Below are 119,404 nucleotides of genomic sequence, written 5' to 3' on the forward strand. Positions count from 1 at the left end.
ACTTCATAAGGGAGCATGAAGTATAAGAAGCTGGGAAAGGTCGGAGGGGCAGGGGCCACTTGTGAAGGGCTGTCGGAGCCAAACAGAGGGTTTTCTGTTTAATTCTCCCCGTACAAACATATGAGCATTCACCCCAAATATTCACATCGCCCCCGTTTCAAATGTCCATCTCACAGAGACTCAGTTCCTGGTGTTCTGAGAGACGGAGATAAGAGGAAGAGAGGAGTTTGGGAAAATGAGCTTTTAAAGCTTCCATTGTTCCTCGCTGGGTGTTGGTCCTTCAGCTGGAAAGGACTTAGCCTTCCGGGGCACTTTACAGTCTCTCATCCATGCTTCAAGGCCGTTCAGGATTGCTTGGAAGACGCAACAACAGAAATAGGTCTGCTATTGAGAGGATGCCCATTAATTGGGGAACGGATCAATAAACTGAGGGAGGTGTTTGTGATTGAATATTACTGTTCTATGGGAAATGATGAGCAGGATGCTCTCAGAAAGAAAGAAAAACTGGAAAGTTCCCCAGAAACTCAAGCAAAATGAAATGGACCATATACAAAGTAGTAACAATGTTCTGGGACGACCAGCTGTGAATGACTTTGTTCTTCTCATCCATGACTACTCGGAAAGACTTAGGAGGAAAAATCCTCTCCATAACCAGAGAAGGGACTGATTGTAGTCAGAATACAAACTGAACCACTCTCTCCTTCTCTCTCCCTCCCTCCCTCCCTCCCTTCCTTTTTCTCTGTCTCTGTCTCTCTCTTAATTTTTTGCAGGTTTTTATTTTCATTAGGGTGGGAGGTCTGTGTTTTCTTTCCCAACTTGACGTTTATAGAAACTTTTACAGAAATCCACATGTGGTTTCTTAATTGTGGATGGGGATAAGGAAGAGAATCTAGAATTCAAATTTTTAAAAAAATAAATGTAAAATGTTAAAACTGTGTTTTTTGAATGCAACTGGAGAAAAAAATTAAATAAATGAATGAATAAATAAAACTAACTAAATAAATAAGTAAATAAGCAAATAAATCAAATCTAGAAATAGGCAGATATCAAATATCAGGAGAGATGCAGAGCAGTCGGTAAAGGAATATTCACCAAAGAAATTTGCCATTGTGAGTCCTGGCCGAGATATCTCTCATCTATATGGATAATGAGATCTTCTAGATCCTCCCACGTTTGTGCAGGAGGCCGGATCAATTGAATCGGGCTCCAGAACACTGCAGAGCCTCCTGGAAAGCCATCTGTAGTTACTTGAGTATAACCTAACCATCCACACAGGAAAGACCAAGTGGATGAAGAATGTCTACTGCCCAGACCACCCCATGCTCCTGGAAGGAATTGCTGGATCTTAGATCTGGATACATAGCACAGATGTACAGTGAGTGATGGCCCAAAGAGGAGGATTGCTTTTGATGATTTTAAAACACTTAAAAGACTCTCTTACTGGCTCCATTGGCCGTAAAGAAGTTTTAGAGCTGAGGGCAACGGAGAGGGTGGAGAGGGCTGTCACTTGTACCTCGGAGGGATTCTAAAGAACCATCAAGGAATCGCAGGAGAGAAAGAGAAGGTGGATTGGCTCACAGTGAGTCAGGGGGCTGCAAGGCCCGAGAGCCCTCCACGAAACCGGGTGGATTGTGGGCTCCTCAGGTAGCTCAGCACGGGAGCCAAGCCCATCTCCCTTACTGGTACCTGAGGAAAGGGAAGCTCATTGACTTGCCACAGGAGCAGAGGGGGATTTGACGCCCTGATCCCAAGTTCAATCTCCCCGAAGGGGGAACGTTTCAGGAAAGGGAGAGAGGACACTGGAGGACGGAGTCTGTGCAGACCCAAGCTGCGGGCAGCTAAGAGAGGAGAGGATGGTGATTTGCCCAGCGATAGGAGGGGCAGAGTGGGCTGTTGGGCAATAGAGGGTGAAGGGGGAGCCGAGGCTTAAGATTGGCCGCTGCAGTGGGGTGAGCTGCCCGGCCCATCTCCCTGCCCCCCGGTTGGGCAGCCCTGGGGGTCCGCTCTGGCTCTCTAGGTGACCGCATTTGGGGCTCGGCACGGGGCCCCGGGGCACAGTGGGATAGCAGGATAGTAGATGTTTCTGAAACATTCTGTCCAAAGGGATCCCCCCGGATCTCAGGGTCCAGGCAGTGAGATAAACACCCGAGGAGTGGTTCAATCCATCTTAGAGAGAAAGAGACTGAGGTTCAGAGAAGGCAAGCGCTTTGTCCCAGCTTTTAAGCCCGTGAGCTCAGGTCGGCCTGTCTGAGTCCCAGCATCCTAGATTAGAGCCGGAAGGGACCTGGGCAGTCCAGCACATCCATCAGCTGTTCCTCCCTGTGTTTGCACCTGAACATCGTGACCCAATCTGGCTGCCTCCCTTCAGGAAGCCAGCCATCCGTGTCAAGCGCCCCCTCCCACAGGAAGCCTCCCCTGATCCCGCTCTACTCCCCCCTCAAAAAAAAACCCCACTGTTTTTTGAAGCAATGGGGATATGACCTGCCCAGGGTCACATAGCTCGTGTCAGAGATTGGATGTGAACTCCAGGGAGAATCTCTACCCACTGCATCATCTAACTGCTCCCACCCCAAAAAGCCCACTGGGTATTTGTTCTGTTGAGGCAAGTAGACAAGGACCTGGGTTGGGTCCCAACCCTGACCCACACTGGCTGGGTGACCCAGGAAAGTACTGCCCTCCTGAGCCTCTGGGCCCCCCAACACTCTCCAAACCGCTGCCACGAACGAGATCCCAGAGCCGAGGCCGGGACTTTAAACTTCACGCTCACATCTGGGAATCTGTGGTATCCCTCGGGAGAATGGGGCCTTCTGGGGCAGAGGCTAGCCCCAGTCCTAGCACTTCAGGCCAAATAGCAGGTACTTAATAAATGCCTGTTTGATTTAATACAATTTTCCCCAGGAGAATGGACCCTTGAGGGCAGGAACTGGCTCGGTTCTGCCTTGGTACTCCCAGCAGCCTGCACTGGGCCTGGGACACAGCAGGCGCTTAATAAATGCTTGTGGATGATTTCCAGTGGGCTCTGAAAGCCCCCATCTGATGTGTCTCCTCACTGTGACGTCTGTTCTGGGTTTCCTCAGTCCCAGCAAAGCTCGAAGGCTTCCTGTCTGACCCAGTGTCTGTGCCCAGTGGTGGTCACCCTGGGGAAGGCGGTCACCTAAGGAAAGCGGTCATCTGGGGAAGGCCGTCACCTTGGGGAAGGGGGTCACCTGGAGAAGAAGGTCACCTGGGGAGGGCCGTCACCTTGGGGAAGGGGGTCACCTGGGGAAGAAGGTCACCTGAGGAAAGCGGTCACGTGGGGAAGGCCATCACCTCGGGGAAGGGGGTCACCTGGGGAAGAAGGTCACCCCAGGGAAGGCCGTCACCTTGGGGAAGGGGGTCACCTGGGGAAGGGGGTCACTTGGGGAAGGCCGTCACCCCGTCTCCTGCCTGGGCAACAAGGGCAGGACCCCCACCATTTCCTGAGTCAGCTGGTCAGAGACGTGGCAATGGATGTTGGTAGAAAGGGTAAAATGCCAAGTCTGGGGCCCGAATTAGCCAATCCCAGAGGTTCCTGGGAGCCTGGGCGCTTCCATCCACGGTTCCAACGTCTAAACCTCTAGATTTTAGGATCAATAGATCCTATTGCGTCGTGGCCGTCTCGGGGGCTGGGGATGCAAGAAGGAAGCGAGTTCCTGCCTCCCTGGAGCTTGAATGGGAGGCAACAAGGACAAAATATAGGCTGGGACTCCGGCCAAATGGAAAAATAGCATTTTTTTTTTAAAGTTACGCACAGTAGGGCTACAAGGAGCCGGGAGTCCTGCCCCCGCCGGCCTCAGGAGCAGAAGGGAGCCGCAGACCACAGGATTGCCACATCCCGGCCCGGGCCACGACGGGGCCTCCGCCCCAGGAGGCAGGAGGCCTCTCACCCGTCACCCAGACACCACGTCAAGGAAAGAACGGGTCACATCCCGGCCAGCAGACAGGGCCCAGAGGCGGCCCCACGGAGGAGACCCACGCAGGGGAGGCGGCCCCGAGCCGGGGAGCCTGGCGGCCAATTCTGCCCCACTTTCTGCCTCTGCCAAAGCCCTCACCTGCTCCTGGGCCAGGGGAGGGGGTGGGGCCACCACCTGCTCCCTCAGCCCCTTCGGGATCGGAGTCTGTGTCCCACGAGGCACTGAAGGCCCAGCTTCAGCTTTACTGAAGCTCCAGTAGCGGCTGGAGTTCATCGATGAGCCTTTATTAAGCTCCTACAGCGTTTGAGGCCATGTCTAAGTGCCCAAGACACAACAGTGGCTGCTCTGGGAGCTCCCAGTGAGAGGGGAAACATGGGAAAACACGCGTATGGGATCGAGACTGGGACAAGTGAGCCAGAAGTGATCTTTGAGGGAAGGCAGTCCCGGCAGAAGAAGCCAGGGAGGCTTCGGCAGGAGGCCGGATTTATGCAGAGACTAAGCCCGAGGGAGTGGGGAGGGAGGGGAGCTGAGAGGAGGAGGAGGGGGAGGAGGAAGGAGGGGGAGGAGGAGGGAGCTGAGAGGAGGAGGAGGGGGAGGAAGGGGGGGAGCAGGAGGGAGGGAGCTGAGAGGAGGAAGAGGGAGGGAGCTGAGAGGAGGAGGAGGGGGAGGAGGAGGAGGAAGGGAGCTGAGAGGAGGAGGAGGGGAGGAGGAAGGGGAGGAGGAAGGGGAGGAGGTGAGCAGAAGGTGAGTGGGAGATGAGCTGCCAGGGCCCGCAGGAAGGAAGCCCACATGGATGGGTCACTCCTTGTGTTGTGGGGAGCAGATTGATCCCACCCACGAGCCGGCAGTGGATCGTTTTGCTCAGGTCAGGCTCCCATGGGCCGTTCTCTGTCCTGAAGCCATTTTTGCCATTGTTGCTATTTCCAGTCCTCTCTGACTCTCTGGGACCCCATTGGGGGTTTTCTCAGTAGATGCTGGTGTGGTTCGCCATTTCCTCATTTTACAGATGAGGAAACTGAGGCACACGGGGAGGTGACTTGCCCAGGGTCATCTAGCCAGTACATGTCTGAGGTCCCATTTGAACTTTGGAAGAGGAATCTCTCTGACCCCAAACCCGCCCTCTAATCTCCAAGCTCTTCAAATCTGGCCCAGGGCTGCCCTTCCAGACGGTTCCCCGGTCCCGGGGCCGCAGGAGCGAGTGCGATTGTGTGAGATTGTGTGACTGTGTGACTTGTGTGATTGTGGGGAGGGGGGTGTGACTGTGTGTGCGATGGGGTCCGGCCAGAGCAGACAAAGATGCGGGTCCGCCAGGGCCACGTGCGCACGGGCTCCCACAAGCGCCTGCGGCAGCTGCTCGGCCTGCGGGCGTCTGTGCTCGGCCCGAGTGGGAGCCCTCGGAAGTCGGGCCGAGACCCAGCGGAAAGACCCGGAGCCAGAGGACGGGCGCCCTCCTCGCCTGCTGGGGAGGGAACACCCCCCACACACACAGCTGAGAGGACGGCTCCTCCCGCACGGACACAGTAACCCTTGCAGGCTCTGGCTTGGAGCTGGTTTGGGGGGGGCTGAGGCTCCCCTCGTGGCTGCCCCCACTCACTCCCCAGCCGCTCAGCTGAGAACCTTGGCCGGCACTTTACGGAGAGCGCCCCCTTCTGGCCGTCACATGAAAGGCAGCCTTGCCCCCCCATCCCCAAAAGGTCCCCCACAATCACTGCCTCCCCCTCCCCCCGCCCTGCTCCCCCCAAAGTTCTGAAGCTGCTCTTAGCGGCCAGAACCAACGGCCTTTTCTCCGTCCTCATCCACGGGCGGGGGGCGGGGCCGCCATGCTCTCCTCCCAGATCGCCAGGATCTCTCCCTCTCCCCCTCCCTCCAGCTCTTTCTCTCTCTCCCTCCTTTCTCCCCTCCCCCTGGCTTTCCCCTCCTTCTCTCTTTTTGTCCCCCTCCCTCCCCCTTCTCTCCCTTTCCTCCATCTCTCTCCATTTTCTGCCTCCTCATTTTTCCATCCCTCCCTCTCTCCCCCTCCCCCCATTTTCTCCCTGTCTCCCTCTCTCTCCTCTCCTAAATTCGCAGCTGGGGGGAGGGGGCTGCCGGCCCCAAGTCCCCCCACCCGCTCCATCTCCCTTCAGCCGTTAGTGATTTTCCTGCAGCACAGATCACCCCTACTCCGGAAACCGCGGTGGTTCCCTATGGCCTCCGGGAGCTCTGCCCGGCCTTCAGGGCCCTCCCTACCCGAGCCAGTCTGCTCCCACCTTCACCCAGACCCATATTCCCGGCGACCCCGACGCCGGTCTCCTGGCTCCTGCTCACGCGGCCCCCACTCCCCGCCTGGAAGGTTCTCCCTCTTCCTCGCCGCCCCCAAAGCCCCAGCTTTTAGGAGAGGCCCTTCCCAGCCCCTTTTAATTCCTTGGCTGGGGGGGGGGGGGACTTGCTGTCTCCCCCACCGGGCTGAGGGCTCCTTGAGGAAGGGGCATCTTTCGCCTCTTTGTAACCGCGGGATGTGGCACCATGACTGGCTCACAGTAGGTGCTTAATAAATGCTTGCTAAATCACTCGAACCCAGAGCGCCAAAGTAGGCGGGCAGCGAAGAGGGAAAGCCGGGCTCCTGTCACTGGCGCCTCCCAAACAAGCGGGCTGTTAGTTCAGGGAGCGAGGTGCCCGTGGCCAGATGTCTCCGGATGGGAACGTCAGGAGGAGAGTCTGGTCCTGGCGGACTGGACATGACGGGCTCAGGGTCTGTCTCTGCTGCCGGGCCTCCATCCAGACTGCCCAGGTGGGCTCTGGAGACCCCCTTGGGGGGAGGGGAGGGGAAGGACGAGGTGGGGGCCACGGGGCCTCCGTCCCGGCCCAGTTCTAGAGTGAGAGTTCTCGGTCCGGAACCCTCAGCCCTCGTTTCCAGTTTTCTGCTTTCCCTGCTTCATAGCAGCAAATCACTTTAAGATCCAGAATGTGGGACAGCGGGTGGGACAGCGGGTGGGGCGCCGGCCCTGAAGTTCCAACCTGGGACCCGAGTTCAGATCTAGTCTCAGACACTTAACATTCCTGGCTGTGTGACCCTGGGCAAGTCCCTTAACCCCAACTGCCTCAGCAAAAGGAAATCACAGGATTCCCGGCCGGGCTGACCCTGGGGCTGACCCGGCCGGCCCTCTGTTTACAGAGGAGAGTACCGATGGGGGCTGTGCCAGACCCATGGCCCCCCGGTAGTCCGTGGCAGGGCGGGGATCCAAACCCAGACCCTGCAGCCCGGAACAATGGCCTCCCCTTCCTGCCACGGCCTTCCGTAGGGACTGGGGCCTTGGGCCGGAGCTGGAGGGGACGCGGCCCAGGGGTCCCTCCCCCTGGGGCCCGAGGACCTCTGACCCAAGCCCGAGGGCTTCCCACCGCTCCGGCCGGCCGCTGGGGCCCATTAGGGAGGGAGGGTCGAGGTGGGGTCCGGGGGGGGGAGGGGGGAGAGGAAGGCCACCAATGTCTCAGACAGCCCAGGAACTGCAAAGTGCTTTATTGCCAAGGAGATCTCTTAAAAATGGGAGTCGAGGCTGGGAGGCTGGGGCGGAGGTCAGGGGCTCCCGGGGGAGGGGCCTCCGCGGAGAGAGCTTCCTCCCAGGACCCCGGAGAGGGCCGGGGGAGAGGCCTGCAGAGGGGGAGGGAAAAGGCAGGGGGGCCCCCGGGGGGAGGGGCTTGTGCAAAGACGGTCACCAGGGGCCCGGGCGGGGAGTGTCAAGGCTTGAGGCTTCCCAAGCGGAGCCATCCGCAGCACCATGATTGCGCTCCGTGGGCCCCACGTGCGCCCACAGAGCCACACGAAGAAGGCACACGAGGCTTTGGGCACTAGAGGCCGGGCCTCTCGGCTTTCCCGTCCTCCGGGGGAGGACACGGGACAACGGGGGCGGGGGGGCAGCTCCGGCCTGGAGGGAGGGCCCCGGCCCCGGGCACCCGCTCGGGCCACAACTGCGGACAATGAGAGAGAAAGGGGGCGCCTCACGCGCACCCGGGGGCCCGGCCCTCATGGCCACGGGACAAACGCTGCCCGGAAAGCGGCGCCCTCGGAGCCCCACGCGAGAAGGGGGAGATGGTGGGGAGCCAGGGTCCCCATCCGGCCACTACCGGCAGCTCTCCTGGCGACTCTGAAGGACCTCGATGACGCTGTCGATGCCGTCCTCGGGGACCTGCGGGCACAGCGGGGCCTCAGGTCCTGCCCGGAGCCCCGGCTGCCCCGGGGGCTGCTGAAACGGGGCAGGGAGGACCCGGCTCCCCAAGCCCCGGCCGGGGGACGTCAGCAAGTCCTTCGCTTCTCCGCGCCCATTTCTGCCCTCTCGACCACAGGCCCCGAGGGCCGTCTGGCTCCCTATGGGACGTGCAGGCCCTAGAGGGGCCCGGGATCGAGGGGCAGCGAAGGCCCCAAGGGCCACCGAGGCCTCAAGAGTCACTGGCTCCCTGTGGGACGGGCAGGCCCTGGGGGGGCCCGGGATCGAGGGGCAGCTGGCTCCCTGAGGGACGGCCGGGCTTGGGGGAGGGGGCCGACACTCACCAGCGCGTGGTCAAAGTTGAAGGTACTGATGTAGTAGGCAGAGATGTCTGCGGCGGCCAGGGGCCCGGCGATCTGGGCCACGATCCCACACTCATCTGGGACAAGGGGGCGGAGTGAAAAGGAAGGCAGCCGGGGTCACACCGAGGCAGACAGGAAGCCTCTTTGTTAGGGGAGCACGGACCCGAACCAAAGCTGCTGGGATCTCCAGGCAGTGATGACCTGGGCGAGTCTCTGGGACTCAGTTTCCTGCTCTGTACAATGGGTGGACTATTCTAGCTGATGACTATAAATCACTCCTCAGCCTCTCTCAGACTTTCAGAATGAAAGCTCCTGGAGGGCAGGGGCTGATGTGTTTTGATCAGTTGAGCATCATGGAGGTGGCGCCTCATAAATGCTCAAACATCACCTAGGTGGCGCTTCATAAATGCTTAAACATCACCTAGGTGGCTCCTCATAAATGCTCAAACATCACCTAGGTGGCGCTTCATAAATGCTCAAGCATCATGTGAATGGCGCTTGACAAATGCTTGCTGAATTAACTCTCGGTTTAAAATCTTCCTCGACGTCCTTGCTGAGTGACCGTGGGCCAGTCACTTTCCTCCTCTGAATCACGAGGCATCTGGCCTCGATGACCCCAATTTTCCTAACACCCCTGCCCCCTCTGTGTCTCACCCCCGCTCCCCCAAACAGGCCAGGCCCCTGGGCCCAGACCCTTGGGGGCCCAAGAAGCTTCAGTCTCCCGGCCTCCCCCCTCCCCCGGCCGCACTCACCGAAGCCCAGGGGCTGGCCCCCGATTCGGACCATTCTCCAAAGTTCTCCGCAGGAGCTGGTGAGTAACAGGTCGCTGGGGAACCTGGGGAGGGAGAGGGCAGTTGGGCCTCCCTGACTCCGCGGGCTCCTCCAGGAACGGCCCCGGGAGACCCCGCTTCTGGTCCCCTGGGTGACCACGGGGCGCCACAGATTCCCCTCTGAACCCCCCGGGGCCAGACCAGGTCGTCCTGAGGGGCCGCTGCCCTCCGGCCGCCATGAGCCTCCCGGGGCCCAAGGGGGGGAGGGGAGGGGCCTACTTCTTCTGTGTCTCTGCGTCCATGACGATGGAGATATAGCCCTCGATGCGGGAGAAGGCGAAGAAGGGGATGGAGTCGGCGTCCGGGTCATCGGAAGCCCCCTCCTTCGAAGCGCTGGGAGCCGGGAGGGAAGGAGAGGGAGGGCGCTCAGCTCCCCGTCCTCCCTCTGAGGGCAGGGGTGTGCGAGGGGCACGAAAGGGGGCCGGGGCTGGCCCTGCCTGCGGGGTCCTGGGAAAGCCCCTCCTGCCTCTGGGTAAAGGGGCCTTACGTGGCTCCCGTCAGCTCCCACATTCGGTGCTCTGAGCCCCCTCCCCGCCCTGACACCCCCTGTTCTAAGGGAATCCTCATTTCCTACAATAACTGCGCTGGGACCTTTCCCCAAGCTGGGCCTCAGTTTCCCCATCTGTAAAATGAAGGGCTGGGTCCCTTCCGGCTCTCCCTCTCGGACCCTCTGCTCCTGCCCCCCGCGCCTCAGTTTCCCCCGGGGAAAGCCCCCCGGCCCCACCTGTGGGAGTAGAAGAGGACGTCCATGAGGGTGGTGGCGATGGCGGGGAGCGTGTCGGGGTCCAGCGTCAGGATGCAGAACCTGTTCTGGGGGCTCTGGATGGGGTGCACGGTGGGAGAGGGGCCTGCCTCGGGGGAGGAGGGAGGCAGCTTGTAAATGGCGGCCCCCTGCTGCGGGGGAGGCCCGGCGTCCCCAAGGGCCGGAGCCCGGCAGCCACTCACTGGGGACTCTCTTGGGCCAAGGCCCAGTCCCTGGAAGAGCCAGGCTGGTCTTCCCCGCCCGCCCAGACTCCTCCCGGGGCCTCCCTGTCCTCTGCTTAATAAAGGTGATTAACGGGGCCGCTAGGGGGCGCTACAGTGGCTAAAGCACCAGCCCCAAGGTCAGGAGGACCCGAGTTCAAATCCGGCCTCAAGACACTTAACACTTCCTGGCTGTGTGACCCTGGGCAAGTCACGTAACCCCAACTGTCTCAGCAAAAAACAAATAAATCACTAATTATTAACATAAACAGCATGAGAGTGACCATCTCACGTCACACTCTTATACGCATCCTCACGCTCGTTATTAACAGCGTGACTTAAAGACCTCCTCCCTTCCAGAGGTGGGGGACGACGGGAGCAGAACACGGCATACACAACAAGCTGGGATTCGGGCACTTTTGTTGACCCCCCTCCCTTCTTTGGGCTGAACCCCCAAATAAATAAATCCCCAAGGCTGCCTGGGGGAGGGGAGGAGTGGAACCAGTAACTTTTGAAACATGGGCCCCTCTGGGAGCCACCGAACAAGGTGGGCGGGGCCCTGGGAAGGAAGGGCCCCGCCCACCCGCAGCCCCTCACCCAGTTTGGCTTTGTGGAAGCCGTTGCTGGCGTCATCGCTGGCCACGGGCACCGGCTCCCCGTCCACCTCCCGGTAGATGGCGAACTCCTGGGCCAGAGTGTGGATCACCACGGGCAGGTCCTGCTCCCGCACCTGCCGCGCCGGGGAGACCGAGGGGCGTCGTCGGGCCCCGCCTCCCCACAGCGGCCGGACAACGCGCCCGGAGACCCCCAGCGCCCGGAGACCCGCGGCGCCCTCCCGCGCGGACATTCGCCCTCGCACCCGGCCGCCTCGGCCCGTTCCCACGGGGGTGCAAGAAATGACCCCGCACTTGCTGTCTGTCTCTCTCCCCCCTTCTTCCCTTCCTTCCCCTGCCACCCACGGCCCCTGCTAGTCTTGGCCAGGAGGATCCTGGGAAAAGGCCGCGGACAGACCCAGTGCTGTAGGTGTCTCGGGCCTCGATCCTCCTCTCCTCCCACCCCTGCCCCCACAGCCGGGCCGGATCAGGCCGTGGAAGCCCCCCCATTAGGGTCGCAGGGGGGAGCCACCCCCAGCCTCCTCTAGCCCGAAGGAGCGAGGCCGGCCTCCGCCCCCTCCCTGCTGGTCTCACCAGGATGAAGTCCGTCTGGTACGTGGACAGCATGAGGACGGAGACGTGGTGCTCGGCCAGCGGCGCGATGACCGACCTGGCGATCTTGGTGACGCCCACGGCCTGAAAGTTGGTGGCCGAGCTGCTGTTGGACAGGACGTTGAGCACCAGCCACGTGGCCTCGGCCACCTGTAAGAACTCCGACGGGGGCAGCTCTGGGAAAGGGAGGGTGGGGGGGGTGAAGGCCCGGGCCTTCCTCCTCCTCGTGCTCCTCTCTTCCTCCTCCCCATACTCCTCCTCCTCCTCCTCCCTTCCTCCCCCCCCCTTCCTTCTCCTCCTCCCCCTCCTCCCAGAGCAGGCAGCGAGGTCACCTCCTAAGGGGAGAATCCCGCAGGGGGCCCGGGCAGACCTTGTCTAGGCCCAGCCCTGCTCCTGCTCCGGAGGCTCTTAGCCACGTCACTTCCCTCCGCGGGCCCCCACTCCCCCAGGGCCACAATGGTCCCTCTCGGGACGGAATGGTGCCGTGGGAGGTGCAGATCCTGACAGGGACACTGAGCCACTGGGATCCTACACCGGACAGCAGGGGGCCCCCCACCCCGGGGCCCGGGATTCAGACTTGGTTCCTGAGAGCCAGAGCCGGGCCCCGGGGCCAATCGTGTCATTTTACAGAAGAGGAGCTCAGTCTCGGGCAGATTTAATCCCCTGTCACACAGAGACTGGTCACAGAGCCAGATGGCAGCCCAGGAGCTCTGGCTGCCAAGCAGGTGGGTTTTCCCGGTGCCATCTGGGCAGGATTTCTGGCCCGGTCCCAGTCTCACCGGACGGCCTTTCCAGCCCCGGGATCGCGGGCCGGGCAGTCCCAGGCCGAGTCCCCACTACAGGCTATAAACTGAGGCTGAAGCTGGCCAAGCACCAGGTGCTTGTTGGGGCCCAGAGAGCCCCCTCCCCCTTCCCCAATTCCAGGTCTCCCGGCACCAGGGAGGGGCGGCCTTCTGGGGAACGGGAGGCCGTGGGAGCGGCGTTCCCAGGCCCCCGGGGCCAGGGCTCCCAGGGTGGCCAGGACGGACAGAAGGAGGGTGGAAACTTGTTAGTGAGGAGCCACCAATGACCACAAGGGGATGGCAGCGAGCAAGAGCAAGAGCGCTGCCCCAAACTGTGCGGGCACCCAGCCTGACCCTGCTGGGGGGAGCCGGCTCTGCGTCCAGAGGGCGGCTGGACTTCACGTGGGCTGAGCCACGGACTTCTGGGCAAAAGCGGGCGAAGGGCGTCCTCCATAAATGAGTGATCCAGGACGCCCCGGGGCAGGAGGGATGGCCCAGGGGAACGGGACCCCCGGACTGCCTGGAGGCTCTCTCCTGGCTCTGCTCCAACCCCGCAGGAAAGAAGGCCCCTCAACACAGAAAGGCCCCTGGATTGTTCTGGGAGGCGAGTGCGGACGGGGAGCTCATTACCTCCTGAGGCAGCCCACCCTATCTGGGGACCACCCTGACTGGGAGGAGTTCTAAATCTGCCTCTGCAAATCCTCCTCCCAAACTGGGGGACTGACTGGGTGCCGCCAGGGCCCTCGGGGCTGGGAACTGGACGGACTGGAAAGGATGGGCCGGGATGGCCGTCCCCAGCTTGGGGAGGCCGGGGGAAGGGCAGGGGAGGTGGGGGAAGGGCCCAAGCTCTCCCCCAGAGGGGCCGGGCAAGCATCAAAGCTGCCTTTGTTGGCACCGAGGCTGCCCAGGCTGGCTTCCTTCCTCCCGGGCTGAATGGGCAGGCCCTGACCTCTCCACGACCCTGGCCCACACACCCCGCCCCTCCAGCATCCCAGGCAGGGCAGGAGGGGAGGCCCGGGGCCCATCCACACCTGGGGCCACACCTGGGGCCGTCCCCAGAGCCAGCCCGGGCAGCGGAGCTCAGAGCAAAGCATCAGAAGCTCTGTGTTCAGATCCTGCCCTGACATTGGAGTTGCTAGCTCTGTGGTCTTAGGAAAGACCCTTCCTCCCCCTGGACCTCTGTCTATAAAATGAGGGGCTTAGAGCAGATGACCACCCAAGTGTCTTCTAGGGCCACTAGGTGGCGCTGCATTGGACAGCGTCTCTGATCTGGAATAGGGAAGACCCGAGTTCGAATGTTACCTCAGGCACGGCTGAACCTAGGGAGTCATTCCACCCTGTTAGCCTCAGTTTCCTCATCTGTAAAACGAGCTGAAGAGGAAATGGCCAACCCCTCCAGAATCTTTACCAAGTAAACCTCAAACAGGGTCGTGACAAACGACCGAAAAACGACTAAGTGACAAAAAAAGGGACCTTCTGAGTTCGGGAAGAGCCGCCTATCTCTGCCTCTGGGCCCGGAGCCCAGTCTCAGCCAGGTCTGGGCAGCTGGATTTGAACAGAAGCCCCCAGCTTGGATGCTCCGCCTTCCTAGTCCTCGGGCAGCCGCTGAGGTGGCCGGTGGCTGGCCAGAAGCATTGAAGGGCACTGCTAAGGGGGGTGGTGAAAAAAGGAAAAGCTCACCCTCCCCCCAGCCCCAGGCCAAGGTCCACTCGGACCCCGGGTCAGGAGTCATCCCCCTCCCCAGGCCGGAGAGCAGGAGCTGGGCAAGTCCAAGTCCTTTAGACGTAGATAAGGAAACGGAGGCCCAAGGAGGTCATTATCGATAACACAATGATAGGCGGCATTTATATAGAACCCGTGGTTTGCAAAACACTTTCTATGTTAAGCTCTTTGATCCTGGGTCACGGAGGCAATCAGCAGAATGAGATCTGAACCCAGGACTTAGAGCTCGAGATCTCTTCAGGACGCCTAGTCCAAGCTCCTCCTTCTACGGGGGGAGGAAGCGAGGCCTGGAAAAGTGGGCTCCCCAGGCCGAGCAACAGGTTGGGCCGGATCCAAGGCAGCAAATATACCACCCACCACGCTGCAACCTTTATTCGGAATTACTTCACCATCTAAACATTCAAAAGCGGACTAGATTGTGGCTTTCTAAGCCAATCTGTGGCTCCCGGGGAGCTTGCCGCATGGCTTGGGGGTCCTGATTCTGGTCGAGTAGGTCACCTGGGAGGACCCCCCAAAATGACACCCCGTTCTCAGCCTCGCTGATGCTGTGAGGGCCTTACACACTCCGGGCCCCACAGCCAGGTAACGGAGGCACGATTCACAGCCAGGCCTGTTGTGGCTGTACAACCTGGAGCTTCTTAGGAGACTCCCCGGCTCTGGCCTTGGGAGAGGGGAGAAAGGAGGGGAAGACAGAAAAGGGAAGTGATTTACAGCTCCCCCAGACGGGACCCGTGGTTCCTCACTCCCCTCCTTTACAACATCCTTCCTGGGCGAGCCGATATTCTCCCCCTTCGCTTACTCCTTCACTCCATCCCATTCACTTACCAATGAATCCCTTATAAAACACTTAGCAAAGAAAGGCAAAAAGAGTTCCTGCCCTCAGGGAGCTCCTGTCCCAGGAGAGGACGCCATTGGGAGAGAATCAGGCAAAGTAGACCCCCCCAAAACCCTCTCATCATCAGCTCCCTTAAAGGGAAGGAGGTGAGGGGAACCTAGCCTGCTGTTTCAAGCCCAGGCCCATCCTCCCAGCTCATAAAAGCAGCTCTAGAGGTCCTTCTAGATGAAGATGGCCAACTGGTAACTGAGAAGAGGAGGAAAGACGGGGCAGGAGCCTGTGGTCAGGAAGGAACACGGTTCAGCTATGTGGGGGGGAGGGGAGGACTGATGAATTCTCCCTTTACCCCTTTCCCTCCATGGGCTCTGAACCAGACCACGCCAGTAACTGCCAAGCAGGGCCCCTGGGATCCCAGGAGGCTGGAGGCAGCTCACAAGGATGGCAGAAAGGAACAGACCAAACATTTAGAATCTTCCCCTAACAAGGCAAACATCAGACTTAGAAAAGTCAGCTATAATCATTCTTATGGTAATTGTCAAGAGCATCGATGTCCATGACTGGGTAAAGCCACCATAGTAAAAAGGGCAACAGTATCAGGACGTCGATATCCATGACCAGGTGTAGGAAAAGGGCAACAGTATCAGAGCATCAATGTCCATGAGCAGGTGTAGGAAAAGGGCAACAGCATCAAACAGCGTCAATGTCCATGACCAGATAAAGCCAAAGGAGGGAAAAGGGCAACAGTATCAAAGAGCATTAATGTCCATGACAGGTAAAGCCAATGGAGGAAAAAGCACAACAGTACCAGAGCGTCAATGTCCATGACCAGGTGTAGGAAAAGGGCAACAGCATCAAACAGCGTCAATATCCATGACCAGGTAAAGCCAAAGGAGGGAAAAGGGCAACAGTATCAAAGAGCATTAATGTCCATGACCAGGTGTAGGAAAAGGGCAACAGTATCAGAGCGTCAATGTCCATGACCAGATGTAGGAAAAGGGCAACAGCATCAAACAGCGTCAATGTCCATGACCAGATGTAGGAAAAGGGCAACAGCATCAAACAGCGTCAATGTCCATGACCAGGTAAAGTCAATGGAGGGAAAAGGGCAACAGTATCAGAGCATCAATGTCCATGACCAGGTAAAGCCAACATAGAAGGACAACAGCATCAAAGAGCGTCAGTGTCCATGAACAGGTAAAGCCAACATAGGGAAAAGGGCAACAGTATCGAAGCGGACTTCCACTACCAATCGAAGTACCAACAGAGGCAATATATTCTCATGGCTGTTGGTCCCACCTTTTGAAATAACTGTATTAAATGTGTATTAATGAGCATTAAATGTGTATTAAATGAGATTTCAAGATAAAGAGTCAGGAAGAGCTGAATTCAAATCTAACATCAGTCACTAGCTGTCTCCCCCCCCCCAAAGCCAACCTTAAAGAGCTATATGTCAATGATGATCACTAATATTATGTACTACACCCCCCCTCCCCCAGTAGAGCCTAAGTTCCTTAGAAGGCACATATTCCCGCCCAGTGCCTGGGTCCCCGAGCAGATACGGGGCCTGCTCCCGGCCGAGTCCTCTGTGAAGAAGGTGAGCTCGGCAGAAGCTCAGCATCCCCAGGCACCAGGCCCCGAATCTGAGGCCACAACAGGAAATAGAAAGGGGACTGAAGGCAGGCGGCTCCCGGCTCTGGGACCCGGCTCACCGACACTGGTGCAGCCCGTGCCTGGGGTCCAGGCTTCTACCTCATTTGCCTCAATCACCTCTGATTCCCATCTCCCCTCCCCCCCAGCTCCTAGGCCCTCAGCTGATTCCCGATTTTGGGAAATCCCAGTGTCCCCTAGGGAGAGGCAGTTATTCTGCTCCCTCCACAAGGTGGAGGCACAGCTGGGAGTCCTCTGAAGATGGGGATCAGAAACCAGGCATCCTCAGAGATCTCCCGTCCCAAAGTGGTCCCTTCCTTGTCCCCCCGACTCCCCAGGGGGGGGCACAGGATGTGGAGGGCAGCTCTTCTAGTCTAAAGTGCTTTGAATTCCTTAAAACTATCTAAAAACATGGGCTATTAGTGTTTTACCCAAAAGGAAACCGCAATCTTGGAAAAGGAAGTGACTTGGCCAATATCACACAGCCACAGAGAGCAGCAGAACTGGGGTCCGGAGCTGAAAGAGCCTCTGCAGGGCCACCCCAGAATATCCTCAGCAGGACTCTCCCCCAGCCTCTGCTGGGAGGCTCAGCCCCTCTCCAGGGTGTTTCCACTCTAGGCTGGGCAGCTGGGGATCATTTCACTGTCTCCATCTTTCTCTCCTGCCCCAGGCCCTCCCCACCTGTCAAGCATACTGAGGAGGGTGTCTGCCTGGCCCACACGGGCAGTCAAGGGGCATCCCTGTGGGGAGGAGGGATTGAGGAGAGTAGGGGAGGAGGAGGTAGCAGAGACCAGAAGCCCATACCTTTATATCCTTCCTCATCCAGCATCAGGGTGTAATCTTCTGGGGTTTCCGTCAGGCTGAAAAACTTGCACCTGAGGAGAGGGGAGCCCTCCATGAGCCAAGGCCTCATCCCCCTGATCCCAAAGTCCAGAGTGGGGGGGAGGGATGGGGAGAGATGAGCCAGACCCAAGGAGAGCGAGTGGACTTTGCTCAGGCTGCAGTCAAGCAGAACAAATGAGGTCTCCCGGACACTCTGGCCCGTGGGGAGGGAGGAGGAAGAAGGGGAAGATGGATACAGGTGATACTGAGCTTTCCCAGAATCCCAATCTTGGGGAAGCAGTCACCCAGCCCAGTCCCTTTCCTACTCGCTCGGAGGAAGGAACCACCTCCCAAGCCATTCTCCCGGAGCTGGCTCGGGTGACCCCTGCTGGTACCGGCCCTCTGACCCACTGACCCACAGAGCGCTGGAGCCGGAGGTCCCTCGGGGATTAGAAGAGCTCATTTTACAGAAGAGGCAACTGAGGTTCGGGGAGGGGAAATCGGGTTCCGAAGCAGCCCGGCGGGCACCTGAGCTCGGGCTTCGCACAGTGCCCGGGTCTGCTAGAAAGTCGAAGGCGGGAACGTTCGACACCTCCCCCGTTAATATAGCGAGTCTCGGAACGGGGCAAGTCCGAGCAGGCTGGGGGGAGGGGAGTGCAAGGCCCCCGTTCACTTTCTGGGCGTCTCTGGGCAAGTCGTTACACTCTCTGGGAATCTCAGTGGCCCCTTCTGTAAAGTGGGGATAATAAGGGCCTGCGGAGCTGGCTCGGGAAGCAGATAGTGGGCTGGAGGGCGGAGGGAACGTGCTTATCTGCCCTGCGGAGCCCCCGGAGCTCCCGGAGGCCCGGCTGGGGCGAGCAGGGAGGGGCCCGGGGGCGGGGCAGCCCCCACCCCGCCACCGGCCTTCGCCTTACCGGCTCCGCTGCCGCAGGAAGAGCAGCTTGACAAGCGGGTGCGTATAGAGCCAGAGTCCCGGGCGCGCGATGCTCAGCACCCGGACCCGGTGCTCCAGGATGTGCAGCTCCATGGGCGCGCCGAGCCCGGGAGGCCCGGGGGCAGGGAGGCGGCCGCTCCGAGGAGGAGGAGGAGGAGGAGGAGCGAGGGGCCGCCGAGGCGGCGGCGGCGGCGGCTGCTGCTGCCGGGCCCCACAGCCGCCCAGCCAGCGCCAGGCCCCGGATCCTCCTCCTCCGGCTGCGGCGGCGACGGCGGCGGCTGCAGGAGCTCCCGGCCCGCCCCCTCGGAGCGCCCTGGCCCACGCCACGCCCCCTGAAACTCCCCGGCGCTCGCCCCGCCCCCTCGGAACCCTCGGGGCCAGCCAATCCTCGAGCCAAACTCTCCGGGCCACGCCCCCACTGGCTGGCCCATCTGGAATGGAGGGGGGAGAGGTTTAGGGGTGAGGAGGCGGGCCCCACGCGTGTACCGGGTGCCCGGGTTCCAGCCACGCAAAGCGACGTCCGGGAACCCTGGGAGGCCCGCCGGGCGGCTGCAGGGGCCCCGCGAGGGGCGCTCTGGGCCGGCCACACCCAGGCCAGGGAGAGACGGGCCACAGACGGCGCGGCTGGGAGTTCCCGCGCGGGCTTCCTCAGACCCCGCGAAAGGCCCCGTCTGCGCCCGGCTCCGCTCGCCCCGAACGGCCGCCTGGATACGGGACCCACGGGCCCACCCCTCTGCGCTGGGGCAGGGGAGGGCCCCGTAACTCGGGCCGGCAGCCCCGCCCTCCCCCGTCTGACTGGGAGACTTCTTTCCCTGAAGCAGAGGCCACAGCCCAGCCACTAACTCCATTTTAGCTGGGGAAACCGAGGCCCGGAACGGAAGTAGGGTCTCAGAGAGAAAAAGGACTTAAATGTCGGAGGCAGGAAGTGGCGGCGCGCGCCGCCCGCCCCGGGTAGGCTCTCCCCAGTTCCCAGGGTCCAATTCACAGCTGATTCGGGTAGGTCAGCATCACGAATAAAGTCATGGGAAAAGCACAAGGAGGCAAAAGCTGGGTGACATCCCTGGCGGAGGGGAGATGGGCCGAGCTTTGGGGTCCAAGGGCCCTCCCACTTCCCTGTCCAGGAGGGGACGGGATTCCAGCGTTTCCCATTGGTCCCAGGCTAGAGATTTCTGACTTTTTTTACACGCTTGGGCCACTGAGGCCAAGCTCCTCCCCCTCCTCCTCCAACCAAGGATCATCCTCCAGATCCCAAACCTGGAGCCTGCCTAGATGTGATCAAAGCGGCCCAGAGATCCAATTGCCGTTATCTCCTCTGCTGCCATCTGATCCCTCCATTCGGCCTTGAGCGTTCAAAACCCGTCTCTCCTCTGGCCTCCCGGGGCCTCGCCCCCTTCCCATCTCCCAACTCGGCAGAGGGCCTTGACTTTGGACAAATAAGCCCTTCCTCTCCTGCTCTCTCCTCTCTCAGGGTCAGTGTTTTCCCTTTCCCCCATCTTTTCCTCTTAAGGCACCCCCAATGGGGCCTCTCCAAGCTCCTCCCTCCCTGCCCCCATCAAATGCTGCTCAGCTCCCCCACCTTCTGAGCCTCCACTTGGCCACTCCCTCGGGCTCCCAGCCTCCCATGTCTCCTCCTTCCCTCCACAGCCAAACTCCTAAAACTCGTTCCATGGCTCCACTTCCTCCGCTGGCACTGGCTGATCGGCTCCTTGGGAACAATCTGCTTTCTCTGGGCTCGGCCAAGTGAAACGGCTCCCTCCAAATCCACCCAGATCCCGTAGCCACAGTGACAAACCTGCCCGTCCCCACCCCACCTGGGCCCAGCCGGGCCCCTGCTCCCCCGGAGCTTTCCTCGGATCCAGAGTTCATCTCATTTCGACAGAGAAGTGAAGCAGCGGGCCAGAGAGAGCCCGAGAGAAGCCCCGGCCTCCGACCGATCCCTACCGCTCTTGCCAGGGACATACAGTAACTCACAGCTCCCGTTATGTTTTATATGATCACATTTGAGAGATCACTGTGTAAGATCCCCTCTACCAAGTTTGCCCAGAGCACGGGGTTGTCCCCAAGGATCTCATGTTTATTATCTCATCTTTCCCCTTCTTATCCGATTGCTACTCATGCAATTCAGTCTGTGGTCCAAATTTCCCAGACTCTGTCATCCATGAATCTGGCCCACCTCCCGGCCCCGAGCGGAGCCACTGTGCCCTCCATCCCTCAAACTCGCCCCTCTTCTCTTCACCCAAATGGACACCAGTCCGAGCCTACGTGAAGTCCGGGGTATAGAAGGCCACCAGAGGCATCGGTCCTTATGTGCCAAATGTGCCCACCTGCCAAGGTGGCCGTGCCCAGGGACCACATCTCAGCAGAGGTTAAAGCAACCTTCAAAGGTATCAGTGACTTAGAACATGCAGCCCGAGCCCTCCCCCATTCGCCGAAGCAGCCCCTGTGGGCCTTAGAGGGGGAAGACTTCCTCTGCAAGAACGGGGAGATGAGAAAATTTCGTTCCAACAGCCGCGAGAGTGGTCGGAGATGAAGTGGAGTGCACCTGGAGGTTGGGCAGACATTGGAGATACCGAGGTCATCCACTGCAGGGAAACCTGCCGGTCGTTCTGGCCTCAAAACCACTGGCTCTCAGTGACTCCAGGACCGGAGCTGAACAAGCAGAACCAGGAATGATCCGTCAACTAGGAAAGACTTGGTTCTCCTCTACAATTCGGTGATCCAAAGCCATCCCGATAAGCTTTGGATGGAAGACGCCATCAGCATCCAGACAAACTATGGACACTGAATGTAAATCAACATATGCTAGGTTCACTTTGGGGTTTTTTCCTCTTCTTCTATTATGGATTTTCCCTTTTGTTCTTATTTTCCTTTCCCGATATACTCATGAAGAACTGAATATTTTTAAACCGTGTCTGTATAACAGAAAAAAACCCACGAATTTCAAAAAAGGAACTGGGGCTGACGACGTGACTCTTTCTCATTTAGATCCAGTTCCCGTGGGGAGTCATCGCCCTGTGATCTCATTGGTCCTCTTCATAAAGACGATCTCAACACAAGGTTTTGCAAAGACGAATGTTGGAAACGATGCCCGTGTTTTGAAAATAAAGTTTAAAAAAAGGAAAAGAAAAAGATCATCTTGGAGCAGATCTTTTTGTGATGGCAAGGAAGTGGAAATTGAGTGAATGCCCATCAGTTGGGGAATGGCTGAATACATCATGGTATATGGCATATGGTACGTGAATACCTTATGGTACAAATGTTACAGTATAAAAATGGATTATTGAGGGTGGCTGATGGCAGAAAAGCCTGGAAAGACTTACATGAACTGACACGAAGGAAAGGGAGCAGAACCAAGAGAACATCGTTAAACAGTAACAAGATCACGTGATGATCAACAGTGATGGACTAGGTCTCTGCTGCTCCCTTAACTCACCCCCCTTTCCCCTTTTTGCATCCTCTGCCCAAACCCTGTCTTCCAGGCAAACCGACCTGCTCGGCACGTATCCCTGAACCTGATGCTTTCTGCAGTCTTTGCACAGGCTCTATCCTGCCCGCTTAGAACTTACTTCCAATTCACTCCTCCTTTTCTTTAAGATTTGCCCTAGGTACCATCTCCTATAGGAGAGCTTTCCTGATCCCAATTATCTACTGATCTGAGTAGCTGCTATTACTCCAGCAACTTCCACAGCTCCCCATTACCTCAATCTGGATCTAACCACCTTTCCGGCCTCAAACCGGTTTTCTTGTTGGTCCAGACATACCCCCCCTCCCCCCCCCCCCCCCCCCCCCCCCAGCCCAGGCCCAAGTATCAGTCTTTGCACAGGCTATCTACCCTGCCTAGAAAACCCTTTACTTCACATGCCGTGTTCCCCCAGAAGTCTCTAGTCTCACGACTTGTGCTTTCTTCCTTCCCTGCCACATCCAACCACCTTCTTATCAATTTTCTTCAGGGTGTCCCCAAAATCTTAAAAAGTCGTAATAGGTTAAAACTGCACTAAGACTTTTGGGACCCCCCGTCTCTCTGTCCATTTCCCCGATAACTTGAAAGCGGGACTCGTCGCTGCAATCTCCAACGATCCAGCAGCCCAGGGACCAGAACAGAAAAGGGACTGATGAATTCTTGATTGACGAACGTTTTAACTCCACTCTCCCCAGTAGAATATAAGCCCAGTGCGGACAGAGACTTTTGTTTTTGTTGCTGTTTCTCCAAATGAAGGGAAGGATGGGCCACAGGAGGAACAATATCCAAGATGTCTGGCTCCGTTCTCAAAACCAGACCCAGACTTGGGGTCACCGTGGATGGGAGCAATTATGGTTCACTCCCAAGACCGCTTTCTATTCCCACTCCCCACCCCCACCCCCAAGGATTAGTCATCTAATTGAATTTAGAAATGGAAGAGAGTCGCCGCACTTCTCCCACTAGTTGCCAGGCTCCCGCCATTGAGTCCAGAAGGCTCCTCCACCAGGCTCCCACTTTTCCCAGGGGTTGTCGAGGCTGGGGGTCGTCCGTTGGTCCCAGCCGCTCACCACAGGACACTCTGCCAGCCTGGGCACGGGTGGATGCATAGGTTTTGCCAGGATGAGCTGCTGAATGGGCTGCTGGATAGACTGGGCCACGGGCCACTGCACAGACGGGGGTACGGGCAGTTGCATGGGCTGGGACATGGGTTGCAGCACGGACTGCTGGATGGGCTGGTGCAGGGGCTGCTGGAGGGGCTCCATCATGGGCTGCTGGAGGGGCTCCATCATGGGCTGCTGGATGGGCTGCAGTATGAGCTGCTGAATGGGCTGATGCATGGGCTGCTGGAGAGACTGGATCATGGACTGCTGCATGAGCTGCTGGATGGGCTGAGGGACAGACTGGTTGATGGCCCCCAGCATGGGCTGCCACATGTGCTGACCTATGGGCTCTGGTATGAGCTGGTGCACGAACGGCCCCATGCTCTCTGGCCTGGATGGTTGTCTGGATTCTGATACGGACTGCTGGGAGGGCTCCAGCACGAACGGCTGGGAGGGCTCCAACATGGGCTGCTGGGAGGGCTCCAACATGGGCTGCTGGGAGGGCTCCAACATGGGCTGCTGGGAGGGCTCCAGCACGAACTGCTGGGACGGCTCCGGCATGGGCTGCAGGACGAGCTCCGGCATGGGCAGCTGGGTGAGCTCCGGCACGGGCGGCTGGGAGGGCTCCAACACGGGCTGCTGGGCGGGCTCCGGCATGGGTTGTTGCATGGGCTCCATTATGGGCCGCTGGGCGGGCTCCGGCATGGGTTGTTGCATGGGCTCCATTATGGGCCGCTGGGCGGGCTCCGGCACGGGCTGCTGGACGGGCTCCACGGTGGGCTTCGCCATGACCTGTAGAGTGGGCTCCCGGATGATCTGTCGCCTCGGTTGCTGCCCCACAGGTTTTGGTGCCGCGTGTGCCACGGTCCCAGTGGGCCCTTTATCCCCATGGGTAACCCCTGCACTGTCCCCCACGGTGTCTGCTGCAACCACCTGGGGGCACACGGAGGAGAGAAGGTCAAAGAGGGGAGGGCGTCATGGTAACCCTAGACAGCCACTGGCCAGCAGTCCTACAGGGGAGAATCATTCGGGAACCCAGGAATTCTAAGCTCCAGTCCAATGCCCTTCCTGCTAACCCTCCTGTTTGTCTGAGCTCCAGAAAATGCTGCAAAGTAAAGGAAGGAGAAGGGCCGGGGGCCGGGAGCCCCCTCCTCATACCTATGAACTGGGGCTGATCGAAGGGAGCTGGGTCAAGCCAAGGCACGAGGAGATGAGAACCCAGGCCGGGCTACTGCCCCTGGCCCACAAGGCCCGCGTCTCAAGTTACCTCCTCCTGGTCCCAGATCCTCAAATCCTACTGCTCTGCGTGGGAGTCACTTTGGGGGAGCCCAAGAGTTGGGGGTCAGGGTCAGGAGAAGGAAAGGCTAAGAGCAGGCTAGAGAACCAGCGGTCAAGGAGAGGAAGCGGGCTCTCGGCGCAGCGGGAGACCCGGCCAAGAGAGGCGGCCTGCAGAGCAGAACGCACCGGGGAGCCCGGAGCCCAGCACTCACGTCAAAATAGGAGGGAACGTCCTGGGGGGCCCGGGGCTTGCGGCCATAAAGTAACTGGAAGGGACTTTTCCTCTTGTTCTTAGTCACGGCCGTCCTCAGGGAGAAAAGGGCCCTGTCCAACACCTGGTCCCACTTCTCAAGCTCCCCCTTCACCAGGTTCCACAGGGCCCTGAAAGCAAGCAGGGGCTCTTAGTTAGGGCCCCAGGAACGGACCCCTCCCCCACCACATCTCACAGTAGCCAGGGCCATGACCAGGGCTACGGGAACGGACCCCTCCCCCACCACATCCTCAATTTTTTAAAGCATTTCAAGTCAGGATACCTTCGGCTCAGTAATATTCCCCTCCCCTCCCCCACTTTTACAGATAAAGAAACTGAGGCCTCCGAGGGGAGTTCTGGGCTTCTTGTCCCAGCCAGTGGAGGGCAGGATTAGGATTTCAGCTGCAGCCTTCTGGTCCCCAGTCCAGGGCTCTATGGCCCGCCGCTGCAGGTCCCCTGAGTCCATCCCGCCCCTCGGGCGCCACACCCTGAAGCTCAGCCCCGGCCATGACGTTGCCACCATTTTCCCAGATTCTTTTTCTCCACCCCAGCCCCCCTCACCACGAGGGGGCCCGGGTTCCAGCCCGCTCCACCACTCGGGACTGGGCTCCCCCCAGAGCTGGTAAGGACCCTATTCCTCGCCCCTCCCCGGCTTCTCTGTGGGCAGCAGGTCCGGGGAGACCGGAGACCGGGGCCGGCCAGTCCTCACCTCCTGATGGAGCTGGCGGTCAGGGACAAGATGCTATTGATCTTCGGCTGGAACGCCGACACGATGATGTCCAGCTTGCCAAGGGGCACCCCCAGGCCCTGGAGCTGGCGATGGAGACTCCGGTTCACCTGCAGGGGACGGGGGTCGCTGAAGAGGAGCCTCGAGGGCCGTGCAACGAGGGATGGCGGATCGCGGGGGAGGGTGTGGGGAGAAAGTGGAGGGCTTTCTGGGGCAGGAAGCTGACCCGAGAGGCTGCCAGGGGCACTGCGGGGAACCCTGTGGCTTTCAGAAGATAAGGACAGAAGGGGGGAGGCAGGAGGAGCTCCGCCCTAGCCCCCTTCCTCAGCCCAGCCCCCCTTCCTCAGCCCGGCCCCCCTTCCTCAGCCAGGTCCCCCTTCCTCAGCCCGGCCCCCCTCCCTCAGCCCGGCCCTTCTGTTCCGGAGCAGGGAGGGGGCAGTACTCCAATCCTAGAAGGGGTGGGGTTCCAGTTCTAGAGTGGAAGGGGGAGGGCGCAGCCTGTTCTGAGGGAGGGGGCGGACGGCTGGCCCACCTGGCTCACAAATGGAACTCGCAGCGTGGTGACCAGGAGCTGGGGACGTCCAAACCGGAGCAGGAAGGGGATCAGGGCGCTGGCCACTTCCACGGGGTTTTGTTCCTTTAACGGCGCGGCTTCCACCCAGCGGGAGTAAGCGTCCACGGACAAAAGGATGAAGCGGAAGCCGTTGGCAGTCTCCATCAGGGGCCCCACCAGGCCCAGGCCCACCTGCTCGAAAGCCTGAGTGACCTGGGGGAAGAGTCAGGAGAGCGGTATAAAAGGGCCTGAGAGTCCCGGCCCAGACGGGGCGAGGAAGGGCACGTGGCCGACAGTGGCTCCCACCCACCTTCCCCGGGCCGAGCCCTCCAAAGCCCTCCTTGGAGCCGGGGAGCAGGTGTCCGGGCCCACGCAGCCCGGGGGCAGAGCCCATCGTCGGCCACTGGCTCATCGAGCCCCGGAACCGAGACCCGAGTTCAAGTGCAGACTCAGACACTTACGAGCTGTGCGATGTTTAACTAAGGTGGGAATCGTGACAGACCCCCCGGAGTCGCTGAGGAGACAGTATTGGTCGCGTGCCCGGCCCCGCTCGCCTCTCCTCCCCCTGCCCCCCTACTCACCGCTTCCACTTGGAGCACGGGCAGCGGGTCCCGAGTGCGCTGGCTCTTGCTGCTGACCCCCTGTGGAGAAGAGGACCCTCCATCTGCCCATCGTCCCAGACCCTCGGGGCAGGGTCCCCCGGGGCAAGACACCCAGCCCCCGGCTCTGCCTCTCCTTTGGAGAACGGGCAAGGGGTCTGGCCGAGGGTCCGCAGAGCACGACCGTCGCGCTCAGGTTCTGTCCCTGAGACCAAGGTTCTCTCTCTCTCTCTCTGGGGGGAGTCTGGGACCCGCCAGCTGGAAGCCCACTGTGGCAGGGAGCCGCCCACCCCCGTGGCCCCGCCCCACACATGGCCCCGCCCCGTGGCCCAGCCCAACGGCTCCCTGGGACCCTCACCTGGATGGGCAGGGATTTCTCCGCACTGGGCTTCTGGCGGCAGCTACACTGCTTGACCTGTGGCGAGAGGGGGGAGACCGTGGGGGTTGCCACGCTGGGACCGCCTGGGATCCCGAGCAGCCGGACCCGCTGGGAGGCCTTAGCAGGCAGAAAGGAAGGGGAAGAGCCTCCAAGGGAACGCCCTGAGGTCCCCTCTCCCTCAGCTCCCTGAGACGGGCCCAAGGAGGAAGCCCCCATCCCCGCCACGTGTGGAGGGAGGGACAAGCCCCCTCCCCAGACCCCAGTGACGCCGAGTTTGACCAAGTCTCTTCTCCTGAACCTCAGTTTTCCCTTCTGTAAAAAATTGTTTGCACGAACCCCAAGAAGTCAAAAAGGACCCCATTTACACCAAACACCAGGACTGCCCTTGGGCCCCGAAGCCTAGAAACAAAGTCAGGCGCCCGTGGTCCGGGGGAGGCCGAGCAAATCACAAACGGTAACGGGCAAACACGCGAGAAGAATCGGGGGCGGACTTATGGGAGGGAAGGCAGGAGAAGCAGAAGCTGTACTTGCAGTGACTACAACAGAGGGGAGTAAGCATGTATTAAGTGCCTACTGTGTGCTGGGCATTGTGGTAATCAGCCCTTTTAACAAATATGATCTCGTTCAACTTTCGCAGCCCTGGGAAACGAGGGAGTCCGCGGAGCAGGGAGCGACGGCCGAGGGATAACGAGGACCGAGCGCGGGCCCAGCGGGGAGGAGGACCCGCCTGGATTGTGTTCCTGTCCCCGGCCCAAGGGAAAGCTCCTGGCCAAGAGGCTCTCCCGGCAGAGACGCGGGCCACACAGAGGCAGAAAGCCAGAGAATGAGTGAACGCCCCCCATTCTACAGAGGAGTAAACTGAGGCCGGATAGATGAAGTTCTATGGGAAGACAAGCCGGAGGGCGCGTAGGAGTCCATCGGGGTCTCTCCTTTCTGGGAGCCGCCCCCCACCCCGCCCCCATCCTCGACTGACCCACTTGGTGACATCTCGGTCAAGGCTGGGCCAGTAGTAGTCGAAGGAGACCTTCTTCCTGGTTTCCTGCAGGGAGCAATGCAGGCCCGAGGAGGTGACGTGGGCCTGCTTCACCAGCTCCAGGCGGTCCTTCCGGTCCAGCACCACCAGGGACTTCTTGCCCAGACGCACGAACATCAGATTGTGGTCTGCAGACAAGACTCTGGTTACTGCAAGAGACTGACCCGGGCCCTGCTCCCCTGGGGGGGAAACCTCCCAAAACGGGTGAGCCGGACCCTCCCCAGGGGGAAACCTCCCAAAACGGGTGACCTGGACCCTCCCCGGGGGGAAACCTCCCCCAAAGGGTGACCTGGACCCTCGCTGGGGGGAAACCTCCCAAAACGGGTGAGCCGGACCCTCCCCGGGGGGAAACCTCCCAAAATGGGTGACCCGGACCCTCCCCGGGGGGAAACCTCCCCCAAAGGGTGACCTGGACCCTCCCCGGGGGGGGGGGAACCTCCCAAAACGGGTGACCCGGACCCGCCCTGGGGGGGGAGATTTTCCCCCCCAAAAAGGGTGACCCGGATCCTCCCCGGAGGGGAACTTCCCCCAAAGGGTGACCCAGACCCTCCCCGGGGGGAAACCTCCCCCAAAGGGTGACCCGGACCCTCCCTGGGGGGAAACCTCCCCCAAAGGGTGACCTGGACCCTCCCCGGGGGGAAACCTCCCCCAAAGGGTGACCCGGATCCTCCCCGGAGGGGAACTTCCCCCAAAGGGTAACCCAGACCCTCCCCAGGGGGGGGGAAACCTCCCAAAAAGGGTGACTCGGACCCTCCTGGGAGGGAGTTCTCCCCAAGGGGACAATTCCAGACTCTTCCGTGGGGAGGGAGAGCCCAGGGTGAGGGGGGAGGCAGCCAGGGTGACCTCCCCCATCCATCCAGACAAAGGGGAGCATAATGGCTCCACCCCAAACGTGCTGGAAAGAATCCTGGATAAGAGAACTGTAGAAACATGTTCACCCATATTGGATTTAATGTATATTTTAACATGTTCAACATATACTGGACTAGCTGCCATCCAGGGGAGGGGAAACTAGGAACACGAGGCTCTGCAAATTGTCCGTCCGTGCTTTGAAAATAAAAAGCTTCAATAAAAGAGAAAGAAAGCTGGCTTTGGAAGCGGTGGGTCAGAGTTCAAGCCCAGCCCCCGCCCGACGTCACTTTGGACAAGGCCATTAGCGGGGCCTGACTCTGCTTTCCTTATGGGCAGACCCACTAACTTCCACAAAAAGTCCCTTCTCCCTCTAAATCTCCGGGTCGTTCACGGAGTCCTGCAGCTCCTGCCCCTGGAGCCCTCAGTTCAACGGGAAACCAGCCCCAGGAATCGCATAAAATCGTTAGGTTGGGGAGAGTGCTTCTGATAAAGATACTGGGGTGGTTTTCCAATTCCTTCTTCGGCCCATTTTACAGATGAGAACACTGAGGCAAACGGGGTGAGGTGACCTGCCTAGGCTCACAGGGCTCTGATGGAACAGAGCAGGCTTTCTGATTCCCAGTGCAGGGCTCTGCGCAGTATGGCGCCCCCTAGCTGCCATCAGCCAGGAGGGAGAGGAAGGGGGAGTTCCAGCCTCTGTTACCCCTGGACATGTGATTTCACCTCCCCCCTCATAGAGTCAAGGGCTCCCCCTTCAGAGAGGGATGTAGGCAGATGTTTTATTTAACTTAATATTATTTATCAATATTAATATATCATTAATTAGACATTACTTATTAACGTGTAATATTAATTTAACTTAATTTAATAAGCACCCGTGGAGCATCTGAGCGGTAGACCAGAAAGCCAGACTGGAGAGCAACTGGGGGGGGAAGGGAGGTTCAGAGTTTTCCTGAGGGTTTGTGGTGGGGAGGGAAGAGACGAAGGAAGAAGGCTCCGGCACCCAGGGAACAGGTAAGGATTGGGGGCACTGAGAGGAGGGGGAAGGGAGGGAAGCCTGGAACAAGGCTGGGCCAGCTCCTGAGGGAGGATCTAGAAGGGAGGGAAGCCCGGAACGGGGCTGGGCCAGCTCCTGGGGCTGTTAGAACCTAGGGCTGGTTTGGAGCCAGGGAGCCCTGGATGCAAATCCTGCCTCCTCCTGCACTCTGACCTTAACCGAGTCCCTTTACCACCTCTCTGAGCCTCAGTTTCCCGATGGGGAAATGCCTGCTGTGAGGCTTCCAGTGAGAAGCCGAAGAATCTGGTTTATTCTTAATCTTGCTCCAGAACGGAGGGAGGCGGGAGAGGAGGGGGCGCCGGTCTCCCTCCGGCGGGGCCTTGGGGGGCCCGAGGGTCCGGCCTCGGCCAGGAGACTATACGAGGATGGGGGGGCCGGCATTCCCACAGGCCTTTTCCCAGCACATGTTACCTGGATCCATGTTCACTGGTGGCCGGAGGCTGTTATTGTGCCTGCCCGCAGACAGGGAGACCAAGCCCAGTGTCCTCCCTCTCTTGGCCTGTGGCCTCCGAGGAAGGCCCGGAACACAGGACCCCAAAGTGGGTGGAGAGGGATTGTCTCCCATAGGCCCCATTCTCAGCCCGGGGGAGGTGGTGGGGAGGGGGAGATCCTGAGGCTGATTTGGAAGGGAAGGGGGGGGAAGAATGGAACTGAAGGGATTCTAACTACAGGGAGAAAGACTTCCAAGAGGAGAAAATGAGGGGGAGGCAAGGGGGCGGGAGGAGGGGGAGGTGGGAAGGAGCCAGGAGGGCAGGTGGGTGAAGGGGGAAGAGCCGGACCAGGGGCCGGTTCCTCTTCAGCTTTCTGGATCACAGAAGTGGAACAACTGAAGGGGATGAAGGCAAAGGGGCTTCTGGGGGATTTCACCTCCCACCGAGTCTATCCCAACAGCCCATCCCACTGCCGCCGGACTCAAAGCCGTCTTTGTAAAGGGCAGATCTGCTGTTTCAGTATCAGTGTGTATGTGTGAGAGAGTGGTGCGTGAAAGTGTGAGCGTGTGTGAGCGGGTGTGAGCATGTGTGAGTGTGTGTGAGCGGGTGAGTGGGTCTGTCTCACACTCCCTCTCACTCACTCTCCCCCCTCCATCCCAACACTCCAGAATGAAACAGCGAACGCATCGTCTCCCTCCCGGCCATCACAGAACCGCGAGTGGGAGAAGCCCCCGCTGCCATCCCCCAGGGGAGCTACAACTTTCTCGCGTTGGCCGCTGGGAGCCCTGGGGGGACTAGGGGGCTCCTCAGAAAAATGAAGGCAGTTGTGGGCTGGCTGGGGCCCTTGGGGGGGGTTTGGGGGCAGCTGCGGGGACTCTCAAACCGCTCCCGGCGCCAGAAGCCCCGCTCTGCCCCCTATCGCGCGCGAAGGGGGCCCACGGCCCCAGGCCCGCCGCGTCCATTCCCGGGACGGGGGGGGGGGGGCGCGCGCAATAATTTGTGCAGGAAACTCCGGGGAGAACGCTCTGGGACGAGCGGGGGAAGGGCGCCGCAAAGCGGGCCCGGCTGTGGTCGGGGAGCGCGGGCCGCCGGGGAGCGCGGGCCGCCGGGGAGCGCGGGCCGCCGGGGAGCGCGGGCCGCCGGGGAGCGCGGGCCGCCGGGGAGCGCGGGCCGCCGGGGAGCGCGGGCCGCCGGGGAGCGCGGGCCGCCGGGGAGCGCGGGCCGCCGGGGAGCGCGGGCCGCCGGGGAGCGCGGGCCGCCGGGGAGCGCGGGCCGCCGGGGAGCGCGGGCCGCCGGGGAGCGCGGGCCGCCGGGGAGCGCGGCCTGGGCCTCGGAGATCCCCTCCCCAAACGCACCAGCCGCCGCCCCCTCACCCAGAGGCACCGAGTTAATCGAGGGGGCGGGGCGGGCGGGCCAAGGAGAGCGCTGAGGTCATTTCCAGCAGCCAGAACGAGGCTGGGGGCGGGCCTCGCTCACTTCCGGAGATTGGTGCTGGAAACGAGGTTGGGCCGCGAGCTCGGTTCGGCCCCGCACTTTAGCCAGCGGAGGCGCCTCCGCCATCACTCGGGAAGTGGGGCGGGGAGACCCTTCCAGTCTGGTACAAAAGCCTGCCTTCCCTCCGGCCCCCCTCCCCCCGCTTCCTCCACGCTTATTTCTAAAACCCAAGTCAGAGCGTCCCCCTCCCTCTAGAATCTGCCGTGGCTCCCACTGTTTCTAGGGTAAAAGAGCCTGCTGGGCTTGCGCAGCCTCCACAAGCTGTCTCCGGTCGACCTCTCGAGGCCGGCTACCCACGGATCCCTTTCACACATTCTACCTCGCAGCCAGGCCAGCCAGTGGCTGCTCCCCCCTCCCCCCACCGAATTTTTCTCCCCTTCCATTGCCGGCTGGGTCTCGACTTCCGGGTCTCAGGCTACGACCCTGCGCCCCCTCAGGGAGCCCCCAACGGGATCGGGGGGTCTGGGAGCCCCGGGTCTGAAATGCTGGGAGCGGATAATCCGCAGCCGCCCCCCCTCACCTTCCAGGACGAAGTTCTGGGCCCGCCTGCGAAACTCTCGTTTCTGGGACGCGGTCACCAGGTGATCCGGGAAAGAGCCGTCCTCCAGGAACCTCTGGACTTCAAGGATCTTGTGGTCCATGGTGGGGCCGGGGATGGCGGGGAGACGGAGGAGCGCGGGAAGCGAGGTCGGCCCCGCGGCCGAGGCTCTGGATTCGAGTTCCGCAACTCGACCCGGGCCTCGGGGGCTACATGGGAACGGGGAGAGGCGCCCGAAGATCTTCGTGGGCCAGGAGAACCCGAGCGTCCCGGAAAGCTGGGAGAGGATGGTCGGGGAGGGGGAGGATAGTCGGGGAGGGGGAGGGGGAGGGGCTAAAACTTCCCAGAGCCACGCCCCCCCGGCCCGCTCAGCCCGGTAGATGGAAGGATAGGGGAGCTGGACAAGTGCATCCCGCCGGTCCCCCTCCCCACTCTAGAAGGCCGGGCTCCCATTGGCCCAGGCGCACGCGGGACCCTCGAGGCTGGGAAATACCCTCCCCTTCTATTTCCATCCTCTCGGAGCATCCCGACTGGCCTTGGACCTGGGCTTGGGGGAGGGGAAGGGCAGAAATCTCTCCATCTTTGGTCCTCCCCCCCCCTCTCATCCGGGCGAGCAGATGCCCCTTCCCCATTAAATAAATCAACCAGCTTTTATTTATTTTTTAAACTAAAGCTTTTTTATTTTCAAAATACACACATGGGCAATTTTCAACTTTGACCCTTCCAAAATCCCGTGTTCTAAATTTTTCCTTCCCTTCCCCCCACCCCCTTCCCTACTTGGCAAGTGATCTCTTCAACGCGCAATTCTTCTCTCTAGATTTCCACATTGCTCACGATGCACGAGAAAAATCAGGTCAAAAAGGGGAAAAATGAGAACGAAAGAAAACAAAAAGCAAATAAACGACCACAAAAAGAGTGAGAATCCGGTGCTTTGCTCCACACTCAGTTCCCACAGTCCTCTCTGGGGGCAGACTCGGAGACCACTGAAACCCGCCTGGGTCATCTCCCTGCTGAAAAGAGCCCCGCCCATCAGAATGGATGGAAGTATGACCTTGTCCCGGTGTCCAATGATCTCCCGGTCCTGCTCACTTCCCTCAGCACCAGTTCCCGGCAGTCTCTCCAGGCCTCCCTGAAATCCTCCTGCTGCTCGTTTCTTGCAGAACCATCATATTCCCGTAACTCATTCAGCCTGTCTCCGGCTGGGCTCAGTTTCCATCCACTAGCATTTATTAGCCACCGTCTGTGTCCGGCCCTCTGTCAAGCATTGGGTAAAGCCAGTTTCTGCCCTCTCGGAGCTTACAAAATAAAGGAAGGAGAATAGACTAAGCGGGGGCTAGGTGGAAAAAGCCAAAGAAGCCCCCCCAGCAGGGCAGCCGGGAGGGGATGCTCTAGTCCAGGTTCCCTCCTTTCTCTTCAGTGCGGGGCAGGAGCTGGGAAGGAGGTGCAGGCCCGGGCTGCCGGGAGCTCGGATGTCCAAGGGAAAGGGGAGTCACGGGATGTACTGAGGAGTAAATGAGCGAGACTTCCTGGCAGAAATCCTCCCGGACGCTTCAGCCTGGCCTCCGAGCCGCTGGCCACGGGCGCCTGTTTCACGGGCAGCCTTCGGGGAGGTTGGGGTGACTGCCTGGGAGGGCCTTCCAGCTCGGAGCTTCTGGGATCACCCCCTGCTCTGGAAGCCGCTCTTCTCCGGTCCCCCCTCCCCATATGGAAACGTGATCGTTGCAGGACTGTGGAAGACGTAGGTGTGACCCCGAATGTGTGGTCCAGAAGCCAGGAAATCCCTTACTGGCCCATGCTTCAGTTTTCTCATCTGTAAAATGGACTTCACAAACTCCTGCCTCGAAACAGCGACCAGGGGATGAGCACCGGGTTTGGAGGGAGGGAAGTGGCCAATAAGGCCGCCTTAGACATTTATCGGTATTTTGGGGTGGCTGGGTGGGGCGGTGGATAGGGAACTGGGCCTGGAGCCAGGGAGACCGGAGGTCAGATTCAGCCTCGGACACTAGCTGCGTGAGCTGGACAAGCCCCATCCCCTTATTGCCTCGGTTCCTCGTCTGCTTAACTAAAAAGGTGAGCTGGAGAAGGAAACGCAAACCCCGGGGAGCTGGCTTTGGGAAACCCACGGAAGCCCCCCAGGGACCAGGAGGCTCCCGGCCTTGGGCCTGCTGCTGTCAGAGGCTGGATCTGAACTCGCGCTTTCGGCCGTTCTCTGTGTCCGAGCCCGTGTTTCTGGGTGCTTCTGCCTCTAGACTGGAGAACAGGGCCCGAAGCTGTAGCAGCTGCACACTCGCACCCACTTATACTTACTGGCACACACGCTAACATGCTTACACCCACACTGACACACACAGTAACACACTTGCACACTCATCCTCACACACACTCATTCACATTTACACACTTGCACACACACAAAATCAAGTCAATCGGGGCCTCGGGACTTGGGGGCGTCTTTATTTTCAGGAGCCTCTGATGAGATTTCACATTCCCGTCAATGACTTGAAAGGTGAGGAGCAGCCCCCCCCCCCCCAGCCCACCTCCCCTACCCCCTGCCTGCCACAGGAGCCCAGGCCCAGGCGAGGCAGCCCCGGGCCGGCTTTGGGGGACTCCGGGGCTCTGGGCCTGGGGAGCGGGGCCAGCGGCCTGCCCCAGCCCGGCCTCCTCAGGACTGCGGTGCTCAGGAAAGCCTTGTGGAAACTCCGCCGTTAACGGGCCGTGCCAGCGCCTGGCAGGCTGCCCCCTTCCCTCTTTCCCTCCTTCTCTCCCAGCTGCTTTTCCCCTAGTTGGGAGCGGGCCCAGGCCTGCCTGCCCTGGCCTGCCCCCCAGTCACTCTGAGGAGGGGGTTCAGTCTGGCCGGGCTTCTTCTCCTGGGGCTCCCGCCCGCCAGCCTCCCCCTGCCAGCCTCCCCTCCCTCCTCCTGCCCGAGCCCCTGGCTCTCCCGGCCCTGGCTCTCCCGGCCCTGGCTCCAGCCAGTTCCTGTGAGCATTGTATTGGCCAGACCTCCCACCCGGGCCCCTGTCCTGGGGAGGACTTGGGGGAGGAGAGGAGGGCCTGGACAGTCCAGCCTGGGGGCCACCAGGACCCCGGAGGCCAGCCTCGGGGAGCTGCCCCTTGGAATGAGGAGGAGCTGCCTCCTGAGCCTCAGTGGCTTCAGCTGGAAAGTGGGGGTAAGCATGCAGGCTGCCTTTGAGGGCCTGGGGGGAGGGGAGGGCTCCAGCAGCAAGGAAAAGGGAGGTGGGAGGGGGCACGGAACAGGCTGGAGCCAGCCCTCGACAGAAGGGGAAACTGAGGTACAGGAATCAGGGGCCGGGCCCTCTCCCTTTCCCACGCTGAGGTGGTCGGGAAGGTGGAGGAGGCTGCAGCAGGCTGGAGGCCGCAGGGGGAGCGTTCTTGGCCGGCCTCCCGGGCCAGGCTGTGGGCGGCTGCCCAGGCCTAGCCTCCGAGGGGCTTGGGGCTGGGGGAGGGGCGGGGCTGTTCCCCTTTTCCCAAGAGCGGGGATGAGATCAGAAACAGACACAGAGAGAAGACTGGTGGGGGAGGGGGCGAGCTCTGCCCGGCCCCCCCTTCTAGGAAGCAGAGAGGGCGGGCGCAGCGCCCCCTGCTGGAGGGGACGGGCAGGGCCCCCTCCCCGCTCCCCCGCTCCCTTTCCCAGGCGCAGGCGGTGGCCCGGGTCCAGGGCCGGTTATTGTTTGGCCGGGAGCTCCTGGGACACCCTGTCCCGGCCCAGCCCCTTCCCTCCCCCGCCCCGGCCCCGGCCGGACTACCTGCTCTCTCTGCGGGGTCCGGGCGCCCGGCACCCCGCTTCTGGCCACCCCCGGCTCCCTCCGAGCCTGCAGGAGCAGGGCCCGCCCGGCGAGCCTCCGGGGGCTCCGGGCCACTGCTTCTGGGGCGGCAGCCCAGAGAAACTGAGGCACCGGAAGGGAAATGGCCGACACTTCCCAGCAGAGGAAGGAAGGAAGCCGGGCTCTCCCTCAGCTCTTAAAGGACCTCGTTCCTGGAAATGCTAGTGAGGGGGTCCGACGGGGGGAGGGGCTGGAGGCCTTGGACCTTCAGGGTCTTTCTAAGGGGGGAGGGGAGGGAATCTCGGAATAAAAGCGAGCTCGTTCCAAAACTGGGCGGGAAGGAGAAAGGCTCCAAGGCCGGGGGGAGGAGCCCCTCCCCCCCTTGCTTTAGAGGAACCGAGTGGGAACCCAGCCCAGTCCGAGCCAGGCCCGGTGATGACGGGAGGCCCCAGGAAGAGGCCCGGAGTTCAGATGTTGCCCCCAAACTTCCTCACACCTGAAGAGACAAACAGGACGGCCAAGTGGGCTCCACAGGGGGACCGAGTTCCACCCGGGCGTGCCCGCTAGCCCGGACACATCTGTAAAATGGGGACAATAACTGCATCTCCTTCAGAGGAACCTGAGGCGAGGATTAACACAGGGGACAGTATTCGCCAGGGGCGCGCACAGACCTGGGGCTGGGGGCGGGGCTAGGGCAGCCAGCGGGAGCGCCCGCACGGGTGGGATGGCTGGGAGGGGCCCCCAGGAGCCCTAACGGAGCGGCCCGAAGCCCCCGAAGTGGGGGCTAAGAACCCCCCTTTCCCGGCTCCCCTGCAGCCCCCACTTCCGGCGGGCTCTCCCCCAGCCAGGGAAAAGACCTCCATTTGCTAATGTGTCCCCACGGAATGGAAGCTCCCTGAGGGGCGGGGCTCATCCCCTTCCCCCGGGGGGCCGGCACTTAATAAATGACTCAACCCGCCCCTCCCCCGCCGCTACGGCAGGTAACCGGGAGCGGCGAGTAGTCGCCTCTTCCCGGGCGCTGGTGGATTAACTGACTAGTAAATGGTAAATGGGCTGGAGCAAAGCATGCCGGGACTTAATCGATGACTAGTAACCCCGAGCGCCCGGAACGCGGCCTTCAGCTCAGGCAGAGAACGCTCGATTTGGCGGGGAGGGGAGGAAGGAGGGGGGAGGGGGGAGGGGGTGCGTGGGTGGAAGACATTCCCTCCCTTTCCCAATGGAGCGTTCGTTCATTCATTCATTCTTTCTGATCTGGCCGGAAGAAGAGTGATCCACAGGCAGGCTGCCGGGGAAGGGGCTGCTGGGAGATTCCCGGCTCCCAAGCCCCCCGGGGTCGAATCCGCAGCTTTTCTGGCCTGTTTTGTTTGCAGGGGAAGGGCGGGGATCGTGGGGGGCTGCTGCGGGCCCTTCCACTTGGTGTGGCTTTGGAGCTTAGGGACAGGCGGCAGAGAAAGGGTCCGCTGGGGCTGGGATGATCAATAATAATAGTAATAATAACTCGCATTTCTGTAACACCTTCGGGTTTATCAAGTGCTTTTTGTACGTCAGTCAATGTGCATTTATTAATCACCTACTGTGTGTTACGCAGACAAATGTTTTTGCGATAGGAAGGCAAAACCAGCCCCGACCTTTATGGGGGAGACCACCTGCAAACCCGTCCCGCCAAGCTATAGACGGGGTGCTGGGCACAGACGTCAAGGGGAGTTCTGGTGCGGGGGGAGGAGCTAGCTGGGACTTGAGGGGTGGCAAGGTGCATGGAGCACCGGGCTTGGAATTGGGCAGATTCCTCTTCTAAATTCCCACTTGTTCCAGGAAGGACCCTGGGCGAGTCACTTCACCCTGCCTGCCTCAGTTTCCTCATCTGTAAAATGAGCTGGCCAAGGAAATAGCAAATTATTCCACTATTTCTACCAAGAAAACCCGGAATGAGTCAGACTGAAAATGAGGGAGCATAATTATTGCCGTCACTACTATTACTGGGTGTAGGCCAGTCTCATCTCCCCGGGTTCCATACACACAGCCCCTCTCTCAGCGGCAAAAACACAGGGGTTCCGTGGCCCATGGGTGAAGGGTGTGAGCCGGGCTCTGGGTGGGGTCCCAGAGTCCTTCAGGGCCTCTGGGCGCTCCAGCCTCTATGGGTCATGGGAGAGGTTTGAATTTCTAAAATTAAATACCTATTGTAAGTCACAAACTAAAGCTCCTGGGGAGAGAACCTCAATATTTGAGCCAACTGGGCTCCCGGGACAATCCCTAAAACTTGGAATCATGGTGTCCAAGCTGGGGGGGAGGGGGTTGGGGACTAAAGGGGGCCCTCCCTCGACATTCTCTCACTGAGAGACCTCTTCCTCCAATCTGGACCTTGGTGGCCCCCGTTTCCCACTGCCCCGATCCCCTCCGGCCCCACTGCTCCTGGACACTGTCCTTACTCTGGTCCAGACCCCTATGACCCCCTGCCCCCAGAAGCTGTCCTCCAGTGGCTGGCTGTGTCCCCTCTGCCCCCCCCCCCACTTTGCCCACTTTCCCCAGCTCCCAGAGCCCACCACGGAGCGGACCACAGCCTTGCCCCAGCCCCGTCCACTCCCACATTTCGGAATCCCCCATTTCCTTTATCCACTAAGAACATTTTCCAGCCTCTCTCCCCGGTCCCGAGCAGGAAGTGAGCCCATTTCCTCCAGCCTCTGTCCCCCTGACCCGGGGCAGCCTCGGCCGGTCTCCAGGCCGACAGGATTATTTTTCATTTTCAGATAAACTGGGAGGACCCGGCGGGGCCCGAGGGCTGCTGGGACTGGAAGCCAAGGGGCCCTTCCAGCTCTGGCTCCCAGGCCCTACCTACCTTGAGTAAATAGGTCACCGCCCCTGGAGATCCGGAAACGCTGGTGGGCAGGAAGGAGCCAGAAGCAACTTCCCCTTTCAGGCTCCACATCTGGGAGGGCGGGCCCAGCCCCAAGCTCAGGGACCCCGCCGTCCTCCCCGAGCCCGGACTCTGGGGGTGCTGTGTCCTGGAGGCTCAGTCAGAGCAGGGCTCAGCCTGGCACAAAATCTGACTCTGGAGGGTGGAAGGAGCCGGGTTGGGCGAGGACTCGGTTTCCTCCTCGGGAAAATGGAGAGCCCAACCCGGACTGTGGCTCCCGACATGGGGGCCCCCTGGGTGCCAGCCAGCCCTTGCCCGAGTCAGCAGCTCTGGGCCCGAAGGCTGGACGTCCCGAGGGGGAGGAGGAGGTCTCACAGGATCCCTGAGATGCCGTTTCACGGCAGGGGAAGTTGAGGCCGAGGGGTCCCCCAGGGAGGAAGCTTCCTGTAGGCCCGGGACGAGCGGGCGTCCCTGGTGGGCCCTGGGGCTCCAGGCCACAACCCCGGCCCGCACAGGGAGCAGTCCCAAAGCTCTTTATATAACCCAGTTTATTTCTGTACAAAACATATTTTACACAAAGAGAGCCCACCCCTCATCCGCCACCCAGGAGTGGGCCCCTGCCCCGGCCCTTCCCGTGGGCCCAGTGGGCGGCCCAGGACAGGAGGAGCCGAGGGGGGATCTGAGGGCCCGGGGTCTTCAGGCTGAGGAGGGCTGGAGGCTGAGGAGGGGAGGCCTGACCCCGGCCTGTGCAGAGGGGAGTGTGGAAGAAAGCCCCCTCCCCCCAGGCAACAGGAAGCGGGGACTTCACTGTGACCCGTGGGCGCCCCAGGACCAGGACCCCGACCCCGACATCCTCCTCGGGGACTGAGAATAAATAGCGGCTGAGGCGGCCCTGGCCCCTGGGCCGCCCGTCCTTGCTGCTGGCCTGAGGGGAGGGGGCCAGGCAGCCCTTCTCGCTCCGGGGGGCCCCAGCAGAGAAGGGGGACAGCTGCCCAGGGAGGGGGGCCTGCGGTCCAGGGTCCCCTCTGTCTCAGAGGCCTTTTGGGGCCGCCCTAAGGGGAGGTCGAGGCTGTCCTGGGGAGGCAGGGCCTACGGGAATGTCCCCTCCTGGCCTAGCTGCCCTGGCTCAGCTCCCAGCCCTTCAGAAAAGGGAAACCGAGGCCCGGGGGCCCGGCCCCTTTACAGGTAAGTGTCCTCACTCTCCTGGGAAGTCAGGCTCTCCTTGGAGTGATGAGGCGAGTCCTTGGCTTCTGGACCCTCCGCCCCCGGGGCGGCCAGGGGCGCCAGCTCGGTGCTGGGGCCCGGGGCCTGGGCGGCGGCTGCCGGGCCGGGGCCCTCGCCAGGAGCCGGGGGGGCCTGCGGGGGCTGCTGCCGCCCCCTCTGCTGCTTGGCCTGCGCCTTCAGCGCCTTCTGATGCTCCTTCTCGGCCTGTTTCTGCTGCCTGCTCTTGGGGCCCGCGCCGGGCAGCTGGGCGCCCGGGGGCAGGCGGATGGAGGGGGAGGGCTCCAGCGCCTTCCGGGGGGCCGGCTCCGCCTCGCTGATGGCCTTTGCCCCGTGCAGCCTCGGGGGCGACTGGTACTGGAGCTCCCCCCGCGTGTCCTTCCACTTCCGGAGCTGGATCAGGTGCTCGCGCTCGATCTGCCGCTCGGTCACGGGCAGCTCGATCACCTGGGGCCGGGGCCAGACGGGGCCAGACCGATGAGGGCCGGCGCTGCCCTCGGGCCCCCGGCCCCTCTCTGCCCCCGTGGGCCCCCCCGGCCCCTCTCTGCCCCCCTGGGCCCCCCCCCGCCCCTCTCTGCCCCCCTGGGCCCCCCCCGCCCTCCGGCCCCCGGCCCCTCTCTGCCCCCCTGGGCCCCCCCCCGCCCTCCGGCCCCCGGCCCCTCTCTGCCCCCCTGGGCCCCCCCCCGCCCTCCGGCCCCCGGCCCCTCTCTGCCCCCCTGGGCCCCCCCGGCCCCCGGCCCCTCTCTGCCCCCGTGGGCCCCCCCCCGCCCTCCGCCCCCCGGCCCCTCTCTGCCCCCCTGGGCCCCCCCCGCCCTCCGGCCCCCGGTCCCTCTCTGCCCCCGTGGGCTCCCCCCGCCCTCTGCCCCCCCTTACCTCCTGCACCAGGAAGGTCTCCTGCATGATCTTGGGGTTCAGGCTGCGCAGCCGCTCCATGGTCTCGTACTGGCCCTGGCAGGCCTTGAGCTTCTCCGAGGAGCCCAGGCTGTGTTTCAGCAGCACCAGGCCCACCCGGAAGAGGATCTTGACTCCTGCAGGGAAGCCCAGAGGTCAGAGGCCGGGGCACGTCTTGGGCACCTGCCGCTGGAGGGAGTTCTCCAAGGAGAAAAGGAGGCTCACAGAGAGGGCACTGACCAGGTGGGACGACTGGGCCCCCTCCCTCCCCCCGGAGTGATCCCCGCCCCCTGCAGAGCCCAAGGGGGGAGGGGCGCCCGTACCTTCGCAGAAAAACATGTCCCAGACGCGGAGCACGGAGCTCCAGGGCAGCGTGCGCGAGAAGGCGCACATGAACCACTCGGTCATGTACAGGATGGGGTCGATCTTCTGCTTGCTCAGGTGCTTGTAGGCCACGGGGGACACTTTGTGCAGCAGAGAGAACAGGATCTCCCCGTCCAGCTGGATGGCCTCCTGCGGCAGGGGGCGGGGTGAGCGCCCTGACCCGGGCCGGGGCTGCCCGGGCACACGGGCAAACGCGCACACGCACAGGGAACACACACAGGGAACACACACAGGGAACACGCACACGGGCAAATGCGCACACGCACAGGGAACACGCACAGGGAACACACATAGGGAACACACACAGGGAACACGCACACAGGGAACACGCACATGGGCAAATGCGCACACGCACAGGGAACACGCACAGGGAACACACATGGGGAACACGCACACAGGGAACACGCACACGGGCAAACACACACACGCACAGGGAACACGCACACGGGCAAACACACACGCACAGGGAACACGCACAGGGAACACACATAGGGAACACACACACAGGGAACATGCACACAGGGAACACGCACAGGGAACACACGTAGGGAACACGCACACAGGGAACACGCACAGGGAACACACATAGGGAACACGCACACAGGGAACACGCACACGGGCAAACACACACGCACAGGGAACACGCACACGGGCAAACACACACGCACAGGGAACACGCACACAGGGAACACACATAGGGAACATGCACAGGGAACACGCACAGGGAACACGCACACGGGCAAATGCGCACACACACAGGGAACGCACACAGGGAACACGCACACGGGCAAACACACACACACAGGGAACACGCACACAGGGAACACACACAGGGAACATGCACAGGGAACACGCACAGGGAACACGCACACGGGCAAACACACACACGCACAGGGAACACGCACACAGGGAACACGCACAGGGAACATGCACAGGGAACACGCACAGGGAACACGCACACGGGCAAACACACACACGCACAGGGAACACGCACACAGGGAACACGCACAGGGAACACGCACAGGGAACACGCACAGGGAACACGTACAGGGAACACGCAAAGGGCAACCATCCCCTCCCCTCCCCCCTGGGAGGTGGGCAGACCCGGGGCTCACCAGTTTCTCGCTGTAGTAGCCCGGCAGGTACTTCTCGCAGATCTGCACCAGGCACCAGAAGGCTTGCTGCCACAGGGAGAGAGGAGTCAGGCCTCGGCCCCCCGGGCCCCCGGACCCCCCCCCACCAGGTGCCCAGGGCCCGGGCCTACCTCGGCGGGCATGTGCATGAGCAGCACAGCTGCCACGGGCGCCTGGGCCTGGCAGTAACCCTCCTCGGGCCTGTACAGCGTGTAGGCCTTCAGCACGCGGAACAAGTCCTGTTGGCTATGGGGGAGAGCAGTGAGGGCCCGGCCCAGGGGCCTCCGGGGTCAGCCGGCACCTCTGACCAGATCACCCGGGAAGAGCCAGGAGGCCGCCCCAGGGAGCCCGAGTCCGGCCCGTGTCCGGGGAGTCGGCGAGCAGTTACCCGAGGCCCGGGAGGGCTCCAGCTTCCTGGCTGCGCGGAGCCCCCAGCTCCCAGAGCCCCCCCTGAGCCCGGGCCCCCCCAGGCCCGCTTTGCTTACCCGTGGCCCCCACGGGACACAAACATCTCGTGGAAGGGGAACTGCCGGTGCAGGTCTCTCTCGATCACGTCCAGCCACTTGGGGTCCCCCGGTGAGAGGTCCAGCTCCTGAAAGGGCACGGGGAGAGACGGGGCCGGGCCCAGGCGTTCAGGGCAGGGAGACCCCGAACCACCCCCCGAGGCCCTGTGGGGGCCTCTCAGTCAGGGCCCCCCGCTCGCCCTCCTAGAAGGGATCCTGACTGGGGGAGCCAGGCCTCCCCTCCCCCCGGGAGGATCCTCAGCTCTTTCAGGTCTCAGGGGACGGAAGGCCCTAGATCTGCCCTCATCCCATTGGGCGTCAGCCCGCTCAGAGAGCCAGGAGGTCCTGAGCAACCAGGGGGCACCCGATGGCACGCCTGGCAGGCGTGCCCACGGTGCGCGAGCCTGCCGGCTGCAGGGCTGCCCTCCCCGGCCCTTTGTCCCCATCGTTCCTCTGCCTCAGCTGCCCACACGGCCTCTCCTCCCCGCTAAGGCACAGAACTCCCGGGGGCCGGGGGGCTTCCGAGGCCGCTCGGCCGGATCTGGGGGCGGGGGGGAGGGGGGCGGGGAGGGACGCGCCTTACGTCAAACTTCCCAGGGTTCTGCTGGAGCTTGACCTTCCCTCCTGACAGGTACTGCCAGGCCCGGCCCCGCAAGGATGGCGGAATCCCCTTCTGGCACCGCAGCCGGATCTGGGGAGCGAGAGCTGCTGCTGAAGGCAGAGGGGGGCAGGGAGGGGGCCCCCAGAGCACTGCTGCGAGCCCCCGGCCCAGAGGAGTGGGGGGCAGGGGGCAACGTGAAGGCGGTCACTGCCCGGCCGGCAGCCCCGGCCCCTCCGCACCCACCCAGGCCGCCGGGGCCCTGAAAAACCAGCCGGGAACCAGGGATGTCCCGCGGGAGGTCTGCAGGGCCCGTGGGGAAGCCAGGCTGGGCTCTCTCCCGGCTCCGACAGTTTCACTGTTAAAGTCTCAATTAAAGGGTGGAAATCGATTGCGTAACCAACGGGGCGGGGCCTCAGGTGGGGAGCAGGTGCCGGGAAGGGGGGGGGCTGCAGGGTGAGGCAGAGCCAGCCCAGGAACGGCCTCTGCGAGGAGCGGGAAGGACACTCTGGGAGACCGCCCGAGCGCGATGGCGGAGGTGGGGACAAAGCCCTGTGCCAGGGAGCGGAGAACCAAGCAGAGAGACCTGAGACGGGGCAGAGATCCCCGGGCATGATCTCGGCAGCGACCTCCCGGGCCAGTCCTTCAGCCTCTGCCTCCCCCAAGCCAAGCAGGCCGCCGGGGCCGGACTTCCCTCCCTTGCCAGTCTGCCCCCTGAACAGCCCTCGCCGCCATTCCCCGCAGGGCATCGTCAGCCACCCCTGCCCCGCCCTCGCCCACCCCAGAGCCCAGGGGGCAAGGAAGAGACGGGCCCCGGCCGCCAGAAGTGAAGGGCGGGCCTGGAGCCCAGGGGGCCCAGGGGGGGCTGTAGCCTCAGGCCGGGACGCCCCAGGACACCTTCTCCGAGATGGGGAGAGACAGGGGAGGAGCACGGGGGCCCAGCCCATGCCTCCAGGGGCCGACCCCCGGCACCCAACAGAGCCTGGGGGAGCACGGAGGCAGCTCACCGGGGTCCTGGGCGGGCACTGAGCAGAGCCTGGCGGCGCCACAGTTCGGGGCTCAGAAGCTGGGACAGAGAAGGGGGGGCGGCCGCAGAGGCCCCGGGGCGGCTCTCCCCATGTCGGGGTCCCCCCAGAGGTCTCGGGGGCAAATGGGCTCATTTCCCAGGGAAGGAGCCCCAGGGCCAAAGGGAAGTGGGAAGCCGCAGCCCTGGCTGGGGACCCTCACGGGCACAGGCATGTGGGACGCCCCCTGCCCCAGCTAGCGGAGACTTCCCGGAGGCCCCTCCAGCCCAGGGGCGGCTGCTCCTCAGGGCACCGGGAGCCCCCAGGGGATGTTGGCCGGGTCCGAAAGGCCTCACCCACCTTTGGGGAGGGGAGACTGAGGGGCTGGGGGGTGGGGTTAAGTGGATCCCCATGGGCTCCAGGGTCACCGGGAACCCGGCCGCTCAGGAAAGCCCTTCGGGAAGCCCAGGCTCTGGAGGCGGCCCCAGGTGGGCGGCAGCCTCAGCCTCCTCCCCATTGGCCTTTCGGCCCTTCTTCTAACCCGATGGGTGAGTGGGACCCCCGGGACCCGGCAGGAGAAGGCCCCGCCAGCGCCTCTCCCAGCTTGTCCTGAAAGGCCTCGTGGGGCCCCGTGGTTGGCGGGGGGGGGGGGGGAGGGCCGCTGAGGGGCAGCCCCAGATCCGGGCCGGGAGCGGGCACATCGCCCACAGGTCACCCGGAGCTGCTTCCCCTTACCAGGCTCCCCCCGCCCCCCTCCTGCCCGACCACGGCGGACGCCCCCCCAGCCCGGGAGGCCCGCTGACTGGCCGCCTGGCTCACCCACCTTCTTGTGCCTCTTGGCCATCCACTTGTCCCAGCTGTTGAGCATGTCCAGCCACTTGGACTCCCGCTGCCTCAGCACCTCCAGGGGCACCTCCTCCACTCTATGGAGCAAAAAGCAGATGGCGTCAGGGTCAGAGCACGGCCGCCGGCCCTCCCAGCAGGGGCCCCTCCTGACCGCGGCATCCTCCTCGAGCCGGGGCGTCCCGTGGTCCCAGCTCCCCCTCCCCCCGTGGGCTCTCCCGCTCTCAGCTTCCTCATCTGTAAGCCGGGCCCGGGTCTCTCCTCAGTCCCAGCGACTCCCAGGGAAGAGAAGCACCAGCTGAATCCGCAGCCTCTGGGGGGCGCTGCTGGCCCCGGGTCAGCCCCCGAGGGGAAAGGCCCGCACAGCGAGTAGAGACTGGGGAGGAGCAGAGACTGGGGGGCGGCGCCGTCAGGGGAAGGACGGACCCAACGTGGCAGTGCCGGAACTCGGGGCCGCCGGGGCCGGGGGGAGGGGGGTGAACGACGGCCCCCACGAGGAGCCCCAAGCCCGGCGAGGGGAAGCCCGGGGACGTCCGCCATGCTGGCCATCCTTGCCCCAAGGCGACCAAGGCCAGACTCCCCCCTCCCCTCAGTGGCCTGCGGCCCTGCCCCCGGAGTCACTTCCCAGTCTCCTTTCTGGGGTTCCTGCTCCCCAGGCGCGTCACCTCCTGCCGGCAGGTCTCCCTCGCCCCTGCGATGCCTCCGTCCCCCGGCCTCCAACCCCTCAGGCTGCCTCGGTCTCAGGACCCGCTCCGCGTAACCGCCATGATCAGAGCTCCCATCATCGCCCCCAAACACTTCCCCGTTTCGAGGACCCTCGATCCCTTGGTCCCACCACGTGGTGCCGATTTATCGCCGTCTCTCTCTCCTAGGGAGGCTGCAGCTCACTGACGGACTCTTTGGGACCCGTCCCAGGAGGCCCCACGACCCGGGAACGGCCCGGGCCCGGGCGGGACGACAGACGGCTCCCCCCCTTCTCTGCACGAGCCCCAGCCCAGTGTGAACCGGTCCTGGGGAGCAGACAGGGCCGGCACCGCCAGGGGCCTCCGGAGCCGGGGCTCCCCCTCCCCGCTGCCCTTCCCGGTAGCTCCCAGAACGACCCGTCCCAAAGACGGCTCCGGGTCAGTGCGGGAAAAGGAGAGCTAGAGACCCCTCCCCCACGGCCCCGCCCAGTGCGGGGCCAGCGTCAAGAGGCCGAGAGGGACCTCGGGGTCACGCAGCAGGGGCTGCCCCCCCCGCCTGTCAGCTGCTCCGGCCACATGACCCGGCCTCTCCCCGGCTGTCTCAGAGGGGGCTTATGCGGCCTCCTCCTTCCTCCAGATTCCAGGTTCCCAGCCCAGGACCTAGGACACCGCCCAGGGCACGGCGGAAGGAACGCCGAGTTTCCCGTTGGAAAGTCAGGCTCCCCGCCGGGCCCAGCTCTGAGGAAGGAGGGGCCGGGTTCCCCGGCAGCCCCCCCAGGCTGGGACGGACCCGGGGCCCAGCGGCCTCGGGGGACGGGGGGCCCTGGGGGCTCCAGGATGCTCACAAGCCTTCCCCGGCCGAGGGACTGCGGAGCTTCCCGGTCAGTCTCCGGCTGCCTCACAGCAGGGGCCCCTCCTGCAGGGAGAGGAAAGCCGAGCCGCCCCCGGGCTTCCCCAGGAGCGCACCCTTTGTTCTCGGGCGGCTAAAGCACGGCGCGCCCAGGTAACAGGAGACCCCCGGAGATAAGGTGCAGGCTCCCCAGGCAACCGGCACAACGGCTCCCGTGGCTGACAAAGCACCTCCGGCTTTCACCACAATCCCCCTCCTGGGCGGGCAAGGACGGTATCAGTCCATTTGACAGCTGAAGTAACCGAGCCGGGGTCCCCGGGGAGCGACTGTCGGAGCAGGAGGGAAGCGCTGAAGGCCCAGGGGGCAGCAGGCCCCACACGAGTCACGCGGAGTCGGGCACCTCGCGCAATCCGTGTCAGCCCTTAGTCCCCGGAGCTGCCCCCGGGCCCAGCTTCCACACCCTCGGTGCCCCTCACCTGGGAATGGGGCCTGCTGGCTGGGGGGGCTAGAGCAGCCCCCCGGAGGCCAGCGTGGTCTCCTCCAGGAAGCGGCGAGGAGCTGCTCCGCACCCCCCTCCACATCGCACCCCTCGCCCTGCTCCGCACCCCCCTCCCCGTCCTGCCCCACGCCCCTCTCTATGTCCCGCCCCTCGCCCTGCCCCACGCCCCTCTCTATGTCCCACTCTGCCAGCGAGGGCTTTTCGCAGCCGTGGGGGCCGCAGCTCCGACGGGGCCTGGAAGGCCCCCCCCAACCCGGCTCTGGCGGGCAGCAGCGCCAGCCCCAGCCTGGCAGACCTGACCAGCCGAGCTTTGTACGCACTTTTGCTGATGTGACGTTTTGCTTAATTACCCAGTAAGGTTGAAACCCTCCCGGATTCGTGCGTCTAAGAGGGAAAGGCTTCTCCCTCTCCCCTGTTCCAGAAGGTGGCAGGGATGGGGGCTCACCCCGGCTTCCGGCTCGGGGGGTCAGCCCCAAGTGCGCCATGCCCTGCCCCCTTCTCCCCTCCCCCATGGGGGTTCCTGAGGACTCGATGGCCAGAATTTGCCAAAAAGGAGAGAAGAGACCCCAGCGTCCCATCGACGGGAAATCGGGCGGCCTGCGCTCCGAGCCCGCGGGGGTCCCGTTCCATGTGGGTTCTCGGGAGGGAACAATATTCCTCAAATTTCATTCCCCCAAACCGGCCTCTGGAGGCGCTCGAGCCCCCGGCGCCAGCACAAGGAACGGCTTCTGGGCCCCCCCACTGCAGCTCCTCCGGCCCACACGTGCCCATGCCCTCTGCGCCCTTCGGCGCCCCCTTCAGCTTCTAGGAGGCTCCCGCCCAGCTGCCTCCCTCCCTGCAGGCAAAGGGCCCCTCCTGCTACCCAGCTCGTGGGCACTGCCCCCCCCAGGAGGCAGGGGCTGGCCGGGCCTGGTGGCCGGGGCCTGGACTTAAGCTTAAGCGAGTTAAGCCCGACAGCCTTGGTCACCTTTGAGGCTTCCCCTGGGCCTCAGTCTCCCTGTCTGTAAAATGAAGGGATGAGCGCGCAGCCCCTTCCCGGTCCGGGACCCCCGGCTCTCCCGCCGCTTTCTCTCCGTGAGCTCCCAAGCCGACTGGCTTTCTTCTCCGGGGTTCACAGACCCCCCACCTCCAGCTCCCCACACCTCCCGCACAGCTCAGCACCCGACTCCGGCCTGTCCCCGGCCCCACAGAGCGCACACGGGCACACCCGGGTTCTCACACGGGCCTCGTACTTCCTGCTGCTTCTCATTCCTGTAACGGATCCCCCCAAAGACTGCAAGCAGGGCTAACGTGCCCGTCTCTGGGCTCCCCCTCCCCCCGTTTTGGAGCAGCCTTGTCCGACATCTCCCACCCCTCAAGGCCACCCCCTCCCCCAGGTGCTGCCCGTTCTAGTCTCTGCAGGGCCCCCCAAGCATCCCTCCCAGGCGGCCAGACTCCCCTCTGAGAAGGGAGAGGCTCACCAGGCCGGGGACGGCCCCAGAGGGAAGGGCCACAGAGGACGGGTCACACCCACTCCGAGGCAGCCGCGCTTGCTACAAGTGACTGGTCACTGACCCCGGGCCTCCAGCTTGGCAGGGAGGACCCGGAGATAAGGCCTGCTCCAGCCCTTTGGCCTTTAGACTAAAGCATGAACTCCGGCCTTGCTTCTCCTGAAGCTCCCGGGGCAGCTCTGGCTGGGGCCTTCGGGCACTTTCCTTTCCCCTAAAAACCAGCCTTGGGCCCGCTGGGAAAATCCAAAAGGAACCTGTCGGAGTGGCTGTGGGGGTCCCGGCAGAGGGGCCCCCCACTCACCCCACGGGCAGCCTCCCAGGCCCCCGGCCCAGGGTCAGAGGTCCCCCTGCACCCAGCCGGGCCTTCCCTGCGCCGAGGCGCCCAACCCGAGGTCCTCTGGGGGCCACAGATGATGCGGGGGTGATGCCCGCCTCCCCCCCATTCACGGGCCCGGCCCTTGGGTGAGGAACCCAGGTTCTGCTTCACGTCCCCCCCCCTCCTCTCCCAGGTGAGACAGGGCTCCCCCCGGGCCCGGCCTCTCCCATCATTACGAGCGCTTGCTGCGGTCAGAGGTTCCACCCACTCTCACAAAGGTCCTGTGAGTCAGATGCACAAACGTTCCAGCCCGCGGCCCAGCAGGGGCTCCCGGCCAAACCCACCACTCCCGGCTGCTCTGGACTCCCCCGCCTCCCTCCCCTCTGGTCCTGAGCCTCAGATGGGGCCCTGGAAAGGCTGATGTCCCCGTTATCCACCCTAGGATCACGGCCCCCGAGGGAGCAGGGGCCCCGAGCCAGGCCTCTCGGGACCGTGTCCGGGACGACTCCCCGCGAGACCCCGACGGCTCCATCGCGAGCCCTGGCCCAGCCCCTGCCAGCTGCCCGCGGCACATCCCCCAGGGGCCAAAGCCCGCCACTCCGCCTCCCTGGCGCCCCCTCTGCCCGGGCCCGGAGCCTCAGAACTCGCAGCCCGGGAGCACAGGCCCGGAGGAGAGTTAGGAGGGGCTCTCGTCGGGTGGCCAAGCGAGCTGGGGCCGGCCGGGGACTGACCAATGCCCCCTGCCGTGACTCTGGCCTTCCCGCGCAGGCCCCTGCCGAGGGCCTCGGCTACTCTACCGGCCAGACCAGTCTTGTCCCCGCGCCCGACGACAACCAGACAAACCCTGAGCTCCGTCCTGGCCGCCCACAGCTGGGCTCTCCCTAGGCCCTCCAAGCCCCGGCCCCACCTTACCTGGCACCCCTCCAGCTGGGTCCGCCCCCTGCGGGCAGCCCACCCCTCAGACTCTCCCTTTCTATCCCCTTCCGCAGCCTGCCCTCCCGTAGATTACGAAGCCCTTGAGCTCAGGCCACGGTGAGGAGCCCGGGCCCGGGGAGTGTATTTCTCTGCTCAGCCTTCGTGGAGGCCGCGGACATAGTGCTAGGCCAGGAGCCACGAGGGGCGGAGCCTTAGGCTGTGAGACCCTGGCCCAGGCACTTCGGCTGCACCCGTAACCCCCTGCCCACCCTGAGGGCCAGAGAGGAGCTCTCCGAGGGCCCGACCCCGAGGCGTCACACAAACACCCATGTGGGAAACGGCCCAGACGAGAGTCCAGCCAGGGCCCAAGAGCCCGGTCAGGGCCCGAGAGCCCGGTCAGGGGCCGAGAGGCCGGTCAGGGGCCGAGAGCCGGCCAGGGGCCGAGAGCCGGCCAGGGCCCGAGAGCCGGCCAGGGCCCGAGAGCCGGCCAGGGCCCGAGACCAGAGGCGTCCCAGCTCGCCGGGGAATCGGGGGGAGGCCTCAGGAAGGGAGACGCGGCTTGCAAGGGAGCGCCGGCAGTCCCTGCTCTCATTTCTGCTTGGCTTTCAAAGGCCAGGAGGAGGGTGGAGTCCTCGGAAAACAGGCTGACTCAGAGGCCTCGGAGCGGGCCCGGCCAGCGCTCCCTCAGAGGAGCCATCCCGAGAATGGGGAAGCGGGAGGAGGTCCCTGGGAGGCCAGGACTGAGCAGCAGCCCCCTCCCCCCCACGGCCGGGCCCAGGCCCCTCCTGCCAAGCCCTACCCCCTCTGGGCCCTGGCTCCCTGACAAGCAGCCGCGAGCCCGGGCTCGGCCCTCCAGCCGATCGCTTCCTTCCCCTGACAAACAAAGGGCTTTCGTGGGCGCTGGAGGGGAGCCACGGGTCCGGCCAGGTGAAGTTCCCAAAAAAGATCAGAGGGCCTCGGCGGGGGAGGGGGGGGAGCCCTGCCCAGAGGAACTGAATCCCCCGCTTCCAGCTCAGCTCCAACGTCCCATTTCCCAGTTCCCTTCTCAGGTTCCATTTCACCTTCTGGAAAGTGAGAGAGCGCTGGATCAGGAAGGGCCGCTTCCCAGGGGCTGAGGGCGGTCTGGGGGGAAGGTGTGACAGCCGGCGAGCACAGGTAGCCCGCAAGTCCTGGTTGGCAGCTGACCCCGAGGCTGGACAGCCCTGAAAGGCGAGCCCCGCTCCAATGCTCTAGAGCCCTGCAGTCCCTCAGAAGGGGAAGGGAGACGGAACCCTCGAGGGGGTGGCCCTGTGGGGGCGGGGCACCAAGCCCAAGCCCCCTGGCGTACTGTGCTCAGAACCGTCCTCCCGGCCCCGGAGGCGCCAGGACCAGGTCACCGAGAAAGGTCAGCAGCATTCCCCACAGGACACTCGGGGCCCGTCGGGCCGTGCCCAAGGGGCGCAGGACAAGGCGCCAAGGGAGAAAGGGACGGGCAGTTCCTGTGCCCAGCCCTGGCGGCGGGGACCGGCCGGCACTTCTGGCCTCAGGCGCTTCCCAGCGGCGGATTGTGGGCAAAGGACTTCACTTCTCCCACCGTCCATTGAGAGCCGTGCTTGCTCTCCCCCCTCCCCACTGTTCTTGTAAGGGATTCGCTCACTCGCTCACTCACTATATAAACAGGACTAATTCTCCTTCCGGCCTCCTCCAGCACCTCCGGGACAGGAGGGGCTCCCAAAGGCTGTGCCGGGGCGACAAGCCCAGGCAGGCCGAACCCTGGGCGGGCGCGGGCCTGGCGGCGAGGGCCGCGGGTCCTCCTGCTGGCCGAGAGCCGAGGAGTCATCACCGAAGGAAATGGGAGTCTGGGCCCCGATCATTCAGAGGCCGGAGTCTGAACCGGGGAAAGGCCCCCCCCCCCCCCAATGAAGGGTCCTCCAAGGCAAGCCCGGCTCTGCACCGCAGCGGGGGCGGGGAAGAAGGGGAAGGAGAGCGGGGCTGGCCGGGTGGCGCTGGGGGTCTGATGGGTGACCGCCCCCTGAGAAACCCAGCCGGGCCGACTTCTGTGACTGACAGGGAGGCGCAGCGAGCAGAACCCAGGGGGCGATTCCTGCGCTGAGCAGCTACGTGGAGCGAGAGAAGCCGCGGAATCTTTATCGATTTAGGGACCGAATGTTACTTCGGAGCCCTCGGGGGCAGCGCGGGCCTCCCGGCAGGGTGGGCGGCCACAGGGAAGGAAGGAGCCGGACACCTTCCCACACGGGCACCGGCTCTTTCTGCCCGAAGCCACGGCTGACCGTGGGGCCGGGAAGGACCAAAACAAAAAAGCATCGATTAAAAAAGACAAAAAACCTTAGAGGGAAAAGTGCTTATGAAGGAAAAACGGCAGCTGTTTGCTCTGAAGTCCCAAGACTGAAAGAGGTGGAAGGAACAAAGGTCAAGGGCCAGGAGCCCAAGGCACCGTGGCCCCGAGCCCAGAGGGGGGAACGGAGCCCCCGGGCCGAGCCTCTGGGCCAAGGTCGGGCAGTAAGTGCAGACGGGGGCAGGATGGGGCCTGGGGCAGCTTCTGCCTCGCCCTCCCGCTCCCCCAAGGACCCTCCCCCGGCAGGGCTGGAAATCGCTTCTGTCTCCGCTGCAGGCCTGGGTCCTGCCCGCTCTCTGGCTCCCTTGGCTTTCTCTGCCAAGTGACGCCCTCAGCCAGCGGGGTCTCCCCTCTCAGCCTCAGCGCCCCCCCCCCCCCCCGGTGGGTGTGGTCTCCCCACTCGGCTCCTCCCCAGGTCCCACCAGGGAGTGCCGTGCCCCAGGGCAGGGAGGGGCGGGGACCTGCTCCCCCTTCCTCAGGTTCTCTCTCTGCCACCTGCTCTGCTGGGCTAACCTGCTCCCGGAGGATCACACCAGCTCGCTCCATCCCACACCCAAGCTCCCAGGGCGGCAGGAACCCGAGGCTGGCCAGCTCTCTCAGCAGCGGAGCCCTGGGCATCCTCGAGGTGCCCGGGCCATCCTGGCACCAGCACGAACGGCAGAAAGCTCTCACGAAGGAGCCATCCCATCATCCCCGGCTAAGCTCAGGTCCCGACTTAGGAGCCAAAGGCAAGAGCCAGGATGGGAAGTGGGGGTGACGGGGCTGGCCAGGAATGGGGAACAAGGCTGCGGATCTGGCCCTGGGGCAGAGAGGGCAACCAGAGGAAGGAAGCCAGTCCCTGCCCGGCGTCCGCCTGGCCATTCCTCGGGGCATTTCCTCACTATCTCCCGGCAAGCTGGGGGACCCCTCGGGACTCAGCTCCCAGCAGTCAGAGCTCTGGCCTCTACCTCATTCTTTCGGATGGTCAAGCAGAGCCTTCTCTGGAAGACACGAGGGAGGGGCCGAGGCAGAATGTCTCCCCCGGGGGGTGCTGGAGCCTGACCCCAGACTCAGAGCCAGGGAAGGCGCGGTGGGCACGGGGCACTCGGGCAGGACCTGCCCCCGACGGAGGCCGCTGACGCTTCGGCACGTTTCACTGCGGGCTCTAGAAGGGGTCAGTTCTCTGCCACGGGGAAGAATCTGCTTGTGAGATGGAGCCAGGAAGGAGCCACTCTTAGGGAGAAAGGCTCATTCAGCCCTCAAAGGGACGAGTCAGGAGGGTGGGAGGGGGGAGATGTTCTCCAGCCTCCACAAGGGCTCGCGCCAGAGGCCCACAAAGGGCGGCTCTTTCCTCAGCTGCGGGCCCCAGCTGCTCGCTGCCCGGGGAGGGGACAGCAGAGAGCACCCAGGCTCAAGTGACTCAGTCTGCCGGGATCCCTCCGCAGACCGCCCCAGCCCAGCGCGGGGAAGCCACTCGCCCGCCACTGACCCAGCCCCGGGCGGGCACCAGGAACCCGGAGGCATACGGACATCCGGAAGAGGAAGAGAGCAAAGGAAGGATTTCCAGGGGAGCCCAGATCTCCTCAGAGAAAGGACAGCCTCGATCTCGCTGCAGCAAATCAGGTCCATCCTCAGCTTTCGGGGGGGGGGGGGGACAAAGTTCCTCGAAAACAAAGGCAAAAGTAGGAACCTATGGGCACAGGGGGTTAAGCTACCACCCATAAGGGTCACCTTTCGCGAGAAGGCCGAAAAGGCTCTTTTTTTTTGTAATTTTATAACAAAACATTCATTCTAAATGTACTTTTTCTAACAGAGTGACTAAGAAATAACCCACATCACGGCAGCACACAAAATAAAGTTGGTCACGTGCAAAACGCTTGTTCTCCCTAGTCATTCTTTCCATCCAGGGCCTTTCATGCTAACATCTCAATAATAATAATAATAATAAAGACCATGATTCCAAACAATATTCACTTTTCATAACACATGAACTCTACAGCCCATAAATACCCGACAGCAGATCAAGTTCTTAAAACTAAAATGTCCCGTGTGGCCTTGGACAAGTCACTTAACCCCAATCACCTCAGCAAAAACAAACAAACAAACCTAAGTGTGTAAGCTTCCCCCCGGCAGATGGCAGATGGCACTCTCCAGCTGCCCTCTGAAAACCAGGGGAGATGCTGGGACTTTATAGTCAGAAAAGGCCAAGATTGGGGAGGTTGATACAGGACTTAGAGGATGCTTTGGGGGTGTAATTTCACACACCAAACTTGAATTTTAAAGGCAAACACTGAAAACATTCAGCAAACGCACGGGGGGCTTCTTCCTCTACAACGGGAGGGGGGGATCAGCCAAGCACCGCGTGAGACCCCGGCCGCTCCGCCAACCAGAGCCCGTTGTGCTTATGTTCTTCACTGTGTCCCAGCTGCCAATGCGAAAGCCAAAAGGAGGCTCCTGAGGAAATCACACAAATGCATGAAGTCATGTGAGCGCGGAGCACTGGCTGTGTGTGGGAAGCTCAGAGCCGAAAAGGCCCTTCGAAGCTCTTTCGTCCCAAGCCTGCGTGAACGGGAATCTCTGTATTTACAGTGTCCGACAAGGGCTCGTCCCGCCCATCTGCCGCCTCCCCAGGCAGCCCGCTCTCTCGGGGGACAGAATTCATTGTGAGGAGCTTCTCTTTCCTGGGAACCCAAATCTACCCCTTGGAAGCTGCCTTCCACACCTCCGCTTTCTGCCCACTTCAATAATAACCCTTCAGGTGCTAAATCTAAGGCTCAAAAGTGCCCCCCATCACTCCCAGTCTTCTCTTCTCCAGGTCACCAGTCCCCAGTTCCTTCAGCAGAGACCCTGGGAGCGGCGGATGCTCATCTGGATGCTCGCGGTCCCTCTGGGTTTACTCAGACCTGACCACAAGAGAACAGCAGCAGTCCAAGGAACTCCTTCCCCCTTTCCCCAAACACGCAGCAAAGAAATCAGCTCAGACCGAATCCTGATGGAGAATCCAAGAAAAGTCACAGCCAGGTTGTCCGGCTCGGAAGACCCCGAGGTGTGTGGACCCTGGACTGCATTTCAGTAGGGAAAGGCCATGTGCCAGGGTAAGGGGGCGTCTCTGAGCCCTGCCAGATGGCAGCTCTGTCCTCCACTGCCCAGCTCTGGGCCACAGATCCAGGACAGACTCAGGGGCTCGCCCAGCAGAAGGGCCTGGGCACATAGGAGCGGGTCAGGGTCTCACGTCCAAATCTAGACCTGCAGAGGAAGACCAAGGACAAGAACCCCGGGCCAAAGGGAGCCTGCCGTTCTGTCCCCGCCATCGGCAGGACTTCCTAGGTGGCCTGCGGCAGCTGAGCTCAGCAGCAGACTGCGAAGGCCTAGACCTCGATCCCAAACAAGGTCAGAAGCATGTACGTTCCCGTGGGGGGAGGTGCAGTAGCCATCCACTTTGCCTCAGATTGGCCCAAAGCTTGCAGGCCCCCGCCCGAGCAGGTCCTGAGCTCCTAGAAAAACACAACCCGCAAAAAATTCCCCAGAAATATACAGAGCCTGACCTTAACATCAAGTCCAAAGTCAAGAAATAGACTGGAAAAACAAACAACATCCGCTACAGAAAGGCCTTATGTTAACAGCAATGGTCAAGACACAAACTCAGAAGCAAACAATGAGTCCAAAACTTCTACCGGCAAAGTTTCAAAGGCAAATAAATTCAACTACAATTTCTAAAAGTGATCAAGAGTTTTATGGGAAAAAATGCTTAAAATGTTTTTTATAAATGAAATGAGAACATTCGAGAAAAACATTGGAAAAGAAATGAGAGTCATGGAAGGAAGAATTGGAAAGGAAATAACTTGGCACAAGAGGTACAAAATAACGGCCAAGCAACAAACTCCTGCGGATCACAATGGGTCAAGTAATAGCCAATGATTCTAGAAGATTAGGAGAAACAGGGAAAAAAATTGAAAAAAATGTTAAATATCTTATAGCAAAAACAAATAACCTAGAAAATAAATTGAGGAGAAAAAAATTTAAGGATTATTAGGCTCCATGAACATCACGACCAAAAGAAAATCTTCAAACAGAATTGTCTAGACCTCTCTGAAGCAAAGGGTAAAATAGAAATAGAAAGATTATCTATCATTTACCTTCTTAAAAAACACAAATAAAATTCCCAAGAATGTTACAGTCAAAATCCAGAGGTTACAAGGCAAAGAAAAAATATTGCAAACCTCCAGAAAGGAAGAATTCAAGTCCTGAGGAGCCACAACCAAAATCACACAAGATTTAGCAGCCACAACGAAAAAGTAATGGAGAGTTTGGAATGGGATAGTCCCAACAACAAGGGATATGGGCTTATCATGAAGAATAACTTAGCCGGAAAAATGAAATCCATTCCTATAGGAGGAAAAATGGACCTTTAATGAAACACAAGCACTCCTAATGAAAAGACTCGAGCGGTGCAGAAATTCTCAAGTTCAAAAAACAGTAATTACAAGCAGCATAAAAAGGCAAACACCAACACGCTTGGAAGACTATTAAGTCAATGTAAGCAGGATGATATACATTTTTCCTCTGAATCCTATCATCATCAGGGGTCACAGAAAGAGTCTAAGACGAGGTCTGGGAGTGATTCTAAGTCTTCATGATCTTAAAAGAAGAATGGAAAAAAGAGAAGAAAAGGAATACACTAGAGGGGAAAAGAAAGGAAGGTGAGTGAGGAAAAATCTACATAAAAAAAGAAGAAAGTTGGGGGGCCAGGTGACACTTGAATCTCACTCATTCTCATCTAAAGTGGTCAAAGGAAGGCAGGCAAAGTGATGTGCACAATACATTTCATTCTATAGAAAAATAGAAAGGAAAGTTGAGAGGAAGAGGAATTAGGGGGAGGGATAGATCAATAGAAGGAGTCATCTAAAATTTTAAGATATTTTTTGTATAAAAATATCTCTTTTTGAGATAATAAAGAATGGAAAACGGAGGAGTACGTCTGCACAAATTGAGATATAGAAATCTGAAAGGGTGTCACTGTGTTGTAAGACGAGACGATTTCAGAAAAACCCGGGAAGACTTGGATGAACTGGTACGGAACCAGGAGAACAATTTATACAAAGACAACAACATGGTAAAAAACTAACAACTTGAAGGACTTGGGGATTTTGATCGGTACGTGACTAAACTTGATTCCAGAGGACTAATGATGATACATGCTACTCACCTCCTGAGAGGGGAAGTGAAATGCTCACAGGGCAGAATGAGCCAGATGTGTATTTTTGGTTCGGGGACGTGGCCAATGCGGAAATTTGTTCCGCTTCGTTATCCATGTTTGTAATAAGGATTTTGTTTTACTTTTATTTTCAATTGTAGAAAAGTAAATATTCTTGATTGAAAATAGATACAGACAGACAAAATTAGAAGAGGGGAAAAAAAGAACGCTGATCTTGCTTCTTTACGTTTAGACCATCCCTGGACTTTGGTGATTCTTTTGCTTTTCGCTGTCCCCCCGGTCCTCCCTGTCCTCAGCATAAGGCACAGAGAGAAGGCAACAAGGTCTCCCCTAAGCTTCTCCCTGTTTCTTTGACTAAGATTGGCTCTCCCCTGGGGGTGCTGGGGCAGGAAGACTTTAGGTCCTGACCAGCCCCTGGCTTCATTCAGGCAGAATGGAATAATCTAATTTGGCAGTATGAGATCTAGTTTAGATTCTCAGTTCTGCTACTTGTAGGGCCTTGAGGAAAGCCGGTGCCTCAGTTTCCTTATCTGCCAAAAAAACAAAATTAAAAACCGCTGCACCAGATGACGTCCAAAGTCCCTTCCAGTTCTACTCTTCTGCGACTCTAAATCTGTGCTTTAGTGGCAGTTTTATTACCACGAGGATCAAAGAGCATTAAAACAGCCTCTCCATCTCTTTCCAGTCTTTCCAGAAAGACCGACTTTCTCCCTTCCACAAACCTGACCATACACTGACCTACCTGCTATTTCACAATCCTCTGCTCCACTTCTAGTCTCCTTGCCTTCCCACTAGATTCCACCCCCGATTCCTCTCCTCTGGTTCCCAGTCCTCCATCACCAAATATTATTGGGCATTTCCAATATGGGGGCACCCTTTCCACTTTACCTTCCCCTCTCCTTGGTACCCAGGTCACGTGGGCTCCTTTGAGACTATCTTTCACAAAGCTTAGATAAGATGGGAATTGCCAACTCTTATTTGTGAGGCAGATGACCACCATCTTGCCTACAACTGTGCCTAAGGCCTTATCGTTTCCAGATTTAATATTTCCACTGCCTCTGTCCCCTCCGTCTCTCTAGCACTTTCATCTGACCCACGGATGTAATCTAAAGAGTTCTGGGCCTCCTCTTCCAGCCTACCACTAAAACCTTGAACTCTGAGGCTTTTCCATCTACCCTGTAGTTCAGCCCACCTAATAAATCCTACCTTGGAATGGGAGGTCATTGAAGGTAAGGTCCCTTTCACTTTCCTGAGGGTACACAGTGAGTGCTTAATAAATGCTTTTTAATTCATCTATCTGGGGGTCCAACAGACACTTCCAATTCAACATGTCTAATCCTTTAGAATTCATTCTCTTTCCCCACTTTTCTTGAAGACCTCCTGGTTTCTGCCAAGGGGCCACCATCTCTTTAGTCTCCCAGGTTTGGAACCTCAATCTCCTCTTCCTCCTCAGCTTATTCTTCTTGCTCAACCGACCCTGTCTGACCGCTTGCCCCATCTTGCCGTCTCTGCCTGTCCAACCCTGCTCTTCCCGTTCTTTGCCCAGCCAGCCAGCCCCGTTCAGGTCCACACCTTTCTAACTGGTCTCTCTGACTTAAGGTTCTCCCCTCTCCAATCCACCCTCCCCACAAGAGCCATCGTCAGCTGTCCTCCAGCTTCCAGGGTCATCTGAGGCTCAAGCGGGGTAATGTCTGCAAAGCCCTCGGCCTGCTCAGTCACGTGACCGAGTAATCTTCCTGGTTTCCTTCCTACTCAAACTCCAGTGACAGCCATCGCGCTACATCCCCTGCCTCTGCCCTCTGGCCCGTTCCATTTCTCCCACAGGGTAGCCCATGTGCCATCTTGGTGGTTTCTTCCTTCCCGTCTCCGTTCGGGCCCCCCTCGGACAGGAGGCCTTTCCCAGTCCTTGTCCTCGGCTGGCAGGGCCCGCCTTCTAAGATTACCTTTTATCTGCCTCTTGGTATCTGGTGTACATCCAAATACGGGCAGATTATCTCCTCCATTAGAAAGCGGGCAGGGAATGCTTTTCAGGTTGTTCAATCAGGGAGGGCCCCAAATAGGTGCTTAATAAATGCTCGCCGAGTATCCGATTCCCTGGCCAGAACTCCCCATGTGACTGCGGGGGCTCGGCTCCCCCAGGAAAGGCGGGGGGGGGGGGGTCGCGTGCACAGCAAGAAGGTCAGTGAGGTCAAGGAATATCCCCCTCGTGTACAGCAAGAGAGCCGCAGAGAAGAACAAAAGCCTCAAGATGAGCAGCCTGACCCGGGAAGCAGCGAGGGAGCCCATGGAACGCTTTTGAGTCATAAATGGTGAATGAGGAACTCTGGGAAGATTTTTGTGAAGTGAGGTAGAGGAACAAAGGACCCAAAGAACAGAAGTTACTGAATCAGGAAAACAAACGCGGCCCTTAGGCCCGAAGTCCACCAAAAGGCGCGGAGCACAGAGAAGGGGCTGCCGGGGCAGGACGGAGCCTGACACAGTCTTTGCTTTATCAATCAATCAGCTTTTCTTTGTTGCAAGGCAGAGTTCGGCTGCTAGGAGGGGAAGGTTCATCACAAAGGGGTAAACGAAGGCACCGGGGGAGAGGGGAAGGGGCGAGGGAGGGCCCCTCCTTCTCGGGCTTCCTATGGCCACCTGCTGAAATTCGAGCCCTTTCCCCAGGCTCAGATCCCCCTCCGAGGGGAGGCTGCCCTGATCCTCCTGCAGCCAAACGCCATCTTTCTCTCCTCAGAACCCCGGGACACCTGGCCCCTCCCCACACTTATCACTTTCTCCTCAGAGGCTCCAGGGCTCATCTCCCTCAGGAGGCTGCCTGCTGGAGGCCGGAGGCCGGCCTCTCATCCTCTGTCCTCCAGAGCCCGGGCCCGATGGGGCAGACGCTCCCCACACAGGTGGAAACGAATGGCTACGTGAACGCGCTGCTCCGAGGCTCTCCGGGCCCCTGGGGAGGCCGTGGCCCCCAAACAGGCTCGGCCTGGGCAGCTCCTCCCCCAGGGGATGCTGGTCTCGGGCCAGGTACCATTGGCCGTCTGGAGGCCGTAAACACCAAACGGGTCCCACCGGTCTCATCGCGTTCCCAGCGGCTGCGAGCCGGCCCCTGCCCTGCTAAGTGGGCTCCGGCTCGTCCGGCAACACCCCACGTGGCCGCCAAACCAGCTTTCCTTCTGAGGCCGGAAAGGGGAGCGGAGGGGACGGCGGGGCTCCCCCATCCCCCGCCGTAACTGCAGCCCCGAGCCCGTCTCATGGGGGCCGCACGAGGACGGGACGTGGGCTGCCGTTGGGAGACCCCCTTTCCCCTCCATCAGGACGCCCTTCATAGGAAGTCTGCAGGCAGCTAATGGGGCCGCCATCTTGGACTGAGGGGGTGGGAAGGAACCATGGGCCGGCAAGACAGAAATAACCTCTGGCCTCACCGAGGCTCCCTGGGGTCCAGCGGCCCGGCAGGAAGCAGGCGCCCAGGGGAACGAGGGAGAGCCATCTGCTGCAGGACAGCCAACGGCGGTGACGAGAAGCCAGAGAACGCCCAGGCAGGCGGGCCAGGCCCACCTCCTCGCCACGGGCGGCTGCTCTGCCCCTGGCCCACGGGTCCTCGGAAGGCTGGGGGGGGGGGGTAGGGGGGGTCCTGGGCTCCAGCACCTGGGTCACTGCAGTCAGGCCTGTTGGGCGCAGGCTCCCTCCCCCACACGGTGGGAAACGTCGGCACTCCCTGAAAGTGCGACGGGGAGGGGAGGCCTTCTCGTCCTGGGAGCACCCGCTCCCATGATGCTCCCCGAGACCTCGCTGGCAGCCCCAGGGGGCTCTCTCCTGACCCTGGCAAGCCTGGCCACGAGCTCCGGGGCATCCTTACGCTCCCCATCTGCAGTGGGGCGCCGGCCCCCCTCGCCCCTCCAGATTCTTCCAAGCGTTCGCTCTTTCAAACGTCCCAGGCGGGGGCTAGGAGGCCGGCCTGGGGCACGGAGCCCTCTCCCCGGCTGCCTCCGGCCCTCCAGCCAAAGGGAGGCGTGTCTGCCACAAACACCAGTGGCTCCCTCCCTGACTGCTCAAAGGGCACAGGCCTGAACCCCAGGAGGGGCCGTCCGCCCTCAGCCCCTGGAAGACGCAGGTGGCCCCGGGGCGCTCCCCACACTCCGGGGGTCAGTTCCCCATTCTGGAAACCGCCAGGCTGCAATCTGCACCCCCCGGCCTCCCCTGGGCACAAGCCGCGGCGGGCATCGGGGTGTCACCGCAGGAGAAGAGCAGGGCACGCAGGAAGTGGGGAGCAGGGCGGGGGCTGCCCTGACAGCGTGCCGGCAGGGGAAGCGGACTTCCTGCACCACAGCATCCCGTCTGAGGAAGGTGGGTGCCAGCACCCCCAAGCCCTCAGGGCAGGAGACAGTTGGGGAGATAGGAAAGCAGGACCCCTGAAGCAGCCCCCCCCCCACCAGCCTGCCTCGGACGCTTCTCCTCCTGGGGCGGGCCTGCCGGGGAGGTCTGGGACCGCTGGGGAAAGGGCGTGCCCAGCACGTGCAGGGCAGATAATAACGGACGGGCATTTAACATCCGGGGGGAGGGGGGGCACACGTGGGGGAGGGGAGGGGCCATGGAGCCAACATCTGCATGTCAGCCTTGGAGCTCAGCTTTGCCTTTGAGGGGCTGGGGGCTGGGCAAGAGAGCAGGCTATGTGTAGGGGAGGAGGCTCTGAAAGGAGGAGTGTGTTATGGAGTGGGGGGTGATGGGGGGAGGTGCGGTTGGTTGCAGAATGCTGGGGGGGGGGGTCCATAGCTGTTCATCCACGTGCCTCGATACATGCTTGAGGCTGGGAGAGCCCGGGGCACCCACCTCGGTGGGAAGTGGAGGCGACAAAAGCCCCCTGTTTGAAGATCCGAGGGCACAGCTGGGGGTGAGGGCTGGACACCTCAGCGCTCTCTCCCCTCCCTGGCAATGCACATGGGGGAGAGGGGAGGGGATTGTGCCCCCTCTTCCTTGTTTGGGGGGCGCAGAATAAGACCTAGCACTTGGGGGGCAGAATGAGACCTAGCACTTGGGGGGCAGGATGAGACCTAGCACTTGGGGGGCAGAATGAGACCTAGCACTTGGGGGGCAGGATGAGACCTAGCACTTGGGGGGCAGAATGAGACCTAGCACTTGGGGGGCAGAATGAGACCTAGCACTTGGGGGGCACAGAATGAGACCTAGCACTTGGGGGGACAGAATGAGACCTAGCACTTGGGGGGCAGAATGAGACCTAGCACTTGGGGGGCAGAATGAGACCTAGCACTTGGGGGGGGGGGGTAGAATGAGACCTAGCACTTGGGGGGCAGAATGAGACCTAGCACTTGAGGGGCAGAATGAGACCTAGCACTTGGGGGGCAGAATGAGACCTAGCACTTGGGGGGCAGAATGAGACCTAGCACTTGGGGGGCAGAATGAGACCTAGCACTTGGGGGGCAGGATGAGACCTAGCACTTGGGGGGCAGAATGAGACCTAGCACTTGGGGGGACAGAATGAGACCTAGCACTTGGGGGGGGGGGTAGAATGAGACCTAGCACTTGGGGGGCAGAATGAGACCTAGCACTTGAGGGGCAGAATGAGACCTAGCACTTGGGGGGCAGAATGAGACCTAGCACTTGGGGGGCAGAATGAGACCTAGCACTTGGGGGGAATGAGACCTAGCACTTGGGGGGCAGGATGAGACCTAGCACTTGGGGGGCAGAATGAGACCTAGCACTTGGGGGGACAGAATGAGACCTAGCACTTGGGGGGACAGAATGAGACCTAGCACTTGGGGGGCAGGATGAGACCTAGCACTTGGGGGGACAGAATGAGACCTAGCACTTGGGGGGCAGAATGAGACCTAGCACTTGGGGGGCAGAATGAGACCTAGCACTTGGGGGGCACAGAATGAGACCTAGCACTTGGGGGGGCAGAATGAGACCTAGCACTTGGGGGGCAGAATGAGACCTAGCACTTGGGGGGCAGAATGAGACCTAGCACTTGGGGGGCAGGATGAGACCTAGCACTTGGGGGGCAGAATGAGACCTAGCACTTGGGGGGACAGAATGAGACCTAGCACTTGGGGGGGGGGTAGAATGAGACCTAGCACTTGGGGGGGCAGAATGAGACCTAGCACTTGAGGGGCAGAATGAGACCTAGCACTTGGGGGGCAGAATGAGACCTAGCACTTGGGGGGCAGAATGAGACCTAGCACTTGGGGGGAATGAGACCTAGCACTTGGGGGGCAGGATGAGACCTAGCACTTGGGGGGCAGAATGAGACCTAGCACTTGGGGGGACAGAATGAGACCTAGCACTTGGGGGGACAGAATGAGACCTAGCACTTGGGGGGCAGGATGAGACCTAGCACTTGGGGGGACAGAATGAGACCTAGCACTTGGGGGGGCAGAATGAGACCTACCACTTGGAGGGCAGAATGAGACCTAGCACTTGGGGGGCACAGAATGAGACCTAGCACTTGGGGGGCAGAATGAGACCTAGCACTTGGGGGGCAGAATGAGACCTAGCACTTGGGGGGCAGGATGAGACCTAGCACTTGGGGGGCAGAATGAGACCTAGCACTTGGGGGGACAGAATGAGACCTAGCACTTGGGGGGACAGAATGAGACCTAGCACTTGGGGGGCAGGATGAGACCTAGCACTTGGGGGGACAGAATGAGACCTAGCACTTGGGGGGGAGAATGAGACCTACCACTTGGAGGGCAGAATGAGACCTAGCACTTGGGGGGCACAGAATGAGACCTAGTTCTTGGGGGGGCAGAATGAGACCTAGCACTTGGGGGGCAGGATGAGACCTAGCACTTGGGGGGGCAGGATGAGACCTAGCACTTGGGGGGCAGGATGAGACCTAGCACTTGGGGGGGCAGAATGAGACCTAGCACCAGGGGGCACAGAATGAGATCTAGCACTTGGGGGGCACAGAATGAGACCTAGCACTTGGGGGGCAGAATGAGACCTAGCACTTGGGGGGCACAGAATGAGACCTAGCACTTGGGGGGCAGAATGAGACCTAGTTCTTGGGGGGGCAGAATGAGACCTAGCACCAGGGGGCGGGGCCCATCTGTGACCAGGGAGGGGAAGGGAGAATGAGGAAGGCTGGGGCTGGCCCGGGTGGCTCTGGGGACAGAGAATCCAGATCTGGGAGGCAAGAGGGAGACAACAGCTGGGGGGGGGGGGGGGGAAGGGGAAGGCAGAGAAAACGGCCCCTCTGGGGGGAGCCCGGGCAGGGGCCGGAGCTGACAGGTTTCTGGACAGCGGGGAGGCTTCCCTCCCAGAAGGGGGTGCTCCCGGGGGTGTCTTCATGACTCACGCTTAGAGAGGGGGGATTCCAGGGAAGGGCGAGTGGAGCTGTCTGGAGGGGGGATTTCCAGGGCCGGGGAGGGGGGAGGGAGGGAGCGCTCTCCGGGAAGACTCTGCTGGGAGGGGCCGGAGGGAGCCTCCAGGGTCCCCACGGGGAAAGGGGGCTGTCTCCTGGGGGAGGGAAGTCTCATTCCTGGCAGTGGCAGCATCCAGAGGTGGATAACGGGCTGAATCCCAGGGAAGGGGGCGTGTGGCCCAGGGGGGTCCATGGCGAGCAGGGGCTCCTTAGGAGCTGGCGGTGGAACCTTCCTCGCTTGGGGCTTGGGAGACGGGGGGAAGGGGGGGCACGGGTCTGTCTCCGCAGGGATGGGTGGGGGGCGCTGGAGGCCCGGGACTTGTGGGAAGGGAGCAGTATCGGGAGAAGCTGGGGAGGGGAGGGGCCGGGGAGGGGAGCCGGCGGTGGCTGGGGCATCCCTGGGGGTGGGGCAGGTGGACAGGAAGGGGGCAGGGATCGGGTGTCCCCGTCCCGCCGTCCTTGCCCCAGGTGTCCCCAGGTGTGGGTAGAGGCAGGGAAGGGAATGCCCGGGGGGAGGGGGGAGGGTCACGTGCGCTCCCGCCAGAGGGAGGGGAGGGGTCCCAGCAAGAGTAGGGGTAATCCCTGCAGTCTGGGGGAAGGGGCCGGGCACTCTCGGGAGAAGTCCCGGCAGTCTCCCGCAGGAGGGGGAGGATGGAGGTCCCCAGAGTTTAGGGAGGAGCTCGGCGGGGGCGGGGTCACGGGGGTCTGGAAGGGGTGAGGGGTGTCCCCGGAAGTTTGGGGTGTCACGGCGGGTCCTGACGGCGGGGGAGGGCTCGCAAGAGTCTCCGGAGGAGTCACGGGATTCCTGGCAATTTCAGGGGTGGAGGGGGCCGAAACGGGAGGGGGGAAGGGATCAGAGCTGGCGGAGAGTGTTTCAGGAGTTTGGGGGTCACGGAGGAGGCAGAGTTCCAGCTGTCTGGAGGGGCAGAGCTGAGGGGGGGTGGGGAAGGGGTTCCGGGAGGGGGGGCGGTCCCAGCAAAGGGGAGTCCTGGCAGTGTCGGGAGGGCGGAATCCCAGTGGGGGAGGGACCCGACAGAGCGGGGAGGGGGGAAAGAGGGGGTCAGTGCAGTCTCGAGGAGAGGTCACAGCAGGGAGGGGGGAGAAGGGAGGAGTCACGGAGGCTCACGGCTGAGGGAGGGTGGGGAATCTTGGCGGGGAGGAGTCCCAGCTAGGGGGTCCCGACAACGTAGGGGGTCCCGACAACGTCGGGGGCCGCGGTACTCACGCGCCGGGGTCTCCCTGCGCGCCCACGAGGAAGCCGAACTTGTCGGTGCGGCGCTCCGCGAAGCCGTTGGCCTCCGAATCGGAACCCAGCGAGCTGAGCTCGTCGGCGGCTGAGGCCGCGTCCGGGCCCGGGGCCAGGCTCTCCCGGGTCCCCGACAGGCTCCCGCCCGGCCCCGGCGAGCGCGGCCCGTTCTCCCCGCGGCTCTTCGCCATCGCCCGCCCGGCCCGGCCCGGCCCGGCCCCGCCCGCCGCCTCCGCTGTCTCCTCGGCCGCCGCCGCCGGGGCCGCCGCCGCCACCGCAGCCGTCGTCGAGGCCCCGCCCCCGAAGAGCGTCCATTGGCCCGCCGCGCCTCCGGGCGGGCTCAGAGCCGCGCCCCCGCAGGCGACCCCGATATGAACCAATCAAAGCTGGGGATGCCGGAAAGGCTCCGCCCCCGCCCGTTCTCCCCTCTCCTCGCCCCCCCCTCCCCGTTGTCCCCTCCACAGGCGGCCAGGCGGGCGAGGAGTCAGAGCCCTCCCGGACACGGGATTCCAGGGCCCGCCCACCGGGCTGTCAATCACGGAGACTCACCTGGATAGAGCCGAAGGCCTTCCCGCCTCCTCGCCTCAACTTCCGGGCTCTGGCGACACGCCCCCTCCCCGCCCTGGAGAGCCCCGCCAGAAAGTCGGGGAGCTCGGCCTCCGCTGAGGGCCGCCGCCACCTGCCGTGCGGACTTAAAGCCAGCTCGGCGGGGCGCCAGCCTTGTTCTCCAGCCGTCACCCCGTCCGTCTCCCACCTCCAAGCCTTTGCCCCGGCTGTATCCCAAGCCGAAGGCTCCCCCGCAGCCGCCTCCCCCTGACGGCCTCCGTCCCTCGGCCCTGGGGCGGGGGTCTCCTCCCCTTCCCCAACCCCCCGGCACTTCCTTTGAGGTTGACTGTGCCGTCCCCACAGCCTGGCTCACATGTGGAGGGGGCTCCTTCCACCGGGCCCCTCTCAGTGTGTATTTAGATGGAGAAGCAAGTGGGGGGGCACGAGTGTGTGTGTGCGTGAGTGTGTGTGTGTGTGCACGAGTGTTTGCACAATGGGTGTGCGTGAGTGCGCGTGTGTGAGGGGTCTTGGTTGGGAAGGGGAGGGGGAGGGTCTGCCTCATGCCTGCGGAAGCTTGGCGCCTCCAGGGCCAGCTGTGCCTCAGTTTCCCCCTGTGCACCGCCGGCCTCCCTGGACTGTTGTGGGAACAGCCTTGGGCTCGGAATCAGGATCTCCGCCTAGATACTTCCTCCGCCCTGGGTTTTCCTGGCCCAGCCAGCTCGGTCTGTCTCCCCCTCCCCCCACCGGTCTAACCGCTCCTCCCAGTCTCCAGCCCGGTCGCACCCACTCTCTGCCACACACACCCCCCCCCTTCTCTCCACGGGGATCTCATCGGACAAGTCAGTCAACAGGCATTTCTCGCTTCAGCCCTCCCTCCGGGCCAGCCCTGGGAGTTCAGCCATCGTCCCACGGAAACCTAGCCCTCACCTCTCTCCGCCCGAGAGCTGCCCTAGAGATCTCTGTGCACAGCAGAGCCACTCTCTTCCTCCCCCTTTCCCTCTGTTTAACCCTCAGCTCTTCCGCAGAAAGCCAGTCTTTGGCCCATCCCGGGGGCTGTCCACAATGGCCCCACTAACTGGCAGCCAGGCTGCTTTCTGGCCTCGTTTGGCTCCTCTGGACTCTTGAAACAGCTGCTACTTGTCTCCCCCTTCAGCCCGAAATGGCACTCCCTTCCTCTATGAACTCCAGTGGCTCCCTATTCCTCTGTCTGTGACCTGACCCCCTCCTCCCTTTTCATCCGCACACCTTAGCCCCTCGGCCCTCTCCCCTATCCAGTCCCCCGGCTTCCCGGCTGTTCTTCACCCATGTTCTCCCCACGCTCTCCCACTTCCCTTAAGGCCCGGCCCCCATCCCCCCTTCCACAGGCTTCTGTCCCTCCCTCCCCTCCTCTCCCCAGAGCTCAGAGACCTTGGCCCTCCTTTGTACCTAGCTTGTCCAGCCCGGGGCATTTGCATGTGCTCGCTCCCATTTTACTGACTGTTTGTGCCTTTGTGTTCCCTGCTTGCCACAGGCTTCGCACACACTAGGGCTTCCTGAGCGCCTTGGCTGCCAGCGGCCCATCTGGGACCCGATCACTTGCTTCCCCTCGGTCCCACACACAACCTCCGGAGGCAGGGAATGCACGGGCCCCATCCAGCTTACAGATGAGGAAGGGAGGCTGTAGATAAGGGAGGCTGTAGATGAGGAAGGGAGGCTGAGGAAGGGAGGCTGTAGATAAGGGAGGCTATAGATGAGGAAGAGAGGCTGTAGATGAGAGAGGAAGGGAGGCTGTAGATGAGGGAGGAAGGGAGGCTGTAGATGAGAGAGGAAGGGAGGCTATAGATGAGGAAGAGAGGCTGTAGATGAGAGAGGAAGGGAGGCTGTAGATGAGGGAGGAAGGAGGCTGTAGATGAGGAAGGGAGGCTGTAGATGAGAGAGGAAGGGAGGCTGTAGATGAGGAAGAGAGGCTGTAGATGAGAGAGGAAGGGAGGCTGTAGATAAGGGAGGCTGTAGATGAGGAGGGAGGCTGTAGATAAGGGAGGCTGTAGATGAGGAAGGAGGCTGTAGATAAGGGAGGCTATAGATGAGGAAGAGAGGCTGTAGATGAGAGAGGAAGGGAGGCTGTAGATGAGGGAGGAAGGGAGGCTGTAGATAAGGGAGGCTATAGATGAGGGAGGGAGGGAGGCTGTAGATGAGGGAGGAAGGGAGGCTGTAGATGAGGGAGGAAGGAGGCTGTAGATGAGGAAGGGAGGCTGTAGATAAGGGAGGCTGTAGATGAGGAAGAGAGGCTGTAGATGAGAAAGGAAGGGAGGCTGTAGATAAGGGAGGCTGTAGATGAGGAAGGGAGGCTGTAGATAAGGGAGGCTGTAGATGAGGAAGAGAGGCTGTAGATGAGAGAGGAAGGGAGGCTGTAGATGGAGGCAGGGAAGGCTGTTGTAGATGAGGGAGGAAGGGAGGCTGTAGATGAGGAAGGGAGGCTGTAGATGGAGGCAGGGAAGGCTGTAGATGAAGGAGGGAGGGAGGCTGTAGATAAGGGAGGCCATAGATGAGGAAGGGAGGCTGGCCTCCCATCATGGCTCCTGTTAAGTGGGAAAAGCTAGGTTTGAAGGCTGCCAGATCCAATGTTTTTGCACCGTATCCACCTGCCTCAGTTTTTCATCTGAAAAAGGGCCAGTTTATACTAAAGGATATTATTTAAGGTTCCTAAGAAAGGGGAGGGGGAAGTGGATGCCTTAAATGTAACACATTTGCTTGGTATATAGCTGGTGCTTAATACATGCTTTTAACAATGATTGTTTTCCCTTTCAAATTCTCAAGAAATACATTCCACAAGCAGGAAATCACGTTTAATTGAGTGCTTGTGGAAGGAGCCATCCCGGGCCTGTAGTCCGAGGCTAGCCTGCTTTTAGCTTGCTGGGCTCGGAAGGGCCTCGGAGATAGAGCGGGGCTTGCCGGTCCCCGAGGGCCCCCAGACCGGGCCGACTTTTGCCGGCTCCACAAGTGGGTGGGGGCGGTGGTCAGAGCCGGGACTGGGGGCCACGAGGTCAGCAATCATTCCTCTGTGGCCGAGCACGGTGGGCGGCTCCCTGGGAAAGTGAGGGGGTGGGGGAGGAGGGTCCCGAGCCGAGGGGGGTCCCGGCTGTCGAACGAGGCTCCTCAGCTGTTCCCGAGACAACGCTCAGACATTCCCGGTCGTGGCCTGGAAGAATCCCCGGCACTTCTGCTTTTCCAGAACTAGTCATGGAGACGGCAAAAAGCAGATGTGGTCCCGAAACGGGAGGGGGGTGAGATGGAGGGGCAGGGGGGGGCCGAAGGCAGGATATTTCCGTCTCCGACAAAAGGTCCGGGCCCAACATTCCCACTGGAAGCGTGGAGGCAGAACGGCAGGGCCGAGGGGCTCCGATGTGGCCGAGGGGCAGGGGCGGCGGGCGCCGGGAGCGGTGAGCGAGTCACTGCAGACCCCAGGGTGAAGAAGGGGCCCTTGCGGTACTGAGGCTCTTTTCTCAGCACTGGCCAGCTCCTAGGAATGAATGAGTGAGTGAATGAATGAATGAATGAGTGAGTGAATGAATGAATGAATAAGTGGGTGAGTGACTGGTCCATTCTGAACTTGCTTCCCCCATTGCTTCCTCATCTGCAAAATGGGAACAGCACCTCCCTCCCTTTTAAGTTGTGGCGGCGTCCAGGGCAGAACAGCGGGACCGCCTGAGCCGGGGGCCTGCGGCCCGAGAAAGAACTCCGGGAACTACTCCGCCCGAGCCCAGCGAGGAGCAGCATTTAGCGCCCACCGGGCGGGCAGGGGCGCCCCCTACTGGCCCTGCTCCGACGAGACAACAGGCATGGAATGCCTCCAGCTTCCACAGGCGCGATTCCCTCCGCCACCCCCACCCTCCGCATTTCCCAACAGCCCTCAGTACAGCGTTGGGAGGGGGCTTAGAGCCCGGAAAGGTCAGGGCTGGGAGGGGCTTAGAATGGGGAATGTCAGAGTTGGGAGGGGCCTTAGAACAGGGAGGTCAGGGCTGGAAGGGGCTTAGAGTGGGGAATGTCAGAGATGGGAGGGGCTTAGAGGAAGGAAACACGTGGAATCAAAGGACCCGAATTCAAATTTGACCTCAGACACCAGTTGTGTGATCCTGGGCAAGTCACTTCACCCTCCTTGCCTCATCTGTAAAATGGGCAGAAAGCAGAGGCAAATGCCTCCAGTGTCTCTGCCAAGGAAGTCCCTGTCCCTCCCTCTCTCCCCCTCACAGACTCGCTGAAAGATGGAGAGATAAAGGAGAAAACAGGCCCAGCCTCCCCCCCTCAGCCCCCGCACCAACCCCCCCCCTCCGGGCCTGCCCGTGCGCCCAGCTTGGCTCGCCCCGCCCCCGGGCTGTGGCCTCTCAAAGGAGCCATTCACACATTCTGCCCGGCCACATTCTTGGCCTTTCACCTCTTGGGCAAGCCCTCCCCCACAGCGCCCCTTCCTTGGGACCAATCAGTCTGGTGTGGCAGGGAGGTGGCCACTGCCCCCTCTCCCTTTTCCCCACCCCCCCCACCCTGGAGCTCAGCTCTGCCCGCAGGCTCAGCCCTGGGTCTCACTTCCCTGGGTACATCACTCGGCTTTTGACAGACGGACAAACCGAGGCAGATGGCGCAGGGCTGCCCGCTTATCTCGGTGGGCTAGGATTTAATAGGCTCGGAGACCACCTCGTCCGAACCCTTCCTTCCGGGAGGAAATCTGGGCTCAATGAGGGGAAGTGGCTTTTCCCTCTCCTACAGGAAGTAACCTGAATTTGAACCTGGGACCGCTGGCTCGTCCTCCCCACCGCGGGGGGGCGCCACGCGCCCGCTCCAGTCCCCTCTGCAGCCCGGGTCTCGTCCCCTGCCGGCGCTGCCAGATTAACGAGTCGGCCTGAATCCCCCCTGGGGAGAGCGCGGCCGCTTCGGCCCGGGTTTGCCGGACACGGGCCCTTCCTCAGCTGGGAGGCCCCAGGGAGGGGGCCGGGAAGGAGGGGCCCCAGGGCTTGCCCCCTCCGCGTCTCGAATTCCCCACCCCCACCCTGGCCTCGCGCTGCAATGGCGCCACCAGGGCCACGTGGTCCGGCAGAGGCACGTGGCCCCCGGCCGGGGCTGGCTCCCCGTGCTCCCATTGCTGAGAACCCGGGCCTCCCGTTCAGCCCAGCGGGCTCTGGCTGGGGGAAGGAACGCTGGGCACCCTGGGTGCTGGCCCTCCTCCCAGTTCCCAGGAGTGCTCCCCGTCTCTTCTCTAACCCAGCGCACCCACGCGCCCCATAGCTGAGCTCCGGCCGCATTGATTTCCCGTCCCCGGAGAAGGCGGCCAGTCCCGGACTTGTGTGAAAGGCACATCGGGACCAGCCGAACACTCCGGCCTCTGGCGGGTGCCGGGACAACGCGGTGCTCCCGCCTCCCCCGCCAGCTTAACCTCGGACGCCCAGGGGACGCTAAGAACTCTAAGCAGATTAGCCCTGCCCTCGGCCCTTCCAAGCTTGTCTTTCTGAGCCGTCAGCAGTTCTCATGTGGCTCTTGGAGCACTCCGCGCCAAAGCCCTGGAGGACTCCCCGTGGTAGACTCGGGAGCACCAAATGAACTCCTTTGGAACCCGATTTTCCCAGCATTCACCTTTGGGAAACCCCGGTCCCCGATTTTTCTCCCTCTCCTCCCCCTTCGCCCCCCACAGCAAGCCCCGATGTGGGTTAAACGGGCAATTCTCCCCAACGTGTTTCCTCATCATGCGGCACAAGAGAAATCAGCTCAAAAGGGGAAAAACACGAGAAAGGAAAACAAGTCAAGCGGATACAGCAAAAGGGGCGAAGCTCCGCAGTCCCGGCTCTGGGCGCCGCGGCTCTCTCCATCCCAAGCCCACCGGAACTGCCCCGTCGCCTTATTAAAAAGCACCGCGTCCATCCCGCTGGCTCATGGGGTAACCTTGTTGCCATGTACATGTTCTCTTGGTGGGGCTCCCTTCCCTTAGTAGCAATTCATGGAAGTCCTTCCAGTTTTTCCGGAAATAGCGCTGCTCGTGATTTCTTAGAATATTCCATAACATCCACAACTTACTCAGCCAATTGATGGGCACCAGTTCCTTGCCACCACAGAAAGGGCTGCCACCAACATTTTTGCCCACATGGGTTTTTCCCTCCCTCTATGATCCTTAGGGATACAGAGCCAGTAAAGACCCAAGGGGAAGCATTTTTATAGCTCCAGATTGGTTCCCGACTCCACCCACAATGCATCAGTGTCCCACTTTTCCCACCTCCCCTCCAACATTCATTCTCTTTCCCCCATCCCCTTAGCCAATCTGAGAGGTGTGAAGCGGTACCTCAGTTGCCTTTTCTCTGACCAATAGGGATTTAGAACACTCTCTCCCTCCTCCCATCCGGATGTCACTGAGCTCTCGGGGAGGGTGGCATCCCATGGCTAGGATGCCCTCCTCTATGCCAGTCCAGAAGCCTTGCCCTTCCTCCCATGCAGTCTCCTCACGCCCATGCCGGGTAGGAACCCCGCCTCCCTTGCTGGCCGCCTGCTCCTACCCCGGTCCTCAGGTGTCCCAGCCTGCAGCTTCTTGACTTCCAGGGCACTTATCACCTTTCAGGGGGTGGTGGGCTCTCATCTCCGGCAGGGGGGAGGTCCCGCTTAAACGGCAGCCGCCCGTCTGCTGGCAGAGCGAGGTCCCGCGCGCCCAGCCGCGTAGCTAAGCTAACATGCCCACATGTTGACAGGTTCTGGTGCCGGCCGGACAGAAGGCGCTCCAGCGGCTCACTTAAGGCTTTTCTTGGGGATGTTTTGCTGAGGGTCGTGACCAGTAACAACGAACAGAGGAAGGAGTGTTTGCGTTCTGGGAGGAAGGGCTCTGGGGCTAAGGATGGGCCTCTGCCGGGCCTGCGGGAGGAAGCAGCCTCCTGCCTCTGCCACACTAGGGACAATTCCACGAGGCTCAAAGCCGCTGACAAGCGGCGTCAGGTCTGATGTCCCGGAGAGGGAGGGGGTCTGACGTCAGGGAGGCGGCACCCGGGCCCTTTGGGGCTGTGACCTGGGACATGACACTTTAACCTCACTGGGTCAGGTAAGACAGGGCAGAGACACTGCAGAATCCCAGCGTGGGCCAGGAACACGAGCCAGGCCTGACCCCCTTCCCTCCCCCCCCCATGCAGTGAGTCTGGGGCACGGCAAGCGCAGAAGGGTCTGCAACCCACCACGTAAGAGGAGACACTCTCGGCCATGAAGGTCCGAGAACGGGGGCCGTTTACACAGGGATGGTGTAGAGGAAGGGCACGTTGGAAGCACCGGCCTTGTCCCTTTCCTGAAGCCCATTAAGATCTCACCGGAAACCCCGCCCCACCCCCATCCCCAGGCTTTCTGGTCAGTGCCAGAGAGGAGGGATCACTAAGCGAGGTCACCAAGAACCCCACCTGATGGGGACAGAAGTGACCCAGCGAACACAACTTTATTTTCAAAACCGGGGCCATAACGGACGAACTCAGGGCAACCTGCTAATGACTGAACAAGAGTTTAATGGAACTAAGTAACATGGAACCTTCCCAACAAGACGGAAAACTAGCACGTGTGGCTTCCTCCTGCCCGCCAGAGGGCCCGGGGGCCGCGGGCAGGGTGACGACTTCCACGTCATCACGGAGGGTCACGGGCTTCGTGGCCATTGCGACGCGGGCGGCTGCCAGACGAGCAAGCCCTACGACCCGGTCTTTTCTAACTGATTCTGGGAACGTACAATCAAGGGGACCTGAACCCAGCCCCCCAGAGTCAGAACAGGATGAACACAAGACAACAGGGAGCCCCCCAAGGGAAGCTGCCGAGGGTCGGCATCTCAGCAAGGACGCCCGGACGAGGGCCGGGGCCGCCGCCCTGGGAGCCTCTACTTCTTCCTCCCGCCTCTCTCCTTCAGCGCCAGGTGGATCACAGCCCCGTTCGCCATGTTGTAATAGGCCAGCGAGTTGGAGTCTTTGATGAAGATGCCCTGAAAGAACCAGTCCCGTGTGAGGGGCAGCGCCCGGGTCCCCTTCCCCTCCCCCAAGCACAGCGGGAGCGAGGGGCCCCCATGGGGAGAGGGGGCGCTCACCTCGTACTGCAGCTTCTGCTTGCCGGCGGGCATGCCGGTGGCCTCGTGGATCTTGACCTTGATGACAGAGACCTGTGGGACAGAGATGTGGTGGAGATAATACTCTCTGCAAGGCCTTTCCCCCCCAGCCCCTGACCCCTGACCCCTGACCCTCACCAGCACGTACCTGGTCGGGCAGCGGGAGAGTGAAGACCAGCACTTGTCCATTCAGCTTCCATTCGGTCTTGTCCTGCATGTTGGGGACCTGAACCTTGATGGTGACTGGACCCTGTGACACAAAAGGGGTCGTTACCCAATGAGGAAACCCCACACCTCCCGCCCCTTTGGGGCTGGTTAACTAGATCTGCAAAGGGCCTGAGGCTCCCTAAACAGTCACCCCCCGCCCGGGCGGCAGCCGCGGCCTTGTTGACAACAGCTCCCGCGTCGCAGCACGGGAAGGTTTGTCGGGCACTCTGTGCCGATGACTTGTCTCAGCTGATCCTCAGGACCCCCCGGGGGGCAGGGACTGACCAGGGGAAGCCCACCAGGCTGGGAGATGGGGCCACCCCTGGAGGAGCTCCTGGGGCAGCAGGGGCTGAGCCTGTGACCTGGGGAGGCTTCAGTGCGCCCCTGGATCCGCCGGGTCAGCGAGGCTGGCTTCTTTCCCTCCGTGAGTAGGACGCCAGGTGCTGCCCGCCTGCTGCCCTGCGCAAGCCCCCACCCAGAGTGGGACAGCCACGGCCCCTCAGAGAAGCCTCTTTCCCAAGGGAGCCCCAGCCAGGCTGCGCTACGTGCCTTGTTCCTCCGCAGAAACTCTTCCTCGGGCATCAGGCTGTCTTCGGTCTTCAGCTTCTTGGACGCGGGCTCCTCCTCCATGGGCGGCGGGGGGTGGACAGGAGGCATGGGGGTCGGGGCCGGGACGGGCGCCACCGGGGGGGCCGGCACAAACGCTGGGGGCACAAACACACCAGTGAGCCCCTTAGGCAGGAGCTGCCCCGGGATGTGAGCCCGTGCAGGACCCCACATCCACGGGGGACGACATGAGGGCCCTGCCCAACGCTGCCTGCTGGGGGGCTTCTCTCCCACCCGCTCTTCCAGGACCAGTGGTTCCGACCACGATGGGCGCCGGGCCACACGTGCTTTTAACAAGGTTTTAGAGGCCCCGAGTCCCCTTACTGCACGTGGCTGGTACAGATAGAAACCCAGCAGGCCCCTGGAAGCCAGGCCGGACCTGCCCCGGGCCAGACCTCTACCGTTCTCCTGCCTTGGGGAGTTGCTAAGCCCTGCACTGGGGCTCCCTCTGCAGGCTGGCCCGCCCTTGACTAACTTCCCGAGTCCAGGGCCTGGCACCTGGAAACGCTCAGTAAACCCTCAGGGACGGAGGTCAGAGCTGAAGGACACCCAAGCCTTTGCCCATGATGTGCCTTAGCATCTGGGAGCCCGGGGGTCCTGCCAGGACAGCGCCCTTCTAGTGCAACCTGGCCGAGTGACAGCCGCCCCCCGAGGAGGGGGCTGTTGGGAGGCAGCGACCCAAGGGGGAATCCCCGAAGGGGATGGAGGGAGGAAGAAGCTTTTCCTGAGCCTCGACTCCCAAGGCCCCAGAATTCAAGGGATCCTTGGGTTTCAGAGACTGTAGAGGGGGTGGCCCAGGAAGGCAGTCTGGGTAGGGGATGGTCAATGCACTGAGGGAAGGACCCCGACTTCTGCCTTTTCAAGAAGCAAGAGTTTTGCCCAGAGGGAGCCTCCCCGGGCCCACAAAGGCCAAAGGCTGGCACCCCGATGTGCGGACAAGGCCCATTCTGGCCCCCGGCCAAGGGAGCAGCAGAAACTTTGCTTCAGCCCACAGCCTGTCTTGTGCAGCCACCCCGCCCTCCCCGGGCACAGCCTGGCCCTGCCACCCCTAACAAGTGGTCATCAGCCCCTCCGGGAAGAACCCCGAGGGCTGGAGGCACTCTGACTGTCCCAAGTTCATAGGGTCCCCCCTCCGCCCAGGGAGGGCACCGACCTGTCGGCACAATCATGGGAGGCGGTCGCGGCGCCATGATGGGCGGGGCGGAGGGCGGCATGGGCACCACGTTGATGCGAGGCGCGTGGATGATGGGCGGCATGGGAGCAATCACCGAGCCCGGAGGCAGGCGGACCACGGAGGCCATCGGGGGCCGCGGCATGACGGGCACGGCCGAGACCACCGTGGTTCGGACGGGAGGCGGCATCTGCAAAGGGCAGGGGGCAGTCACGCCAGAGGCCAGCGCCGGGGGCACCGCTTCACCGCTCGGCCTTCGTAGTAAGAGTCCCCTCGTCAGAAGCCTGACGCCCCTCCCTCTCCATCTGAGGACCTGGGGGATGAGCCGGGGCCCCTCAAAGAGCGCCTCAAGCAACAGGCCCTTGAGGGAAGCAAAGCAGTGACCCCAGAAGTCCAGGCCCTCCTCACCCCCAGCCCGCTCACAGGCTCGGGCTCTGGCCCTGCCAGCTCTGCTGGGGGCAGGTCTAGGGGCAGCAGAGCGCTGGATTTGGGGTCACAAGACATGGATCTCCTCCCGCCCGGGCAAAGCCCCAGTCTTGGGGTCCGGGGTAAAGGCCCCTCTGGCTGGCGCTCACCGAGGGGGGGCGGGGCACTGAGGTGATGGGCGGGGCTGAGGTGGGGATGTTGGGGGCCGAGGACGGAGGGGGCGGCTGAGGGATCTCGTTGGGCTTGCTGGGGCCGATCTTCTCCTTGCTGTCATCCTCCGGCACGAGCCCCTTGGCCTTGTGAATGGCCTCGATCTGCTCCTGGAGAGTGATGTTGGCCTGGGCGGCCTGCTGGGTTCGGGCCATGCTGCCCGAGTGGCCGTCCCAGGTGACCTGGAAAAGAACACGCCGGGGTCAGGGGAGCGCCCTCCTGCTGGGAGCCCTGGGGGGTGGGGAGGACGGGCTGGGGTCAGGGAGGAGGGGAGGACGGGCTGCCGCACCTTCTCCTCGGGTTTCTGGATCTCCTCCTCTCCGATCTTCTTGCCGATGGCCGTCTCCTCCACCCCAAAGATGTCGGTACGCCGCTCGGCCAGCTGCTTCAGGCTGCTCTCGATGTCCAGACCTGAGACACAAACGAGGACAAAGGCGTCACATGGCGCTGCGACCCTCTCAGCGCGAGGGCTGACGCTTACACCGGCCTCCCCACAGCCCCGGAAGGTGGGGGCTCCAGGGACTCCCATTTAACTGAGGAGGAGACTGAGGCAGATGGGACGGGGCCCACTCAGGCAGCCCTGCCTCCCCCCAACGGCTGGGCCGTGATGGCCCCTGGAGAGTGGCCTGTGACCTCAGCCCAAGGGTGGGTTACCCCCTCCCTCTCCCCCCCCCCCCCAAGTTGAACCCACAGAGGATGCAAACTCTGACGGCATCAGGGCTGGGCCGGACCTCAGCTTCTCATCTTGGGGCCAGACCCACAGGGAGTGACTGTGACGGGGGGAGGGGGGCCAGGCCCACCGCAGGGGAGTGACCGTGGCCCCGGTCCGGCCTCACCTGGGGCATAGACCTCGTCATCGCTCTGCTTCTCCCGGATGGAGCGGTCACGCTGCTCCAGCCAGCGCGGGTCCAGCAGGCCGATGCGCATGTGCTCCTGCATCTTGCTGGCCGGGATCTTCTCCCCAGTGATGGGGGACACCAGATACTCGTCTGGGGCAGGGGCGGGGGGCAGAGGCTTGGAAGCTGCAAAGGAAGGGAGAGGGTAAGCTCTCGGGCAGGGACCCCCCTAACCCCCGAGCCCAGGGGCAGCAGCCCGCAGCTTCCGTACCTTTGGGGTCGTAGTCTTTGCGGACGATGACCTGATCTGGGGTCGGCGGCAGTGGTGGGGGCATGGGGGTCTCTGGAGGAGGGGGAACTTTCTGGCCCTCCTCTTCATCATCAGAACCCTGGGAACAGAAGCCTGGCTGATGGTCTGCGTGCCCTCCCGGGGGCCCGGGGCCGAGCTCCCAGCTACCCTCCCAGCAGGCCCTGGTGCTCCCTGGGTCGGGGGGAGACACTGGTGCTCCCTGGGTAGGGGGGGAGGCCCTGGCTCGAGAAGCTGCCAGGAGCGGAGCTTCCCTCTTCAGGCAGGAGCCAACGGGCGCCGGGCCAAGCGCTTTCTCCCTGAGTGAATGGGAACAGTGGGGCTCGGGATACAAACGTCCCTGCGGGCATTTCCAGCAGCTGGCACCGGGCGGGCTTCAATGGGGCCTCTCAGGGTGAGCTCTGGGCTGGGAGGCAGAGGGGAAGCCGATTCCCACAGGGAGGGGCCCGCTCTCTGCCAGAGGCACGGGCTCCCCCCGGGCAGCGCAGTTGAGGAGACGCCGCGGGAAAGCCCTGGGGACACTGGGAAGGGCCCCTGTGGGGGGCCCACAGCTACCTCGTCCATGTCCTGCACTTGGGTGTCCTGGTCCAGCTGCGATGGCGGCTCCTCGGTCTTCTCCTGCTTCTGGTCCTCGTCATCGGACTCCACCTCCATCTCCACTTCCTCACTCTCCCCGAACTTCTCGTAGCGCTCCTGGATCAGGATCCGGGCGCCCAGCTCCTCCGGGGTGGTGGGAGGTGGGAAGTTTCCTGGGGGAAGGAAGCCCTTGAGTTAGCCCAGGCCGTCCTCCCGGGACGAGCCCAGTGCTCCCCAGGCCAAGCTGGCCAAGACCCCGGGGATTCTCGAGGGGGGGGAAGGGGAGCACCTTGCTCATTGGGTTGGAAGTCCACGGTTTCCACCACCACAAAGTCGTGCCAGTCGATCTGGGCATAGGCCACGCGCTCCTTCTCCTTCTCCTCTTCCTCCTTCTTCCGCTCGCGCTCCTGGAACTTGGCCCACTCTACCCGGTAGCAGACCTGGAGGAGGAGGCATGAAACGAGTCAGGACGACAGAGAGGGCCCGGAGGCGGCCGGCATCACCAGAGGAAGCCCGGGCACAGCCCGGCCGCTCTCTCCCACCTCTCGAGGATGAGCAGATGGGGCAGCCCCACAAACCCTCTATTAGGGCTGCTCTGTCATGGAGGGTCCCGAGCTGCCCGCTGGGGAGGGGGGCGGTGTGTGTGCTGCCAGCCTAGAGACACGGCACAGACCTCTGCCCCCTCCATGCCAGCGAGAAAGCCTGGAGGTGACGAGGAGGGCCGGGGGACGCCGCGCCACACTGGGAGGCCCCGTTCATGAGGCAGCCCCAGGCCTCCCGCATCTGCTTTTCAGGGCGAGTGGAGACCGCGCTTCTGTGCCCCTCCCCGCCCTTGGGCACGACACCCGGGATGGAAGAAGCCCTGGTCACATGCTTACTGGATGCAGGGCAGACGGCAGCCACAGGAGCTGCCCTCAGGCTCCCCTTCTAATGGGGAGACGGCACATGCATGCCAGGGGGAGGGGCACAGCTGAGCCTGAGAACGGTTTCTGGGGCTGCCCCCTCCCCCCAGGACCTGCCACAGACTTTGGTGGCCAGCACTTTCTGGGTTTGAGAACCTGCAGGAGCACTTTCAGGTCCTTAATCGTGGCCCAACAGAGGGGGGCGGCGAGGCAGAAGCCAGGCAACTGACCACACAGGCGTCCAGGTCACTGGGGAACCCCAGACCCCAGACGGGGAGCTATCAGCAGAGGAGCAGCGCCCCATGAGCCTCCCAGAACCCTCTGATCACTGAGGCTCCTTCTGGCCCGGCCCCTCCCCCAAACAAAGGCAGCTTCTAACGAGGCAGACAAGCTTACCTGATCCAAAACTTCCCGGGGGTTTTCTGCCTCCTTTTTAAGTTTTGTGAATAAGCCTTTGGGCGGAATCAAGATCTGCAACACAGTCAGGGTCAAAGAGTCACTAATGGAGTCACGAGGGGCCGGGCAAGGGCTGGAGGCTTACTGGCAGCGTGGCTCCTGGCGCCCATCCTGTGCCCGAGGAGGGCCGTGGGGGCGCGGTGCCCAGGCTCTCCTCCAGGTGCATCATCCCCCCCGTGCCCCTAACAGCTCGGGCCTGGGTCAGCTTCTCTTCCTCCCGACACTCAATCTCTGTCTCTGTCTCTCTGTGTCACTTTCTTCCCTGTCTCTGTACCTACATCGCTCTCCTCTCCGTACCCGTGTCTCTCCCTCTCTCACTAATCTCATCTTCCATCACGGACCCGATTCTCTCTGTGCTTCTCTCTCTCGGGCCCCCCATCCCCAGGTGTTTCCTGGTCATTCCCTCTGGAGGTACAAAGACACCCTTGGAGAAAAGACCTCATTGCTCCCCCCCGGCCTCCGCTCCCCACAGCATCTCTGCCCCCGCTCAGGCTCCTCCCGGACTCAGACTGTGGCCCTGGCTGCTCATCCTCCCACAAGCCGCCCCACTTCAGTCTGTCGGCCAGTGACTCCTACAGCCCACGCCCAGCCCTGTTAGGCTCTTCAGTCTCACCCGGCCCCTCTGCCAGCCTCATTTAAGGGGATCTTTCCTAGGGTCCTCAGGGTGGCCCCCAAACCCCTCAGGCGCTCCGGACTCTGCAGCCCAGGGCACCCTCCGGGCGTCCCCCCGGCCCCTGCGCCTTGTCGCCTCGGACCTTGTGTCCTGTTTCTACCTGCCCAGGTGCCCTCCACTAGAGTGTGGAGGGGGAGGGGCAGCAGTGCTGGGGTGCCTGGGCGAGGGCGCTGACCGACTCCCCCAGAGGGAGGGTCTCTCTCCCTCCTCACGGTTTCCGAGGGCCCCCCGCCCCCGTCGGCGGGCACCTTTGTGTACTGCTCCACCAGCTTGGTGAAATAGTTGAAGAGGCTGTGCTGGGGACGCAGGAAATCAAACTGGTAATTCCGCTGCTCCTTCTGCATCAGCTGGGTCAGGAACTGGCGCCCGTTGCGGGCCACAAACTGAGCGGTCAGCTTCACCACGTCCAGGTCGAAGGCCGAGATGGAGGGGGGGTCAGCGATGAACTCGAACTCTGGGGGGGGCTCCTTGGGCACGATGGTCTCCTGGATCACCTGGGCCTGGACCTGTGCGGAGGGGGAGAAGACCCGATGCCGACGTGGGCACTCACGGCCCCACCAGCAATGGAGCTTTCTTACAACCCTCCCCTCATACGGGCAGCAGTGGTGAAATAATCTAGCCTCAACCACTAACTCGCTATGTGAGTCTGGACAAGTCACTTCACCCCATCTGCCTCAAACGGCCCCCAAAGTCTCAGCATACACAGAGAGAAGCTGGGGCCGAGGGCGACGGGACCACACGGGGGTGACTCCGGGCTAGCCTGGGACCTCCTGCGTGGGGGGGCGGCTGCTCACCCACTGGAGACCACCAGGTCTGCCGCAGCCCGGCGTGGGGGATGGGCTCCCTTCTCAGACGCCCCCAGCTGCCTGCGGGCTGACAGGCTGGAGGAGGGAGTGCAGCCGCCGGGCAGCGGCCGGGGCAATTCCCTCCCGATGCCAACGGCATTACTGTAGCTACAAGAGCAAACGGTCCCCAAGCCCCGGCCTCTGGAGGCCGCCCCGGTGAGGACGGGAGCCCCCATCACCCTCCGCTGGGGGAGGGGCCCGGGCCGTACCTTCTGGGGCAGCTGCTGCTGGGAGGCCTGCTGCTGCTGCTGCATGACCTTGGGGATGGCGGCCGAGGGCTCCTGCGCCTTCCCCTCCTTGAACTCGCTGACCTTGTGCCGGTAGTAGGCATGGTACGGGTCGTTGGGGTTGAGGAAGTTGAACTTGGGGTTGTTGATCTCATTCTGCCGAATCCGAGCTTCAAACTCCGGGCCGTTCCTGGGAAAGGAGGCGGCGGTCACTGGCCGAGCCCCGGGGAGCTGCAGGCCCCGAGGCGGGGCCGGGGGTGAGGAGCCCCGGGGGAGCCCCGCGCCAGGCGCACCGTGGGCGCCCGACCCACTGCCCTGGACGGCCGAGGGGGGCAGAATGCGGGGGAGCCCTGGCCCCTTCTCGCTGTCGCAGGGTCTCTCTGCCTGTCCCTCACTCTCCCCCCGCCCCCATCCCGTTACTCCTGCAGCTCTGCACGGCAGGCCCAGGACCAGAAGCACCACGCTGGGGCCGGGGCCGCTGCTCCCTTCGGGGCCGCGGCGCTCCCCGACTCCACCATGGGCCTCAAGGCTCCCCCAGGGGACGAGCGGCCAAAGAACAACCCCCCGGCTCATGAGCTGCTGTGGGATGGAGGGGCTGGCCAAGCTCAGCCACACCCAAGGCAGACACAACCCCGAACGCAGGCCGTTCCGCCAGAACGATTTTAATGAACTGGTAGAGGCAGCAGAGAAACGATCAGCCCTTGGGTACAAAAGAACTAGGGCCCAGAGTCAGGAGGCCACAAAGCAGCCCCAGGGATCCTCCACTTTCTTGGGGCCCCTCAGCCCCCAGGTCCACCCATATAGAACCCGGTCCTCGTACAAGTCAGTGAAAAGACCCCGTGCTGCCCCCCGATGACCCTTGCAATGCCAGGAGAGACCCCGAGCTAACAAATGTGGGGGGCGCACACGACCTACCTGGCTACAAAGCTGGCGGTCTTGTCCACAATATTCCGGACCTCGGGAGGCGGGTAGATGATGCCCACAACGGGTTTGGAAGGAGTAGAGTCCTCCTTGGAAGCTTCTTCTTCTGGGGGCTGCAAGGACAGTGAGGGTGAGCAAGGAAGGAGCTGCCTGTAGCCAGGCTGGGGGAGGGGCACGGGGGCCCCTGCTGCAAGGCCGGCGCTGCCTCTCCAGGCCAGGCCTCCCACTCTTGCAGAGCTGTTAGACAACGAACGGCGAGTGACCTGACCAGGGTCACACAGCCAGGAATGTCTGAGGCCGGATTCAAACTCATCCTTCCAGATTGCGGGCCGGGGCGCCATCCCCTGTGCCCCAGCTGCCCCAGCCCACTCTGACCTAGTGCTGAAGGACACTCCCCCAAGCCACGCTCCGTGAGGTTTTTCTACAAGAAGTTACCTGCAGACCTGCAGGGCTCATTGAGACTACCGGCCTTGAGCACACAGTAGGTGCTTTAAAAACGCTGCATTTCTGGCCACTAAAACAGATGCAGGGCCCTAACACAAAACTCTTGTTAGAGAAGGGAAAGCTAACATCGTGCAGAAACGGGCAGAAAGCTGAAGCGGGAGCTTTCAGCAAGCCTGGGACACTGACTCCACATTCTCAGAACCTCAGGAGCAGCTGCCCCCTCACCCTGCTGTCCCCCATGGGGATGTGTTGGGGGGAGCTGTGTGACATATAGGGAAACCTTATCAAAACTCTGGACCTCTTGGTTTGATGAGACAAAAAGGGGAAGGAACGGTGGACAAAACTCCCCCCTTTTTCTCCATTCCCTTTCTCCCCCGTATCCCAGAAGACATGGCTGCCCCCCAGCTCCCCCCACTTCCTCCTTCCACTTTTCTGCCAGGTCTGTTATTTTTCCTCCAATGAATTCTCCCTGTATGGAAGGGTTAATTCCTAGGGCAGGAGGCTCAGGATGGTATAGAAACAAAGGCCAGGCCCCCCTGAAAGGGCGACCCACGCGGGGCCATACGGCACCTACACTGCTCCCCTGGGCCTCTTCGGGCCCCCCCAGCCTGCTCCGGGACCCCATCCTCAGACGGCCCTTGCCACTGTGTTCGCCAGTGAAGAGACAGCTGGGAGGACTCTAGGCAGGGAGGCTGTAGGGGCAAGGCGCTGACTCAGATTGTTCAGGCCCGAGGGGAGGAGTGCGGGACAAGAGCCCCCATGATCCCACTCCTTACTCTAGGGTGAGAAGGGCACAGCCCCCATGTACCCTGAGGGAAACATTAGGGGACAAGTTCTGTGGGGGACGATAGGGAGGGGAAGCCTGACCACCCCGGAAGGGGGGTGCCCAAGGAGGCTTGTAATTTATTAGACATCTGTAGTGGCTGTGCTTTGGGGGACCCAAAATTTAATAAAACCAGGGTCTCAGCGCCAGAAGCTTATGCAGCGAGGGGGCAGCGGAGGAAGCTGCCGAGGAGGGCTGAGGGACGAAGGGTCCCCGAGCAGCCTGAGGTGCCTCTAAGTCCTTCTCCTTTCAGATTCACCCCAAGAGACCGAGTCTTAATGTGAGGCGGCCCATTAGCTCGCAAGATGTGTTCCTGCCCCCAGGGACTCGATTACACCGTTCGACAAACATCAGGCGCCCGCTGGGCCGCGCGCTGAGAAGGCCCTGGCAGACGCGAGCCCATCTCTAGTCAGCTGGGCGGCCGCCAAGGACCAGCCTCCACTGAGGCAGGATTCCTCTGCGGGGCCAGGTGCCGCCTGCTGGCCGAGAGGCGGGCAATCAACTGGCACCGTCAGGTTGTATCACTCGTACCACGGTGAAATGCAAAGGCGCCGGCCCCCCGGGGAAGCCATGGCCAGCCCGGACACACCATCTTGTCCACGTGGCTCCTACGGTTTTTCCAGGAGCGACGCGTGGCTGAGAGTGGCCACGAGGGAGATGGGAACCACAGGACCGACACTTTGGACTCGCGGCGCTGGAGAAGCCTTGGGAAAGGCCCCTGGGTAGCAAGGAGGTCAAAGCAGTCAGGACTTAAAGGAACTCAGGTCACTCACTAGAAGGTCAAATCCTGAAGCTGAAATACTCTGGTCCCAAAATGAGGAGCTGGGACTCGCTGGAAAAGAGCCTGATGTTGGGAACAACGGAAGGCAAAGGAAAAGGGGATGGCAGAGGATGAGGTGGAGAGGGGGGTCTCAAAAGCAGGAGCTCGGACAGCTCCGAGAGACAGTGGAGGAAAGAAGGGTCCCAAGGTCACAGCCAGAGGAGAGACTGAACAACAACAACGTAACCCAATTCAACAACCGTCCCTGGGTATTTTATGTCAAGCGCGAGGGCGATGTTCTGCCCTCAAGGAGCCTCCGCAGGGGAATGGGGGGAACAACTCATGCAGTGCTGACTCGATGAAAAAACATGCCCAAAGAAACTCAAAGGAGGGGGGTGAGGATCGCAGAGCGTCTTCTTGGAAGCGGTGGCACTGCGAACCACAGAGCCTTCAAGGACGCGGTTATTTCCAGCATCGGTGAGGAGGAGGACCGTGCCAGCCACGGGAGACACTGGACAAAAGGCAGGAAAGCAACAGCTCATGCAGGAAACAACAAGGAGCGGGAACGGAGGCAGAGGTTTTCCAGAAGGACCAATGTGCTGGGGTGTTTTGCTCGACTACATGAGTTTCTCATAAGAAAGGGCTTTGGGGAGAAGAGGTGGCTTAGTGTAGCAACAAAAAAAAATTTCTTACCATGCACAGAAAAAGTATGGGAGAGGACTCAAAAACAATTCCGTTATTGACTTGTTAAATTTTGTATATGTCTCTTATAGCCATGTAACAAAAATACGACTTCTTGTATAATTTTCCCTTTTTACAGGCTGGTACCAGATTTTGTGAAAGGTTTTAAATGTCAGACTGCTGATTATTTTATTCTGGAAGCAACAGGGAGGCCATGAGACTCTGAGAAGGAAGAGGCGGGGCTGACTGCTTTCTTCCCTTTGGTACTTGGGAGAATGAATGGACAACTAGAAAATGATTAATCACTAACTCTGTCCTAATCATATGTCTACTGTATGGGGGATAGAAACGGGAGGCAGTTTCTGCCCTTAGGTAGCTTATCTTCTTTAAAGAGAAATTTGTTTTCTTTAGCTCTAAAATTAACACCAAAAAGCGACCACTTCCAGGTATAAAATAGGAAAAAGATAATTATATATGAAACCACAAACACCTGTTGTAGAGTGCTTGCTTTAAAAACAAACACACACACACAAATCCAACAAGCTGACAAGAGCTTTCTTCCTTTCTGTCACTTTGCTTCATTTTTCTCATCTGGAAACTGTGAATAACAATATCCACCCCAAGTACGTGGTAAGATCAAGTGAGATCCTAAGGGCTATATAAGTGCTAGCGATTACTATTATTGTTGTCGTGATTATGAAAGACTTCAATCAGCATCTTTCTCTTCTTTTTTTGGCAAGTGAACGAGAGGCCCAAATCCCGCCCATCATCAAAAAACAAGAAAAACCAACCCTTAACACAACACACACAGTAAACAAAGCAAACCGACAGTACTTGGGGCTGCAAAGCTATTTCACCCTGATTTCGTCAGCCCCCGTCAGCTCTCTCAGTCCCCCTCCCTTGGAGTGGGGGGTGGTCACTATCGATGGGCTCCTTTCCAAATTATGCTCCTTCCCCCCTGATGGGAGGGAGGCCGCAGAAAGGGGAAGGCGGCAGCCGGGGAGGGGGTTCTGGGCCGGAGGGGACGGGGTGCATCGGTGCGGTGCTTTGTGCAGGGGCAGGGGGTTAAGTTTTTAGAGCAGGCTGTGGGGGAGGAATAAGGACGATGGGACAGCACTCGCAGGACTGGAAAGGGGCAGTGATGCAGGACCAACAGGGGGAAGGAGGGATACTGGCGACAAGTGCCAGGCCTGGAGTCAGGCAGATCCAAAGCCGGCCTCAGGCGCTCGCTGTTTGACCCTGGTTAAGTCACTTGACCCTCAATTTCCTCATCTTTAAAGAACACGTGGCAAACGGCGCCAGTGTCCTCGCCAAGAAAATCCCGGACGGGGTCACGAAGAGCGGACCACGACTGAAACGGGTCAATAGACAAGAAGGCGCCTCTCCACCGGCCGGCCCTGGAGGGCAAGCACGGGCTGGGCGGGTCTGCTCAGCGTAAGCGCGTCCTGGGGCGGGCCGCCGGCACTCGGGCCACGAGGGGGTTCCAGAGCGTCCCACCGAGAGCAGGCCCCGCCCCCGGCCTCAAGAGTCTGGCTCCCAGATTGCCACGCGGCGCGGCCCCGCCTCCTGGGAGCTGTAGTCCGTCTCCCTCCCTGTCATGGCGGCCCCAAGGCCTCCCGTCCCTCTCCCCTTCCCTCCCCTCAATAGCTGACAGGGCCCAACCGGGCAGAGGGGGGTTCCCCGGCCGCCAGCCGCCTACCTGCTTGGGCTCCGTGGCAACGGGCGGCGGCGGCGGCACCGCCTGCACCGGTCCTGCCGGCATGTCTGCGGCGCTGGGGGCTGTGGCTCCAACGGCGGTCTAGGCGCGAGCGACGCTGCGTCCGGGCCGAGCCGGGCGCTCACAAGATGGCGGCGGCCCGCCTAGAATGAGGCGTGGCTATGCGCTTCCGGTTCCGCCCCTAAATTTCCGGCGGCTCGTTTTCTCTCCCCGCATACGCCGGACGTGGAGACGCCGTTGCCATGGAGACGGTCAGGCAGGCAGCTTTTACTCGGCTGGGAGCGGCAGCGAATCTAAGGAGCCGAGGCCGGGGCTCCCGGGGCAGGAGCTGCGGGAACAGTTCCGAAAGCTGCAGCAGCGCTGCCGGAAGCGGGTGAGTCCGGAGGGACAGCTCGGGATCCCCCTCTCCCCTCAGGCTCTGGGGTTTACAGCCCACCTGGGCCCCGCCCCTTCGCTCCCCTCCCCCACCTCTGGCCCCGCCCCTTACCTTACCTTACCAGAACAGGGGATGTCAGATCCTTTCCCCCCCCATCCCCGAAGAATTTAGTCCCCCATCTTTGGGATCGCCCTTCCCACATCAGGGAGCACCCGCTCTCACCTGGGAGCCCTGCCATCCAAAACCCTGCCTTCTTGGAGGAGCCCCGCCCCAAATGTACCTTCCCTCTGGGAATGCCCTCCCCACCTCCGGGAGCATCTGCCCTCCCCTGGGCGCCCCCCAGAGCCCAGCCCTCCTGGAGGAGCCCCACTATTGTCCCTCCCATCTCAGGGAACACCCCTTCTTCTCCCAAAAGCCTCCTCCACCTGAGAGCCCCCTTCCTCCCGCGGACTTCCCTCCTTTGCCGCGGACTTCCCTCCTTGGCCGTCCCTGGCTCCTTACCTGCCAGGGAGCCACCTCGGCCTCCCACGTCAGGCCCCCCTCAGTCAGCGGCCGTTAAGGGCCTCCCCTGGGTCAGGCAGCAGATGCCGAGAGGAACCCTGGCTGCCTTAGCACCCGCTGGCCGCCGGGCTCCCGTAAGCCCCGGAGGGGGAGTCCCGGAAAGCCGCACTGCCCCTTGGTTCTGCCGGGCGCTTCTCAGCCCTTCTCGCCACCATCCTTTCCCCTTAGAAGGCCAGCGTTCCCCTGGGGACGCTGGGGCTGCAGTCCCCTCTGACCTTCCACCGGCGGGATCCCTTCGCCACGTAGATCAGACTTTTATGGGGTCTTTTCTCAACTTTTTATGGCCAGATTTCCCTAGATTTGGGGTCATGGACTCCTCCGACAGTGAAACCAGAATAACGTATTTAAGTGGATAAAATAAAACCGAAAACCAAGCAGAGTCTGTCAGCAAGCAGGGGCGTACTTATAAACACTGTGTGGCAGAGGGGCGCGGTGCTACGCTGTAATAATACACCTCAATCATATTGAAATCTGGTGATTAACTCGTTAAAAAAAGGGGGGGGAGTCCCACAGCTCTGGGATTTGAAGCAAGCCCGGGGTCCCCAGCCGTGAAAGGGCCCATCCAGCTGCTCCCCCTTTTGGGCCCCGATGTGCCCTTCGGCGGCATTTATTGGACCCGGCCCCTCCCGCACTGGGCTAAGGGCTGGGATCCACAGACGAGAGCAGGGAGGGGTTCCTGCCTTCTGCGAGCTTCTGTTCCAAGGCCCGAGAGGCCGCAAGCCCAGGAGTGTTGGGGCTGCCTTCCGGAGCAGCTCAGCCGCGGGAGATGAAGAGCTGGGCGGTTCCGAATTAAAATTTGAGGGTGCTCGAGGGGAGCCCAGAGAGCCTGGCCTGGGTGACCCCCAGGAGGCAGCCCCTGGAGCCGGCGTGTTCTCCCCCCACACCAGGACATCTCGGGGCCTGCACGATGGCCCATCTTCTGGGGAACCAAAGCTGCATGGACAGCCTGAGGAAGGACATCACCGACCTGCAAGGAACCATCGTGGACGTCTTCTCCCGAGCGGGGGCGGTGCGCTTCCCCTCCTGGAAGTTCCCTGACAAAGTGTCCTGTGATCTGGACTTGGTCTCTCTCCTGGAACACTACGACCACGTGGAAGGGAACCCCGAGTTCACGCAGCTTTCCCACATCGTCCTCCTGGAGCTGGTGATTGACAGGTGAGGGACCAGTTGTCCTAGTGGGGGGCACCCAGGGGGAGGCAGGGAGGAGAGGCAGAGGCGGGCTCCGCTGGACGTTGGAATGATGGGGGCGCCCGGACGGATGAGAAGCCCCCATCGGGGGGGGGGGCCCGAGCGAGAGCCCCAGTGGCCACAGCAGGTTCCTAGCACTAGGGTTCGTTTTTGTCACAAGGGGGGCTGCCTGAGAAGCGGGCCGAAGTGAGGCGGGGTGGAGCGGAGGAAGGCTTCCATAGCCATCAGGAGAGCAGGCCGGACTGGGGGGCAGTGGCTGTGAGCCCCAGGAGCAGGAGGTGGGGCCTGGTGAGCGGGACCGGGCGCGGCCTCAGCCTTGGAAAGGCGGGGAGCCATCCCGAGGGGGTCCTGCCGAGACAGAGGCGTGGCCACCCCCTGCTGAGGGCCTGGCCTCCTGGGTTTGCTGGTCCGTGGTCGTTTCTCCTGCTTTCTCAGTGGGGAAGTGGGGAGGGGAAGGACGTGGTGCTGAGAGAATAGCATTGGCTACAGAGCAAAGCAGAGGAGCTGTGGCCTTGCGGGCCTGGACCCCAGCGGAGCCTCGAGGACTTGGATCTTTGAGCTGTGGGCGCCTCAGGAAAATCCAGCGGCATTTGAGCCTTCGTAGACTTCTTCTTTTAGTAGAGAGCAGAAGGCGGTGAATGTCCTTCCTCTGAGCCGCCCCAGCTCCCCCGTCCCATTTGCACGGCTGTTTGACTCTCCTCTCCCTCTCGGCCTCCCCGTTAGACTGGAAACCCCACCAAGGAGGACTCAGTTTGCCATTGCTTTGTGTCCTGGGGCTTTCCCCAGGACTCGGCACATGGAAAGTGCTCAGGAAAACCTTGTTGACTTCTTGGACGCCGCACAGAACGCAGGCAAAGAGATACCCCCTGTTCTCTGCAGTCTTGAATCAGGAATCCAACCATGTCAGAATTGGAAGTAACCATAGAACATAGAATGTCAAGAGTGGGGAGGGGTTCTTAGAACAGGGGATGTCAGGGCTAGGCGGGGGGCCTTAAAACAGGGGATGTCAGAGCTGGGAAGGAGCTTACAACAGGGGATGTCAGGGCTGGAAGGAAACCTAGAACAGGGGATGTCAGGGCTGGAGGGGCCTTAGAACAGGGCATGTCAGAGCGGGGGGGGAGCTTTAAAATGGGATGTCAGAGCTAGGCAGGGGGGGCCTTAAAACAGGGGATGTCAAGCTGGGAGGGGCCTTAGAATGGGGGATGTCAGAGCTGGGGGAGGGGCCTTTAGAACAGGGGATGTCAGAGCTGGAAGGAAACCTAGAACAGGGGATGTCAGGGTTGGAGGGCTTTAGAACAGGGGCTGTCAGAGCTGGGGGAGGGGCCTTAGAACAGGGGCTGTCAGAGCTGGGGGAGGGGCCTTAGAACAGGAGATGTCAGCTGAGAAGAGCCTTAGGAAGGGAATGTAAGAACTGGGAGGTATCCTTAGAAATCATTTTCATTGAGATACAGGGAAGTTTCGACTCTATTAGGTAAGTATTTGTTGTGTTTGAAGATCTGAATAGATTCATTTACCAGCTTTAAAGCACTGGCAAGAGACAAGGACCCTTGGTTCTAGATCAAGGTTCTAGTCTACCTGGCTGGGTGACTTTGCAGGGATCACATCCTCCCTTCAGGCCCATTTCCCACCTGTAGGGTGAGTGGAGACCCAGGTGGTCCCTAAAGACCCTCATCTTGGTCTCTGCTCAGTCTCAGGCCCAGATGTCCAGGTAGCTGAGCTTCTGTCTCAGAGGGCATCGTTGTTTTTGAGGCTGGGTGCTGTCCAGAAGCCCGAGTGATTTGCCAGCCCCCCAGGATGCCTTGATGACGTGGGTGTATGCAGAGGGGAACCAGGTTGGGGGCATCTGGTCTGGCCGCTTTGGAGAAGAGGGGTCAGGTTCATTCTCTCAGCCCTGGGGCCAATTTCAGCATCTTCCCCAATGGCTATCTGGGTGTCAGTGGGCAGATGGGAGCCTCAGGGCTGTGGTGAGGGGGCCACGGGCTGGAAGGCAGGACGTCCTCTCCAGACTGTGGCTACTCTGGCTCGCTCTGGCCTGCTCCGCCCTGTCCCGGCCTGCTCTGGCCTGCTCCGGCCTGCTCCGGCCCTGGGCCCTCAGTCCGCACCTCTTCATCCCCAGGCTGCTGCTGCTGCTCCAGAGTTTTACCAGCTACACAGACAACATCACCAGCAATGCGCTGATCCCCATCTCCCGCGAGGTGGGGCCTTGCATGTCCATTGGGCTCACGGTGCGCAAGTATTGGACCAGCATGCTGAAGCTCGGGGAACTCTACCGGCAATCACTGCCCCAGGTAGGACAGCAGGCCCGGGTGAGGAGGGGCTGCCTCATATGGGAGTTGTCTGTAAATCCGACATACAAAATTTAGCCACCTTGGAGAGCGATCCCCCCTCCCCCACAATTGACCACTTCTTATTTTTATCCTGGATAAATCAAGGTCCTCTGTGCAGAAGCTTCTCAGTTTCACATAATCCGAGTTCTTTATTGCTGTGTTTCTTGCTGGGTTAAGAGTAGATCTCCTACTCATAGCTCTGAGGGACACGAGCTCTTTCTCTTCGTTTTTTTCTTAGTATGATCTTTAACAGTAAGATTGCATGTCCATTTAGAATGAATTGTGAAGTGTGGTAGAATATGCTGTTCACGCCTGATTTCTGCCAGAATGCTTTCCAGTTTTCCCAGAGGTTTTTAAAAATTAAGTTGTTTTCCAGGTAATTAATGTTTTCTACTTTATCAAATAAGAAATTTTCCAGTCCTATTTTTTTCCTGATCCTCTTTTGTCTAGTCTCCTCCACTGATCTACTCTTTTGCTTTGTTTTTTTAATCAGTACTAAACAGTTTGACGATGGCTGCTTTATAATAGAGTTTCAGATCTGGAAGCAGTATTCCCCTTTCATCCCCATTTCTTTTCATCATTTCCCTTGATATTTAAGATCTTTTGTTTTCCTAATTTGTTAAAGTTTCATCAAGTTCCTTAAAGTATCTTGATAATTTCATTAATAAAACATTAAAAGTATAGATTAACTTTGATTCTGTTTTCATTTTTATTTTATTGCCATGGCTCCGCCCTGAGTATGGGAATTTATTCAGCTCTTTAAGTTGTTCTTTATTCTTTAAAGATCACTTAGGAACAGAATCCATCCATGTCTTTTGTAATTATTTGACATGGGATTTCCTTTTCTATTATTGCCTCTTGGATTTTGTTATTATTATATAGAAATGCAGTTAATTTTTAACTGAAGTTTTATATTGAGGACTGCAACTTTGCTCAACCTGTTGTCTCAATGAGTATATTTGATAATTCTTAAGATTTTCTAAGCAAGCCATCATATCTTTAGCAAATAGGGATAGCTACTCCTAATCTATTTATACCTTTAATTTCTTTTTGTTTTTGCTAGTATTTCAGAATAGTATCAAATAATAGTAGGGGATGGACATCCTTGCTTTACTCCCTTATTTACTGGGAAAGGTTCTGGTTTATCCTTGTTGTCTGTAATATTTGTTTTGGTTTTAAATAAATGCTTTTTATGATATTTTAAATATAGGTTCCTAGATGCCTATACTTTGGAGGTTGGGTTTTTTGGTTTTTGGTTTGTTTTGTTTGCTTGTTTATTTCTTCAGTTTTTGTTTTTTTTTTTTTTTTTTTTTTTTAGCGTAAATGAGCAGGGCTTCATTGACAGCTGTTGAAATGATCATGTGGTTTGAATGTTTTTGTTTCTAAAATAATTATGTTGATTATTTTTAAAATATTGAACCATCCTTGCATTCTTGGTATAAATCTAAGTAGGTCATAATGAATGAGTCTTGGATAGATTGCTGTAGTGTGTTTTAACACGATTTCATTTAAAATTTTTGAATCTATATGCGTTAATGATATTGGCTGTATTTCTTCTTCTATGTTTCATCCTTCCCTCGTTTAGATATTAAGACTATATTTGTCAGGGCAGCTAGGTGGTGCCGTGGATAGAGCACCAGCTTGAAGTCAGGGGGACCTGAGTTTAAATTTGACCTCAGACACTTCCTATCTGTGTGACCCTGGGCAAGACACAACCCCATTTGCTTCAGGAAAAAAAAAAATAGACTATATTTGTCCCAGAAGGATTCTGGTAGGGTGCTTTCTTTATCAATTTTTGAGAATAATTTGTATCATATGGGTACTACTTTTTAAAAAAGTTTGATAGAATTCTCCCATGAATACATCAAGAGCAAGAGTTCTTTTTTTCCCCCTTTGATAGTTCATTTACAGTTATATCAATTTCTTTTTCTAAGGCTGGGTTATTTAAGATCTCTACGTTATCTTCTCTTAGTTTGTGTAGTTTTACATTTTTGAAGTTATTTCTCTATTTCTGTTGTGTTTCCAGTTTTGTTAGCATATCATTGTGCACAATAGGTTTTGATTATTCCCTCAAAGGGCAATATGAATTGGTCTCATGTCCAAAGAACTTGCTTAGAAGAATTCAAAAAGGATTTTAAAAATTAAATAAGAGAGGTAGAAGAAAAATTGGGAAAAGAAAGGAGAGATATGTAAGAAAGAGTCAACAGCTTGGTGGGTGGGGACAAAAATTGAGTGGAGAAAACAATTCCTTTAAAAATACAATTGATCAAATGGAAAAAAAAAAACTCAATGAAGAAACAACACCTTTAAAAATAGAACTAACCTAATGGAAAAGAAGATACAAAGAAGAAAATTATACATTAAAAATTAGAATTGGTCAAATGGAAGCTAATGACCATGTGACATCAAACAAAATGAAAAGAATGAAAAAAATAGAAGAAAACGTAAAATACTTCATCGAGAAACTACTGACCTGGAAAATAGATCCAGGAGAGAGAATTTAAATATTGGACTATCAGAAGATTGTAATAATAATAATAATAAAAAGAGCCTTATTAACATCTTTCAAGAAATCAAAGAAAAACGGTCATTGAAACAATGTATCAATCACTTCCTGAAAGAGATCCTACAAGGAAAACTCCAAGAAATATTGTAGCTAAATTCCAGAACTAGCAGATCAAAAAGAAAATACTGCAAGCTGCCAGAAAGAAAGAATTCAAATATTGAGGAGCCACACTCAGGATTACCCAGGATTAGCAGCTTCTACATTAAATTATCAGAGGGCCAGTGATAGATATTCCAGAATGCAAAAGAGCTTGGACTACAACCAAGAATCAACTATCCTGCAAAACTGACCATAATCTTTCAGGGGAAGAGATGGACATTTATTTATTCATTTATCTGCTTTTTTTGTTTTGTTTGTTTTTGTTTTTTTTATTTGGAGATCATTTTCCCAATGCCATTTTTTTTATATTTTTATAATAGCTTTTTATTTTTTAAAATACATACAAATATATTGGATTTAACATACATTTCTGCCATGTTTAACATATATCGGACTACTTGCCATCTAGGGGAAAGGATAGGGGAAGGGGAAGAAAAATTGGAACACAAGGTTTTGCAAGGGCTAATGTTGAATAATGGCCCACGCATATGTTTTGAAAAATAAAAAGCTTTAATAAAGAAAAAAATACATGCAAAGATAGTTTTCAACATTCAATCTTGCAAAACCTTGTGTTCAATATTTTTTTGAGAAAGATATTTAATGAAATAGGGGACTTAAAGTCATTTCTGATAAAGAAACCAGAACTTAACAGAAAATTTGATCTTCAGATATAAGACCGAAGAGCAGCATAAAAAAGTAAACAGGAAAGAAAAAAACCCCACGTTATTTAAAGATTAAACTGTTTACATCTCTACATCGAAAAGATGATACTTGTAACTCTTGAGAATTATATTTAGGACAGTTACAAGGGTTATATGTAGACAGAGGGTATAACTATAAGTTGACTTTAATATGATATTTAAAAAAAAACCATTAAGGAGTGGAAAAAGGTGGAGATGAGAAAAGGGGAAGTAAAAAAGGGGAAATTAGGTCACATGAAGAGGCACAAAAGACCTGTTATGCTAGAGGGAAAGAAGAGAGGAAGAAGAGCATTGTTTGAACCTTCATCTCACCAGATTTAGCACAAAGAGGAAATAACATACAGGCTCAGTTGTGTATAGAAATTTATCTAGCTCTATAGGAAAGTAGAAAGAAAAGGGAAAAGAAAAATAGGGGCTGCATAGAAGAGAGAACAGAAGCAGAAGGAGAAAAGGGGTAAGAGAAGGGAGAAGAGGTGATAGAAGGGAGGGCAGATTGAGCAAGAGGGTGATCAGAAGCAAAACCCTGGTGAAGAGGGACAGGGTGAAAGAGGGAAAAAAAGTATCAGTGGGAGAAAATAGGATGGTGGAATAAAATCAGGAGTGAAACACGGTTGCCCACTATCACCATTACTACTCAATATTGTATTAGAAATGCTAGCTTTGGCAATAAGAGATGAAAAAGAGATTAAAGGAATTAGAGTAGGTAACAAGGAAACCAAATTATCGCTCTTTGCAGATGATATGATGACATACTTAGAGAACCACAGAGATTCTATTAAAAAGCTATTAGAAATAATTCACAACTTTAGCAAAGTTGCAGGATACAAAATAAATCCACATAAATCATCAGCATTTTTATACATCACTAACAAAATCCAACAGCAAGAGATAAAAAGAGAAATTCTATTTAAATTTACTGTCAATAGCATAAAATATTTGAGAATCTATCTGCCAAGGGAAAGTCAGGAACTATATGAACAAAACTACAAAACACTTTCCACACAAATAGTCAGATCTAAACAACTAGAAAAATATTAAGTGCTCTTGGATAGGATGAGTGAATATAATAAAGATGACGATACTCCCTAAACTAATCTATTTATTTAGTGCTATACCAATCAGACTCCCAAGAAACCATTTTACTGACCTAGAAAAAATAACAAAAGTCATCTGGAAGAACAAAAGATCAAGAATTTCAAGGGAACTAATGAAAAAAAAAATCAAATGAAGGTGGCCTAGCTGTACCTGATCTAAAACTATATTACAAAGCAGCAGTCAGCTTGCCATCTAGTGGAGGGGGTGGAGGGAGGGAGGGGGAAAAAAAAATAGGGGCTGCATAGAAGAGAGAACAGAAGCAGAAGGAGAAAAGGGGTAAGAGAAGGGAGAAGAGGTGATAGAAGGGAGGGCAGATTGAGCAAGAGGGTGATCAGAAGCAAAACCCTGGTGAAGAGGGACAGGGTGAAAGAGGGAAAAAAAGTATCAGTGGGAGAAAATAGGATGGTGGAATAAAATCAGGAGTGAAACACGGTTGCCCACTATCACCATTACTACTCAATATTGTATTAGAAATGCTAGCTTTGGCAATAAGAGATGAAAAAGAGATTAAAGGAATTAGAGTAGGTAACAAGGAAACCAAATTATCGCTCTTTGCAGATGATATGATGACATACTTAGAGAACCACAGAGATTCTACTAAAAAGCTATTAGAAATAATTCACAACTTTAGCAAAGTTGCAGGATACAAAATAAATCCACATAAATCATCAGCATTTTTATACATCACTAACAAAATCCAACAGCAAGAGATAAAAAGAGAAATTCTATTTAAATTTACTGTCAATAGCATAAAATATTTGAGAATCTATCTGCCAAGGGAAAGTCAGGAACTATATGAACAAAACTACAAAACACTTTCCACACAAATAGTCAGATCTAAACAACTAGAAAAATATTAAGTGCTCTTGGATAGGATGAGTGAATATAATAAAGATGACGATACTCCCTAAACTAATCTATTTATTTAGTGCTATACCAATCAGACTCCCAAGAAACCATTTTACTGACCTAGAAAAAAATAACAAAAGTCATCTGGAAGAACAAAAGATCAAAAATTTCAAGGGAACTAATGAAAAAAAAAAAATCAAATGAAGGTGGCCTAGCTATACCTGATCTAAAACTATATTACAAAGCAGCAGTCAGCTTGCCATCTAGTGGAGGGGGTGGAGGGAGGGAGGGGGAAAAAAAAATCGGAACAGAAACGAGTGTCAATATAATGTAATTATTAAATAAAAAATTAAAAAAAAATACAATTAAAAAAAAAAAAAGAAGAAGCACTTTGGCAGCTACATGGAATACGAATTGGAAATGCAAGAGACAAGACAGGAAAACCAACCACCAGGCTATTACCTATTATAGTCAAGGTGGGAAATGATGAAGGTCCATACCTGGACCAGTGGAGAGAAGGAGACAGACACAATGTCTCTTGTGAAGGTAAAAACAACAAAATGACAACTAGCATGTGTAAATGGAGTTTGAAAAAGGAGTCACAGAAAACACCTACGCTGCAAGCTTGGGTGACCGGGAAGACGGTGGTGTTCTACTCAGGAATGAGAAAGTTTGGAAAAGGGAGGGTTTGGGGAAAGTGATAAAAAGTCCTGTTTTAGGCATGCCTGTGGAACAGGTTCAAGTTGTCTAAGATGTTGTTTGTTCTTTGGAGATTTTTTAAATTGTTTTTAAATTTTTCAATATTATTCTATTTTTCCATATACATATAAAATAATTTTCAACATTTAAAAAAAAAAAAAAAAAAAAAAAAAAAACAAAGCAGCAGTCACCAAAACCATTTGGTATTGGCTAAGAAATAGAAGAGGTGATCAGTGGAATAGGTTAGGTTCACAGGACAAAATAACTACAGCAATCTAGTGTTTGACAAACCCGAAGACCCCAACTTTTGGGTAAGAATTCACTATTTGACAAAAACTGCTGAGAAAATTGGAAATCAGTATGGCAGAAACTAGGCATTGACCTACATTTAACACTGTACACCAAGATAAAATCAAAATGGGTTCATGATCTAGGTATAAAGAATGAGATTATAAATAAATTAGAAGAACATAGGATAGTTTACCTCTCAGACCTGTGGAGGAAGAAGGAATTTGTGACCAAAGAACTAGAGATCATTATTAACCACAAAAGAGAAAATTTTGATGATATCAAGTTAAAAAGCTTTTGTACAAACAAAACTAATGCAGACAAGATTAGGAGGGAAGCAATAAACTGGGTAAACATTTTTACAGTTAAAGCTTCTGATAAAGGCCTCACTTCCAAAATATATGGAGAATTGACTCAAATTTATAAGAAATCAAGCCATTCTGCAATTGACAAATGGTCCAAGGATATGAACAATTTTCAGATGATGAAATTGAAACTATTTCTACTCATATGAAAAGGTGTTCCAAATCATTATTGAGCAGAGAAATGCAAATTAAGACAACTGAGATACCACTACACACCTGTCAGGTTGGCGAAGATGACAGGAAAAGATAATGACGAATGTTGGAGGGGATGTGGGAAAACTGGGACACTGATGCATTGCTGGTGGAGTTGTGAACGGATCCAACCATTCTGGAGAACAATTTGGAACTACACTCAAAAAGTTATCAAGCTGTGCATCCCCTTTGATCCATCAGTGTTAGTACTGGGCTTATATCCCAAAGAGATCCTGAAGGACGGAAAGGGACTCACGTGAGCAAAAATGTTTGTGGCAGCCTTTTTCACAGTGGCTAGAAACTGGAAATTGAATGGATGCCCATCAATTAGAGAATGGTTGGGTAAATTGTGGTATAGGAATGTTATGGAATATTATTGTTCTATAAGAAATGACCAGCAGGATGAATACAGAGAAGCTTGGAGAGACTTACATGAACTGATGCTAAGTGACATGAGCAGAACCAGGAGATCATTATACACTTCAACAAGAATACTATATGATGAGCAATTCTGATGGACAATGAGAAGATCAACAATGAGAGGATCCAAATCAGTTCCATTTGATCAGTAATGAATGGAACCAGCGACACCCACTGAAAGAACACTGGGAAATGAGTGTGGACCACAACATAGCATTTACACTCTTTCTGTTATTGTTTGTCTGCATTTTTGTTTTTCTTCCCAAGTTATTTTTATCTTCTTTCTAAATCCTATTTTCTTGTGCAGCAAGATAACTGTATCCATGTATTGTATTTAAGATATACTTTAACATTTTTAACGTGTATGGAACTACCTATTATCTAGGGGATGGGATGGAGGGAAGCAGGGGAAAAGTTGGAACAGAAGTTTTTGCAAGGGTCAATGTTGAAAAATTACCTATGCATATGTTTTGTCAATAAAAAAGTATAATAAAAAAAAAAGAAGAAAGAAAATAGGATGGAGGGAAACTGTGCATGTGAATGGGATGAACTCTCTCACAACACATAAGCAGATAGCTGAGTGGATTAAAATCCAGAATCCTAAGAGATGTTATTTACAATAAACACATTGGAAGCAGAGAGTTTCACAGAAGAAAAGGTAAAAGACTAGAGCAGGATATGTTATAGTTCAGCTTAAGTGAAAAAAAAAAAAAACAGGTGTAACAATTTTGATCTCAGACAAAGCAAAAGCAAAAATAGATCTAATTTAAAGAGATAAAAAAGGAAACTATATCTTGCTAAAAGGTACCATAGACAATGAAGAAATATCAACCCTAAACATGTATGAACTAGGTGATATAGAATTATTAGAGAAGTTAAGTCAGTTGCAGAAAGAAACTAGATAGAAAATCTATACTGGTGGGGGGGCCTTAATCTCTCTCTCTCGGAATTAGATAAATCCAAATAATAAACAAGAAAGGTTTTATGGAAGTAAATAGAATTTTAGAAAATTTTGATATGATAGACCTCTGGAGAAAACTGAATGTGAATAGAAAGGAATATGTTTTTTCCTCAATGTTACATAGCACCTATACAAAAATTGACCATATATTAGGGCATAAAAATCTCAATCAAGTGCAGAAGGGCAGAATGCATCCTTTCCAGATGATGATGCAATAAAAATTATATGTTATAAAAGGCCATGGAAAGAAGATTAAAAACTAATTAGAAATTAAACATATTTTATAAAAGTAAATGTCAAAAACAGATAAATACTATTATCACAAAAAAGTTCCATATAGTGCTGAGAAATATGTATATTCTTTTGCAGTTCATTAAGACACCACAAATATTTTAGCTCCAGCAATTTGTTCAATTTTGTATTTTCTGTTATATGTCTTTCTGTTAAACTTATCCCAAAATGAGAGACATTGAAATCCCCTGGTGCTGTTATGCTGCTATCTTTGTCTTATTGTAGGTGAAATAATATTTCTTTTATGTATTTAGATGCTAAGACATTTGGAGGGTTTAAGTTGAATGGTGATATTAACTTGTTGTCTAATGGTTCCTTTCAGAATAATGTAGTTTCCAGTCCCAAATTTTGGATTCGTTTGGTGCATAGTAAAAAAAAAAAAAAAAACTCCAGCCCTTCATTTTTATATGTATGTTTTTAAATGTTTCTATTAAGCCATAGATTGTGAGGTTTTGTTTTTGTTTTTTTTAAAATACAACCTGTCATTCTTTTTCTTGGATTTCCTCTCTACATTTAAAGCTACTTGCCCCATCCCCCTTCTGTAAAAACAGTACCAGTTCTCATTTTCTTCACCTTTTCTTTCTACAAGGAATTTCTTTTCTTTGTTTTCTTCACTATTTATTGTCCCTTTCTGACTAAAGTTTTATTCTTTGATTCATGGCTCTTATCTTTATTTAGTCCTTTGTTCTCAGTATTTCTTTTGAAATTAAAACTTTTGAGGTATCTATTTTGGATTCCTATAAAGATTGTTTCCCAGTTTTCTGCTTTCCTTCTAATCTTGACGTATTAGTTTTGTTTGTGCATATTTTTTTAAATTTAATATAATCAAAATTATCCATTTTGCATTTTATAATGTTCTCTATTTCTTGTTTGGTCACAAATTCCTCCCTTTTCCAAAGATTTGACAAGTAAAGTATCCCTTGGTTTCTTCTTCCAAAGAGTTTCTATTATGATCCCATGCCCCGCCTTTTTCTGATTTCTGAATGGGCCCCCCATTCTTAGAAATACCATTACCTGTTGGAGGGCCTATTTCCTCCCGGAAGAAATCTTCCTATGTTCTTGATTGTACAATTCATTATTGATCTTTGCCCTCTCTTTGGTAATTTTTTTTCCCCTATTTACCTTTCAGTCACCTCCCATTCCTCTGAGTATCAGTTGTTCCCAAGATTCCTGATTCCTCTTCTCTTAAAGCAGGATGTGTAGGCGACCTCCATCAGCTTCATCGCAGACCATACCATTGTAAGATCTCCATCTCTTTTTATTGATCTCCTTTCTCCTGTAGAAGCATTCATTAGTGGTCTTTTCCCCTTTTCTAATTCCTTCCTTCTCACCCATTCTCTTATAAATTCTCTTCCTGAAAGACTCAGGAATATTTTCCCTCCATTGTTAAGATTTTTTTTTTAAGCAGTTGGGATTAAGTGACTTGCCCAGGATCACACAGCTAGTGAGTGTTAAGTGTCTAAGGTCAGTTTTGAATTCAGCTCTTCCTGACTCCAGGGCCAGTGCTCTATCTACTGTACCACCTAGCTACCCCTGTTGACTTGCTTTAGCTCCATTACACATTCTCCTCCATCTTCTTCCTCCCTCTCTTCCCTTTTATGTGCCCTCCCATTCTACAATTAGGTCCACAAAAGACAATGATTCAATGATAGGCAGCGTGTTGTGAAATTTAGCTCATGGAACTGTTCAGTTCTGCACACATATATTGTATTTAGAATATACTATAACATATTTAACATATAAGACTGCTTGCCATCTAGGGTAGGGGGTAGAGGGAAAGAAAGGAAAAGTCGGAACAGAAGTAAGTGTAAGGGATAATGTTATAAAAAATTACCCAGGGATGTTCTGTCAATAAAAAGTTATTTTTTTTAAAAAAAGAAGAAAATGAAAGGAAAAAAAAAAGAAATTTAACTCATGTTTTGGGCATGTTTCTACATCTTTTGTATTTGACTTTTGTTTTAACTTTGTCTCCTAAAGTATATTTAGAAAAAAATCTCTGAATAACTTCCCTGTTGTTAATTTGTTGGTGATTATGAGTGGTGATTAGTATATTTATTTACCTTTTTTATATTTCTGTTGTCTGGGCTGCTTAAGTAACAGATACTTTCTTCAAGTTTAGTTTTATTTTTAGGAAAGTTTAGAATATTTCCTTTCTTTGGGACATCGATTTTTTTTTTTTTTTAATATGGTTAGGTTCATGCATACAGAGTACGACATTGTAAGATTTTATGAGTTCCTTAGCTCTTCAGAATACATTATTCCATTCCCTCTTATGGCTTCTGGTGTTTGCAGATTAGTCTTGTGTTATTCCGATTTTGTTTCCATCATCTTTTGAAAGTCCTCCTAATCTCTTGCAGTATTTTTTGTTTGTTGGTGGAAATGTTAAATTTAAATTAAGAGGGAGCAACTTAGAGTTTTTTCTCTCAAGGTAGTCTGTGGATTCTTTCAATTGGCATTTTGTCTTTTACTTTCAGACACTCCGGGAAGTTTTCTTGTGTCATTTTTTATGTTGTGGTGTTCAGGGTTTTTGACTTGTGTTCTCCTCGAGATCTTTAATCCTTAGGCTGTCTCTACGCGTCCTTCTTCAAGATCAGTGTTTTGCTTGCATGGAGAGCATGATGTTACTGCCTTTTGCTCGTTTTCTTCCAGATCATTCCTTACTTCTGTCTGTCTGCCTTCCCAAACAGTCTCTCTTTTGTTTCTTTGGTGAGACTTGGCACTTTAGCTTCCGGTTTTTTATTCTGCTGATTATTTCTGCCGGGAAAGCCATAAATCCGCTCCCACAAGTCTGACTTTTCTTTTAAGCCATTTAGGAACATCCCTGCTATGGATCCATGTCACAGATGCCTGAATTCTCAGCCTTGATCTAGAGGCCCTTTGCTCTCCTGCAATTAATGTCTTTCCTCTTGGCTTTTTATGTTTTTGTCATTGTTTTATGTCATTAACTGAGTTTTTTTCCTCCTGAGAATTTTGGAAGTTCCAATCTCTCTGTTTCGTCCTTTTGCCAACTTTTCTCCCTCTCCTTTCATGGCAGTTTACTTGGACTTCAAATTGATCCCCGTCTTTTCCCTTGCTGGTCATTCGTGGCTCAGGAGCACCCCTAGTCATTCCTGCAGGGACAGAATTGGTCCCAGGGGATGCCGAGCTTTTGCCCACGGCCTTGGCGGAGAGCCACCGACAGCCTTAGGGCCACCCCTCTGTGATGCAGAGCAAGGCTTCCTGCTGTGGCCACGGCCCGAGGGGGTTTTTGCAGGAGATGCTCACCTGAATCCTGCTGCAAGTCCATGGCAGGGATTTCACGGCCCTCACGCCAATGGGGGGAGGGGGGATGTTAGTGATCATTGACCCCCCCCATGGGTGTTTCATTGGGTTTTTACTTTGTTGGGTTCTTGGTGCTTAAAATTAGAGAAACAGCTGAGCATGATCCCTAATTTGGAGACGGTCGTGAGAAAAAATGTCTCCCCTTTCATCCTGCTGGTCCCTCGACCATGAAATCTGCCCAGTGGCTTTCATCGGCTTCCTTTAGGTCTAGACTGCTCATTTTGGCATTCAGCCCCCCCCCCAGTTGGTATCGCCCCTCCTTTCTGGGTTCTGATGTCCCAGCCAGAGGGCCCCGAGCTAGATCCAGGAGGGACTCGGGGACCACCACCCCCGCCTCCTAGTACAGAGGTGAGGGATGTGGGATGCCGTGCTCTTCCCATTAGAGGCTGCAGTGAGAGCCGTCCGCAAATGAGCCAATCACGTGAGGTTCGCCTACAATGGCAGAAGACTCCCCTTTCCTGAGAGGGAAATCAGCGATGATTCTCCCCATTCTCCAGATGGGGAAGCTGAGGCTCTCCCTGATTCCTACTCCAGGTCCCAGGCTCCCAGATGCACAGGCCAGCCCACCTTCTTTCCAGGGCTAGGGTGGGGGCCCCCACTGCTGAAGCCGTAGAACTTGGGCCATCAGACCCTCGCTGCTTGGGGACTGGCAGCCAGCATCAGGGTTGCAAAGGAGGACCAGAGTCTCTGCTTTCAGAAGGAGACCCCAAACCAGCTGGAGGCGGGGCCCAGGGAGCACGCTGGGCTTCTTAGGAACCTTCCCGCTGCAGCCCCTCCGGGTGGTGCTCCCTCCCCGGCCCGGCCCTCCTCCTCACTTCCTCTTTCTCCATTACCCCTTTAACAGAAAAAGACAAAGCCGGAGGTCTCCCCGCTCCTCCCCAAGCACGGCGAGCCCTCCAGGACCCACCGCTTCCCCTCCAAGCTTGAGGCCTCCAGAGGGGGCAAGCACAAGACCCCCGAGACCCCGACGCCCCCGGCCTCCTGCTCTGGGACACCGGTCCCCCCCATGCCCTGTCGATCTCGGGATGCCAGCTCCCCCAGGCCCCCGGGGCCCGCCAACCCCCCCAGGACCAGCCGTAGCGTCCATAGCCAGACCGTGGAATCGGCCTTGATCCCCTGCGACGCCTGCGGCAGCGTCCAGCGGAGCCTGTGGGAGGTCAGCAGGGCCCTCGTGGGGCTGTGCGCCAGCCAGAACCTGCCCTCCTCCCTGGACAAGTTCCAGCACCTGCTGCAGGGGACCATGGGCCAGCAGCTCATGTCGGTCACGGACCTGAGCTACTGGGCGTCCGAGCAGAGCAAGGACCTGGCCCGCATCAGCAAGCACCTGGCGGCCCTCATGCAGGCCGTGGGGCCCCTGCGGACGCAGCTGGCCGAGGCCGAGCGGCTGCGGCGGGAGCTGGAGCAGCAGCTGCAGGAGCGGGGCCGCGAGCTGCAGGAGGAGCGGGCCGAGCAGCGGCGGCAGCGGGCCAGCCTGCAGCAGGAGCAAGAGCGGGCGCAAGCCCAGCTGGGGGCCGAGAAGCAGGCCCTGCTCACAGGTTCTCACAGGACCCCCGCCCTGCCCCCTAGCCCCCCTCCTGTCCTCCTCCCTCTAGCCACTGACCCCTCAGGAGCCAACCAGGAGGGCCATCACGGGTTAGCCTTGACCAGCAGTCTCACTTGAACTTCCCTGGACCTCAGTTTCCTCATCTGTAGGGGAAGGGTGTTGTACCCGTGGCCTCTGAGACCCTTCCAGCTCCAAGTCAAGGCTCTTGGGATTCTGAGCACTGAGAGGGGGTCGGGGAGAGGGCCCCAGGAGGCCCGGCTGTACAGGGGCCAGCTCAGAACTGCCCCCCCCCCAGAGATGGACACCCCAGGAGGAGGCCAGGATGTCACCAGAGGGATCCTGGCTCTGGAGCCCATCCGCAAGGGCCCCTTGCCTGTCCAAGCATTAGTGATTCCAGAACAGGGTCTTGGGTGGAGGCAGAAGGCGGCTTAGAGATGAGGGCGTCCATCCTTGGCTGAAGCGGGTGGTCTTTCTCCAGCCCCGGCCTCCGGCTCCCGCGTAGGGAACAGGGGATCACCACTTCATGGGGGGCCCTCCTTGGCTCAGGGATCCAGCTTCCGGTCAGAGAGATGGACTTCTCCCGTGCCTTGGGACGGCCCCTTCCCACTGCCTTTCCCTCCCTCGGGGAGGCCTTTGTGCGCCCTTAGGAACCGCCAGAGCCAGTGGGTCTGAGGGGGGAGGCCCCGCGGACATCAGAGCTGGGGGGGCTAGAACAGGGGGGGTCAGAGCTGGGAAAGAACTTAAAACAGGGGGGTCGGGGCTGGGAGGACCATGAGAACATCCCCAGAACCCTTGGGGTACCCCGGGTCTCCACTTGCCCTCTGCGGAGGGTCTCATGGTCAGTCTCTCCCTTCCTTCTGGGAGAAACGTCAGAGATCCTTTAGTTGATCGTGCCCCCATTTTACAGATGAGGAAACAGGCTGAAAAAGGGAAGAGCGCTGTCCCAGGTTCCCCAGCAGGGAGTGGGGGGGATTGAGGGGAGGGGCTTGATTCAGGAGTTTCCTTTGGATCTTTAGAAACGAGCCTCCTGAAGAAGAACGTGGCCACCCTGACCGAGGATCTGAAGCAGTACCAGGACATCATTAAGGATCTGGGTGAGCCTCTGCTCCGGGCCTCGGCCTCTCTCCAGCCCGTGGGGGTCCGGTGGGCGGAGGAGGAAATCCTGCTGAGAAGTCTGCAGGTGGCAAAGCATTCACCGGGCCCGGGCGCTCACGGGCCTGTTTGTGCCGGGCCCTGGGATAGGAAGATGGGCGGGAAGCCGAGGCTACACGGAGGAAGGCTTGGGAGCGGAGGCCGGCAGGGAGGCCAGGAGGCCGGGGAGCCGCGGGAGGAAGAGGGGCCTCCGGAGCAGGGAGGGTGCGCGTCCCGAGGGCTCCTGCTGCAGTTGGGAGAGGGCGGCCTGGGGCCCAGGAACCTCCAGCCGAGGAGGCAGCCGCCGCCAGATGAGGGATGACGGCCGTGTCCCCACCAGGGAGCAGAATGGGAGCCCAAGGGAGGTTTAAGGAGATGGGCCGGGATCCGGAGCTGGGACGGCCTCCCCCTCGGCCCTCCGGCCCCCCCCTCAGCCCTCCGGCCTCCCCCTCGGCCCTCCGGCCTCCCTGGGTTTTTAGGAAAAGGCTCTTCCCTGAGGCTGGTTAGAGATGGGAACCCAGTGTGGGGACCTGAGCAGACATTGGTGGGGGAGGTGCTGAGAGGAGGAAAAGGAGAACAGGGAGGAGGGGGAGGGAGGCAATGGTCTCTGGCCACCCGGGGTTAATTGCAAGGGACCTGGAGTCGGGCCTGTCTGGGCCGGGGAGCCTGGGGGGAGGGTCTCCTAACAGAGGAAACAGAGGCTCCCCTGGGAGTGGGGGGGCGGACCGTGGCCTTTGCTGAGTTCTCCAGGGGAACTCTGCCCTTTGCTCCCTGGGGGTCGCCAAGAGGCGCACTGGGGCCTGTGGGTAATCCGTAGCTTGTGGCCCTTGGGGGGAGGGGCCCGTGGGCCAGTGGGGGCTTGACCGAGCCCGGAGGGTCCTGCCACGCAGGCCGGGAGAAGGGAGCGGGCGGGGCCCGGCCGTGAGAGGCTCTGTGTGCTGGGCAGCGGGGTGCCACGGCTCAAGCTGGCCTCCAGGAGGCCGGCCCTGGGGGTAGCGGGGACCGGGAATGGGGGGGCCTCTGGGATGGGAGTTTGGGGGTGCGGGCTCTGGGGGCCGACTAGAGGCGTTGGACGAGTGCGAAGGCGGGTTAGGGCTAAAGCCAGGAAGGGTGTCCCCCAAACCACGGCCAGTTTTGGGGGGAGGAGGCGCTGATGGAGGCACTGATGGGGCTCGCTGAGGGTGAGCCAGAGCCCGGGACAGCAGCAGAGGAGGGGCCCGGGGGGACGGAAATGGGGCCAGGGACCTTGGGAAGCAGGCCCCCGCTGGGGGACAGCCGGGGAGGAGGGACGTCCATGAGGGGAAGGGTCCAGAAAACGGGCGCCGTTTGTGGCAGAGGGTCACGGGTCTGCTCCCCGACTTTGTCTGACGCTGCGTTGTGCCCTCCCCGGGGTCACCCGGACTAACAACATGGGGGGGCTTCCAGAGGCCAAGAAACAGGAGATGCTGGAGGACATGAGCCACATGGTGAAAAAGAGCGAGGTCGCCCAGCTGGAGGCCCGCGTGCAGCTGCTGACCGGGCGCCTGGAGAACGCCAGCCAGCAGTTCGGCTGGGCCAGCACCGAGCTGGACAAGGAGAAGGCCAAAGTGGACAGCATGATCCGGCACCAGGAGGTGAGGCCGGGCCTCCATGCCCTCTGTGCCCGCATGGGGCTGGGTGCCAGGGGTCTCGCCCTGCCGCTCGGGGCCCGCTCGGAGCGTGGAGGGGACTCCCCCCTGCCTCGGCTGGCCCTGGCGGGCACTTCCCCGGGGGCCTCCCCCTTCCTGCTCCCCGCTCAGCCCCATGCCTGGTTGTGGAGCCCCAGGGCCCGGAGCAGCCCCTCCATCCCGCCAACGTGGGCCAGACTGGGGGAGCGAGGCGCCTCCGGCCGGGCAAGGGCTGCGCAGCAGAGCCGGGGCAGCCAGGCCGTAACCCGGGGAGGGGCAGGGCCAGGGGAATGGGGGGGGGGCCCTAGAAGTGTGGCCAGGGGAAATCCCGGAGGCCGGGATGGGGGCGCGGGGCCCAGGCTGCGGCGGGGAGGGGCCCGGGACAGGCCTGCGGGCGTCTGGCCCCGAGGATGCGGCCGGGCCTTCTCAGCTCCGGCACCGGGGCGGGGGCAGTGACTGCCCTGAGCCGGCAGAGGGGCTGGGGGCGACGAGGGGAGGAGCCCAGGGCCGGGGGCTCGGCTGAGGGGGCCCAGTGGGGCACAGCCTGGGCCACCCGCCTCGGCCCCCGAGCCCTCCCGGCCCCGCCCCCAGTGCCCCCTCTGGGCTTCGGGGGGAGAGCGTGGGGTCCTTTGGCCGGAGCACCCGCCCAGCCTCCGCCCCGGGCCCCTCAGTCCCTGCAGGCCAAGCAGAGGGCCCTGCTGCAGCAGCTGGACAGCCTGGACCAAGAGCGCGAGGAGCTGCGCGCCAGCCTGGAGGAGGCCGAGACGCAGCAAGCGAGCCTCGAGGGCCAGCTGCAGGCCGCCCGCAGCGACAGGGAGCACGCCGAGGTCCAGCTCAAGGCCCATCAGGTGGGTGCCCCCCCCCCCCCGCCGCCGGAGGCAGGAAGCCCGAGGGACCCCCCAGCCTCGGTGTCTCCTCCTGCAGAAATGGGGCCAGTCCCAGGCCACGGCCGGGGGACGCCGCTTCCCAGAGGGCCCGGGGCGGGAGGGCGAGGACCCGGCGTCCTCCCCTCGGGGCCCTCCTGGGGCAGAGAACCGGGGTCCCTGGCGGCGGGAGGGGGGCGGGCGGGCTCCCCCCTCCCCCGGCCCGCGCCCATCGCCCCCCGCGCCCCCAGGAGCTGCTGCAGAGCCTCCAGCAGGAGAAGCAGGGCCTGGAACGGACGGCGGAGGAGCTGCAGGTGACCGTGAGCAAGCTGGACCAGGCCGTGCAGGAGCTGAAGGAGCGCGAGCGGCTGCTGGTGGCCTTCCCCGACCTCCACGTCCCCAGCGAGGCCCAGTTTGAGAGTGAGAGCCGGGGGGGAGGGGGCACAGAGGGGGGAGCGGCTCACAGGGTGGGGCCCCTGGGCCCCAGGCTCCTCCTCAGTCGGGACCCCCGTCCCCTCCGGGCCAGGGGAGGCCCGGCTCTCAGGGCCCGCGCCCCGCGTGTCGCCCCCCAGGCTCCGGGAACGTGGCCGAGGACATGAGGAGGCAGGTGCAGGCCAACGACGTCCGCATCCGCATCCTGGAGGAGGAGAACGGGCGGCTCCGGGCCACGCTGGCCAAGCTCAAGGAGGCGGCCGAGCAGGGAGACCTGCGGGTGAGGGCCCGGCCCGGCTCCCCCAGGCCCCCGTCATTCCTGCAGGGGCCGGCCCCCTGACCATCCTCTCTGAGCAGAGGCCCGAGGGCGGGCCCCGGGGAGGGTCCGAGGGTGGGATTTCAGCCTTGTCCCTGACTCCAGAAACCCCAGGGAGAGTCTGGGAAGGAGCATTTTAAAAGGGCCGCCAGGCCCCCACCCCCACCCTGACACCCCCGTTCTCCCGCCCTGACCCTCCACGGTTCTCCCCAGCTCGTCCCAGAGGCCCAGCTCTGGTCTTCACCCTCTCAAGGGCCGCAGCCAGCGGCCGTCAGCCATCCCCGAAAGCCTTCTCCGAGGTGAGGGTCCCGATGACCGTGGGCTGGGGGGGGGGGGCAGTGGGGGCCGGGCGTGGGGGCTGGGCGGGCAGCGGGGCCGGGCCGGAGCCCGAGGTCACCGCGCCCGCCTCCTCCTCCAGCGCCTCCGCCGGCCGCCGGGACCGCCCCACCAGCAGCCGCCCCAGCAGCGAGGGCAGCCTCTGCCGCCCGCCCCGGGCCCCGACCGCCCGGCCCAACGCCCCCCCGGCCCCGAGGTCGCCCCGCTCCCCCCTGAGCGTCACGGGCTCGTCCAAGGCTTCGGGCAGCAACATGGTCTACATGGAGCTCCGGGGCAAGGGCAGCGGGAAGCGCCACCTGTCCAGCTCCGCGTACCTGCTGAGGTAGCCCCTGGCCCAGAGACTGATCAATAAAGCCTCCGGCCTCTGCCTTCCCACCAGCAGCCGCCTCGGCCCAGTGTGCACTGGGGGGACAGGGGGGGGGGCGCAGCGGGCAGGGCAGAGCCCGGGCCTGGGCCACAGAGCTGGAGACGGGTGACCTGGAGCAGAAGGGGGGCTCGAGGGGGAGCTGACCTTCCCTCCTCCCATCAGCTCTGACCTCCGAGCTCCTCTGGCCCCACTTTACAGAGAAGCAAACTGAGGCACAGAGAGGGGCTTACATGGTACAGCCAGGACTGGGAACCAGAGCTCCTGGCCCTCAGGACTGCCCTCACTGTGCTAGAGGGCTGGATGGAGACCCGGAGCTCCCTCAGGCCCCCCCAGTCCTTCAAGTCCCCTTCACACGGACCCGGAGCTCCCTCAGGCTACCCCGGTCCCCCAAGTTCCCCAAGGACCCCGAGCTCCCTCAGGCCACCCCGGCCCCCCAAGTTCCCCAAGGACCCCGAGCTCCCTCAGGCCCCCCCAAGTTCCCCAAGGACCCCGAGCTCCCTCAGGCCCCCCCAAGTTCCCCAAGGACCCCGAGCTCCCTCAGGCCGCCCCGGCCCCCCCGGCCTGAGCCAGACCAGCCTGGCTGGGAAGCTGAGGAGCCGGGTCCCTCCGCTGTCCCGGCTCCTGGGCTCTGTGGCCCCCTCGGGAGGGAGGCTGGCCTGAGCAAGCAGAGGCTCATGGGCCTCCAGGACAGAAACACCGGACCGTGTCTGCAAGTGTCTCAGGTTTAATGTTACACGCGGTACGGGGGGCCCGGGCCCACCCTCCGGCCCTTCCAGACGTAACCCTAATAAATTAGTGTGAGACGAGGCCCCGGGGCGGAGCGGGGGCCGCTCCTGAGGGTCCCTGAGCGTCTCTGGTGGCCCCCCCAGGCCGGCCTAGGCCCGACACAGACCCCCACGTGTGCTGGCCCCCTCAGAGGCAGGGAGCCCGGCCTGGGGCGCCCCCTGCTGTCCCCGCGGGCTCAGCCTCCCATGGGGAGGGCGGTGCAGCATGGGCGCTCCGCTCCTGGATGGAGGCCGAGGGTCACCTTCCAGACGCGAGCAGCCACGGAAGTCCTGGAGACCGCCGCAGGGGCCCGGAGAGCCGGGGCGCTCCCAGATGGCGTCGTGGGCCCCCTTGCCCCCGGGGCTGGGCCGGGGCTAGCTGTCGGCCCAAGAGCTCCCTGGGGGATGGGCGAGAGCAGGCGTCAGAGGGGGGAGGGGCTTCGCCCTCCCCCAGCCCACCTCCCCTCCCCCCCCAGATGGCGCATCTGCCCGCGGGTGCTCTTACCCAGGATGTTGTGCTTGCAGAGGGGGCAGGTCTGCTGGAGGAGCAGCCAGGGGTCCACACATTCCCGGTGAAACTCATGGAGGCAGGGCAGGACCCTCAGACACTGCAGGGGACAAGGGGCTGAGCCAAGCCCGGTGCCCGGGATGGGGGAGGGGGAGGGGCCGGGGCAGGGGCTGCAGGGCGTCCCGTTCTGCACCAGGGCCCGTCCCCTCCAGGCCCCTTGTGGCTGCGGCTTCTGAGACGGGATGGCTGCCTTCGCATGGCGCCTACTGTGTGCCGGGCTCACTGTGTGCTTAACGCCTCACAAATGCCTCAGCAGCCCTGGAGGAGGGGCTGGGATGAGGCCCATTTTACTGTTGGGGAAACTGAGGCAGACAGGGTCACAGGGCCAGGAAAGCTCTGAGGCCGGATCTGAACTTGGGGCTTCCCACCCTGGGCCACCCCCAGCCGCTGTCACCGTTCCTGGCGACCACAGAGAGGCTCGTGCCTCCCACTGGCCCGTCGGGGCCTTCCCAAGGGAGGCCGGGGTCTCCGGGGCGTCGGCCCCATTAGGCAGAGGAGGAGCCAGACAGTCCGTGTGTCTGTCTGTGTGTCTGCGTCTGTGTCCGTGTGTCTGTGTCCGTGTCTGTCTGTGTGTCTGTGTCTGTGTCTGTCTGTGTGTCTGCATCTGTGTCCATGTCTGTCTGTGTCCGTGTCTGTCTGTGTGTCTGCGTCTGTGTCCATGTGTCTGTCTGTGTGTCTGCGTCTGTGTCCGTGTGTCTGTGTCCATGTGTCCGTGTTTGTGTCCGTGTGTCTGTCTGTCTGTGTCCGTGTCTGTCTGTCTGTGTCCGTGTCTGTCTGTCTGCATCTGTGTCCATGTGTCTGTCTGTGTGTCTGCGTCTGTGTCCGTGTGTCTGTCTGTGTCCATGTGTCCGTGTCTGTGTCCGTGTGTCTGTCTATCTGTGTCCGTGTCTGTCTGTCTGTGTCCGTGTCTGTCTGTCTGCATCTGTGTCTGTGTCTGTCTGTGTGTCTGCGTCTGTGTCCGTGTGTCTGTCTGTGTGTCTGCGTCTGTGTCCGTGTGTCTGTGTCCGTGTGTCTGTCTGTGTGTCTGCGTCTGTGTCCATGTCTGTCTGTGTCCGTGTCTGTCTGTGTGTCTGTGTCTGTCTGTGTCCATGTGTCTGTCTGTGTGTCTGCGTCTGTGTCGTGTGTCTGTCTGTGTCCATGTGTCCGTGTCTGTGTCCGTGTGTTTGTCTGTCTGTGTCCGTGTCTGTCTGTCTGTGTCCGTGTCTGTCTGTCTGCATCTGTGTCCATGTGTCTGTCTGTGTGTCCGTGTCTGTGTCCGTGTGTCTGTCTGTCTGTGTCCGTGTCTGTCTGTCTGTGTCCGTGTCTGTCTGTCTGCATCTGTGTCTGTGTCTGTCTGTGTGTCTGCGTCTGTGTCCGTGTGTCTGTCTGTGTGTCTGCGTCTGTGTCCGTGTGTCTGTGTCCGTGTGTCTGTCTGTGTGTCTGTGTCTGTGTCCATGTGTCTGTCTGTGTCCGTGTCTGTCTGTGTGTCTGCGTCTGTGTCCATGTGTCTGTCTGTGTGTCTGCGTCTGTGTCCGTGTGTCTGTCTGTGTCCATGTGTCCGTGTCTGTGTCCGTGTGTCTGTCTGTCTGTGTCCGTGTCTGTCTGTCTGTGTCCGTGTCTGTGTGTCTGCGTCTGTGTCCTGTGTCTGTCTGTGTGTCCGTGTCTGTGTCCGTGTGTCTGTCTGTCTGTGTCCGTGTCTGTCTGTCTGTGTCCGTGTCTGTCTGCATCTGTGTCCATGTGTCTGTCTGTGTGTCTGCATCTGTGTCCATGTGTCTGTCTGTGTGTCTGTCTGTGTGTCCGTGTCTGTCTGTGTGTCTGCGTCTGTGTCCGTGTGTGTCTGTCTGTGTCTGTGTCTGTCTGTGTGTCTGCGCCTGTGTCCATGTGTCTGTGTCTGTGTCCGTGTGCGTGTCTGTGTCTGCTAGGAAAGCTTTCAGGGGCACCGAGACCCCTGGGACCCCCCGTCCCAGAGCCCTCCAGCCCTGGGGCCCACCTGGTTTCTGTGGAACGGGTCCAGGCAGATGGCGCAGGTCTGGATGTCGGGCACGTGGGCCCGGGGCGGGCGGCCCGGGTGGTAGCGCCGCGTTTTTAGGGCCGAGAGCGTTCGCAGGATGTGCTGCCTGAGGTCCAGCTGGGGAGAGAGGGGCCGGTACAGCAGGGAGGGGCTGCTGGGGGGGGGGGGGGGGGGAGGGGAGGGGGCTCTCACCTGGGGCTCGGGCTCCGCCGGGCCCCGCTGGGCCTGCCTCCGGGCCTGGATGATGAGCCCCGTGCACAGGAGCAAGGCCACCAGCAGGATGGTGTTCCACAGCTTCTGCAGGTACTTCTGGGGGGAGCCCGGGGGAGGGCCTGAGCCGGGGGCTGCAGCTGACACAGCCTCCCTAGGCCCGGGTTCTGAGCAGGGAGCCTCGGAACCAGGGCTGGGAGGGGCCTAGAACAGGGGGCGTCAGGGCTGGGAGGGGCCTAGAACAGGGGGCATCAGGGCTGGGAGGGGCCTAGAACAGGGGGCGTCAGAACCAGGGCTGGGAAGGGCCTAGAACAGGGGGCGTCAGGGCTGGGAGGGGCCTAGAACAGGGGGCATCAGAACCAGGGCTGGGAGGGGCCTAGAACAGGGGGCATCAGGGCTGGGAGGGGCCTAGAACAGGGGGCATCAGAACCAGGGCTGGGAGGGGCCTAGAACAGGGGGCGTCAGGGCTGGGAGGGGCCTAGAACAGGGGGCGTCAGAACCAGGGCTGGGAGGGGCCTAGAACAGGGGGCATCAGAACCAGGGCTGGGAGGGGTCTAGAACAGGGCGTCAGGGCTGGGAGGGGCCCTAGGAAGTACCTCGGCCACCTCACTTTCCTAACTAAACTTGACTGACCACGGCCTTCCTTTGGCCCCCAGTCCTAGGCACGCGCTGCCCACCCCCCATCCCTGCAGGACAGAAGTCACACAAAGTCACCCCCCCAGAAGCCCTGCCCGGGCCCTTGTTTCGGAGGAGCCCAAAGCCAGGCCTGGGAGGCCTGGGTCTAATTACCCTCAAGAGTCAGGGAGACTGAGGCTGGGGGCCGGGTGTGGGCCAGGGTCTGCCCTGAGCCTCCGCCAGTTATAGGGAGTGTGGCAGCTTGTGCCCCTTCCTCCCTCAGACTAGAAGCTTCTGGGGGGCAGTGTTCTAACCATCCCCCCATCCTTCCTTCCCTCTCTCCCTCCCTCCTTCCTCCCTCCCTCTCCCTTCCCCCTCCCTCCCTCCCTCCGTCTCTGCCGCCCGCACTGGGTCCTGCCGGGCACTGGGTCAGGGCTGATCCCCTCGGGGAGGGTCCAGTCTAGGAGCTAAGAGCCAGAGGGAGGCTGCAGGAGGGCTCCCCGGAGGCGGCGGCCCCCGGGCCCCCACACACCTGGACTCGGGAGCCGCTCTCTCCGGGGCAGATCACGCCCTGCCACTCCCCGTAGAGCCCGCCCCGCGACAGGCCGCAGCTGGACCACAGCGTCAGCGTCAGGCCCACGTTCTCCAGCAGCACGGCCTGAGAGGTGATCTTGGCCGTGGCCTGCAGGCCCCTGCCCGGGAAAAGCCGCAGACGGGCCGGCGTTCAGAGGGGCCCCTGGGGGCCGCAGGGTCTCTGGGAGCGGCAGGGCCCGGCCCCTCCCCACAGGGCCCTTCCCAGCCAGGCCCGTCCTCTCCCTCCGCCCGTTTTACAGATGAGGAGGTCAAGGCCTTAAGTGGGAGAAGGATCCCGAGGGAGCCGGGCAAGACCTGCCTGTGGGGACCGGAGACTCGTGGGTCCCGGCCCCGGGGCCCCACTCACCCCAGCAGGGCGCTCAGGAGCTTAGTGACGTTGTCGGACATCTGGACCACGATGACCGGCTTGGAGAGGACCTGGGACACATCCAGCTTCGGGGAGCAGGGACAGGGGGTCAGTGGCTGGGCCCCCCCGGGCGTCCCCCCAGTCTGCCCCGGCCCGGCCTGAGCCCGCCTACCTCTCGGACGGCATTCTGGTTCAGGGCCAGGATGAGCAGGGCCGAGGCTCCCAGGACCAGAGCGCGCTTCATCTGTGGGGGCGGGACGGGGGCGGAAAAGGGGCCCTGAGGTCCCAGGGAGCACGGGGCAGCCCCTTCTCATCCACTGGGCAGTCCTCCCCCAAGTGGCTGGAGACCCTCCCCAGAGCGGTTGGGGGCCCTCAGAGCATCCTCCCCAGAGCGGCTGGGGGCCCTCTGGGTGTCCTCCCTGGAGCAGCTGGGACCCTCCCTGGGGGGGCCGGGGGCCCTCTGGCCCGGCCATTCTCCCAGAGCCACTTTCTCCCCGCCCCCGCCCCCGCCCCCTTCCAGTACCATCACCTTGCTGACCACCGCGGAGGTGAAGGACTCCTCAGAGCCGGCTCCTGGGGCCTCCCCCTGCTCCTCGCCCACGGGGACCACTCCGATCCAGTCATCGTCGGCCTGAAGCTGGGGCTCCTTGTCCCCCACCTAGGGCGGAGGAGGGGCTGAGAGGCGGGCTCAGGGCTGCCTGGGGAGTGCCGGCGGCTGCGAGGTTTCTGCCCGGAGCCCAATCGGGACGGGGTCGGGGGCTGGGGCGGGGACTGCTGCTCCCAAATCCCAGCTCTTACGTTTGGCCTTGGAAGGGCCTTCGAGGCCCTCGTTCCTCCAGCCCGGCCTCACACGGCTTGGAGGGGGCAGTGAGGTCTGTAGGCCCCCAAATCGGCATTTTCCCACCATCTGGGGCCCAGATCTGGGGTGTTGGGGTCGGGGAGCCAGGGAGGATGGAAGCTCGGAGTCTGAGGGTCTGGGATGTGTTTAGGGCCTGGGTATCGAGGGGGCTGAAAGGCTGAAGCCCCCCCCCCGGGGGTCTGAGGTCAGGGCTGGGGGCTTTAGTGTCAGAGTCTGCCAGGGGCCCAGGGGCTGAAGCTGGAGGTGGGGGTGGCTGGGCTGGCAGCAGTTTGGGGGCGGGGGCGGGGGCGGCTGGTCTAGGCTGGCAGCAGGCAGGGTACGGGGTGCGGTGAAGTAAACACCCGAGCTCTAGGAGGCCTGGGTTCGGAGCCTGGCCCCGCCACCAACTTTGGAGGCGCCCACTGTAAGAGGGGCGCACTGCCCGGCCAGGAGGCTGAGGGCCAGGAAATTAGGGTCCGGGGCCCCCGAGGGTTTGCTGGAGGGCGGAGCTGCCAGAGTCTGGGTTAGGGTTCGAGGGTAAGGGGGGAGCCAAAGTTTAAGCGGGCTCAGTCCCAGGCAGGACTCCATGGGGGGGGGGGGGGGGGAATTGGCAGTGTCCCAAACTGGCCTTGAGGTCGCTCCCAGTGCAGTGGGGGTGGGGGGTTCGCGCCGTTCTCTCCCTGGCCAAGGCTCAGGTGGGGCTCCCGGCCAAGGTTTGGGAAGGTCTGGGACCCCAGGGGCACAGGATGGAGAGTCCCAAGCCAGCCCTGGGCTAGGGCCCAGTGAAGGGGAGAGAGGAGGATGGCTTAGGAGGGGTCATGGCCCCTGCGCTGGGCCCACTGTGGTGGATGGCGGTTGGGGCTCAGTTAGCTCCGGTTCCAGCTGGGCAGAATCGGCCCCTTAGGCTTGAGAAAAGGGGCTGGAGCCAGGAAGGAAAGGAGAGCTCCCTGGGGGCAGGGTGGGGGTCCCTGAGACTGGGGCAGGTGCCATAGGAGGAGGGTGGGGGTCCCCTCAGCACAGCTCTAGGGTCAGGTGCTGAAAGGAGAGCTCCCTGGAGGCAGGTGCCCATGGAGGGGGATGGGGTCCCTCAGACTGGGGCAGGTGCCCATGGAGGGGGATGGGGTCCCTCAGACTGGGGCAGGCCCCCATAGGAGCGAGTGGGGGTCCCCTAGAGCAGGTCTGGGGCCGGGAGCTCAGCTGGGAATTCCTGCCTGGGGCTGGGGGGCAATGCTGGGGGGCCGGGGCCCTGGGAGCCTCCTCTCTGCGCCGGGGCCCTGTCGGCCGCCCCGGGAAGGGGTCGGCAGGGGAGGAAGGGGGCCGGCCCGTCGCCCCGCCCCGCCCCGCGGCCCCGGGGGCCCGGGCCTCTCACCAGCACCAGGCGGCCCTGCAGTCCGGCTCCGGGCGGCGGCGCGAGGCGCGGGGGCCCGCCCAGCAGGGCGCCCTGCAGAGTGTAGCTGGCCTGCGGCCGCCGCAGCCGCACGTCCACCCGCGCCCCGCACGCGGGGCCGCCCGGGCCCAGGCCCAGGCCGAGGGGCAGCAGCGCCGACAGCAGCAGCAGCAGCGGCGGAGGCGGCGGCGGCGGCGGCCCGGGCCTCAGGAGCGCGGGGCCCGCCATGGGCGCGGGACGCGGCGGCGCGGCCGGGAGAGCTCGGGGGACGCGGCGTGCGAGGGGGCGCTCGGCCGGAGCGCCGGACGCCGAGATCTGGACCCGCCCGGCCGGCCCGAGACACAAACAGCGGCTCGGCGCCGGGCCCGGCCCGGGACGCCCTCTGCAGGCTGCGGAGGCCCGGGGGCGGGAGCCGGGGACCGGGGAGGGGTCGGGGGAGGGGCCGGGGCGGGGAGACCCGGGCCGGAGTCGGAGAAGCCGAGAGTCCGCCGCGAGATAGAGAAGGAAAGAGAAAAAGGACAGGGAGCGAGGGGAAAGGGAGGGAGGGAGACAGAAAAGGGGGGAAGAAAGAAAGAGGAAAGAAAAAGAGAAAGGAGGAGGAGGAAGAGGAAAGAGAGAGGAGAGGCAGAAGGAGGAGGAGGAAAAGGAGAAGAGGAGGAGCAGGAAAGCCACACAGCGGGAGAGATGGCCAAGCAGAGACAGGAAGGAAAGGCCGCCTGGCGCATCTGCCCTTTGAGATCTGGGGAGGAATTGGGCAGGGGAAGAGGGGGAGGAGAAGTCATCCAGGAATGGGGGCGCCGTGACTAAGGGCCCAGAGCGGGAGGGTGGGGGACTGTGGCCGGGGCGGGCCGGGGAGGGCCGGGGACCGTGGCCGGGGAGGGCCAGGAGACCTGTCTGGCTGGAATGAGGAGGCGGCACAGGCTGGAGTCAGTGGGGAAGGCGTCACTATATTTACCAAGCCGAGGGTGGGCGGGGGTGATTGCAAAAGGCCCCAAATGCCAGGCAAGAGTCTAAGCTTTACCCACAGGACAGTAGGGAGCCATGGAAAGTTTTCTGAGTTAAGGAAAGATCGGACCAAGTCTGCACCAAAGAGATAGTTTGGCAATGGGGTGAGGGTAAGATTGGCAGAAGCCGCCCTCCCCCCCATGGTAAATGAGGATGGGAAGCAGAGAGGTTGGGGAGGGTTAGAGAAGAGGGGCTCAGGGAAAGGGCCGGGTTCCCAGGCCTCGGACACTGAATGGTTTGGAGAGTGAAGAGTCCAGGGTGCTCCTGGCTGGCGACGCCGGCGTGCGGAGGGCTCGGCTTGGCACGTGCTCCGGCAGCTTCCGGCCGGCTCCAGATGACGAGGTCCTGCACGGGCCGAGATGGAGAGAGGCCTCGTGGGTCGGCAAAGCCATTTACTGCCACATCTCACTGACCCCGGAACGCCTTCCCTCTTCCTCTCTGCCTCCCACATCTCTGGTTTTCTTTAAAGCTCAGCTCAGGGGCAGCTGGGTGGTTCAGTCGTAGAGACCAGCCCTGAAGTCAGGAGGACACGAGTTCAAATCTGGTCTCAGACATATTAACACGTCCTAGCTGTGTGACCCTGGGCAAGTCACTTAGCCCCAACTACCTTAAAAAAAAGCTCAGTTCAAAGGCCATCAGCCAATCAGTAAGAACTTATTTAGGACCACTGTGTGCT

At 59.7% G+C, this 119,404-nt stretch overlaps 8 protein-coding genes and 2 long non-coding RNA genes across 15 annotated transcripts; 4 read left to right on the plus strand and 6 right to left on the minus strand.

The window, feature by feature from the left end:
- Positions 1 to 7,403: 7,403 nt before the first annotated feature.
- CASTOR1 (cytosolic arginine sensor for mTORC1 subunit 1) lies at positions 7,404 to 18,445 on the minus strand. Its single transcript, XM_051973102.1, has 9 exons — positions 18,193 to 18,445; positions 17,261 to 17,331; positions 11,453 to 11,646; positions 10,863 to 10,995; positions 10,027 to 10,150; positions 9,522 to 9,635; positions 9,225 to 9,307; positions 8,455 to 8,549; positions 7,404 to 8,092 (listed from the first exon to the last, which is right to left on the minus strand). The coding sequence occupies exons 1-9, from the start codon at positions 18,303 to 18,305 to the stop codon at positions 8,027 to 8,029; spliced, it is 993 nt and encodes a 330-aa protein (XP_051829062.1). The 5' UTR covers positions 18,306 to 18,445; the 3' UTR covers positions 7,404 to 8,026.
- Positions 18,446 to 20,265: 1,820 nt separating this feature from the next.
- LOC127548697 (uncharacterized) lies at positions 20,266 to 24,766 on the minus strand. The gene is made up of 3 exons (XM_051976216.1): positions 24,663 to 24,766; positions 24,263 to 24,431; positions 20,266 to 23,705 (listed from the first exon to the last, which is right to left on the minus strand). Exons 1-3 carry the CDS (start codon positions 24,764 to 24,766, stop codon positions 22,632 to 22,634), a joined length of 1,347 nt encoding a protein of 448 aa, XP_051832176.1. The 3' UTR covers positions 20,266 to 22,631.
- Positions 24,431 to 31,041, minus strand: LOC127545670 (uncharacterized). Of its 3 annotated transcripts, XM_051973104.1 has the most exons (6): positions 27,944 to 31,041; positions 27,532 to 27,823; positions 26,538 to 26,594; positions 26,162 to 26,221; positions 25,560 to 25,793; positions 24,431 to 25,137 (listed from the first exon to the last, which is right to left on the minus strand). In XM_051973104.1, the coding sequence occupies exons 1-6, from the start codon at positions 28,585 to 28,587 to the stop codon at positions 25,006 to 25,008; spliced, it is 1,419 nt and encodes a 472-aa protein (XP_051829064.1). In that variant the 5' UTR covers positions 28,588 to 31,041; the 3' UTR covers positions 24,431 to 25,005. The 3 variants fall into 3 exon arrangements, with proteins under 3 accessions (XP_051829064.1, XP_051829063.1, XP_051829066.1); XM_051973103.1 differs by having other exon boundaries at positions 27,532 to 31,041; XM_051973106.1 differs by lacking the exons at positions 27,532 to 27,823; positions 27,944 to 31,041 and having other exon boundaries at positions 26,538 to 26,774.
- Positions 26,915 to 28,679, plus strand: LOC127545671 (uncharacterized). The gene is made up of 2 exons (XR_007949711.1): positions 26,915 to 27,012; positions 27,196 to 28,679. It is a non-coding gene; the product is annotated as an uncharacterized LOC127545671 (long non-coding RNA).
- Positions 31,042 to 31,404: 363 nt separating the features above from the next.
- Positions 31,405 to 37,255, plus strand: LOC127545673 (uncharacterized). Its single transcript, XR_007949712.1, has 3 exons — positions 31,405 to 31,528; positions 31,953 to 32,006; positions 32,781 to 37,255. It is a non-coding gene; the product is annotated as an uncharacterized LOC127545673 (long non-coding RNA).
- A 1,872-nt stretch (positions 37,256 to 39,127) lies between these two features.
- Positions 39,128 to 66,278, minus strand: TBC1D10A (TBC1 domain family member 10A). The gene is made up of 9 exons (XM_051973107.1): positions 66,050 to 66,278; positions 45,154 to 45,253; positions 43,312 to 43,419; positions 42,711 to 42,817; positions 42,357 to 42,471; positions 42,208 to 42,273; positions 41,032 to 41,221; positions 40,691 to 40,845; positions 39,128 to 40,264 (listed from the first exon to the last, which is right to left on the minus strand). The coding sequence occupies exons 1-9, from the start codon at positions 66,259 to 66,261 to the stop codon at positions 39,776 to 39,778; spliced, it is 1,542 nt and encodes a 513-aa protein (XP_051829067.1). The 5' UTR covers positions 66,262 to 66,278; the 3' UTR covers positions 39,128 to 39,775.
- An 8,105-nt stretch (positions 66,279 to 74,383) lies between these two features.
- SF3A1 (splicing factor 3a subunit 1) lies at positions 74,384 to 87,621 on the minus strand. Its single transcript, XM_051973108.1, has 16 exons — positions 87,461 to 87,621; positions 83,048 to 83,166; positions 82,115 to 82,322; positions 81,309 to 81,566; positions 80,328 to 80,402; positions 79,319 to 79,469; positions 79,009 to 79,202; positions 78,418 to 78,535; positions 78,147 to 78,332; positions 77,600 to 77,721; positions 77,250 to 77,492; positions 76,657 to 76,864; positions 75,447 to 75,601; positions 74,839 to 74,940; positions 74,673 to 74,744; positions 74,384 to 74,570 (listed from the first exon to the last, which is right to left on the minus strand). Exons 1-16 carry the CDS (start codon positions 87,521 to 87,523, stop codon positions 74,469 to 74,471), a joined length of 2,376 nt encoding a protein of 791 aa, XP_051829068.1. The 5' UTR covers positions 87,524 to 87,621; the 3' UTR covers positions 74,384 to 74,468.
- Positions 87,622 to 87,725: 104 nt separating this feature from the next.
- Positions 87,726 to 89,574, plus strand: LOC127545676 (coiled-coil domain-containing protein 157-like). The gene is made up of 2 exons (XM_051973110.1): positions 87,726 to 87,851; positions 89,303 to 89,574. The coding sequence occupies exon 2, from the start codon at positions 89,323 to 89,325 to the stop codon at positions 89,572 to 89,574; it is 252 nt and encodes an 83-aa protein (XP_051829070.1). The 5' UTR covers positions 87,726 to 87,851; positions 89,303 to 89,322.
- A 1,220-nt stretch (positions 89,575 to 90,794) lies between these two features.
- Positions 90,795 to 110,422, plus strand: LOC127545675 (coiled-coil domain-containing protein 157-like). The gene is made up of 10 exons (XM_051973109.1): positions 90,795 to 91,074; positions 91,720 to 91,891; positions 104,622 to 105,312; positions 106,337 to 106,414; positions 107,877 to 108,064; positions 108,769 to 108,945; positions 109,212 to 109,380; positions 109,533 to 109,672; positions 109,922 to 110,007; positions 110,127 to 110,422. The coding sequence occupies exons 2-10, from the start codon at positions 91,811 to 91,813 to the stop codon at positions 110,368 to 110,370; spliced, it is 1,854 nt and encodes a 617-aa protein (XP_051829069.1). The 5' UTR covers positions 90,795 to 91,074; positions 91,720 to 91,810; the 3' UTR covers positions 110,371 to 110,422.
- Positions 110,423 to 111,119: 697 nt separating this feature from the next.
- On the minus strand, positions 111,120 to 118,087 carry RNF215 (ring finger protein 215). Of its 4 annotated transcripts, none has more exons than XM_051973112.1 (9): positions 117,706 to 117,966; positions 116,028 to 116,156; positions 115,671 to 115,742; positions 115,499 to 115,584; positions 115,091 to 115,250; positions 113,926 to 114,042; positions 113,713 to 113,850; positions 111,681 to 111,783; positions 111,120 to 111,573 (listed from the first exon to the last, which is right to left on the minus strand). In XM_051973112.1, the coding sequence occupies exons 1-9, from the start codon at positions 117,949 to 117,951 to the stop codon at positions 111,551 to 111,553; spliced, it is 1,074 nt and encodes a 357-aa protein (XP_051829072.1). In that variant the 5' UTR covers positions 117,952 to 117,966; the 3' UTR covers positions 111,120 to 111,550. The 4 variants fall into 4 exon arrangements, with proteins under 4 accessions (XP_051829072.1, XP_051829071.1, XP_051829074.1 ...); XM_051973111.1 differs by having other exon boundaries at positions 116,022 to 116,156; XM_051973114.1 differs by lacking the exon at positions 113,713 to 113,850 and having other exon boundaries at positions 116,022 to 116,156; positions 117,706 to 118,087.
- Between the last annotated feature and the right edge of the window lie 1,317 nt (positions 118,088 to 119,404).

Source organism: Antechinus flavipes, chromosome 1 (genome assembly GCF_016432865.1).
Source record: "Antechinus flavipes isolate AdamAnt ecotype Samford, QLD, Australia chromosome 1, AdamAnt_v2, whole genome shotgun sequence".
Lineage (NCBI taxonomy): Eukaryota > Metazoa > Chordata > Mammalia > Dasyuromorphia > Dasyuridae > Antechinus > Antechinus flavipes.

Coding starts and splice junctions, on each gene's coding strand:
- CASTOR1 (XM_051973102.1), bottom strand. CDS start 18,305: ATGGAGCTGCACATCCTGGAGCACCGGGTCCGGGTGCTGAGCATCGCG. Junction 10,996..11,452: donor ACCAGACGGACTTCATCCTG/GTGAGACCAGCA, acceptor CCGGCGCGGCAG/GTGCGGGAGCAGGACCTGCC. Junction 8,093..8,454: donor TCAACTTTGACCACGCGCTG/GTGAGTGTCGGC, acceptor CTGTGCCCGCAG/GTCCCCGAGGACGGCATCGA.
- LOC127548697 (XM_051976216.1), bottom strand. CDS start 24,766: ATGGACTCAGGGGACCTGCAGCGGCGGGCCATAGAGCCCTGGACTGGG. Junction 24,432..24,662: donor TCCACTGGCTGGGACAAGAA/GCCCAGAACTCC, acceptor GCTTGCTTTCAG/GGCCCTGTGGAACCTGGTGA. Junction 23,706..24,262: donor ACGTTCCCTCCTATTTTGAC/GTGAGTGCTGGG, acceptor GTGTGCCCCCAG/GTGGTTGCAGCAGACACCGT.
- LOC127545670 (XM_051973103.1), bottom strand. CDS start 28,587: ATGGCAGCTAGTCCAGTATATGTTGAACATGTTAAAATATACATTAAA. Junction 26,222..26,537: donor AGAAATCCCTGCCCATCCAG/GTGAGGGTCCCA, acceptor TCTTCTCCACAG/GGGGTCAGCAGCAAGAGCCA. Junction 25,138..25,559: donor GAGTTCCATTTGTGAGCCAG/GTGGGCCAGCCG, acceptor CGTCCCCTGCAG/GTGAACCGGAGTCTCCATCG.
- TBC1D10A (XM_051973107.1), bottom strand. CDS start 66,261: ATGGCGAAGAGCCGCGGGGAGAACGGGCCGCGCTCGCCGGGGCCGGGC. Junction 43,420..45,153: donor TGGCCAAGAGGCACAAGAAG/GTGGGTGAGCCA, acceptor CTCGCTCCCCAG/ATCCGGCTGCGGTGCCAGAA. Junction 40,265..40,690: donor AGACCTTCCTGGTGCAGGAG/GTAAGGGGGGGC, acceptor CCCCGGCCCCAG/GTGATCGAGCTGCCCGTGAC.
- SF3A1 (XM_051973108.1), bottom strand. CDS start 87,523: ATGCCGGCAGGACCGGTGCAGGCGGTGCCGCCGCCGCCGCCCGTTGCC. Junction 77,722..78,146: donor TGACGAGGTCTATGCCCCAG/GTGAGGCCGGAC, acceptor TTTGTGTCTCAG/GTCTGGACATCGAGAGCAGC. Junction 76,865..77,249: donor CAGTGCCCCGCCCCCCCTCG/GTGAGCGCCAGC, acceptor TGCCCTTTGCAG/ATGCCGCCTCCCGTCCGAAC.
- LOC127545676 (XM_051973110.1), top strand. CDS start 89,323: ATGGCCCATCTTCTGGGGAACCAAAGCTGCATGGACAGCCTGAGGAAG.
- LOC127545675 (XM_051973109.1), top strand. CDS start 91,811: ATGTCCATTGGGCTCACGGTGCGCAAGTATTGGACCAGCATGCTGAAG. Junction 108,946..109,211: donor TCCAGCTCAAGGCCCATCAG/GTGGGTGCCCCC, acceptor CCGCGCCCCCAG/GAGCTGCTGCAGAGCCTCCA. Junction 109,673..109,921: donor CCGAGCAGGGAGACCTGCGG/GTGAGGGCCCGG, acceptor GGTTCTCCCCAG/CTCGTCCCAGAGGCCCAGCT.
- RNF215 (XM_051973111.1), bottom strand. CDS start 117,951: ATGGCGGGCCCCGCGCTCCTGAGGCCCGGGCCGCCGCCGCCGCCGCCT. Junction 115,585..115,670: donor ACCAGAATGCCGTCCGAGAG/GTAGGCGGGCTC, acceptor TGCTCCCCGAAG/CTGGATGTGTCCCAGGTCCT. Junction 111,574..111,680: donor CTGCAAGCACAACATCCTGG/GTAAGAGCACCC, acceptor CCCATCCCCCAG/GGAGCTCTTGGGCCGACAGC.